Source organism: Marmota monax, unplaced genomic scaffold (genome assembly GCF_021218885.2).
Source record: "Marmota monax isolate L192 unplaced genomic scaffold, Marmota_monax_Labrador192_F-V1.1 WCK01_AAM20220418_F8-fsc00102, whole genome shotgun sequence".
In the NCBI taxonomy this organism is placed as follows: Eukaryota; Metazoa; Chordata; class Mammalia; order Rodentia; family Sciuridae; genus Marmota; species Marmota monax.
Genome location: NW_026692494.1, coordinates 6,002,966 through 6,133,425, shown reverse-complemented (window position 1 = coordinate 6,133,425; position 130,460 = coordinate 6,002,966). Strand labels below are relative to the sequence as shown.

The 130,460-nt window shown below is 57.9% G+C and overlaps 9 protein-coding genes, 1 long non-coding RNA gene and 2 other non-coding genes across 42 annotated transcripts; 6 read left to right on the top strand and 6 right to left on the bottom strand.

Annotated features, from left to right (window-relative positions):
• Positions 1 to 10,952: 10,952 nt before the first annotated feature.
• Positions 10,953 to 12,753, bottom strand: LOC124092228 (uncharacterized). Its single transcript, XR_006851564.1, has 2 exons — positions 12,336 to 12,753; positions 10,953 to 11,667 (listed from the first exon to the last, which is right to left on the bottom strand). It is a non-coding gene; the product is annotated as an uncharacterized LOC124092228 (long non-coding RNA).
• An 89-nt stretch (positions 12,754 to 12,842) lies between these two features.
• On the top strand, positions 12,843 to 31,754 carry Pwwp3a (PWWP domain containing 3A, DNA repair factor). 3 transcript variants are annotated; one of them, XM_046444338.2, is made up of 14 exons: positions 12,843 to 12,943; positions 14,170 to 14,295; positions 14,843 to 14,928; positions 15,960 to 16,030; positions 17,953 to 18,717; positions 19,616 to 19,717; positions 22,439 to 22,509; positions 23,913 to 23,989; positions 24,562 to 24,622; positions 26,280 to 26,355; positions 26,691 to 26,741; positions 27,583 to 28,019; positions 28,980 to 29,068; positions 31,402 to 31,754. In XM_046444338.2, exons 2-14 carry the CDS (start codon positions 14,239 to 14,241, stop codon positions 31,454 to 31,456), a joined length of 1,998 nt encoding a protein of 665 aa, XP_046300294.1. In that variant the 5' UTR covers positions 12,843 to 12,943; positions 14,170 to 14,238; the 3' UTR covers positions 31,457 to 31,754. The 3 variants fall into 3 exon arrangements, with proteins under 3 accessions (XP_046300294.1, XP_046300295.1, XP_046300297.1); XM_046444339.1 differs by lacking the exon at positions 12,843 to 12,943 and adding an exon at positions 12,947 to 13,034; XM_046444341.2 differs by lacking the exon at positions 12,843 to 12,943 and adding an exon at positions 13,139 to 13,239.
• Positions 31,755 to 34,319: 2,565 nt separating this feature from the next.
• Trnaf-gaa (transfer RNA phenylalanine (anticodon GAA)) lies at positions 34,320 to 34,392 on the bottom strand. The gene has a single exon. It is a non-coding gene; the product is annotated as a tRNA-Phe (tRNA).
• Positions 34,393 to 34,535: 143 nt separating this feature from the next.
• On the top strand, positions 34,536 to 34,609 carry Trnan-guu (transfer RNA asparagine (anticodon GUU)). Its single transcript has one exon. It is a non-coding gene; the product is annotated as a tRNA-Asn (tRNA).
• Ndufs7 (NADH:ubiquinone oxidoreductase core subunit S7) lies at positions 34,580 to 44,290 on the top strand. 2 transcript variants are annotated; one of them, XM_046444337.2, is made up of 8 exons: positions 34,580 to 34,959; positions 39,366 to 39,402; positions 40,026 to 40,094; positions 40,477 to 40,610; positions 41,693 to 41,872; positions 41,949 to 41,995; positions 42,933 to 43,021; positions 44,129 to 44,290. In XM_046444337.2, the coding sequence occupies exons 3-8, from the start codon at positions 40,031 to 40,033 to the stop codon at positions 44,224 to 44,226; spliced, it is 612 nt and encodes a 203-aa protein (XP_046300293.1). In that variant the 5' UTR covers positions 34,580 to 34,959; positions 39,366 to 39,402; positions 40,026 to 40,030; the 3' UTR covers positions 44,227 to 44,290. The 2 variants fall into 2 exon arrangements, with proteins under 2 accessions (XP_046300293.1, XP_046300291.1); XM_046444335.2 differs by having other exon boundaries at positions 34,583 to 34,959; positions 40,493 to 40,610.
• Positions 44,291 to 45,686: 1,396 nt separating this feature from the next.
• Gamt (guanidinoacetate N-methyltransferase) lies at positions 45,687 to 48,724 on the bottom strand. 2 transcript variants are annotated; one of them, XM_046444334.2, is made up of 6 exons: positions 48,473 to 48,719; positions 47,316 to 47,461; positions 47,097 to 47,160; positions 46,754 to 46,821; positions 46,504 to 46,614; positions 45,687 to 46,005 (listed from the first exon to the last, which is right to left on the bottom strand). In XM_046444334.2, exons 1-6 carry the CDS (start codon positions 48,651 to 48,653, stop codon positions 45,865 to 45,867), a joined length of 711 nt encoding a protein of 236 aa, XP_046300290.1. In that variant the 5' UTR covers positions 48,654 to 48,719; the 3' UTR covers positions 45,687 to 45,864. The 2 variants fall into 2 exon arrangements, with proteins under 2 accessions (XP_046300290.1, XP_046300289.1); XM_046444333.1 differs by lacking the exon at positions 47,097 to 47,160 and having other exon boundaries at positions 47,216 to 47,461; positions 48,473 to 48,724.
• Positions 48,725 to 54,701: 5,977 nt separating this feature from the next.
• On the top strand, positions 54,702 to 81,476 carry Dazap1 (DAZ associated protein 1). 9 transcript variants are annotated; one of them, XM_046444326.2, is made up of 13 exons: positions 54,702 to 54,889; positions 63,344 to 63,384; positions 64,079 to 64,245; positions 64,526 to 64,591; positions 66,720 to 66,830; positions 68,195 to 68,243; positions 71,744 to 71,826; positions 74,504 to 74,657; positions 75,942 to 75,971; positions 76,235 to 76,375; positions 78,340 to 78,516; positions 79,528 to 79,617; positions 80,534 to 80,572. In XM_046444326.2, the coding sequence occupies exons 1-12, from the start codon at positions 54,861 to 54,863 to the stop codon at positions 79,605 to 79,607; spliced, it is 1,128 nt and encodes a 375-aa protein (XP_046300282.1). In that variant the 5' UTR covers positions 54,702 to 54,860; the 3' UTR covers positions 79,608 to 79,617; positions 80,534 to 80,572. The 9 variants fall into 9 exon arrangements, with proteins under 9 accessions (XP_046300282.1, XP_058435237.1, XP_046300279.1 ...); XM_058579254.1 differs by having other exon boundaries at positions 80,531 to 80,572; XM_046444323.2 differs by lacking the exon at positions 79,528 to 79,617 and having other exon boundaries at positions 54,703 to 54,889; positions 66,723 to 66,830; positions 80,531 to 81,476.
• LOC124092569 (uncharacterized) lies at positions 80,998 to 89,534 on the bottom strand. 6 transcript variants are annotated; one of them, XR_009226781.1, is made up of 6 exons: positions 89,051 to 89,534; positions 88,144 to 88,381; positions 84,652 to 85,445; positions 83,824 to 83,895; positions 83,671 to 83,723; positions 80,998 to 81,439 (listed from the first exon to the last, which is right to left on the bottom strand). XR_009226781.1 is itself a non-coding variant. In XM_046444330.2 (5 exons), exons 1-5 carry the CDS (start codon positions 88,614 to 88,616, stop codon positions 81,214 to 81,216), a joined length of 639 nt encoding a protein of 212 aa, XP_046300286.1. In that variant the 5' UTR covers positions 88,617 to 88,825; the 3' UTR covers positions 80,998 to 81,213. The 6 variants fall into 6 exon arrangements, 2 of the variants coding, with proteins under 2 accessions (XP_046300286.1, XP_046300287.1); XR_009226782.1 differs by adding an exon at positions 83,058 to 83,162 and having other exon boundaries at positions 83,671 to 83,720; positions 84,652 to 88,381; positions 89,051 to 89,530; XR_009226779.1 differs by lacking the exons at positions 84,652 to 85,445; positions 89,051 to 89,534 and adding exons at positions 83,058 to 83,162; positions 88,567 to 88,825.
• On the top strand, positions 88,962 to 113,058 carry Apc2 (APC regulator of WNT signaling pathway 2). 3 transcript variants are annotated; one of them, XM_046444319.2, is made up of 15 exons: positions 88,962 to 89,715; positions 95,279 to 95,437; positions 95,561 to 95,651; positions 95,741 to 95,921; positions 96,759 to 96,867; positions 96,969 to 97,085; positions 97,299 to 97,376; positions 97,573 to 97,671; positions 98,143 to 98,533; positions 98,922 to 99,017; positions 101,861 to 102,000; positions 102,407 to 102,484; positions 102,603 to 102,719; positions 102,940 to 103,154; positions 105,540 to 113,058. In XM_046444319.2, the coding sequence occupies exons 1-15, from the start codon at positions 89,662 to 89,664 to the stop codon at positions 110,587 to 110,589; spliced, it is 6,975 nt and encodes a 2,324-aa protein (XP_046300275.1). In that variant the 5' UTR covers positions 88,962 to 89,661; the 3' UTR covers positions 110,590 to 113,058. The 3 variants fall into 3 exon arrangements, with proteins under 3 accessions (XP_046300275.1, XP_046300276.1, XP_058435235.1); XM_046444320.2 differs by having other exon boundaries at positions 88,964 to 89,715; positions 96,972 to 97,085; XM_058579252.1 differs by lacking the exon at positions 88,962 to 89,715 and adding an exon at positions 91,082 to 93,106.
• A 120-nt stretch (positions 113,059 to 113,178) lies between these two features.
• Positions 113,179 to 116,623, bottom strand: CUNH19orf25 (chromosome unknown C19orf25 homolog). 6 transcript variants are annotated; one of them, XM_046444316.2, is made up of 3 exons: positions 116,543 to 116,623; positions 116,093 to 116,329; positions 113,179 to 114,772 (listed from the first exon to the last, which is right to left on the bottom strand). In XM_046444316.2, exons 2-3 carry the CDS (start codon positions 116,325 to 116,327, stop codon positions 114,546 to 114,548), a joined length of 462 nt encoding a protein of 153 aa, XP_046300272.1. In that variant the 5' UTR covers positions 116,328 to 116,329; positions 116,543 to 116,623; the 3' UTR covers positions 113,179 to 114,545. The 6 variants fall into 6 exon arrangements, 5 of the variants coding, with proteins under 5 accessions (XP_046300272.1, XP_046300271.1, XP_046300270.1 ...); XM_046444315.2 differs by having other exon boundaries at positions 116,475 to 116,562; XM_046444314.2 differs by lacking the exon at positions 116,543 to 116,623 and adding an exon at positions 116,416 to 116,536.
• A 1,222-nt stretch (positions 116,624 to 117,845) lies between these two features.
• Pcsk4 (proprotein convertase subtilisin/kexin type 4) lies at positions 117,846 to 124,249 on the bottom strand. Of its 4 annotated transcripts, none has more exons than XM_046444308.2 (15): positions 124,144 to 124,249; positions 123,381 to 123,485; positions 122,024 to 122,116; positions 121,819 to 121,947; positions 121,645 to 121,721; positions 121,469 to 121,557; positions 121,100 to 121,272; positions 120,814 to 121,026; positions 120,202 to 120,302; positions 120,017 to 120,120; positions 119,830 to 119,947; positions 119,430 to 119,609; positions 119,172 to 119,296; positions 118,762 to 118,884; positions 117,846 to 118,610 (listed from the first exon to the last, which is right to left on the bottom strand). In XM_046444308.2, exons 3-15 carry the CDS (start codon positions 122,024 to 122,026, stop codon positions 118,282 to 118,284), a joined length of 1,764 nt encoding a protein of 587 aa, XP_046300264.1. In that variant the 5' UTR covers positions 122,027 to 122,116; positions 123,381 to 123,485; positions 124,144 to 124,249; the 3' UTR covers positions 117,846 to 118,281. The 4 variants fall into 4 exon arrangements, with proteins under 4 accessions (XP_046300264.1, XP_046300262.1, XP_046300263.1 ...); XM_046444306.2 differs by lacking the exon at positions 124,144 to 124,249 and adding an exon at positions 123,748 to 124,099; XM_046444307.2 differs by lacking the exon at positions 124,144 to 124,249 and adding an exon at positions 123,748 to 124,099 and having other exon boundaries at positions 118,393 to 118,552.
• Reep6 (receptor accessory protein 6) lies at positions 124,190 to 129,777 on the top strand. Of its 4 annotated transcripts, XM_046444310.2 has the most exons (7): positions 124,190 to 124,329; positions 124,461 to 124,969; positions 127,554 to 127,647; positions 127,724 to 127,862; positions 128,094 to 128,262; positions 128,411 to 128,491; positions 128,825 to 129,777. In XM_046444310.2, exons 2-7 carry the CDS (start codon positions 124,626 to 124,628, stop codon positions 129,738 to 129,740), a joined length of 1,743 nt encoding a protein of 580 aa, XP_046300266.1. In that variant the 5' UTR covers positions 124,190 to 124,329; positions 124,461 to 124,625; the 3' UTR covers positions 129,741 to 129,777. The 4 variants fall into 4 exon arrangements, with proteins under 4 accessions (XP_046300266.1, XP_058435236.1, XP_046300267.1 ...); XM_058579253.1 differs by lacking the exon at positions 128,411 to 128,491; XM_046444311.2 differs by lacking the exon at positions 124,190 to 124,329 and having other exon boundaries at positions 124,747 to 124,969; positions 128,825 to 129,075.
• The last annotated feature ends 683 nt before the right edge of the window (positions 129,778 to 130,460 follow it).

Genomic DNA, 130,460 nt, shown 5'->3' with positions numbered 1-130,460 from the left:
GAGACGCCTCCACCAGGGAGCTGTGCCTGCAGCCGCCTGCTCTGTGTGGCGTCCTGGTGGCTCCGTCTGCCTCCGGGAGGAGCCTCGCTGTCCTCTGCCTGCAGAACACTCTCTGTCTCCTCCCCGCAAAGTCCCCTCTGGCCCCTGTTGGGTGGGGAGGGTGGTCACCTCTGTTCCATCTATACCTCAGCCCTCCCAGGGCTCCCAGTGCCACCTTATCCCCGACGCCTGATTTCTACCTCTGGCATAGTTCTGCAGTCAGAGGAGAGAAACTGCAAACCCCAGAGCCCCAGGGCCACCGGGCCTGCAGCAGCCCCTCACCTCCAGCCTCAGTTTCCTCCCTGGTGACAGCAGGATGTTGGTAGAGCTTGCTAACTAGGGAGTCTGTGGGGAGAAGTTGACCCGGGGCCTCGAAGGCCCTGCAGAGCATCGCCGTTCCTGCCCGTGGTCTGCAACGGCGGACTGGCACACCAGCCGGGGCCAGGGTCCCCTGCCTGCTCCTGTGCAGCCCTGGATTGAGGAAGAGCTTTTAGGTTAAGTGACCGGGGGCGTGGCACCAGGGTGGAGCACTAGTGCGTGCCAGGGCATGAAGAAGGAGGAGGGGGAGGAGGAGGAGGAAGGGCGGGAGACCCACTTGTGACAGGGAGATCACATGATATGAAATTCAAGTTCCTGGGTCCTTCAATGAAGATTTTATGGGACTGCAGCCATGCCCACGGGCTCATGTGGTGACAGAGGCCATCTGGAGTGGCTGAAATATGGATTATCTGGCCCTTTGCAGAGACGTCTGGTGACGGTGTCAGCAGCCACTGCTGCCTGGAGGCCACAGATGCCCACTGACTCTGAACTCCAGGCAGGAGGCTCCTGGTTCCCTTCTTCCCTCCCCTTCCCAAGTGGCTGCCTTGACTCGTGTCGGAGCAGCACCCCCCTCACCCCGTAAGCCTCCGACTCACGGCTTGCAGGGCATTCATGGATCTGCGCAGCCACTCATTCCAGAATGTTCTGCCTGCTGTGAGCACGGCACCCGTCTGCACCCACAGATGCTCACCCTGCCTGTGGGGGCCGGTTGGGCCCGGGCTCCCTGTCTGGGGGTGAGGCGGGTCCGAGGGCCACCCGCTTGGTGCGGACACCATTTCTGTGTGTTCCTTTTTTATTCCAAACATCTCCCATCCGTAGGTTGACTGCTCAGCTGGGGACCCGGTGGCCCGGCCGCTGTGGCCGAGTCCTGCAGCATGGGGCTCTGGAGTGGTTTCTCAGGAGAGGCAGTTTCCGCAGGGACAAGCGCCCACGGTGTGTGGTATCAGCTGATGTGAAATTCAGTGTCCTGCTCCTGCGGCGCTCCCCTCGGCCCTGCTGGTGGCCTGTCCGCGCCTGGGGTGCAGGCCTCTCTGTGCTGGTTTGGGGCTCGTCCTGGCAAGTCGCCCTGGGTGAGCGAGTGGGGCCACCCGTGTCTGCGGCACCATGCTGGGCTGCTGGGGATGTCCTCTGTGCACTGACCGGAAGGGGCTGCTGGCACCTGACGTCCCTGCCGTGGGGAGCCGACCGCCCGGTGTCAGGGCCCCTCGAGGAGCTGCAGACTCGTGAGCCTTGGGATTCATACAGTGTGACATTGGCAATGCCTGTGCGCTGGCCCAGAGGGGAAAATGGGGCTCCCCCCCACCAGGAGCTCCGCAGGTTCTCAAATAGCTCCGGAGAAACCTGCTTCCCAAAACAAATGCTGAGCAGAACCCATCATTTGCTTGGAGGTGAAAATGTAAATAGTTTCAAAATAGATGTGGGGTCAGCCTCGGGGACAGACACACACGGCGGCTGCAGGCTGGGGTGCAACGCTGTTGCCATGGTTACAGAGGGTCCTGGACTCAGGCCTGCCGGTCACTGCAGGGGAAGGGAAGGGAAGCCCAGAGCCTCCCCTGCCGGGTCACCTCTCTGGGCTGGCAGGCCGGGACCTTGCCTGGGTAAGGCTTCCCTTGGAGAGGCTCCTCCCTTTGTGTTTGGTACCAGGGGACTGGACCCAGGGCCCTTAACTGCTGAGCCACGTCCCCAGACTTTTTTTATTTCTGTTTCAGAGACAGGGCCTCACTAAGTCGCTGAGGTGGGCTTCCATCTGTGATCCTCCTACCCCGGCCTCCCAAGTGGCTGGGAGGACAGGCGTGGTGGCCGTACCCAGCACCTTTTCTTTTGGTTGTCAAGTGACTGTTTGTTAAAAAGCATTTCAGGTCACAGGAGAGCTGCTGCCATGGTCCGTCCGAGTGCTCGCTGCACCCTGTGCCTGTCACACTAGTGACCCCCACAGATGCACTGTATGGTTGATGACTAGAGCCACTCCTAACTCAGGCTCCTCTGCTTCCCCTGAGCCTTTACGTGCCCTGGACCCATCAGGACCCCGAGTGATGGTGGTCATCACACCCCCCAGGGCTCCCCGGACGGTGTGAGAGGCCTGGATGGGCTCCCAGGACAGAGGCCACTCTCCCTTCCCTAGGCGTGGAGGGTCCGTAAGGCGTCTAATTGTGACAATGGTTCGCTGCCGGGCCTGGTCCTGGGGAACTCCTCGCGCCTCTGTGGGCTGAGGGGCTGGGGTCCCGCGTGCTCCGATGTGATAATCAACTTGGAGACATAAAGCATGTATCTAGAAATCACATAAAACAAAATGTGCATCTCAACCAGTCCCGGGCACTCGAGGCCACCCTGGTATCAGCCCTGCAGAATCCCACCTGAACCTGCTTCTCATTTGCTTCCATGGCCTCCTCCTGGCCTCTGCCGCACGTCCTTTCTGGAAAGACTCAGTCCTCCGGACCCAGTCACCAGGCCCCTCCTGGCAAGGGCTGCAGAGGCCCCACAGAGGACCTGACCCTCTGCCACTCTCCCTCAGAGTGGCTGGGGCTTGACCCAAGGCTTTCAGGGACACTTGCAGCCCAGGGACGGGTCAGTACCTTACTTAGGCCAGCAGCCTTGCTCGCTGCATGAGGCCTCAGGATAGAGGGGACAGCTCAGCCCCTGCTCTGACCCCACCTGTGCTGCTGGGGAGCCTGGGGGCCTTGAGGGGCCGCAGTCCCCGTGACGGCTCCCTCTAGGAGCAGGGGCTGCCTGCGTGCCTTGCTGCAGGTCCCCAGCTGGGTCGCGGGCTGGTTTCCTGCAGCTGCAGTGAAAAATTACCACCAGCTCGTGGCTTGAGCACCACAGATTTAGCATCCTGATTTTTTTTTAAACTCTTTTTTTTTTTTTTGAGAGAGAGAGAGAGAACAGAGAGAGATTTTTTTAATATTTATTTTTCAGTTTTCGGTGGACACAACATCTTTATTTCGTGTGGTGCTGAGGATCTAACCCAACGCCCCGCGTACGCCAGGCGAGCGCAGTACCGCTTGAGCCACCTCCCCAGCCCTGCCATCCTTATGATTTAGTTCTGGAGTCCAGAGTCCTAAAGTCCAGGTGCGGCAGGGTCAGGGGGGTCTGCGGCCCCTTCCTCCAGCTCAGGGCCCGCAGCGCAGCGTCTTCCCGGCTCTCTGACTCTGGCCCTCCCATCTCCTCTCAGGAGGACCTGGTGGTGACCCTGGGCCCCCATGACCAGAGTGACCCACGCAGGGTCCTTTACTGATCCCACCAGCAGAGTCCCTCCTGCCACAGCAGGTACCATGTCCACAGGCCCAGGGTTAGGACAGGGCCATCTCTGGGGACCACCTGTCACAGGGTGCCTGCTAAGTGTGATGGGGAACATGTTCTTCTCCCTTTCTCTTTCGTGGTGCCTGTCTCGCTGGGGTAGGGGACAGGAACACATGGCCCAGGACAGACCATGTAACCAGGCGTTTACAGGCCGCATGGCCAGGGGGCCTGGTGGATGCTGGCTCTGGGCACGAAGCAAACACAGGGCTGCAATTGGTTCCTCACCCTCCTTCGGGGACGCCCCCAGCCTGGACAGGGCCCTGGGCCCCTCAAAGAGGAGATCCTGTTTCCTGTGGGTGCTGTTGGACAGGCCCACAGTGAGGGTAGACGCGCATAGGAAGCCACTCCTGGGCCTCCGTCCACAGCACCCACCTGCGCTAGAAACCCGTTTATAGGAAGCAGCTTCCACTGCGCAGAGGAGAACTGAGGAGAGGCCGGGCCTCCTCAGGAGAAGGAGGCCCTGGGCTGCTGGGCTCCGGGTGGCCATCAGGGCTGAGCGGGGGCTGGGATCCTTATCAGTCTGCACAGAAACAGGTGGGGACACCGGGAGGAAGGGGTCGAACCCCACAGCAGCCTGGAATCCTGTAGTGGAAGACAGCCCTGTGCACCAACCCGCAGGTCAGGCAGCAGCGAGCAGCAGACGCGGCCAGGCCAGGGGCGGGAGGTCCGAGAGGGATGCTGAGGAGTACCCTGAGAAGCCACGTGGCCACGTGGAGCTGGGTGGCCGCGGGAGCTGGGCTGGAGAAGGAGGAGCCCAGGTACTGTGGCAGATGTGACCTCAGAGCCTGTGTTTCTAGCTGGGGGCAGCACTTCCAGATGGCCCCTGAGGGTGGACCTTTCCTCGAGGACCTTTTCTTTTTTTGGTGGTGGTACTGGAGACTGGGCCAGGGGGCTTCATCACTGAGCTGCACTCCTAGTCCTTTTTTATTTTGAGACAGGGTCTCACTGAATTGCCAAGCTGGCCTTGAACTTGTGACTCTCCTGCCTCGGCCTCCCAAGTCACTGGGATGACAGGCGTGCCCCCACCACCCGCGTTGGCTGAGACCACTTTTAGAGATTCTGCATGTGCTGTAGTTTTGCAGGCTGGGCGGAAGCGGAGGCCTTACCCATGCTGGGCATGCTCTACCACACACGTCCCCAAACACGCTTTGAACAGAAGGGCAGAGGTGAAATGTGGCACGGTTGGGCTGGGGACGTGGCTCAAGAGGTAGCGCGCTTGCCTGGCAGGCGTGTGGCCCAGGTTCGATCCTCAGCACCACATACAAACAAAGATGTTGTGTCCACTGAAAAATAAAAAATAAAAAAAAAAAAAAAGAAATGTGGCATGGTCACCCAAACAAGGCCCCCACCCAGCCGCTCATTTTCGTTATTTCTGGTTCCCCCAGTCCCCCCTGTTCTGTGCACGGTGCTACTGAAAGCAAGCATCAGTTTAGGATTTTCATACAACAGAGGAAGAGAACAGCGCGTCCACTGAGACGCTGGAGCCCTGCGTATCAGCAGAAGCCCAGCCACCCAGGAGGGACTTGCGCTGAAGAGCACGCTGCTTGCGGCTGGGGCAGGCGCTGTGGCCAGGGCCAGCTCCAGGATGGGGCAGCTCCCAGATGGGGCCAGCTCAGGGACAGGGCAGCTCAGGACAGGCCAGCTTAGGGACAGGGCAGCTCCCGAGGGGCAGCTGTGCGCCGAGATGCCTGCTGCCCGCGGCTTCCCGTGCCCGAGCCCTGCCTGCTTCTCTGGCGCTTGGGCTTTGACGCGGAAGCACCTTCTCCATCTGTTCAGACTCACAGCATAAAATTCTGGATAGCAAGAGAAGGCGCCTCCTTAGGTCACGTCCATGGCTCCTGCAGGACAGCCCCACGGACTCACTGGGCCTTAGGAAGAGGCTGGGGAGCAGGACCCTGCGGTCCCAGGCATGGCCGTGCCCTCCTGGTGGCTGCAGGAAGAGCTGCAGGTCTCACCCTCAGCAGGTCTGCAGGGGGCTGACCGGGCAGCCCAGAGGACAGGACAGGTGCCGCCGAGCCCTAGGAGCTGTGAGGCCCAGGTTTGAAACTGCCCCAAGGCGGAGGGCGTGGCGAAGCCTGGAGGCTGAGACAGCAGGAGGCAGAGGCCGGAAGGGAGCTACACAGGGGGTGAGTCCTGTATCTGAGTCTGTATTCAGTTGTGTGCGGAAGGTGGCCAAAGGGGACATCTGTGGTGGGGACTTGACCACATTTTTAGAAAGTCTGATATCCAGACCTGATCTCCTTCAGCAGTAAGATGAAATGTGTCGTCAGGCCAAGGAAAGACAGCGGGGGAGGGAGTGCGGGAGTACGAATGCAAGGTGGACCGGCCGTCTCAGAGCCTGTGTGCTGGACGGCCACCAGCAGCCACCATCCTGGAGGAGGCCAGACCCAGGAGCCAGGGAGGATCTGTCGCTGGGGTTTGGGTAGGGCCGCATGGGCAGGCAAAGCACAGGCCATTCCAGGGTGTATGACCCACAGGAGGAGGCCTGAGGCCGGTGTGGCCTGGAGGTGTTGGGGGCTGTGGGGGTGGGGATAAAGGGCACGGGGATCACCGTCCCTTCCTCTCCACTGGGCTTGGCCCACTGAGGCCCGGCTTCCTCACCGAAGTCCTCATTTGCGCTCTTTGTCTTGCGATGGAAATGGAGTGGGCTTAGGGTGACCCTGAGAATTTTGGGTTCTGCAGTGATCCTTGGGCCGTTGGGGGAGATGCAGGAGTGGGCAGCCCTTCTGGCAGGAGTTCCAGACCAACCAGAAAGTTATTCCTGAAACAATGAGAGAGGACCTTGAAGAAAACCAACGGAGGGCGGAGGGCGGATGCCACAGTGTCTGGGGAAGCTCCTCTTGAGCAGGGAAACAGAGAGAGAGGGAGAAGACAAATCCAGGCCCGGAGCTGTTGGAAATGCAGATGCACCGAGAGGCAGCCCTGAAATGCCTGATAGTTAAAAGGAAAGGCTTTTAAAAAATCAAAGGCAAACAGGCTGGAAACTCAACGGGGCCTAATCCTTGACTCTTTGTTGCAGAGAGACCGTGGAGCACCGCTGCCCAGGGGCCTGGGGACAGAGACTGGCTCTCCAGGACTGAGGCCATGGTGGGGACACTCAAAGGGGGACACACCAGCCGGGTCACTTTCTGAGCCAGAGCCTCATCCCAAACCCCGTGCCCTCTGCTCTCACAGTGAGCTGGCAGCGGTGAGGACTCCTGGCTGGCGGCCATGTGGTTTGACTGTGTTCGTACAAAACTGCTCAGTGTTTTCTGTATTTAATAAACAAGGATCAGAGATGCACACAACAGGGACCATGAGAAAGCTGGGTATTTGTCTTCTGATTCCGTCGTCCACATGGATAATTACTTCATTTATTTTTGCGCTGCTGGGGATGGAACTCAGGGCCTGCCAGTACGAGGAGGCCAGTGCTCTGCCACTGGGCTGCACCCATGGCCTCGTGTGATCATTTTTTAGTGGTTTCAGACCACAGGCCTTGGGGATCTGACATGGCCTCCTGGGCTCGTCCAGGCAGAGTCTGCCCATTGCTTTTCACGTTCCCCAGATCCCTGCTGCGGATCCCCGAGTCTGCAGGGTCAGTGCTGATGGGTCTGGACACAGTTTTGTTTCTGTTTTCTCCTTTGAGATGGGATCTTGCTGTTGGTCAGGTTGGTCTCAAGCTCTTGCTGAGGCCATCCTGCTGCCTCAGCCTCCGGATGGCTGGGACGGCAGGCTGTCGGCACCACTGTGCCCATCCCGCAGTACAGCCCTGTGGACAGCTGTGCTGACTGGGTGGACTCCTGTCACGTCATAGCCATGGTGCTCACGCCCTCCCAGGATGCCCTGGGGGTGCGCAGCCCCCTGACCCACCACCCCGCGTCTGTTCCTGCTCTGGAGCCTCCTCCCCTCCGCTGCAGTCACCTGGCCATGCAGCCGCCTGTGGACCAGTTTGCTCTTTCCCTCCTGCCCCTGGTGGCCTCTGACCTCTCACAGGGCAGGAACAGGCAGGATCCAGTGGAGGGTGGAGGGGTTCAGGGCCAAGTGACAGAGGCAGGTCACACTGTCCCTGCTCCTCCAGTCCTCCCCGACACGGGCAGAAATGACCTTGAAGGGGGCCTGCAAGCACCTGCAAGGACACAGCAGGGCTTTCAGGTGGCCCCCTGGACTGGAGGGTGGTCCCAGAAAACAGGGCTGCATCCTTGGGAGGATTTGGGCTGGGCAACTTGGCAGGGGAAGGAGGTCCACTGGCTGCTATTTGCCTGCTAGGGCCACCATCCCAAGGCAGCACACTGGGGGTCCATGCCACAGAGATGTACTGCCTCACAGCCCTGGGGGCCAACACCCCGAGTCCAGGAGTCCCAGGCTGCCTCGCCCGAGGCCTCTCCTTGGCGTGCAGAGTGCATCTTCTCCCTAGGTCCGCACGTGGCCACCCTCTGGTCTGTGTCCTGATCGTCCTCCAGATGGGAGCCCGCCCGTGACCTTGTTGTACCTGAATCGCCACCGGCCACCGTCTCCAAGCACAGCTACACGCTCAGGCATCAGGGCTGGGACTCAGCGTGGGAGCTTCAGGGGACCCTGATTCACCCCATAATAGTGGCCGCAGCCAGGTGCCACAAACGGGGTCCACAAACGGGGTGGCTGAAGCAACAGAAGGTCATTCTTTTACAGTTCTGAAGCCACATCCCCAGCCCTTTCATTTGATTTCGAGACCAGGCCTCACTAAGTCGCCGAGGCTGCCTTTGAACTTGTGACCCGCGGCCTCGGCCTCCGGAGCAGCCCCTGGCTCCTGTCTCACAGCACCAGCCACACGGGCCCAGGCCGTCAGTGAAACTAGAGAAGTCAGGGGAAGGCGGGTGCTGTCCCCGGGCCGGCCGCGTCGCTCTAGGTGCTGTGTCAGGATCTGGTCGTTTCCGTTGTGAGCTGGGTGCTCCTGGAGCCTCTGGTGAACGCCCGGGGCCTTCCCTAGTCACATCAGTGTCTTCTTGGGGACAGGCTTGTGGTGCACACGCACGGTGCTGCCTGGGGTTTGCCTGGTGTCACAGGCTTTGGTGGCTGGGCTGTGGGGTCGGCAAGCTCCCTGCCCCTGTCCATGCTCCTTCGGCTGAGTGGTCCAGCTCAGGTCCTGCTGTCCCTGCAGAGCAGCCCCGAGGCCCACACAGGTGATGTGCAGGTCGCAAGGCCACCGAGCTCTCTGCCTGTCCCCAGGGTGCCTTGGTCTTAACCTCCACAGGTCGCCACTCCTCAGCGCTGGCTGGCTCTTCCCTGGGCAGAAGAGGCTGCTGTCTCTGCCAGCCCTTTTAACCCCAGGTCCTGGGGCACCCCTCGCCACCCCCAGGATTAATCAAGGTGTTCTCCTAAACAGGCCCAGTGCACCTCTAAGGCGAGTCCTGACGCAGCTGGTAAAGTCAACACATCCCCAGGACTGCTCCGCGGGAGTCCTGGGGAGGATGCGCCTGGGCCCCTGGCTCCCTCACAGTGCGGTTCTGTGGGTGACAGCAGTGACGAAGATCAGGGGTCACCTCTTACTCACAACATGTCCCCCTTCATGTCACTTAGCACCTCAGAATGCCACCTTATTTGGCAACAAAGTCTTTGCAGACAGGTAGATGAGGTGGCCTAAGTGAGGGGTGGGCCTAACCCAGTGACCGTGTCCTTCTAAAAGGCCTCCAGAAGGCAGCCCCCAGCAGCTCCACCCCAGACGTCAGGCTCTAAGGCTGTAGGAGAGCGTGTGTGCCTCAAGCCCCCAGGTTGAGACCCAGGAAAGGCCTCTGCCCACCACACCTGCTAGGAGCAAGTGGCCACTTGCTGGCTCTGGAACCCAGGCAATGGGGCCGCCACCCGCAGGAGCGGAATTGGGTCCCTTGCAGGAGGGCTGGGGGGGAGCCGTGGGTGGCCATGGACTTTGCTCACACCTTGCTGGCCAGAGCAAGTGCTCAGCCATGCTAAGCACAGTGGGACAGGGACTGCCCCCACGTGCCCGAGAAGAGACGACACAGAGGGGAATGGCCCAAGGGTCACCAACCATAGGTGTGAGCCAGGTGGGGGTTCAGAGGGATACCACAGCACCCAGAGCTGCACTCTCAGGGAAGGTCCCCTGAGTTGTGACTTGTGCTGGGCCACCAGAGGGGTGAGGTGTCCTAGAGAGAGAATGTGAAGGACAGAAGCTCTTCTTGGCAGGTCCAATCTGATTAGGTCAGGCCCACCCAAGTTAGTCTCCCTAATTAAAGGTCAACTGAAAGGAACCAAAGTCACATCTGGAAAGTTCCTTTGCAACCAGGGCAGGGATGTTCACAGGGTCACCCCATATTCCAGGGCAGAGGGAACACAAGGCTGTGGGCACTGTGGACCTCGGTAGAGTTCTGCCTGCCACAGCCTCCAGAGGCACTGAGGAGGAAGGAGACGGCAGCAGGGGCAGCTGGTGCTTGCTGACAGCGTAGCCTTGCAGGCCTTGGCCGAGCAACTCAGGAATAGGGGCCTTCCTCCCCAGGCCTGTCCCTGCCTCCTGCGTCAGGGCACCAGACTTCCCCATTTCACAGGACCATCGACGCACCCAGGAATGGCAGCCTGGCTCTGGCTCTCCGGCAGGATCCTCAGAGCAGCCAGGCAGGGAGGCACCAGTGCCCGGTGGCCTACTGACTCCTGTGCACAGGGCCCTGGTGGGGAGGGCTACTATCCGCCATGGCCACAGCACCAGCCTGCCCACTGTCCCTGACATCAAGAGTGGCTCTGGGAGCAGATTCAGCGACTGCCACAGCTTGATGTCCTGGGCTGTCATCCCCAACTGATGGGTAACAAGAGATTCAGGCGAGAAGTCCAAGGAGTGGGCAGTCACTGGCTGGGACCACTGGAGGCCCGAGATGTGACATACTTGCAGGGCAAGGTACAGACGGGTCTGGCTGTGACACGGTTGCTACTGTCCTCTGATATTCCTTCTCCTCTTCTCCGGAGAAAGACAGCCCTATTCACATGTGGCCCTACAGATAGACAACCCTCTCAACCACCTGTCTCCAGGAAAAGCTGTGTGGATGTTTGACCCCCAGGTGTGGGGCAGGAGGGACCTTCCCAGATTTCTTTGAAGCCCCAGGCAGTGGGCAGAATGAGTCCAATCCCTGGAGACTGCATACATCCCATTACATGGCAAAAGGGCCTCTGCAGAGGCAATTAAGGTCAGGGACCTTAAGATGGGAAGGTTGTCCCGGTGTACCCAAACCATGGGAGACTACTCAGTAATGAAAAGGAACCAACAGGCTAGGACTGCGAGGGATGTTATCTCAATCTGCTTGTGTTACTGAAACAAAACACCTAAGACTGGGTAATTTACAGAAGAAAAAATTATTTTCTCACAGTTCTGGAGGCTGGGAAGTCCAAACAATGGGATAATTATATGCCAACATTTCAGGGGTTAACACTGCATTAAACAAGTTAATACTCATGTTGAGCCAGCATGAAGCACTTAAATGTCAGTATTTTATGAGATGTCTTCTCCACCAGGCTGTGAGCTCCCCAAGTACTGTCTTCCTCACTACTGCATGTCTAGCCCCTGTCACCAGGCACCATCGTTCGAATGCTGTTTAAAGACTTGCGGCTGCACTGAAGGGTCTTGTAAAGCAGCACCGGTGATGGGCAGCACTGCTGAGAATACACTTTCATGGGCTCCGTCCTGCCTGCCAGTCAGACACAGCCTAAATTAAAACTCTACTCTTCCCTGGAAACAGCCAAGACACACTGCTCCCGTTGCTTCCGTTGTCCTGCAAAGAGCTCTACAGCACATTCAGGTAGCTGATCCTCTGTTGTTGGAAATCTTTTCCGGGATGTAAGCAATGCTGCAGGAAGTGTCCCTGCAGGAACATCTCGGGGTGCAACTGACCGTGTGCTCAAGGTAAACCCCTGGAGTGGGGACTTCAGGGTCCCAGGGTCTGCATTTAGTGAAGGCATTTGACAGATGTCCAGGTGCAGAAACTCCCATGCCCAGCTGCCCGCACTCCACAGCCCGTCTCACTGCACAAGGCCACTCCTCTCATCTTTGTTAACCTGATGAGGGGTGAAAAATGTATTAAGTGTGTACTGAACCATGAACGAAATCAAAGATTAAAACCTACGTGCAAACCCACTCCTAGCAAGATGGTCTGAGCCAGAAGTGCAAGTGTATTTTCAAAAACGATTGAGGTGGAACATCAAAATGACCTCTGAGCTGAGACTCGACCCCTGCTCTGATTCATCCAAGGCCCTAATTAGGCAGGAAAGGGTTGGCTGTCCCGCCACCTTGTTAACACTGATCTACATCGCCAGCTTTCACGGCCTGTGTGTCCCCACTTGAGCCTTACAGATAGATGTCCAATTACAGGTCCTCCTTTGTCGCCAGCCCTGTGGGAAACTCAGAAAACCGGAGGGAGGATGGCCACTTGGTGTCACTTTGCATTTCTGGAACCCAAAGAGACCCAAACCGAAATAGTGCCAGGGACCTGGCCAGCAAGAAGCTGCGGTGAACTAGCTCTCACCACTTCAGTGTGTGCCAAGTACCGGGTGATGGTTACTCACCCTCACCAGCACACGGGGGCTGTGAGTTGCCTGGGGCCCCAGCTGGGTCAGACCGCCTGGAAAGGAGATCCAGGGAGACCTGCAGCAACGCCTTGACCTCTCCATCCCTCGTCTCTCTTTAGACCCTAGTGACCTGGGCACAACTTGGGAGCCAGGCACACCTGGAGCACTGGCCACACTAGCAGACCAAAGGCCGGGGGCAGGACCTGGCCAGGGCTCCCCAGAGGGTCAGCGCCTGGACCCTGGTCCCTGTGGCACAGGCCCAGGTGGAGCGCCTGGGCCTGCAGGACCCTCTGCGTGGCCAGATGGCCCTGTCGCCAGCAGTGGACGTCACTCAACTTCCCCCACGGCTGGCTGGGGGCCCAGTCGTGGGCACAGGCGGGTGTGCTGGCTTTGGGGTGTGGACCGGATTGGCTGGGCAGCACTCCGAACTGGAAGGTTCTGTCGGGATCATCGCGAGCGCGGCGGTGACCCGTCCGTCTTCTCGCAGGGACCTGGGGTCGGCGACCGCGGCCTGACCGAACACAAAGGCACGCGACGCGGGAAGGCGGGCGCCGGGGGCAGCGACCCGAGGGGCGCCCGAAGACGACCTACGCATGCGCGACGGCGTGGGCGTGGCCTGCGCCGGGCCGCTGGGCTGGTGCGGGGGCGGGTTGGGGAGGCGGCGTCGGCGTCCCATTGGACAGCGGCGGACCTGGGGCGGGGCTTGGCTCAGCCTCGAGGCAGGCTCCGCCTCCAGCCCGCGGGGAGCTGCGCGGCGGCGGAGGCGGTGAGCGCGGGGGCGCGGGCGGCGGCGGTTGGCGGGCGGGCCTTCCGCCGTTGGGGCCGCCGTGGCCTCCTCGCCTGGGCTGGGGCGCCCGGTGAGCGCGGCCCGCTGCGCCTCTCGGGTCGGCCGGGCGGGGCTGAGGCGGCGCGGCCCAGGCGGGCCTGGGGTAGGGGCGGCCGGGCCCGGAGGTTCGTCCGCGGCGTGCGCCCGGCGCTTGCGGCCCGAGGCCCCTCCGGTGCCGGGGCCGGGTCTCTGCTGCCTGCACCCCACCTTTCCCTGAGCCTTGGCCTCTCCTGCCGGTACCGCCTCCTCTCTGCCTGCGCCCCACCCTCCCTCTCCTTCCCGAGCCGGTCACTGCTGCCTACGCCCCCGCCGGCCTGCAGGCCGTGCGCGCAGCGAGCCCCCTTCCTGCTGCCCCTAGACCCTGCTGCCCGAACCGCCATCCCTCCCCCTGAGCCCTGCTCCTGCTGCTTCCTGAGTCTCCCCTCTGCCACGAAACCCCTTCCTCTGAGTCTGTGACCCCCTGCTGCCTGAGCCTTCTTCTCTGCTGGGTCCCCTCCTTTCCTCACTGATACGAACCCCCTCTTCTGCTTCCTGAAACCCCTTTCTGTCCTGCTTGAACATCTGCTGTGAACACCCTTCCTGCTTGGACCCCCTCCCCTAGTGACCCCTTTTTTCTGCCAGAGGCCCCCCCTGTAAAATAGCACCCCCCCAAAAAAAAACCAAAACAAAACAACTTTGCATTTCTTGTCAACAGCCAAGGCATCTCATCTCTTCCGTGGGTGGAGGGAACGGTCTGCAGCTGTCCCCGTCCTTTTGGGGATACAGCAGCTGAAAGAACATTCATTCTCTCTGGATTTTGTGTGCTGTGGTCAACTGTTAGCTCCCATACCCAGGCAGGGCCTTACGCATTTATTGCCTAAACCGTCCCTTGTGTGGAGGTCACAGGCTGGCCTTCAGTGTAGAGATGATTTATTGAGAAGTTTTTTCAAAATGTATGGGAAGAACTGCTGGGAGGGAATCTGCTGTATTTTATTTATGAAAAAAACCAAAAATACAGGCACCTGCCTGGTGACTGAAGCCAGTTTGTCGGTTTGCTCGGTGCCTGGTTAGGGAACCGAGTGGTCTAGTGGAAGATAAGCTGAGCTAACCTGTGCCCTTGAGGATGGTGTCTGCATGAAAATTGCCAGCAAATGCCTTTATAAACCACCCTGCAAATTCTGTTGCAGGGCACGTGGGCATCAGACCTTGAAGCACTTTGTGCCAAATCGTTACCACTAACCACATGAGCCTAAATCATGACGGATGCCAAGTACGTCCTCTGCAGATGGGAAAGGCGATTGTGGCCTGCAAAGGTGACAGCAGTTACTCTATAATTGCAGGAATTGGAAATGACTTTCAGGTGACAAGTAAAATCTTCATCAGGCACCAATACCTAGGAGTGCTTCCGTGAAATAATTGAACCTGAACAGTTGGCGCCTGGGTCTGTTGGCACGGATTCTCGTTCCCCATATAATGGGGTTTTGATCTAATGCTTACAAGGGTCTACTTCCAGAAGTGTCATTTATTCACACACACACAAAGGAAAGAAAAAGGAAAACAACAGCTTTAAACATGCATATAGGGCTCTGACTCGGAATTCCTGGCAAGAGGCTCGTGGTGGTAATGTGCGGGGTGGTGTTTGGGGTGCCTTCCTGCCGCAGCATGAAAGGCACTGTGGATGGGAGCCTGAATCTTGGGCTGGGAAGCCCACTGGTCTCTTTGTCTGAATTAGAGGAAATTGGACTGGCATTTGAAATCTTTGGTTGCATATGTGAGAAGTACTTGGTTTCTTTGTAACCCTGTTACCTCTGTGTCTCATTTTGTCTTAATAACCAGGATTGTTATTTTTTTCAAACATAGGTTTTGGCCAGAACTGAGACTTCAACAAAAAATAAGAGAAAAAAGGAATTCTTTCTAGATGTTCAAATACTCTCTCTAGAGGAAAAGTTAAGTGTTGTATGTTTTAAGTCTTTTCTGTGTGGGCTTTCCGATCCCCTACCTGACAGTGAAGTCCGCTCTTGAGAGCTCATGAACTCCTCCCTCAGTCAGTATTAACCTCGTGAAGGAGTGTTCCTAATAACCTTGGAGGACAACTGGTTTTATTATATGCCTGTTTGGAAGCTTAAGTCTAAATGAGACCATGTGTGCCATTTAGAAAGAGATGGCACAAAACTTGCGAGAACGTGAGCAATGTGCAGGGTCAGCTCTCCTGGGGGGGTCCACACGGGTATTTCTTTCCCACAGATCAGTGGGTCTTGTTGCAGACTCCAGAATTTTGAAACGTTTGGGTTTTGAACTTGTCACACCAATAGGAAACTTATTTTTCTGCATTGGAAAAAGCAAATAAACGGTTGTGGGGCAGTGTGTTGCTTGTTCTGCTCTTGGTTACCTGCGGGTAAAGCAGTGTGGACCACCTTCAGGGCGATGGCAGAGTCCGAGAGTCCTCTTCCTCTTCTCTGGGGAGGCCTCCCTGCCCTCTCCTTCCTGTGTCTGCAGAGCTGCCTCCTGAGCCTGCCTGGCCCCTAGCTCGCTCTCCCTTCTGCTGGGCAGTAATTGAATACTCTGACTTACAAGGAAAGCACATCCTTTTAAACTGAAGCGCGCCTGCTGGGCTGTAAACAGCTGTCAGTGACATAACCTACTCTGAAAACCTAACAAAGGAGTTATTTGTGCAGTTGAAAGTAGGATTTGCCTCATAAAAGTCACAATTTGAATTCATTTTTACTCTTAACTCCAGCCAACCTTTCTATCTTAAAAGAGGGGGGGGGAAGCAAAAAAAACAAAACCCATCCACCAGGGTCCTCGCTGCCTCTAACCTCAGGCAGAGGAATTCCTAGTTGGCTGTTACTATTGGTGTAAGTGGGAGGTTGAGGAGGAAAATGAATTTAATTCTTTTTGTCATCTGAAGAGAAGCATGTTTGAAAATGTCTTTGTGGCCTTGGCTGGTAGCGTGTAGCCGTCCCTTCTGTCTCTGCAGAATTCAGGTGAAGAGCACGGAAGTGGAAGCCCTAGAGAAGTCTCAGATTGAGAACATTGCCTCTTTCTTAGGTAAGCGCACATTTCAAGGGATGGTCAGCCTTAGTAAATGAGAGCATTTGGAGGACGCGGAGACCACTTGGAATAAAAGCTCACCCGGGCCCTGTTCTCACAAGGCGGAGTGTGAATGAAGGAGGGGAAACGTGGATCTGCTTTCTTAAACCTTTTCAGAATTTAACCCTAGGATCAGTTCTGTTCTTTCTTGTGTGTGATTTTTTTTTTTTTTTAAACAAGTTGTGGTGCTGGGTTGGAACCAGAGCTTGGCACAAGCCAGGTGAATGCACTGCTTCTGAGCCTCACCTGGCCTGGAGTCTTGTTCTTGACCCAGCTCAAGGCCCTCTCCATACAATGAGGTCTCCAGAGCTCAAGGACATAGTGGGCTTACTCCCACGAGGGGAGGGTCTTTTTCTTTGCCCATCTCATGACTGTGAGATGACTAAGTTACCACCTTGTCTGGTTTCAGCCTGGGTCTTGAAAAGTGGTCATTTGTGTGCTTAGAAATCTAGGACAGAGTCCAGGGGAGGAAGCGTGGGCTGGCCTTCTCTACAGAGCCTCTGCAGCGTGGTGAGGCAGGCCGAGGCAGGAGTGGACGGGGGCTCTGCCCCTGCTCTTTCAGCATGAGCCTTTCGTGGCTGGGAAAGACTGCCTGAGCCTGGTGGAGCCGGGACCTGTCGGCACATAGCTCGGGAGCATTGGCCTCTGTGCTCACCGAGTCACAGATCCACAAAAAATTTTTTCTCTATCTAGAAATGCCAGTATTTAACCCAGTGGCAAAAGGTGGTTTTGTGAAAAGATTGACCAGAATCCTTCCCATGGTGTTTGTGAAATAAGGCCTGGTTTCCTGGACAGCTGCTGTCACTGGAGCAGGGTGTGTGCCTGCCTGCCCCAAAATGCTGACCATGTCCTTGGGTGGCATCCTGATGGCTGGTTCAAGCTGTGTTGCAGGGCAGGTTACTTGGGGGTGCTTTTAATATTAAACAGGGAGGGCTGGGGATGTGGCTCAAGCGGTAGCGCGTTCGCCTGGCGTGCGTGCTCCCCAGGTTTGATCCTCAGCACCACATACAAACAATGATGTTGTGTCTGCCGAGAACTAAAAAATAAATATTCTCTCTCTCTCTCTCTCTCTAAAAAAAAAAATAAAATAAACGGGCAAAATGTGGTTTTGATTGAGGCATTACACCTGCTGAGCTGCGGCATTGCCTCCCTCATCCTGTTCAAATAGCAGCGCTGGGTCTGTATGTTGGAATGAATAAGTAAAACCGTTGCCCGGGAGGATGGGCTAGAGTCGAAGGGCCCTCGGATAGCTTTCCTGGCTTTGAAATGCCCTTGTGAAGAAGTGAGGGAAATTTGGGGCTGGGTTTGGGGCTCAGTGGTAGAGCACTCACTAGCACGGGGAAGGCACTGGGTTAGACCCTCAGCACCACACAAAGGTAAATAAGGTATTGTGTCTATCTACAGCTAAAAAAAAAAAAAAAAAAAAAAAGTGAGGGACATTTACCAGCCCACAATGAGCTTTCAGAGGGCTTTCTCACTGCCCCTCGCCCCACCCAAGAGTAGCTGCCAGCGATTTCTTTCTTTAGTTGGCATTGGTTTTTTATTGACCCTGATTGAATTTGAAATTGTATGGTTGAGAGGATTTGCAAAACATTTGAATACATTTTGCTCACAGTATTGTTGTGTAACTTGGAAGAATTTATCTTGGTAGCGAATCAGGTTGAGGTCAGTGAATTTTTCTTTTCTTTTTTTTCTTTTTCCTTTTTTAAAGATTGCAGCCCTGAATGAATAGCTGTCTTATAGCTTTGTCCCTTTTTCAGGGAATCGCCTGCTCTTGCCTCATTTAGGGCGAGTGCTAGCGACCACGGTGACTGTGGATGTGTGGCCGTGGCAGCCCCTGGGCACCTGAGCGTGACAGGTGCTCTCTCTTGCCCCTGCAGCCTCACAGGAGGAGGTTCCTGCTGCACCCCTGGAGGAGCTGACCTACAGACGGTCCCTGCGGGTGGCTCTGGATGTTCTGAATGAGAGAGACCGCATCTGTCAAGAAGGCCCTTCCCGGAGAGAGCAGCTGCCCACGGACGTGGCTTCCCTGCCCCGTGATATTCTCTCTCCATCTTTTCTGCCTGAGAGGAGGTGGGAATATGCACAACATGACTTGTCAGGTTTGTTCACTTGTGAAACGGCCCCCAACTGCACAATGGGCCACAAGAAGGAGCTCAGGAAAAGTGAAAACCCAAGAGCCCAGTCGGTCAGTCCAGCCAGCGATGGTTGTCAGGATGGTAGTAGGTCAAGGAACCACCGAAGCAGTCGAACGCGGGCAAGTAAAAGAAGAAGGAATTCAGCCCCGAAGTCCACCTGGTGCCAGGGGGTGCCTGCACTTCCAGGGGCAGGGCTGGAAGAGGAAAGCCAGGGAGAGCCTGGCCGCTGGATGGCCCTGTCCTCACCTTCTCGAGCCAGGGAGGATGATCTGTGTGCCAGGGCTGAAGGACGTGATCCAGGCTTGCCATCAGGCAGCCTCACAGTGCCCCCAGCCCAGGAGGGGGCAGGAGGACGCCTGATGAAGAGGCTGTGCCTAGATGGAGGCCGGAGGCTGCAGACTGCACAGCTGGAGCCAGCGGCCTCAGGGGCAGCGCTGCCTCCGTCCAGCACTCCTGCAAAGGAAGTGAGACACCCTGGTCTGCAGGCCCATGGCCAGCTGGAGCAAGGTAACCCCCGCTGCTGGCCCTGGGAGGCAGCACTCGGGCTCTGCCAGGATGGAGCAGTTGGCAGGCACTTGGTGTTTCTAACCAGATCTTACTGAGACTGTTACCAAAATAGATTCAGAGCAGAGTTTCTCGTTCCTTTGTGTTTGTCTTCCCACTGAGTTATAATTGCTTTAGATTCTCCCAGATACCATATCTGTACTATTGTTGGGGATGGGAGTAAGTGGGACCTGTGGCCCTGGTGGAGTGTGGCTGAGCAGCTGCGCCACGTGTCAGACACACAGGCCGGGAAGCGTGGTGCCCAAGGCTCTCGGCACCTCTTTATTCTTAACCTTGCAGAGCCAGTTGCCCTCCCATTCGGTGAGACAGGACTCGTCTGGGGAATCGCTGTGTAGACAGCTACATGTAGTTCAGGCCCGTGCTGAGATCCCCATCCCAGCCTCCAGTACCTCACTTGCTTTTGAAATGTCGATTCAGGAACCCTCACTACCACAGGGTCCAGTGTCAGGAGTGAGCTCCCTGCAGACGGCTGCATGGCTCTGGGTCTCCATTCTTACAGCCCACCTCTCACCCTGCAAAGGCTCAGGAGCCAGTTTGTGCCTCGGCACCATTTCCTGAAGTGACCATGCCTGCACCCTGCCTTGTCTCAAGTCAGTTCTCAGGCTGGCAGGGGATAGTGCAGCAGGACAAAAGAAGCAAGTCCCTCTGAGTCCGCTCGGTGCCTGGCAACTTAGCCTGCTGCTGCCTGGAAAGGCATCTCCCTTCCCCTCGTGTTTACTTTTCTTTGAAATGAACCTGAGCTGGGTGTTGTTGGGCAAGGAGCTGCCTAGCTCGCAGGGGCCCTGTGCTGACCCCTGTGCCGAGAGGAGTCGTCATGACAGTCTAACCTCACTATTGGCAGACCCTCCATCTTCTGAAGAGTCCATGGAGTGTGGTTCCATCAATTCCATCCTGGATGCAGATGAGGAGGACGAGGAACCACCGAGGATCCTTCTGTATCACGGTAAGAAACAAGCACAGAGCTTGCTTTTGGGTGTAACAGGACACTCGGAAGAAACTGGGCCATGTTCCGAGACCGCTTCTCACATCTCCCCGAAAGGTCTCTTGCCATTGGATTTTTCTTCTACTAAACCAAGACCTGAGAGGGACCCTGAGAATCGCCTTTTTCTGTGTTCTTAAGAGTAACCAAATGGAGGGGGGGTCTGACAAAGAGGCCTTCGGCCCTCCCTGTCAGCATGGCTCCTGTCTGCTTGAAGCTCTTGTCCTGTTCCTTGTGGGAACCAGGTGGCTGAGTGAGTGGGTGGGTCATATTGCCCTCCTTTGGGTGTAGCCGCATACCGCCTCCTGGGGCACGCCTCTGGCTGTGGTGTGGGGATGTTGGTCCTGGCGGGCAGTGTGTCCAACCCGAGGGAGCAGTGTGCACCCCCAACCTGTTTGCACTGAGGTGAGGTATGTTTTGGTGCCTCTGGACGTGGGGACAGAGGAGCTTAGCAAGAAAAGGATCTGATTTGAACCGGCAACAGGTGGCTTTGCTTCCGGAACCAGCTGGAACCTGCTGCGTCTTAGGTTCCCTGCTGTCCTGCTCCTTTGCTCAGGCTTGTCCGTCACTGCTGGTCTGCAGACATGCTCAAGATGTTCAGACACGCTGCAGGAGGTCTGTGGGGCCTGCCTCGGGACCCTGCAGGCCAGGGCCGGGAGGTCCTGCAGGCGCCCGCTACTGATTGTGCAAGCATGTGTGCACTCATGGGTTCAGGCACTCTTGGTGTGTCACTCTTTTGATATTTATTTATTTATTTTTTTAGTTATTGGCGGACACGACATCTTTCTTTGTATGTGGTGCTGAGGATCGAACCTGTGCCGCATGCATGCCAGGCGAGCGCGCTATCGCTTGAGCCACATCCCCAACCCCTGTCATTCTTTTTTGGAAGGGGTCCAAGAGTAGAGTCCAGGGTGCTTTAGCACTGGGGCACACCCCAGCCCTTTTATTTTTTGAAACAGGGTCTTACTAAGTGGCTCAGGCTAGCCTTGAACTTGTAGTCCTTCTGCCTTGGCCTTCTGGGTTGCTGGGCTCACTGGTGTGCACCACCATGTCCAGCTGTGCAGCTCTTTTTTTGTCCAAACTGCTTAGAGCTTTTTGTCATTAAGTAAGCATAATTGCAACCTTGAATTTTCTGCTTTCCCCCACATGATGCCAACTCAGACTTTCACGTCTCCACGTGATCTTCTGAGTGTTGGTGGCAACTAGCTATCATTTCCTAGGGGTGATGAGAGGTGGATATGGTGCCAAGGCAGAGTGCTTGCCTGACATGCGTAAGGCCCTGGGTTCCAGACCCATTTCTGCAAAATGAAGGAAGGAAGGCAGCCCATGTGTGGAGTGGTGACTCATGTCACCTGAACTGCCAGAGTGCCTGGTGGCCTCCAGCTCCCACAAGCAGGTTTGCTGGCTGGGAGGAGAGAGCTGTGCCTTCCTGGAGGGCCCGTCCCTGCACCTCCGCCAGCCAGAGCCGGGCTGGCCCTGGCCACACAACTCCTGGGGTGCTCCTTTCTCTCGGGAGCTAGCACAGGTCTGTTTTGTTTTGCCTTTTTAAACCTTGTTACTTATTTGTTTATTGGCGGTGCTGAGGATGGATCCCGTTCCTCAGCTGTGTGAGGCCCAACCACTGGGTCTCACCCAGCCCTTGAGTGGGCTTTTGTCCCCCGTTGGTTTGGGTTTTCATGCGTCAGACTCTTGGCGGGGCGTGGTGTGCGTCCCTGACCCCAAAGTCTCTGGGAAGCTGATGAGTGCCTCGTTTGGGTGGGGAGCTGTCGCCTCCTGACCTCTTACCCCCAGCCTGGTTTCTGCCAAGCGGGCCCTGGTGTGTGCCGTGAGCTGCGGCAGCAGCCTTCTGGCCGTTGCCAGTCTGTGTGCCACGGTGGTGCTCCTGGCCCTGGTACTCTCACGTTTCTAATTGTTCACTCATTTTGGGAATTTCTTGGGATGGGGTAGCCAATGTAGTTGGGTTTTGTTCATAAACAGCGTTTTAGTTATCTCATGATTTAAATCTTCTCCCCATTTTAAGACCTTGGTTTCTCAGGTAGGCGCCTTGAAAATAACGTTCTCCCGTGTACCTCCCTGTGGGCCATTGGCCCCATTCCTGCTTTGTGCCACGGGCTGTATTTTGTGGTCCTGGGGCTGGGATGGAGCTGCACCCAGCCTGAACCACTGCTTTAGGGAAAAGTTCTCTTTTTGTTGTCGTTACCGGGGATTGAACTCGGGGACACTCGACCGCCGAGCCACATCCCCAGCCCGTTTTTGTTTTTTATTTAGAGACAGAGTCTCACTGAGTTGCTTAGGGCCTTGCTAAGTTGCTGAGGCTGCCTTTGACCTCACAATCTCCTGCCTTAGCCTCCTGAAGCACTGGGATTACAGGCATGTGCCACCATGCCTGGAGGGAAAAAGGTCTCAGTGTAGGAGACCTTAGGTTTACAGAAATTGCAAACACAGGACAGAACCCCCACTTGCCCCTGCTGCTGGTGCCTTCCCTGACCACAGTGTCTCTCCACTCTGAAGCATGGGCGTGTGTTGCATGGTTCGTGGTGGTTCCTTGTGCCTGCGTTCACCTTGCCGGGCCCCTGGCACAGTTGGGTGGCATTGAGATGGCGGGTGCACGCTGGCGGCTGGGTCTCTGGAGTTGCTGCTCTGGCCGCTCCATCTGCCTGACTCTCTGTTTTTTCTTTTTTCTAGAACCAAGTTCATTTGAAGTAGGAATGCTTGTCTGGCTTAAATACCAAAAGTACCCCTTCTGGCCAGCGGTGGTAAGCACGACGCTGCCCCTTGTTGGCAGCTAGGCCTGCGTCCTGGGCGTGCAGCCCTTGACCTGGTTCTGCTGCTGGGGAACACCAGTGGGTTTTGAGAAGCTGGAGGTGCCTTTGCCTAATGGAAGGGACTAGTTATTTTGGCACAATTTAGTGCGGTTCATGGGTCAAAGTTGTATCAAGCAGAATTAGAAAAACCTTCTCAAAGAAAGCGCTAGTAGAGCCGGGGTGGTGGCTCAGTGGTAGAGTGCCCGCCTAGCATGTGTGAGATACTGCATTCGATCCTCAGCACCACAAACATAAGATATTGTATTCACCTACGACTAAAAAACAGATGTTAAAAAAAAAAATGGAGCGCTAGTGCTGGCCCTAGTGTGTCACTTTGAGCCTGTCCCCATTAAAGTGCGGGGGTCAGGTTTCAGCTGGGGCCTTCACAGTGTGGGGGGTGTTTGCAGTAATGTGACTCCAAGTGGCCTGGGCGCCGCCCCTGCCTTCTCCCGCCCTGGCTTGGTGCTCATGGGCCCTATATGAGTTCTGACTATGTAGCTGTAGTTGTTCAATTTTGTTTTCTTTTTCTTTTCAAATACTTGTGTGGTCCTGGGGATGAAAGCCAGGGCCTTGGGTGCGTTAGGCAAGCACTCTGCCACCCAGCCACACCCCAGCCCTGGCTGTTTCTTATCAAGAGACAGCAGTGTTTGACTCACAAGGTGTTTGCTCTGCTGTTTTAATGGCTGTGAGCTCACCCTTGCCAGCAAGACCACCCTGCGCACGGCTGACTGTGGTCACAGGAAAACAGTCGCAGTCTGAGCAGTGTTTGCTAGGTGAAATAGGGCCTGAGTGAAGGCAGAGACTCGGGGGTGGGGGGCCTCAACCCCTTGCCCTGCTGTGCAGGGCATGTGGGGGTCCTCCTCCCTCCAGGCCCTGCCCCCACACCTCCTGGCACCTCCTGGGCCCTACTGGGCTGACTGGTCGCTGGCAGGAGAGCTTCTGGGCACAAGGGCAGGCAGCCATGGCCTTGTTTTCGGGTCTCTTGGAGATCCTAGGGTGGTTTGGGTCAGGTCCACATGGCGGTTCCTCTGCTGTCCTGGGCTGGCTCCTAGCCTCTCTGAGCTGCCTTTGCTTGTCCCGAGAGTGAGGACGGGAACCTGTGAGCTAGTGGGAGAGCCACCCAATGCTCCTCTGGGGGGCTGCAGTGGTGGGTGCAGGTGCTCTCAGAATCCCAAGCGGAAGACCACCCAGCCCGCCTCAGAGGGGACACGGTGGAGAGCAGTGGTGTGGCTGCCTTCTTGGCCTCTGTCTGGGCCTGTGCTGGCTCTCCCCACCTGGTGGCACCGCTCACAGGCAGTGTTGGAGCCACCACTTCTTGTCTGTTCCTGACGCTGTCTCCTTGGCTTTGCCCACAGGTCAAAAGCATCAGGCGGAGAGATAAGAAGGCGAGCGTGCTCTTCATCGAAGGGGACATGAACCCGAAAGGCAGAGGGTAAGGCTGCTGTTCTTGGCTGTCTGAGTGGTCAGGAGGCGTGCTGGCGGCCCTCAGGGGGAAGGATGGCCAGGGCCCAGGCAGGATGCAAGAAGGAGCATGGAGGCTGTAATGGAAGAAATGGTTTTCAGAACTTCCCCTGCCAGCTGTGAAAGGCGGCTTGAGTGACAGGGCCCACCTGCCCAGACCGGTCAGAGCTTGCCTTGTGCAGACAGCATCTTGCCTCCACCCAGACCTTGCTGGCTGCCTGAGGCGGGTCCCTTGGCCTTTCCCTCCCTGCCGGATCCTCAGTTGTGAGCCAACAGCACAAGAGCATGGGATCTGCCCTCCACTGGTGCTCAGAAGCCTCACGCTCCTCCGGTGGCACTCTGGGGCTCCTGGGTCCTCCAAGTCCCTTTTGGGGTCTGCTCTGGAGCACAGGGCATCAGTGGTGTCCCGTCCCTTGGGCCTAGCTCTGCGCTATCATGGGCAGCTGGAAGAGCAGTCACTGGTGGGGCTGAGGCCTGAGGAAGCTGGGGGCGGTAGTTCCTGAGGTGCTGGCTGCCGTGCTGACCGTCCCTCTCCCCGTCCAGCATCACCGTGCCCCTTAGGAGACTGAAGCACTTCGACTGTGAGGAGAAGCAGGCACTGCTGGTGAGGGGCGTGTCGCCTGCTTGCTTCCTGAGGGTGGTTCTGTGGCTGATCAGCGTGGCCTTTGTGGCTTTGGGGTCCCTGGCTCCTGTGTGTGTGTCTGCCACCTGGGTTGGGAGCAGGGCTTAGAGCCCTGGGTTCCTGGGACCCCATGCCTTGCCCCTCCCTGAGCTTTGCTGTCACGGCTGGGCCACCTGGAAACCTCACCCTGCATGTCCTGTGCACTGTGCCTTGGCTGTGAGGGGTTGAGGGCCTGGGCTGTGTCCTGGTCACCTGCCTGGGCGCTTCTTCTTTTCCCTTTTTCTATTCATGCTGGGACTGGAACCCAGGGCCTCCTGTGTGCTAGGCATGCGCTAGCCACTGAGTCCCCATTTCCTTTTCCTGATTTCCAATCCTTTAGAAGGTGGGCACTGCACCCCCTGCCCGAGCCTGGCTTTCTTGGGAGTCGGCAGCCCCAGGTGGTGAGCCCGCCTCCCTGCAGTGTGGAAACCACGCCCTGTCCAACACCTGGAATGCTGGTGGGCAGGTGCTCTTGGCAGAGGGTGGGCTGGCACCAGGGGCCACGTTGAGCCCTCTGGCCTCCCAAGAGAGAAACCCAGGCCCAGCAGGTCAGGGCCTGGGCCGCCTGCATTCAGAAGTGTCGGTTCCGCTCTTGGGAGTCAGAGCGGCCTCCCTGGAGGAGTGCAGGGCACTCAGGAGGGCGGTGGGGGATCTTCTTACCTTCATCCCTGGAGCACACAGGAATTGTTTCTCCAACTGGAGTCCTGGTCATGGGTCAGTGGAGGCCTGGGCCCTTGGTGAGCAGCGCCACCTACGTCCTTTGCTCTGAGGAGAGTGGGTTTGGTGCCCCGTGTGGGTGGGTGGCAGGGAATGCTCATGGGCCATTTAAGTGGGTGGGGCTGGTGTGACCCTGAGTAGAGGGGGCTTCGTGCTTCAGGCCGAGAAGTGTCAAGAGGCATGGCTCCTGAAGAGCAGTTTGGGGCAGCGCTTTGTGAGGCAGGTATTGGGGGCTCCCCAGGGGCCAGAGACTGCAGGTCCTCCACCTCCAACCTTAGGACATGCGGGTGGTACTCCTCCGTGGCTCTGGAGTCTTCTGTGGGCTGTCATGTGACCACCTGGCTTTGTGGGGCCTGTGGAGCTGCAGCTGCCTGCTCTCTATGACCCCTGCTGCTTGGCTGTCACCAGGAGTGTCTCCTGCTGCCCTGGAGGTGGCATGCAGGGCAGGCAGATCACGGGCTGGTCCAGGGCACCCATCCTCCTGGGTGTGTTGGGGCCACTCTCACAGAAGGCATTGGTCTTGCATCCCACGAGGACCCTGAGGCCTGGTGAGACCTGGCACTGGTGGCTGACATCCCTCCCTCCTGGGGGGCAGCACGTCCTCCAGCAGTCCTGCTGGTTCTGAGCAGTGTGTGGGCGGGCACACACACAGACGTCCGACGACATTGGTGGGCACTGCAGGTGGCTGTCCACCTCCACTCCTGAGCACTGGCCCAAGACCTGGGCCCCTTAGTGAATGAGGAGACAGGCTCCAAGGGACTATGGGCTGCCCAGGGCTGCCGGGCAGGTGCAAGGCTCTGCGGCATGTCCTCTGGACAGAAGGGATGTGTGAGGTGGTCCTGTTGCCCTGCTAACATAACACCCTGCCGTCCGGGTCTCGCAGGACAAAGCCAAAGAGGACTTCGACCGGGATATTGGCTCCTGCGTCTCCCTCATCACCGACTACCGGGTACGGTTAGGTATGTGGGGCCACAGCCTGGAAGTGCCCACTGTGGGCAGAGCAGAGGGCAGGGCTGGCACTGGAACTTAAAACCCTGAGGGCTGGCTTTAGGTCTGGAGGCAGACACGCACTGCTCCTGGTCTGTCCCCCAGCCTGGCTGGGTGCGCCATGTAAGCAGAAGACAAGGTCTCTAGGGGGAGAAGCGGTCTTGGGGCTCCTGCCTGGGGCAGGTCGAGCTGTGGGCTGTTCTGCAGCACCCTCTTGGGTAGGCTGGGGAGGCCCCAGAGGAGGCATGCAGGATGGGATGCCGAAGGTGCTGGGAGGACCCACTCTCACCTTCCCTCTCCCCTGCAGGCTGCGGCTCTTTTGCGGGCTCCTTCCTGGAGTACTATGCTGCTGATATAAGTGAGTCCTGTGGCAGTGTCGAAATGCCAGCTGGCTGGGAGGGCGTGGCTCAGTTGGTGGAGCGCTTGCCCCGCACGTGAGAGCCCTGGGTGCACCCTGGCACCACATGTCACGCACATAAGCTCACACATGCTCCCATACTCACACACACATGTGCTTACACACAGGTGCAGACACTCACATGTGTACACAGTGAAATGGAAACATGGAAGTGGGATATGCTTTTAGCCCAAGGCAAGCTGTGAGAGACCCCCCACCAGATGCACCCATGCTGCCCCTGTCTGCCATGGGGCCTGCGTGGCTATTGGGTTCAGCTCGTCTGTCCTGGTGCCCGTCATCCCACAGACTGCGTCCATACTCTTCCATGGGGGTGGGTACTATGTGTGGCAGGGACTTGGGGAGTGCAGCCCGGGCACTGGAAGGCTGGACAGTGCTTTGCAGACTGTCCTGCATTTCCTTTAGGACAGGAGTAGGGTTTCCATTCTTAATGGTTGCAAAAGGAGTGGAAAGAAGCTGGTTCTCTTTTAGCAGAGCTGCTGGGGGGTGGGGATCTCTTCTCTGCTTGGGTTAAACATGGCTGAAGGGCCCAGTTAAAAGAGGATAACCAGGATCCCGTCAATATGAGGGTCCTCAGGAACCTTAAAACAAAACCGCCGATCAGCCGCTTCCTGGGATCTGGAGGCGCCTGGTCTGCCTCCCAGTCCTGGCCACGGCTCCAGTTTGGCAAGGTCTGTGCTCCCTGGGCTGGGCACACGGCAGTGTGGTCCACCTGTGGCCCTGAAGGAGGCAGAGATCCTGCCCAGGCCCAGGAGGGGCCCCATGACATGTGCTTCTGTTGCAGGCTATCCCGTCCGGAAATCCATCCAGCAGGATATTTTGGGGACCAGGTTCCCTCAGCTGGACAAGGGAGACCTTGAGGAGCCCGTGGAGGGCAGCACTGTGGGGCGCAGGCAGCCCTGCAGGAAGGTGCTGCCTGACCGCTCTCGGGCTGCGCGGGACCGTGCCAACCAGAGGCTGGTGGAGTACATCGTGAAGAGCAGGGGTGCAGAGAGCCACCTGCAGGCCATCCTGAGGAGCAGGCGGCCTTCGAGGTGGCTGAAGACGTTCCTGAGCTCCAGCCAGTACGTGACCTGCGTGGAAACCTACCTGGAGGACGAGGAGCAGCTGGACCTCGTGGTGAAGTACCTGCAGGGCCTCTACCAGCAGATGGACGGTGAGGTGCTGGCGGGAGTCAATGGTGACAGCATCAGGTTCATCCTGGACGTGCTGCTGCCCGAGGTGAGCCCTGGGGGCAGGCCGCATCTGGGATGGGGTGGGAGCAGCCGCTCCTCAGAGGCCCCTGCTAGGCAGGCGTGTGCACTGACTGCGCAGTCCTGACACGCTCCGGTAGCGTGGTGAGGCTGTGTGCCTGTACCCGCAGGAGGTGGGAAGACTGTGTTCACTTGACCCGTAGATACTCAGTTGTGTCCTCTGGAACTGGGTGAGGTCTGGGATGTTTGTGTTTGTCTTGACAGGGAGCGCTCCTGGGACACCCGTCCCAGGGGACGATTCATCCCCCACACACTGGGGATTGAATCCAAGGACGCTGAGGGCTGAGCTGCGTCTTGAGCTCAGCAGGGTCTCGCTGGCCTTTAAGCCTGCAGTCCTGTGGCCTCACTCTGCCTCCCAAATGGCTGGGGTGACAGGCGTGCATGACCGTGCCCTGCCCGTAGGACTTTTAGATGCTATTGTTCTACTTAGAGGAATTAACACTGTGGTCAAGGTCAGACACCCACTGCAGACCTCAGTGGCTCTCCTAGACGTCAGCTCTTTTTTTTTTTAAGTTGTCAACGGATACAATGTCTTCTTTTATTTATGTTTGTGTGATGCTGAGGATGGAACCTAGGGCCTCGCACGTCCAAGCCCAGCTCTCTCCAGCCCCAGCCCCAGCCCCAGCTCTTGTTTTGATGGTTGACTTAACAAATCTCCCGGGGGCACGTGTGGTCTGGGCCTGCCTTTTACTTTTACCGTGTGTGGTGACCCGGCCTCTTGTCTCTGGGCTAGAAGATGCTGTCGCTGACTGGGCTCAGTGCCTCCTGCAGAGACGGCTCGACTTGGGGCTTGCTGGAAGCATGGGCAGTCTGGAGGGGAGGGGTGGGGCAGGTGCCAGGGCTCTCTGCAGCTTTCCCAGCCTGGTGTGGGTTCCGTGGCTGCCCCAGCACTTGCTGCCCGAGTCCAGCTTACTCTGCCCTCTCACAGGCCATCATCTGTGCCATCTCTGCGGTGGACGCGGTGGATTACAAGACGGCTGAAGAAAAGTACATAAAGGGACCTTCACTCAGCTACCGGTAGGCGCCAGGTCCCGCTCCTTGTGCTACACAGCTCCTGGGCCACCTCTTCCTCACAGGCAGCCTGGCAGGGGCACCCAGCCTGTCACTAGATGGAAGACAATCAGCAGGTGGCCCTGGAGTCCCCACCTGAGCCAGACTGCCCAGGGACCTGGGTGCTGCAGGAGGCTCCGGGCTGAGCGAGCGTTCTGGTTGCGCTCCTCCCTGACCTCCTTGGCAGAGCCTGTGTGCGCACGTGCCCCCCCCCCCCCCACTACACACTGCACTCTGCACTCTCCCCACCTGCTCCCACCCCCTGGCTCTTTGAGAAAAGAGATGAAGATGAAGCAGCAGCATGGCCCTGATCAAGATGTCTCCCTCTGGTTGCGATGTCTGGCCACCCTGGGACTTTTGGCTCCGAGAGCCCCTAATCCTCCTCTGGGCCATCTGCCAGGCCTTGCTGGGAGCCAGGCGGGCTGCAGGGCAGTGACAAGCTGAAGGCTCAGTGGAGTCACAGGCAGGGTCTCTGTGCGGGTCTTGCAGGTCTGCCTCCCAGGCCCACTGTCCTGCACCCTGGAGGCGGCTGGAGCTGCAGCTGCTGGGGAGTCGAGGGAAGGAGCCTGGGCTTGGCTGTCGCGAAGGCCCAGAAGCCTCCTAGAGGGGGTTAGGTTGGGTTCTGTTGGCGGGAATTGTGACCCTGGGCAGACAGAATGTGGTTGTCACTGGCTCCTAGCGCCTGGCCCGTTTCAGTCAAAGCAAGTAGAAGTGACAGTCTGGGAGTGAGGCAGGAGCCACAGTGACTCCGCGCCAGCCCAGCTCCTTCTTTGTCCTGCCTGCTTTCTTAGGGCCTTCGTGGTGGTCCAGGCAGGTGGGGCCTCCCTCACTCCCACGGCTCCCTTCTGAGGAGCTTGTGCCCTGCTGTGCCAGTATCAAAAACGCTACAAGCCGCACAGTGGGCACACCTCTCCTCCCAGCAACCTGAAAGGCAGAGGCAGGAGGATGCAAGTCCAGGCCAGCCTCAGCAAAGCCCTGTCTCAAAATAAAATGGTCTGAGGGTGTGGCTCAGCAGTAGAGCACCCCTAGATCGGCTCCCAGTGCCTCAGGGGGAGAAAAGTGTTAAGAGTCCACAGCTGGACTGACCGGGAGCCCCTCAGCTGAGCTGCGTAGAAAGGGACGCCAGTGCCGTGCGGGGGCATCTCGGGTGTCCGGCGAGCAGGGTCCAGGTTTTCCTTTGGCCTCCAGGGTGTTTTCTGCTGAGCGCCCCATCCCAGCACCATCTGCCCCGTGTCTGCATTTCAGTGCTCCTGTCCCATGGCTCTTGTCCTCTGTAGTCCTGTGGTTGAACCCGGGTGCTCCACTGAGCTGCCACAGCCCCTTCTATTCTGCTCTGAGGCGGGTCTTGCAGAGTTGCCAGGCTGGCCTGGACCTCACAGCCTCTCGCCTCAGCCTCCTGCATCGCTGCACAAGGGTGCCCTCACTTGGCTTCAGGGCCCTCTGGGGCTCGCGGTCACCTTCGCGCAGCGGTGTCTCAAGAAGTGCCTGCCATGGCAGCAGTACCCTCTTCCCACCGGAGGTTCTCTCCCGTGCTCCACCGTGCGCTGCAGAAATGTGAAGACCATGTGGCCTGTTAACCCCGCGTTTGCGTTCTGTCCGAGATGCCCTTACTCTTGGCCTGTGAGGGTTGTTGCCTCAGAGGTGTGACTGAGGACACTTGCCACAATGTGTCACCTCGAAGTGTAGTTTATAGCCTGGAATGGTGCTGCCACAGCTGGGTCCCAGCTCCTCAGGAGGCTAAGGCAGGAGGATGGCAAGTTCCAGGCCTAGGCAGCATAGCAAGACCCTGTGTCAAAAAAAGAACTGCAATTTGGTATTTCACAGTTTTTTTTTTTTTTTTTAAGATTATTTTAAAAAATTATGCTGGGCTGGGACTGTAGCTCAGTGGCAGAGCACCCGCCTTGCACGTGTGAAGCACTGGGTTCCATCCTCAGCACCACATAAAAAGTCAGGCTGTCCACCCACAACTACAAAAAAATGTCTTTTAAAAAATTGTGCAGAAAATGTCCCTGGGCTGGGTGTGTAGCTCCGTGGTGGAGTGCAAAGCCCTGGGTTTAATCCCCAGCACTGCCAGAAACGTCCGGCTGCAGCAGGGTGCAGCGGCGCATGCCTACGATCCCCGTGTGATCCCAGAGCCTGGGAGGCCGAGGCCAGGGGACAGCAAGTCCCAGCCTCTGCAGCCTGGCCCCATGTCCAGCTCTTTGAGTGTGTGTGTGTGTGTGTGTGTGTGTGCGTGCATGCAGGCGCACGCACACACAGTGACTGGTTGCCGAAATGATGGACCCTTTTGTTTTCTGAAGGGAAAAAGAAATATTCGATAACCAGCTCCTAGAAGAACGGAACCGGCGCCGCTGAGGATAGTGCCACTGCCAGGGCACTGTGGTCTGCGCGGCCTGGCACGGGGTGGCACGTCTCCCTGCGGTGCACGCCAGTGTTCTGGAGGGTCAGGACCCCGAGTGGGGCGCAGGGTGGGTCCCCCTCGCTGAGGCAGCTCCTTCCCTGGTGTCTGGGGAGGGTGTGTCTCCCTACGGGTGCTGCGAGCAGGCGCGCCCTGTGCTGGGCTGCTCCCGTGCTGTGCTGTGCTGTGCTGTGCTGGTGTGAGTTTGTCGTTTATGTGACATTGCATCCAGTATTAAATGTGTTTTTAAAAGAGGCTTGTGTGATATGGCTCGAGAAGCACCGCGTGTTGGGTCTGGTTCTATTCTGTTCCTCTCCTCCCCTCCCAGCTCTGGCATTTGCTGGGCGGCCCTGGGTGTTGTGCTGGAGAAGCCAGCACCAGAGAGGAGCTGTTCCCACGTGCCACAGCCTGTGTGGGAGGAGGGGCAAGCCCTGGCAGTGGCCACCCCTGAGGTCCTCTGCTTGTGTGCACCCCACAGCAACCTCCAAGAGCTGGGAATGGCTGTCCCCGGGGTCCAGCATGGCCACCACCCCACCTGGTGGCCACTGCAGGAGCGTGCCCTGAGAGGCTGGCTTCTGCAGAGTCCTTCCCGCGTGTGCCCAACAGCCCTGACACACCACACTTCCCCATGCTCAGGTTGACCCTCTGCTGATTCGGGGGTCAGGTGTTTCTCTGGGCTGCTGAGCAGCATCCCGGGCCTCCAGCTCCTCCAGGCCAGATGTGACAGCTCAGGTGTCCCCAGACAGCCTGGGGTTCCTTGGGACATAGCCTTGGACAAACCTTTGGGCTTTAATGACTTCCCATCCACCAGGTCCGCCTCTTCCTCCTCAACCCTGTTTCCAGCCCCTGCACTGTGACCACAGGCCTGCTCCCTGGGCCGGCCACCTGAGGAGCCTTCCCTCAGGCACAGGTGTCAGAGCCAGCCCCGTCCACCTGAGCCCATTCACAGGTTGGCTGCACGTGCAGACCCCACTTGAGTGTCTTGCACGGTGCAAAACAGGTGGCAGCACACTGTGGTGGGGATAACTTCTTCAGGGACCACCTCCTGGGTGGTTCCGGGGCCACTTTTAGGGCTCTGTCATCTGAAGGGGCTCTGAGGTACCCCTTCCACACTCTGGCCCTCTCAGATGCTCCCTTCCTTCCAGCATGGCTGCCTGCTCCCTGCAAGACGACCTGGTGGGGAGGGCAGCACCCGTCCTGGCCGTGGCGGTCACACACCCTGGGTCCCAGCAGATAGTCTGGGAGACAGTGACATCCTACAGAGGCAGAGCCTGGGTGGTGGACAGTGAGCCTCCCAGAGAGCCCTCAAACCCATGTCTGTGTCCCTTCCCCTGCCCCTGCAGCCTCAGCCTCACAGGGCATCCCATGATGATCATAAAGGTGGCAGTGGGTGCCACGATGCCCGTTCCTGAGCCTCGGTGACCTGCACACTGAAGACCCTTCCTGGTGGGCCTGCCTGGAGGGTGGCCCTGGGGAGTCAGGGAGGCTCTTCTTCCTTTACTTCTGTGGTCCTGGGGAGCAGCCAGCCTTGCTCCTGCACCTGTCCCCCTGGGCTGCACCCAGGCCCCCATTTTTAACTTTTGGTACTGGGGTGGAAACTCGGGGTGCTTTACGACTGAGTTCAACCCCAGTCTTTTTTGAAGACAGGATCTTGTGAGTCGCTGAGGCTGGTCTCAACCCTGTGATCCTGCCTCAACCTCTGGTCTCTGGGATAACAGGTGTCATCCAGAGGAGAGCATCCAGCTCTCCTCCTCTTACAAATCCATCAAATGCCATCCAGGGCTTCTGTGACCAGCCCTGGTCGTGGTCAAAGTTTGCCTCCAAACTTACCGGGGAGTAAGTTTCTCTTTGGTGACATGCCAACCTAGTAGGGGCTTGGGAACAAAGGAGCAAGTCCAGTAGTACACTCTTCAGAAATGAACATGTCCCCGTTGGTTCATCAATTGTGACAAACTTCTGCATTAACACAAACCAGAATCAAAGAGCTGGGTATGGCCTTCAGAGGATCTCTGAATTATCACCATAACTTGTATGACTCTGAAATTATTCTAAAAGTTTCAGATACAACTTTTATAACAGCACTGCCTGTGTACAAGAGAGGAAGAGGCTTTTGTTCCAGCCAGTGTTGCAGATTCTGGTCAAGCCTACCTGTCCTTTTCCCCCACCTCAGCCTGGATGCCAGGCCTGGGTGGCAGCCCCTGCCCTGCCAATGCACCTGCCCTTGCCTCTCATCCCCAGGGACCAGGAGGGTCTGCTTAGCACTGGGGCCCCAGCACCTCAGAACTCAATCAGTTCCTGCCTGGTCCTCAGTAGGCGGCCGGCCTGCTGGAGCCCCAGTCTTCCATTAGGGAAAGGGGCGGAAAAGGTGGAACAGGGATCCAGCAGGATTTGTGTGCAGCAAATGATGTGCAGTGGGAGGCGTTTTGCAAACTCGAGTCTGGTTATCTGTTTTTTAATCTGTACTGACTGTAGCCCTACACGAGTGGAAAGTGTTGGGTGGATTTACAGCACTGCCAATTTTTTAAAAACGTGTTTTTTAGTTGTAGTCGGACACAACACCTTTGTTTTTATGTGGTGCTGAGGGTGAACCCAGGGCTGAGCCACAGTCCCGTCCCAGCACTGCCAATTTTTAAAAAAAAAAAATCTAAAATACTGAAGAAGGTAGGTAAAGGAAAGTTTGGGGAGCAATAGAAGTAGCGGGTAGTGGGAGAACTGGTGGTCGCTGGTGGAGTCAGCGCCAACTTCCTGGATCCCGGGCTGCACAACGGGGTGACGTGCCGGGGAGCAAACCGAGAGTCCGGGGTTGGGTGCCAAAACTTCTGCCGAAACCCGGGATCGAACCAGGGACCTTTAGATCTTCAGTCTAACGCTCTCCCAACTGAGCTATTTCGGCAGAGCGCGAGGCGCCTCTCCTTGCCGGAACTCCGCCCCGCGCCGCTGCCGCTGCCGTCGCTGCTGCTGCCGCTGCTGCCGCTGTCGCCGTGCGCAGAGCGCGCATGCCTCGTAGGATGCCACTGGGCGCCAGGCGGCAGCGCTGTCTCTGTGGCGCAATCGGTTAGCGCGTTCGGCTGTTAACCGAAAGGTTGGTGGTTCGAGCCCACCCAGGGACGCGCAGGGTGATGTTTTGTTTCCAAGGGTACAAAGGCGTCGCATTTCCTTTTGTCACCCTCGCCCCGAAGGCCCCTGACCCGGAGCCATCCTCCTGAAGCCCCCGGTGTTGGCACGAGCAAGCAGGGAAAGCGCAGCGCCCCGAAGGGCCCGAGCCCGGCGCCATCCTCCTGAAGCGCGCGGTGCTGGCACGAGCAAGCCGGAGGAGGCGCAGCGGAACGACCCGGACGGGGTTCCGGTTTCCGCCCGCACGCGGAGGCTTTTTGTTCATGGCCCAGGGGACCCGGAACGCTGAGGAGGACGAACCGCAAAGGTTGTCTGAAGGCCGAGGCCAAGATGGCGGCGCCAGCGGGTGAGCGCGCGGTGGGCGCCGGGCTGGGCCGGGTGGGGGCGCCGGGCCGGGTGGGGCGCGGTCGGCGAGGCCGAGGCCCGGGCAGAGGGCGAGGGTCGCCCTGTTCAGGCCGCAGTGCGGGCCGGCGCGCCGCGCTCTGCTGCCGGGGCGCGGAATAGGACGGCAGGCCAATTCCCAGGGAGACCCTGCGACCGCCGAGCGGCGACTGGCCGAGTGTCCGCGCGTTCGCGGTTCTCTTGAGTGCTCACCCTTGGTTACGAGTCCGGCCCTGCCCGGTGTGGTGGGAGGAGGCCGAGGCGGGAGGATTCCCCGAGCCCGGGGTGGGAGGCCAGTCCGGGAAACGTGGAGAGACTCCGTCGCCAGAAAATAGTAACAGGGGCAGTAACAGGGACAGAGAGAGTAACAGGGCCAGAGAGAGTAACAGGGGCAGAGAGAGTAACAGGGACAGAGAGAGTAACAGGGACAGTAACAGGGGCAGAGAAAGTAACAGGGCCAGAGAGAGTAACAGGGACAGTAACAGGGGCAGAGAGAGTAACAGGGGCAGAGAGAGTAACAGGGGCAGAGAGAGTAACAGGGACAGAGAGAGTAACAGGGACAGTAACAGGGCCAGAGAGAGTAACAGGGCCAGAGAGAGTAACAGGGACAGAGAGAGTAACAGGGACAGTAACAGGGCCAGAGAGAGTAACAGGGATAGAGAGAGTAACAGGGACAGAGAGAGTAACAGGGACAGAGAGAGTAACAGGGACAGTAACAGGGGCAGAGAGAGTAACAGGGCCAGAGAAACAGGGATAGAGAGAGTAACAGGGACAGAGAGAGTAACAGGGACAGAGAGAGTAACAGGGACAGAGAGAGTAACAGGGACAGAGAGAGTAACAGGGACAGTAACAGGGCCAGAGAGAGTAACAGGGATAGAGAGAGTAACAGGGACAGAGAGAGTAACAATGACAGTAACAGGGACAGAGAAAGTAACAGGGGCAGAGAGAGTAACAGGGACAGAGAGAGTAACAGGGACAGTAACAGGGGCAGAGAGAGTAACAGGGCCAGAGAGAGTAACAGGGACAGTAACAGGGCCAGAGAGAGTAACAGGGATAGAGAGAGTAACAGGGACAGAGAGAGTAACAGGGCCAGAGAGAGTAACAGGGACAGTAACAGGGGCAGAGAGAGTAACAGGGATAGAGAGAGTAACAGGGGCAGAGAGAGTAACAGGGACAGAGAGAGTAACAGGGACAGTAACAGGGGCAGAGAAAGTAACAGGGCCAGAGAGAGTAACAGGGACAGTAACAGGGGCAGAGAGAGTAACAGGGGCAGAGAGAGTAACAGGGGCAGAGAGAGTAACAGGGACAGAGAGAGTAACAGGGACAGTAACAGGGCCAGAGAGAGTAACAGGGACAGAGAGAGTAACAGGGACAGAGAGAGTAACAGGGACAGTAACAGGGCCAGAGAGAGTAACAGGGATAGAGAGAGTAACAGGGACAGAGAGAGTAACAGGGACAGAGAGAGTAACAGGGACAGTAACAGGGGCAGAGAGAGTAACAGGGCCAGAGAGAGTAACAGGGATAGAGAGAGTAACAGGGACAGAGAGAGTAACAGGGACAGAGAGAGTAACAGGGACAGAGAGAGTAACAGGGACAGTAACAGGGCCAGAGAGAGTAACAGGGACAGTAACAGGGCCAGAGAGAGTAACAGGGATAGAGAGAGTAACAGGGACAGAGAGAGTAACAATGACAGTAACAGGGACAGAGAAAGTAACAGGGGCAGAGAGAGTAACAGGGACAGAGAGAGTAACAGGGACAGTAACAGGGGCAGAGAGAGTAACAGGGCCAGAGAGAGTAACAGGGACAGTAACAGGGCCAGAGAGAGTAACAGGGATAGAGAGAGTAACAGGGACAGAGAGAGTAACAGGGCCAGAGAGAGTAACAGGGACAGTAACAGGGGCAGAGAGAGTAACAGGGATAGAGAGAGTAACAGGGACAGTAACAGGGACAGAGAGAGTAACAGGGACAGTAACAGGGGCAGAGAGAGTAACAGGGACAGAGAGAGTAACAGGGACAGAGAGAGTAACAGGGATAGAGAGAGTAACAGGGACAGAGAGAGTAACAATGACAGTAACAGGGACAGAGAAAGTAACAGGGGCAGAGAGAGTAACAGGGCCAGAGAGAGTAACAGGGACAGTAACAGGGGCAGAGAGAGTAACAGGGACAGAGAGAGTAACAGGACCAGAGAGAGTAACAGGGACAGTAACAGGGCCAGAGAGAGTAACAGGGACAGTAACAGGGACAGAGAGAGTAACAGGGACAGTAACAGGGCCAGAGAGAGTAACAGGGACAGAGAGAGTAACAGGGACAGAGAGAGTAACAGGGACAGTGAGAGCAGTAAGTGGCAATGGTAATAGTAACAGTGATCACTAGTCACGGAGTGAGCCTGGGCCAGAGGCACCCCAGGGCACGCACTTGGCTGTGAGTTTACCCAAGTCCCTAACTTCTCAGACGGGAAACTGAGGCCTGGGGACCGACCTTCATGCCCGGCCTCAGCCTGCCAAGGTTACAGTGATGTCCTTAAGAGACTTTTGAAGCTGCCGCCGCCTCAGAAGGCAGCCACCTGGACAGGCCGGAGCCAGGAGGGAGAACCTGTGGGGATTGCAGGGGTTGGGGCTGCGGACTCCGGCCCTAGACCTTGGATGCAGGAAGCTGCCCATAGCCTGGACAGCAGCCTCTCCCTTAGGCCGTCCCTCCCCACCATTCCCTGAATTAATTTGCTCTTTCTGCCACAGTCGGTGTGGTTAAACCACAGAAATTCATCCTCCGCGTCCCGGGGCCTGGGAGTCTGAGATCAAGGTGTTGCGGGCTGGTTCCTCTGAGGTCTCTCCTTGGCTTGTGTGTGGTAGCTTCTCCTTGTGTCCTCACGTGGTTGTTTGTCCCTGTTTGCATATCTGTGTCCTGATCATCTCCTCTTTGTGTGTGTGGGTGGGGGCGGGGTTTCAGTTGTAGATGGACACAATATCTATATTTTATTTATGTATTTTTGTGTGGTGCTGAGGATCAAACCCAGTGCCTCGTGCATGTGAGACAAGCACTCTGCCACTGAGTCCCAGCCCCCAAGGCCCCCTGCTTTAAAGCAGTACTGCAGATAGAACCCTTTTTAATTGATTTGAGACAGGGTTTAACTAAGTTGATGAGGCTGGTCTTGAACTTGCGATCTTTCTTCTTCAGCCTCAGTCATCTGCTCCTCTTTTTTTTATTTTGATACTAGGGCTTGAACCCAGGGCTACTTTACCACGGAGCTACATCCTAGTTGTTTTTGTTTTTTGAGACAGGATCTTGCTAAATTGCTTAGGGCCTCCATAAATTGCTGAGGCTGGCTTTGAATTTGCAATCCTCCTGCCTCAGCTTCCTGACCTGCTAGGATCACAGGCATATGCCATGGTGCCGTCTGGCCTCTCTGTTCTTAAGAACACCAGTCCTGTGGATTAGGGCCCACTCCAGTGACCTCACTGTAAATCCTCTCTGTAGAGAACCTCTCTTCAAACACAGTTGCATTTCACCACATGCATTTGTTCATCAGGACCTCTCGTGTGTCCAGCTCCCTTCCCCACCCTGTGCGTCTCCCGTCTGACAACAGCCTGTTGGAGCTTCAGGTCTCTCCCTCTGGGTGGTTTCCAAGGAGGCCTCCGTTTGGAGCAGTCCCCCCTCTGTTCTTTGTGTGGGCTTCTTGGCTGCAAGGGTCGATGTGGGTGGTGCCTTTGCTGCCCGCCGGACTGCAGGTTTCTGAAAGGTAGTGGGTTTCCGTAGGTTGGGTGGTGGTCGGCAGCCTCTGAAGCCCTCAGCACAGCCCAGGGGCTGGGGCCTCAGACACACTTGCTGAGCACCACCTGTATGCCTATGCCCAACATAGCCAAGGCCAGGTTAGGTGCTAGGGAATCCAGGGAGGTCCCTGTGTCTCAAGGGAGGCAGACCCTACGTGAGTACTGGGCAGAGATGGGATGGGTTCCAGGGTCCAGAGGGCCTGCGGCTGTTGTAGACCTGATGCCCTGATGGTATCAGCTCAGACCTGCACCATGAGAAGGGGCCAGCTCTGTGCCAGTGTGGGGCTGGGTGTCCAGGCCCAGGGAGTGGCGAGTGCAGAGGACGAGGCAGGGGTTGGCAGGGAGGAGGCGGGTCACAGGGAGGTGGCCTTGGTGTGGAGTCCAGGCTTCCTGCTGGGGCAGTGGGGTCTTCAGAAGGGATGAAGCTGCCTGTGTATTGAGCGACCGTGCTCACCAACGTTTGTGGAGTGGCATTTAGGACAGCAAAGGCGGTGGGGGAGTGCCTGGGGGAGACGCCTGAGGCTGGACCCTGTTACTGAGCCCCTGGCACCTGAGCTAGTGGCCCTGGGTACTCACTGTCTGTGACCTGTGGCTCTCTCCACAGCCCTCAGCCCGCTCTGTGTCCGGATGCTCGGCCTACGGTGAGTGCCTGACCACCCTGACTACTGGACAGAGTTGTTGCAGGGCCTCAGAGTGGGAAGGGGCCTTCAGCATCAACAAGGGAGCCCCTTGGTGAAGGTCACCCACCAGGTCGGGGCAGGACAGGACCTGCTTCCTGTCCTTGGCATGTGGAGTGTGGGGCCCTGTGTGGACCAGAGCTTCCCTCACCCTCGTCTGCCTGTGTGGCACCCTCAGCACTCCTTGCTGCCTGCCGCAGGTGTTCTGTGGCAACTCAGGCAGGGCTAGGGGCTGTCCATCCCTTGGTCAGGGACACAGGACCTGTCCTCAGAGCGTCCTTCTGCAGATGACACAGTACTGTCCCTGCTTCAACATTTGGGCCTGTTGACCAGCTGGGTGCGTCTTTGAAGAAGCCCTCCAAAAGTCTGGGTCATCGTCAGGCTGCTGGGCGGTGGCCACAGGACCCCAGAGGCTCATTCAGGGCTCTGAGTGAGAGGGTGGGAAGCCACTGGGTACAAGAGCAGGAGGTCCCTGGTAGCGAGGGAAGGGCAGGTCCACAGGGACAGGAAGTTGACTCTTGCCCAGGCCCTGGGTTCACCCAGTAGGGCCTCAGGTGATCACTGACCCTCGCTCCTCTCCTGGGCAGCTCCAATGTGGGTTCAGCCATGCAGGCACGAGGCGTCCATCGGAGCCTGGCCAGAGAGGGCCCCAGCAGGTGAGGCTGGCTTCTGGAGGAGGTCATATACCCCACATTCCTTGTCCTGCCTGCCCCCCGCTGCCTGCACTGCTGCTGACTGGTGGTGTCTGCTGGGCTTCATTCTGTGTCCCTGCCCTGAGAGCTCTGCCAGGACCTGGCCTGTGGGTCCCAGCCCCACCTCCATGTCCCCACTGCCCACCGGGGTAGCCTTCTTGTGTTCCTCTGCTTATTAGATTCTGTGGCCTCAGGCTTCAACCAGTGTGATCCCAGGACTGTGCCTGTGACTGTCTTTGTCCTTCCCTCTGAGAGACTGCTCTGGGCCAGGTCCTCCAGGCAGGGGTGCAGGGTGGCCACACCTGCCTCCCGGGGGCTCTGCCAGGCTGATGCCTTCTCATGCCAGTGTGTCCTGTGCTCAGCACCCAGCCTGCTGTGTCCAAGGCCAGAGCCATGGTTCCTAAACCCACCGAGCTTCCCAGGAGCCGCGGCGAGTTTGTGGTGACCAAGCTGGATGACCTTATCAACTGGGCCCGCCGAGTGAGTCCCCATTGCACTCCAAACCCCCCCCCCCCAGCTGCACACTCACACAGCACTGCACACGGTGGACACGAGTGCACGCCTGTGTCCCAGCTGTCCTTGAACCCACCCTCCTCACTTCCACCCCGCCCTTCCCTGTTCCCTGGGCCTCTGCCTTCCTGGGGTCTCTTGACAGAGCTGTGTGGGTGGTGCTGGGGGTTGAACCGGCCTGGTGCCTGCGGGGCAGCCCTCGACCAGCTGGGCTACATCTCAGCCCCCAGAGGAGTTTTGCAAATGAGAAAAGGCACACATACTGAGAGCAGTAGGTCCTTTTCCCCTGCTGTGTGCAGGTCAGGACCAGGAAGTCTACTCAGTGTCCAGATCAGCCCTGATCCACCCCAAGGCTGACTGTCGCCCACTGGCGTGTGCCTGTGAGCATCCTGCCAGGGCTGCAGCTTTCAAGATGCAGGTGCCCTCTGCAGGGTCTCACATTAGCACAGAAATCTGGGGGCTCAGGATCTGTCCAGCCACAGAGGCCAGCCAGGTGGACATGGCCATCCATGCTCTGTAGTTTGGACCTGGCCACCTTTGTTAACACATCTGCTGGGCATGGGGACACTTTGAGGTCTCCTACCCAGGTGGGGGGCCAGCAAGAGCCACAGCGGAACAAAGCCAACAGTTTGAGGAAATGGCCAGGCCAAGGGCTCAAGGATGGCTCCTGGGGGGTCAGCCAGGCTGTGCAGGAGCTGCTGGGCTGCAGATCCTGGGGACGTGTGGGACAGGCTTAGAACTTGAGCAGGCCTGGAGATTCAGACCTGTGTTCTCACAGGCTGCTAGGACCACTAGGCCCATGGCTGGTGCCTGCAGGATGTCCTGGGCTGGATGGGCTGACCCATGGGCAGTTCCTCTGATGTGTCTGGCAGCAAGTGCGCTCTGAGAGGGCCCCGGCCCGGAGCTCACTTGGTGTGAGGGGCAGCCCTTCCTCCTGGCCACTGCTCTTGGGATGGGAACCAGGGTAGTCTCTCAAGTGGGGCTAGCAACCGAGACATTTCCTCTGTGGACTCCATGATGGGCTGCGTGTGACCCTGCCCCCCGCCCCCCAGAGCTCTCTGTGGCCCATGACCTTTGGCCTAGCCTGCTGCGCCGTGGAGATGATGCACATGGCTGCACCCCGCTACGACATGGACCGCTTTGGTGTTGTCTTCCGCGCCAGCCCCCGCCAGGCTGACGTGATGATCGTGGCTGGCACGCTCACCAACAAGATGGCCCCAGCACTCCGCAAGGTATGCCTTGTCCCCTGCCCGGCCAGCCAGGGGCCTGCCAGGGGCCACACAGACCACAGACGTACGTCTCTTTCAGGTGTATGACCAGATGCCAGAGCCCCGCTACGTGGTGTCCATGGGGAGGTGAGTGCCGATGGCTGCAGCCCCCTCCCTGCCCCTCTGGTCTCATTTCTGGGGGCGGGGGAGCATAGGCAGGCCACACCTCCCCAGCGGCCCAGCCTGCAGCAAGCACCCCCCTAGCACTCTGCTTCTTGAACTTGGGAGCAGTGGGACAGTAGCCTGGCACTCACACTCCTGGGCATCGCCCGCGGTCCTCCCTACCAGGGCTGTCTAGTCGCTTTTAATTTTTTCTAGATAGAATTTGCATACCATGAAGTTGACCATTTAAAGTGGGCAGCTCAGTAGCTTGTAGTTACACAGAGGCATGAGAATCTGTAGTTCCAGAACATCCTGTCACCCCAAAAGGAGACCCCATCACCATGAGTAGCCCCCGTCCCCCCAGCCCTGCACCCACAAGTCCACATCCCGTCTCTGGACTCCCCTGTCCTGGACTCTCCTGTCACTGGTCATATGCTGTGGCCTTGTGTGTCTTGATCTCATTAAGCATCAGGCGCTCAGGTCTGTCCACACTGCAGCTGTGTCAGCTCGCTCCTGCTGGTGGCCAAGGACGCCCCAGCATGTGGACAGCCCAGTAACCTCATTCGGAGCAGTTGAGATACACCCCAGAGCTCACTTAGCCAGTCACCGTCGCCAGGCGTGGCTGTTCCTGTTCCCACAGCCCTGGGGCCAGTGGCCCAGAGTCAGGGGGCGTTCCTGGCTTTTCCTGGGGTGGAGGCAGCAGGTTGTGGGTTTTGGCATGGCCTTGGCGACCTGTGCTCCTCCAGGGACTTCTTGCCAGTCTTCTGACCCCACGCTGGCCGCCCTTGGGAATTGGCCGTCAGCAGCCCTGGGCTGTTGCACACCTGCCCCTGTGCTGCAGAGGGCCCCTGGAGGCTGCCGTCAGCTGGTGGGGGGAGGTGGGTGCTGCCCGCAGCCCTGTGCAGAGTTGCCCCTCCCCCAGCTGTGCCAACGGAGGCGGCTACTACCACTACTCCTACTCCGTGGTGAGAGGCTGTGACCGCATCGTGCCCGTGGACATTTATGTGCCAGGTGAGGACATGCTCCAGAGACAGACTGGTCCAAGGTAGCCCAGCCCCTGGTCAGCGAAGGGACTCCTGCAGGGAAGTAGTCCAGACACTGGACTGGCCCATGCTGGGACCACATGGAGCCATGTATAGTTACAGAAATGGGAAAATGTTCCTGGAGGCCAAGGAACATTCCTGGTCCTCACAGGAAGGCCCGTAAGACCCCCTCAGATCCAGGGGTGGCCAGGTGGCCATACTTAGCAAATAAAGTGTGCAGGGCAGGCTGGTGTGGCCCAGTGGTGCTGCGCTTGTTTGGCACTCGTGAGGCCTGAGTTCTGTCCCAGCACCAAGGAACCAGAAAGTGCAGGGCCCTCAGTTCACTCCGAATGCCAGGAGCGACACCAGTGCTTCCTCGGTGTGTGTGTCCCCTGAGGGCTCAGGGCCTACTGAGCGCTGGCTGGCTGACATCATGCTGACCTGGACGTCCTGTTTCACATGCAGGCCCACGGTGTCCCTTTCCTTGGGCAGTCCCAGTGAGTGGCAGATGGGCACTGTGTGGTGGCTTCCTGGGCATTTGTTCTGATGACAACCAGTAGTCATCAAGGTCTGGAAGCAAAGCTCCCTCTGGACATGGGGGACAACCATGCCCAGCTCTAGGCTGTCTCACACTGTAGCCTGGGCCTCCAGTGAGCAAGGGATGTCCCTGGTCAGGAATGCTGGAGGCTGGTGCCAGGGGACTACCCCCCTGTTCTTCTTGGCTCAAGCTGTCTGCCCTGGGCTCCCTGGCCCCAGGTCCCATGCCTGTTTGTGAATGTGTGCCCCCGTACCCGGAGGGCAGTGGCTTCTCCCCTCTTGGGAGTGCCTGAGGGCCAGACTAGGCAGTGCAGGCACTGCCCGGGTCCTGTCTCAGGCCTGCAGAGTCCAGGAAGGAGTAGCAGGAGGGGAAGATGAGTCAGCCCGGCCCACTCTGCTCAGGGCTTCTCCCTGGCCTGCCCACCTGCCTGGGCCCAGCAGGGTGCGTTTGGTGGACCTTTGTGGGGCTGCACTGCAGAGGGAAGGGCAGGCTGGAGTGGCCTTACTGCTCTGGCCAGAGGTCAGCCACAGGAGGGAGCTGAGCTCGTGTCCCCCACAGGCTGCCCGCCCACAGCAGAGGCCCTGCTGTACGGCATCCTGCAGCTTCAGAGGAAGATCAAACGGGAGACGAGACTCAAGATCTGGTACCGCAGGTAGCACCTCTGCAGCCACTGGAGCCCTGTGCACCCTGCCCCAAGACGGAATAAACCTCAGTCCTCGTGCTGTGTGCAGTGTGGGGTGCGAGGCGCCCTGGGGTGAGGGATAGCAGCCCCCAGACAGATGGACAGTGTGGGACAGAGCTGAGGAGGGGGTCAGCCTGGTATCCTGTGCCTGCTCAGTAGGGCCTCTGCCAGGCAGGGTCTCTTACTACCCTGTGGATGAAGGTGCCAGGGGGTGAACTGCCTGGCCCATCACCCAGATGACCCCTGCTGGGAGGCTCTGGCCTGGGGCCCCTGACCCTCTCCCTCTCAGGCCCCCTTGGTTTAAACAGCTGCTGGCCTTTTGGGTGGCTCAAGTGGCCACTGTCTCCTGAGCCCATGTCTCAGTAGTTTGGACCTGTAAGGACACTGAGAGGCTGAAGAGAAAGAGCCACATCCCCACCAGCTGACCCTTACCCTGGAGACACCAGGCACAGGCATCCCCTTTGGGGACCATCCCTGGAGCACCCCTGGGTGTGCAGTCTCCAGCCAGGTGGCCTCAGGAAGGCCTTCACCAGAGGCTGCCTTCCTCAGAGGTGTGTGTTCTCAACCATATTTAGATGTCCCATGTTCTGCTGACCCCAGCTCTGCAAGTCCGTAGCGAGTGCCACCACGGGCCAGGGATGGTTTTGGGATGGCAGTTCCCACCAATCAGGGATAGGATGGGGGTTCCCAGATCACTAGGGTGGAGGCAGTGGGTGCCTGGCCCAGTCAAAGGACGGCTTTTTTTGGTACTGGGGACTGAACCCAAGTGTGCTTTACCTCTGAGCCACATCCCCACCCCTTTCATTTTGAGACAGGGTCTTGCTAAATTGGTCCCTAAATTACAGACGCTGACTTTGACCCTGCAGTCCTCCTGCTTCACAGCCTGTCACTGGGATTGCAGTGTTGGCCATGTGCCCAGCCCAAGAACAGCTTTTGGGACAAGACCATGCTAAAGTGGCAGCTGTTCCAGTCAAAGGGAGTGTCCTGCACTGAGCCCTCGGCCTGGCCTTTGTGCTCAGCGTGTGGAGGGAGCTGGCAGGAGGGTCCCTGCAGAGGGCACAGCAGTACTGAGGGCCTGCATGTGAATGGACAGGCCCAAGAGCTGCGTGGGTAAGGCCAACAGCTGGGGTGACCAGTTGGGCCCAGAACAAGCTGAGCCGGTCTGTTCCCTAGGTGGTGGGGTCCTGGTCAAGACCCTGGACAGTGGGAGCTCTGCAGTGGTGGAGCAGTTCTCAGGATGACACTGCTCACTGGGGTGGGCAGGGCAGGGGCCATCCCCCCACCCTGTGAGGCCCTAACTAGCCCCTCAAGACCTTCTGCTGCCATCAGAGTAGTGGTCTCGCCTCCTGCCACCTTGGACAGGGGACATCCACCATGGGCAGGCTTCTGACCTGGGGCTGCTGGGAAGCTGGGCTACACACACCACTGCACACATGCCCACTGGCCGCCTTTATTTCTCTCTCAGCCCAGCAGGTTACCTGGCAGTGGTCAGCAAAGCTGTGACCACTGCTGAATCAGGCCCAGCAGAGGCACCAGGTGGGGCACAGAGGCCTAGTAGGTGGGCCGTGGCCCACAAAGGCACTGAGTGTGTGCAGATCTGGAGGCGGGTGGCTCAGTGCTTGGTGACCAGGGGTATGATCATCTGCGGGAAGGTGTAGTAGCGGCAGTCGGCTGGCGGGACCAGAGCCATCACCTCCGTGCGGATGTCCTCCCTGAGGAAGCCCGCCTCCTGCAGCACAGGCACCTGTGTCTCCTGGGGGGGGGGGGGTGGTCACAGCCCTGGCACTGCCCCTCAGGCCCCAGGTGTGTGCCCAGGTGAGTGTAGTCCAGCTGTCCACATGCCCCGGGTGTCCTCCCAGCAGTCCCCCAGCCAGCACCCCAGGGCCAGCAAGGCACAAAGGCCCTCTGTGGCCCCTGCCTGGGGTGGTTCTCCATGTTCTTATGAGTGCACCCCAGAGCAGAAGGACGGACGTCTCATGAGGAGACCTGCCTTTTGGCCCTGTGGTGGGCAGAGGCTCTGATAGGAACGGCTGGACAGGCAACAGAGGGGGGCACAGGGCCCGGGCTGTATCCTCAGGGCACTGGGGAGCCATGGCAGACGGCTGACCCAGTGAGGGGTCTGGATGGGCAGCCAGTACAGTCTAGCCCATCCAGGATCTCAGCCCTGAGGCCTGCAGGAGGGGAGCCCTCCCAGAGGTCCCCAGGGCCACTGCCTGGTAGAGTCGCCACCCATGCCCTCCCGTGGCCCCACCTGGAACATGGTGGTGATGTCTGAGTACTGGGCCTTCATCAGCTCCCCCCAGGAGGTGAGGTTGCAGTAGGTGAGCACTCCTCCAGGCTTCAGCAGGCGGAAGGCGTGGTTCTGGGGAGGAGGTGGGTTTGGACAGGGGCTCCCCACAGGCCTGCTGCACCCCAGCAGTCAGCACCCCAGCAGTCAGGAATGGGAGGAAAGCCAGGCGCCCTGCCCAGCCCGCAGAGTACCCAGCGCCGCCACTTCCTACCCTGATGAAGGTGAACTGGTGCGTGTGCCAAGTCTCCTCTGACAGCGGGTACGTGTCATACAGGATCCCTGCATGGCAACATGGCTCTGTCAGGGCTGGACTGCAGGTGGGCATCATGTCCACTGGACACCACCTCTGCACACCTTCAGGTATCTTGTCACACACCAGGCTCTCCAGTAGGCTCATGTCCTTGCCCACCCAGGCTGTCCCCAGGTGTGTGCCACACATGGTGTACTTAGAAGACCCCTCCATGAGCAGAGGCCTGGCAGGAGCCACCAGAGAGGAGCTGGAGCTCAGCACACCCCCATGACACCCCCATACCTAGCTCCCGGGGCACCCTCACCGTCAAAGTGACTGTCTGGCAGTGTGGGCGCCACGTCTTCCCACAGGCCTTTCAAGGGGACAACCTTGGGAGAGGGGAGGAAAATGAAGATAGGGAAGGAGTCCCAAAAATCTCCCTACCTGCTGAAAGGGTAGACCATCTCCCCATCTGTGGCCGCCCCAGGCCCCCAGCCTCCTCTAGGGAGCGCCTTTGATCACAAGTGGGCTGGCAGGGGGGCACCTTGTGTGGCTGCTGCGGGGCCCAGTCCTGGAGTCGCTGGAAGACGCCATCATTGCACTCGATGATCCAGTGCTCATCGATGGGAGCCTCCTGCACCTTTGAGGCTGCGATGGCCATGCCGAAGCCCACCTCCAGGACCCGGCCTCCTGGACAGACAAAAGACACCAGGCATCGCGTGTGGTTCCTCTGGGGAGCTGCCTGGAGGAGGGGGTGCTGGGCGAGCACTGGCCGAGAATCGCATTTGCCACAAGGACAGGGGAGGGGTGCTGTGGGTGGACAGGACACAGCAGTCCAGAGAGGCAATAGCGTGGGCCCTGGCCAGTGTCCAGAAAGGGTGGCCCGCCAGAGAGGCCTTGGACAGAAGCTTTTGGCCAGAGCCCCTGGGGGGAGGTTAAGCCTTGGACTTTGAGACCAGGCCCATGCTGTTTGTACTGGTGGCCCTTATCTCTCTAACTGGTTACTTTCCTGTCCCCTTCCCTCCCTCTGCACCACGAAGTTTGCAAGGGCAAAGCTGGGTTGAGGCCTAGGACTTGGAATGCTCTGGGAGGAGAGAGAGGGTACAGTCCTTCTGGACCGCGTGTCAAAGCCCCTCTCCACTGCTGTGCACAGAGACACTGGATGTGCTCATTGGCCAGGTGGGAGCATTGAGGCTCAGCATCCAAAGGCCACGTTTGACCCCTGAAGGGCTCCATTTGGGTCTTGGGAGTCTGGGGCACACGGCCTTCCACCAGGCAGTGCAGGGCCACAAGGGGCAGCTGTCTCCTAAACTCAGCTTTCCGGAGCTATTCTTAGCCATTGCCGAGCGCCAGGCTTCCCCGGTCCTGAGAAGGCACCTGCTCCGCGTCCCACAGCTCCTATCACAGACAAGCTCCACCCCGGGTAGCGGTCCGAGGACCCATCCCCTGACCTGCCCCAGGGAGCAGGGACCTCATTTCCTGTGGAGGGGAAATTCCTGCTACTTAGCGGGCGCCTACTGGGTGCTGGCCTCGTTCCCGCAACATCCCCCCTGCCTGACTCGGTCGTCCCACTAGCAAGCAGCCCCACTCCACCACGAGGAAGCCGAGGCGCGCAGGGGCGCTAGTGCGCCACGGGCCACCCGACCGTGGGCTGGCACGCCCCGGCCTTGGTTTCCCCGCCGGCGCCCGGGCGGGGGCTACCTCTGGAGGTGGCGGCGGCCGCCAGCGCCTGCATGTACGGGGTCTCCCAGCGCTCCATCACCGGCTTGCCCAGGATGCGCAGGTGCGTGTCCGCCGGGTCGTAGGCCGCCGGCGCCGCGCGCCACGCAGCGCCGCAGTCTTCTCCGGGCGTAAAAATCGGGCTGTCTGCGGGGCGGCTCATGCTGCAGCCGTGCGGACTCGGCTCAGTGCGAGGCGGGCGGCGGGCCGCAGGCGGCAGGGCCTCCTGGGCCAGGGCGCGCCCGCCGGCCGGGCGGGGCCTGCGGGGCGGGGCCGGGCCGAGAACGCCGCCGCGCGCGCCTCCCCCAGGGCCTCCTCGGGAAGGCGCCCGCCCGGCGGCCCCGCGCCCCGGGAAGCCAGCCCTACTCGGGTCGCCACCTTGCTTCTCACGGGCTTCAGTTTTCCCCTCTACCACCGCGCATAAGGACCAGTTCGCTTCCAAATTTCGGGGTGCTATTGGAAAATGCCTGGAGTATTTAACATTATTCAGTCTTCAGAACGTGCTTCAGGGGTTTCTGCAGGGTATCCCCATGTTATAGACCGGGAAGCCAGGAGGGTGGAGGCGGGTCGCTCAGGATCACAGCCACCACTGCCACTCTGCCGAGCTCCCTCTCCCCTCTGATGAGCTTAGGTCACATGAGACTCCGGAATCTTGATGGGGGGACACCTCACACTGCGCAGTCAGGCAGGCATCCCGGCAGGATGTGGAGCTCCCTCTCCCCTCTGATGAGCTTAGGTCACATGAGACTCCGGAATCTTGATGGGGGGACACCTCACACTGCGCAGTCAGGCAGGCATCCCGGCAGGCTGTGGAGCTCCCTCTCCCCTCTGATGAGCTTAGGTCACATGAGACTCCGGAATCTTGATGGGGGGACACCTCACACTGCGCAGTCAGGCAGGCATCCCGGCAGGCTGTGGAGCTCCCTGCAGGCATCTTTTTTTATATATATATATTTATTTTTAGTTTTCGGCAGACACAACATCTTTGTTGGTATGTGGTGCTGAGGATCGAGCCCGGGCCGCACGCATGCCAGGCGAGCGCGCGACCGCTTGAGCCACATCCCCCTGTAGGCATCTTGCAGCTAGGGAGGCTGAGACCTTGCCCTAGTCCAGGGCAGCCCCTTAGGGTCAGCTCGACCTCTGCCTGCTTCCCTGGACCCCACACCAGGCCGGGTTGGCTTCCTGGCTCTGATACATGATTTCCTGTTTCCCATCCAGACCTAGAGCCACCTCAGGGGTCCCCAGCATTCTGTGGGTGCTCAGTGCTTTGCACAGTCCACAGGCGGGGCTGTTTCATTCCCGAGTAACAGTAACACACAAAGAAACTGAGGCAAGGAGAGTTGGAGGGCTCGGTGCTGCAGAGCTAGCCTCTGCAATGGCTGCATGCCAGGCCTCTGCCCTGCACTTTCCAGGGTGCCTCTCTGCTACAGGCCTGCCTGGGCCCTAGGCCTCCTCCTCAGCAGCCTCAGGAGCACTCTGTCCCTCTGCCTGACCTCTGCACATACTCTTCCCTTTGTACATTTGAAAGGCTATCTGACAGGCCTGGCACACAGAAAGCTTCATGAATACCTAGTATGGGTTAGGTAGAATGAGGTCTGACCATGAGGGCAGGGCAGGACCCCCAGGGGGCAGGGCCCAAGCTGCACTTCCCTGTGCTGTTCTCCAGTCCTTCATCCTGTCTGGGCTCTTACTCCTGGCTGCCAGCCTATGATGGGCACCTTGGCTGGTGTTGCAGTGGCCCTGGGATGCGTACAGGGCATGGTGGAGCCTGCTCCCCTGTGTGTGTCCTGTACAAACAGATGATACTCACTAAGTGTTGCCCAACCCAAGGGAAGCCCTGGAATGCACAGGAAGGAGGAGACCCACCATTCATCAGCTGTTGCTAGACCTCCTGAACAGCAGCAAACAGGCCAGTATCTGTGGTCAGCAATGCAACTGAGTATGTCCTCGGCCTACCATCCCTCCCAAGGCTGCAACTAGTATAGTCAGTGCTGTGGTCCCCACGTGAAGCCCTACCTGGGGCTGGGTCTGCTGCCAAGCTCACCCATGGCCACTGGCACAATGCAGTTTCTTTTGGGCTCTTGTACAGGGTCTTGCCAGCATGGCAACTTGCCTCATCAGAGCCAGCAGAGGGCAGGAGGCTTCCATTAAGATGGCGGGGGTGAGGCTGGGGATGTGGCTCAAGCGGGTAACCGGCTCGCCTGGCATGTGGGGGGGGGTGGGCGCTGGGTTCGATCCTCAGCACCACATAAAAAAATGATAATAAAATAAAGATGTTGTGTTCACTGAAAACTGAAAAATAAATATTAAAAAATTCTCTCTCTCTCTGTCTCTCTCTAAAAAAAAAAAAAAGATGGCGGGTGTGTGAGGGGGAACCTCCCAGTGGTAGCCCAAGAGGCCACCTGGGCTCCACATCCAGCCGCAGCAAGAGCAGGCACATTCTGCTGGCACTTGGCCAAGTTCAAGCTTCAGCCTTTTCCTGTACTGTGACCACTCCCGCCTTTTCTAACTTGGCAAATGGAGACACTGTCTGCTCGCAGAGGCCTGGTTTGTGCCTTTGTCCAAGCTCTACAGCCTATAAACCCAGACTCAGAGATGGCAAGTGGCTTCCAGGAGCTCTCATGCACTGAGCTGCACCCCCTCCCATTTTTATTTTAGGACAGTGTTTTGTTAAGTTGCAAAGTCTGGCCTCCAATTTGTGATCCTCCTGCCTCAGCCTCCTGAGTTGCTGGAATGACAGGTGTGCACACTGTACCTTCCTGGCCAGTTCCTTCCCAAGTGTACACAGTAAATTGGTGTCACAGGAGATGGGGACAGGTGTATGTGTGATTCTGGAACCATACTTTTATCAACTAAGCCACATCCCAGCCATACAGCCATAATTTTAAAAGAACAAAACAAAGGAAAAATACTTATTTTCTGATAGGTAACATATTCAACCAGAATAATGAGACATGGTGAAGAAGGAGTCTACCAGCGACAGCCCAGAGGTCAAACCCTGCTGCTTGTTTCCTGTGGTGCTAAGAACCACGTTGATGTTTTTATATGATAGAAAAAAAAAAATCTCCATTGTTCCAATTTCAGTATTTTGCCACAGTGAGCACTACAAAATCAAAATTAGAATATTTCCTCGTGGGCAGAAGTTACGTGATTTTTTTTAAACTTCCTGTGCTTTTAAGTAAAATTTTATTGGCACACAGCCACAACCATCACCTACACATCTTGTGGGTGCTTTTCAACTCCAAGTTCACAGTGTAGTATTTGCTATCTGAGCTGGGTGTGGCTCAGGGTGGAGCCCTTGCCTAGGATGCACAAGGCCCTGGGTCCCACCCCAGTCACCCCCACTGCTGTTTCTGCAGAGGTCTGCAGTGCTGTCTACCACATCAAGCACCCTGCTGTGCAGGCTCTGAGCTGCACCCAGGGTCCCAGCCAAGAGCCATGAGCAGGGCAGGCCCACACCACCTCCGTGGGAGCTCATCATCTACTGGGCTGGACAATTAACAATGAGCCAACACCACAGCTGTGGTGGCCACTGTACAGTGAAGAACAAAGTCCCCAGGGTCCCTGTCCCACACCCAGATAGCTGTTTTATCAGGCAACATTTATGCTGCTTTGCCTTTCTGTGTATGTAGTAACATTATGTATAGTTATAATTATATATAATACTATGATAGTATTTAACACTATATATAATGCTATCATATGTAATAAAGAGGTCACACAGGCGTTAGCTATAGTTGATGGCTGGAAATGCTTAGGGCAACACTATTCACAATCCCTGGAAATGCCTGGGGTGGAGGGAACAGGCTCTTCTACTGTTTTTTTCTTCTGGTGGAAACAACCCAAACGTCCATCAACCAATGAATGGATATACACAGTGTGTCTGAATATTATTCAGCCATGAAAAGGACACTTGCTACAATGTGGATGGACACTGAGGACCTTGTGCTTAGTGAGAGCCAGACTCAAAAGACTACACACTGCAGGAATCACAGGAAATCTTTAGTCATAAGATCCAGAGACAGCAAGTAGCATGTGGGTGCCAGGGGCCAAGCTGGATGTGGTGGCACATGCCTGTCATCCCAGCCACTTGGAAGGCTGAGGCAGGAGAATCACAAGTTCAAAGCCAGCCTCAGCCACTCAGTGAAATTGTCCCAAAATAAAAAGGGCTGAGTATGCAGCTCAGTGGTGGAATCCCTGGTGTCAGTCCCCAGTAACACAAAAGGCAGGGGGTGGGGAGAAGTGTATATTTTGGCATGCATATTCTCACATTGAAAGTAAATTCAGAGAAGTGTCAAAACACCTATTTTATTGCTGTATCTGCCCTGGAGTGGGAGGGAGGAAATGCCTGGGTTGGAGGGAACAAGCTCTTCTACTGTTTTTTTCTTCTGCACCCAGGAGATTGAACCAGGCCTCATTCAGCAAAGCATAGCTGCCCTTGGGCCACTTCCCAGCCCTCCGCTTCATTTTTAAAAAATATCTTGAAGTAAACGTGGCAAAAACCTAACGTTTTCATTTCAGTGGCAAATACATGGCTATTATTCATCCCTCATAGGTGTCTATATATATTAAAATATACTATTTTAAGCAGTTCGTGCCTGGCTTCCTCCTTTCAACCACATCCTGTGCACTGTATCTGCTGGCCCCTGTCACTGAGGGATGGACATGTGGTCTGTGGGCATCCTGGGCCGTCTCTGTCTACACACACTTAGCTAGCGTCTGAGGGGCAGATTCCTTGATGTAGTGCTGTCCAGCCTCTGCAGTTTGGAAGGCCAAGCCAGCCTGCCATCAGTTCCTGCTCACCCTGGCAGCCATACCCAGCCCAGCCCAATCCCAGGAGCTAGCCTTCCTGACACCTACCTCCGAGCCTGATCACTTTCAAAACTGTTAACAGCCAGGCATGATGGCGCACCACGCCTGTAATCCCAGCGCCTCAGGAGGCTGAGACAGAAGAAGAGTGAGTTCAAAGCCAGCCTCAGCAAAAGCGAGGTGAGACGGTCTCTAAATAAAATACAAAATAGGGCTGGAATGTGGCTCAGTGGTTGAGTGCCCCTGAGTTCAATCCCTGGTACCAAACAAACAAAAAACCTGTTAACTAATTTTTTGACTTCCAAAATGTTACAGTGCAGTATGACCCCTGAGAGGTGGACAGCCACCTGGGACTGCTTGTCCCTTCTGCTGGGTCTGTTTCCCTGTGGCTGAGAACCAATGACAGTCACTTCCTCCAGAGCCTGCTGAGAGCAACATGTTTTGCAAGAAGTAAGGAGGGCTACAGGAGGTGTCCCACACGCCCTATACTGGCGATGGAACCCAGGTTATCAATGGGGATAAAAGCTATGGGGAAAATCACAAGGCAGCAGCATATAGTACCATGTGACAAATCAATACAGATGACTATCCATCTGTCCGTGTAGACTGGTGTTTCTCCACCTCCTGTTGACAAGGTGTGTGGGGGGGTGTCGTTCTCTGTGGTGGCGCGATCCTGTGCATTGTAGGGTGTGGAGCAGCATCTCTGGTCTTCACCCTCTTGAGGTTTGCAACTTGTGACAAACAAACTGAATCTTCATTCACTGCCAAGTGTCCCCAGGGGGACAAAATCGCCCTGTTTCGAAGAATCATTAGTAGACAATCCACAGAACTAAAGAACTACCTCGCGGGGTGGATACTATTTTTTCACAATTGTCGAATTTGGCTTTTGCTTTAATCCCAATCAGACCCATAAGTGATCTTGGGCAAGTGACTCAGCCTCTGTGCCACTCAGTACCCTCTTCTGCGAAACAGGGACATGAAGAGGATCCATGGCCCAAGACGAGAGCGCGGCAGACGCCGTGTACCGCCAGAGGACCGCGAGTCAGGGCTTTATCCACAGCGGTCAACACGCGCGCACGGGAATCGCCAGCGGACTTAGAGGAAGCTGCAACTGCGCCTGCGCGCGCCGCCGCACACGCGCACGCACGCACGTGGCTCGGCCTGCGCGCCCTCTCCTGGAGGCGGGGCCAACGCGAGGACTCTCTTTCCCAGCGTGCCCCGCGGCTACCCAGGAGCAGCAGAAGAGGAAGTGTGACGAGCGTCGACCAAGACTGCGCCGGCGCGGGCCCTCGTGCGGCCCGCACGCACGCGCGGCGCACCCCTGGCCCCGCCCTCGGAGGCCCCGTGCGGGAGCGCGCCCGGGCGTGCGCAGGGCGGCGGCGCGGCGGCGCGGGGACGCGCGGTGACCGTTGGCGCTGAGGGGAGGAGGCAGTAGCCGCCGCCGCCGCCGCCGCCGTTGCGCAGATCCGGGCCGCGGCTGTGGGGAGGGCGACTGAGCGGGTGACCTTCCGGAGGCGGGAGCGAGCCAGGAGGCCCGGGGACGCCGAGCGCCGCCGCCGCCATGAACAACTCGGGAGCCGACGAGATCGGGTGAGGACGCGCGGGCCAGCTTGCGCCGCCGCCCCGGGCCCGCGCCCCCGCCCCGCCGCCGGCCCCGAGACGCCGCCCCCGGGGCGGGCCGGGCGGGGGGCCGGCCCGTCAAGGTCACGCCGGCCGGGGGGCGGATGCGGGCGCGGGCTGCCTGGCGCCGGGGGCCGCAGGCCGGGGCGGAGCCGGCGTGCGGGCGCCTCGAGGGGGCCCGGGGGACAGGCGCACGTCCCGGGCGCGCCCTCCGCGCCTCGCCGGCGTTTCGGCCGGGGGGGACCCGGCGCGGTGCCTTGAGGGGCTCGGGTGTCCCCGGCCCGCGCCGGAACTGGGGTCGGCGCACATGGCGGGGAGGCCGGGGTCGCGCGGGGCCTCGGCGCCCCGCGGCCTCCGGTGAGCCGCCCGGGCAGGGGCGCCGCGGGGCGGGCTCGGCAGAGGCGGCGTGAGGCGCCCGGACCCCGGCCTCGGGCGGAGCGCCTGGGCTCGCCGCGGCCGCCCTGCTGCCGGTGCCCGGAGACGCGCGCCGGGTGAGGCGCCCGCCGGCGTCGGCCTGGTGGCGTGGCGAGTGCGGCCGGGAGCCGGGAGGGGGCCTCCGCGGAGTACGGAAGGACCTCGGGGACTCGGGACTTCGGAGGGCTGTGAGTGTCACCCAGCTCCGCGGGCCGTGGCGCCGCGTCGCAGCCCTGAACTTGGAAGTCGCCGAGAACCCGGGAATTTCTGCTGCTCTGCGGGAGGGCTCGGTCGCCAGTGTCCGCCCGGTGCTTGGCGACCCCGGTGTGCGGCCTAGGGAGGCTCCCGCGGCGCCTGGGAGGGAACCTGCTGCTGACTGGGCGCCGGTGGCAGTGCCACGCTCAGGGTGAAGCAGGGCTTGGTTTTTAAGCAGGTGGCAGGTGAATCCGAAGTGTCCAGTGACATGCACTTCCCTCAGAACTCACCCCTGCTGTCGCCTCCAGGCCCTGAGGTGGGGTGGACAGCAGCCACGTCGTGTCGCTCTGACATGCATGCTTCTGGCTGGGCAGCGCTGGCCTCCGGACCCCTCCCCTCATGCGCTCACACCTGGGATGGCTGTCTGGGAAGGCTGGCAAGGGATCATCCTTCTGTCAGTCCCACTTTCGTGGATTGAGCCCAGAGGTGTTCTGCCAGTGAGCCACATCCCGGGACGGGGTCTCCCCAAGACAGGGCCTGGCCGAGTTGCCTGGCTGCCTTCCAACTTGAGATCCTCCTGCCTTGACCTCCCTGGGATTACAGGTGTGTGCCGCCCACACTCTTGGGTTTGAGTCTTTGAAGGAAGAGATTAGTTTGTCTGTGAGCAGCCTGGTGCCGTAGAAGTAGAGTGAGGCACCCAGAGTTTACTTAGCGTGGTCCGCCTCCTGATTCGCACAGCCTAGAGACTGGCTCCTAGGGCAGGAAGGAGTGAGGAGTTTCATGTGGGCCACTCCCCTTCCCTTACTAGAGGTGCTGAAGTGCCAGGCTTCTGAGGCCTGAGCACCAAGTGGGGGAGTGTGGAGCTAAGAAGCATGGGTGGGAAGCTCTGAGCCTAGGGTGCCCTGCTCTGCCTGGCTCTGGGAAGTCATCCTACCTTGGTTTAGGTCCCTCCCATTAAAATTCTGAAACACAGGATTACAAAGAGCATTGTTTTCTAGAGTCTCACCATGAGTGGCTGATCATTGTTCCCAGGTATTGGGGAGGCCCATGCCTACATTGCAGGTGGACAGAAAGGTTTTGAATTGTCACCTCAGGTGCACAGACCACATAGTCCTGCCAGCCTTCAAAGTGACAGACTGTCATGGAACTGGAGGGAAGGAAGTTGTGGAAGATTTTATGTGACGTGTTTGTCACTGTCTGAACTACTCAGAATCACAAGAAAGGGACACTGGAGACCTTTGAAGAAAGAGTCACAGAGGAAGGAAAGTCACAGATAGTGGAAAAGACCTTGGAATTTGGTGTGGGTACACTTGCCTGCTGGGCTGCAGCTGGACAAGGAGGATGGGCAGCTGCTAAAGCTGGGTGTTAAGGAGGGTCTCTGAGTCTGTTTTGTGCTGCTATGACAGAGTTTCTGAGACTTGGCAGTTGATAAAGAACAAAGTTTGATTTCTTCCAGTTCTAGAGGTTGAAAGTCTTAGATCAAGGGCCCATGATGAGTGAGGGCCTTCATGTGTGACAGAGGCACATGGGAGAGAGGGGAGGGACTGAACTTATCCTTTAGGTCAGACTCAATCCTGTGCTAAGGGTTGGGAATCCAGTCAGGACGGCTCTGTCCTGTGATCCAGAACCATCCTGAAGGGTCCCACCTCTCAGCTCTTGCACTAGGGATCACCTGTCTAATTTTAGTGACTTTGGGGGATGCACTCTAACCATGGCAGAAGCAGTGCAGCTGTGGAGTGGTCCACACACAAAGGGCTTGGGTTCTTCTGAAATAATTTATTGGAATGGCTTTGGAAAGTAGACACCCAAGAGTTGAGCTCCCAACTGGACCCAGTGCTTGCTCCCTGTGAGCAAGAGCAGGACAGGTTGAATCAGAGGAAGCCATGATTTGAAGAGGAGGCTGTTCTTCGAATGTTTAGAATCTAGTGTGTGGGTAGCACAGACAGCCCTTTAGGGGCTTTTCTTACATGTTAGAAGTTACTCTGAGGAAGGTTTCCCCCTGGGTATTGTGGGGTGTCCTGAGGTGGGGTGTCCAGGGCACTGCAGAGTGCTGAGGAGCATCTCTGGCACCCACTCCTTGTTGGAGCAACCACACATGTCCCAATGTAGGGCCCAGTGTCTCCTGGGGACAGAATTGCTCAAAGTGAGAGCCCACAGTTGGGGATTATCTTAATGCTTCCTGCATTTTGAAGTCATTCCTGCATGCAGCGACTCTGCTGACCTTCTCTATTGCTCTAGCTTTTTTGGGGGATGGGATGTGTTGCCAGAGTAAGCACAGTTTTACTCCTTGTGGCCTGGTTCCAATGTGTGCCTTCATTTGTTCTGTGTGGATTTAGGACTTATTTCCTGTGTTGGGCTGGTCTAAGTCCTGCAAAATTGGCCACAGATTTGGAATGTGTTTTTAACTTGCATTTGATTTCAGAGGTTTAGTAGGCCATCTGCAGAGAGCTAGCACTGTCACCCCTGACGAGGGCTAGTAACTCGGTGCTCTCCACACCTCCTGGGAGCACAGTGGTCTTGATGCTAACCCTTCCCTTTGCCAGAGAGATTGAAGCTCATGAGGTGAGGGAATTTGGCTTAGGGTCACCCAGGGAATGGACTGGCCAGACGGGGAGTCCCAGGCCCTTCCACTGTCCTGGTGGCACAGAGAATGCATGTGGGCTGGGCCCCACTGTTCTCCCATGTTGCAATTTTGTTGTCTCTGTGTGTAAGACCTTTTGTCCCAGGCAGGCCCAGTCCTGTGGCACGACTGTTCCTTTGGAAGGTGCTACAAGCAGTTGTGCCACTTTACCATGTCATTCACTATAATTGATGTGAATGGTGCTTTAGGCAGGAGGCCACCTCCTTGACAAGTGCTTTGCTTTAGTCTTTTTTTTTTTGGCAGTGCGAAGGATGAACCCAGGGCCTTGGACATGCTAGGCAATCACTACCTCTGAGCCACATCACAGTCACATCCCAGCCCTTAACAAACATGCTTATTGACTTTGTTTGGATCAGGAGGATCCTGGAATGTCTGGGAAGGTGGGACACAAATGATCTTGAGGGGTAGGGTATGGATGTCACCAATAAACTAGGGATGAGGGCATGTAGAGGCTGTTCATGAAGCAGCATGTCACTGCCTTTGAAGTTGTGGGGCTTGTCCTGTGTCACATTCCCTGCTGTCAAGGGGAGGAGCTGAACTGGGAATGGACCACAGGCTCACAATTCACATGGGGACTGTGATGTGGGTTCCCATCTGGCCCTTGTGGTTTCCCAAGGTTGGGCAGGAGTGTATGCCTTTTCAGGGTCTGCCTCCTTCCCTTTGGGAGAATAAGGACCCAAGTGATTTTGGAGGTCATGGTTTAAGGGAGGACAAAACTCCTGGAGATTAGGCCTAGGAGGCCCTCATCTGAAGAAGCTAGAAATTCCACACATAGGCTCTGTTTGTTTATGTTTTTTTTTGGTGGGGAGGGGTACCCGGGATTGAACTCAGGGGCACTCAGCCACTGAGCCACATCCCCAGTCTTATTTTGTATTTTATTTAGAGACAGGGTCTCATTGAGTTGCTTAGTGCCTCGCTATTGCTGAGGCTGGCTTTGAACTCGCGATCCTCCTGACTCAGCCTCTCCAGCCGCTGGGGCTGGGCTTACAGGTGTGCGCCACCACTCCTGGCTTGTTTATGTTCTTGAGAAGAAAAAGTCCTTGTTACAAAACAGTCGAGATTGGTCCTGGCCTTCTGCTTCTTGCCCTGTGAACTAAGTCCAAGAAGAACCAGTGACTGCGACGGAGACTGGGCCAGTCAAGTCAGTTGATGGCTCCAATGCCCTGCCCGAGGTCATCTGCCTGCTGACTGCTACTGGTGAGGCTGCTTGCTGGATCCTGAAGCCCGCCAGAAGGCCCATAGCGCTCTGTGGTTACCCAGGACCAGGGGAAGCCCTTTGAGATTTATTTTTTGGCATAAATACCTTGTGGTTGCCCTAAAGCACATAGCAGAAGCTGGGAAGTCCTCCTCAGACAGGTTTTTGTTTTAGCAGGCAGGCCACTTCTGCAGAGCCCCTTCCAGATTGAAGCCATCTGCAGTCTTGGGCTAACACTCAACGTTGAGCATGCACAGAGCCAGTGGGATTTGGGACCTTAGGCTTTTTTTTTTTTAAATGGTGCTAGGGATGGAACCCAGGGCCTTGTGCATGCAAGGCAAGCACTCTACCAACTGAGCTATATCCCCAGCCCAGCTGGTGGGCTTTGGACTGGATCTGAACCTGGGTACGATGCTTGCATGTCACAGAATACATTGGTTTGGACAAGTGGAACTGGCAGACCTCCTGGCTCTGGGCCACATAGAGAAGCCATATGAGAGGTGTCATTGTTGGGTAATGACCCCTACCTATGAGCCCTGCAGAGGCAGAGCCTGGGAGCAGAGCTTTGTGCTAATCCCTTACTTCACACCTTCTAGCCACACTGTGCTGGGGGAGGCATAGTGTGAGCAAGCTGGGCACAGAAACACCCGGGCTACCGATTAATACAAAGAAGTGTCTTGGCCCCTAAGTGAGCTGATCCTGGTTAAGAGAACCTTCTGAGTCTTTGCCTTGAACTCCTCTTGGCTTCTTGCTCACTCCTGGTGTGTTGGCTGCCAGGGGCTTTCTTATTTTATTGATTGAAAAAAAGGGAAAAAAAAAAAAAAAACAAGGTTCAGAGGTTAGGACTTTGTGCCAGATTCCTAGAGCTGACCCCTGCAACTGAGGAGATGCAGCCTTCTTCCTGGGACCTTCTAGAACCTTCCCCCTGTTGACTGGGGGAATGTGTCCCCTTACCTGCTGTCCCCTTCCAAGCAGGAGTAAAGGAAAGAAACACACAAGGTTTTCACACACAGGCGAGTTTTCTTTTCCTCAGCAAGTAGTGTAGAGTGCTTACTGTCTGTCAGATTTCATGAGTGATGAGACTGTTTCAGAAAAAACTTAAATTACATCATTTCCTCAGTAATGAAAGTTTTCATAACTTATAATTGTATATCACTTCAGGCTTACAGAGAAATTACCAACATAGTAACAAAAATTCCCATGATGTACTCTGCCCAGCCACTGGCTAGCAATGGCTCCATATCTGCACATGATAGTTTTGCTGTAGTCTCCCCCCAACACTATTGTTTTGTTGTTGTTTTTTGTTTTGTTTTTTAATATTTTGAGAGTAAGCTAGAGACCTGATTCTTTTTTCTGTGGACACCACGAGGTGTCCTGTTTCCCAAAGTAGAGTGCCATCTTGAGGCACATTTATGTGATCTGCAGGTTCTATTCCAGTTGTGTCAGCTGTGATGATAATGGCCTGTCTAGCCTCTCATTCTTAATACCTAAGTTTTGGATTTGGAATTTAAATGAGGCTTAGAGCTTAAACTAGTCTGGCCAGTTCTGTCCTGGCAGTGGCAGCCCTGGCAAAGATTGAGTTGCTTGGAGGAGGACACCTGCTTATCCCCTCATTGTTTTGCTTGGAGACGGTGCTAAATAAAGACTGGCATTTTTTGGTAAGGTGGGATTTGCTTTGATTTGGTTTCTGTGGATGTCACTAGCCTTCTCACCTATGGCCTACCACAGACCTGCCCTCGGTCTGTGGGGAGTGAGGCACAAAGAGGCCTGCTGTCTGCCTGCTTGGCCTGGCCTCACCTCAGCACTCTCTGGCCCCATTCCAAGGTGTGTAGGATACTCATGGTTTTAAGTTAATGAGGCCTAAACCTGAGCCTCCTGTGGCTGCTTGATCAGCACATCTCCCCTGGAACATGTCTTTACAGATCTGTCTCCAGGAAGGTTCTGCATCCTTGCCCTTCTCATCTCCCCATGCAAGAACTGGGCAACGCAGGGCTTGCTTATTGGCACTTTGAAGATGGTGGTGGGTACCTTTCTGGTGGTGGGGAATTGTTTTTCACACTAAATCTAAATTACTTTTCCTTGGAGGAAAAGAGTAGGAACAATCCTTGACAGAAGGGCTGACAAAGGGAAGCTGGCATTTACAGAGGGTCATGGTCATGGATTTGAGCAGTGATGGGTGCATCAGCCGCCTTGCAAGGGTAGCTCCTGGGGCAGCTGTCAGGAGCTGTCAGAGGAAGCTTCCTTTTGGCTCTAAGCTCCCTTGATGGGACATTGCTCACTGGGGAAGAGTCTTGTCTCAAAGTCAGGTATGGCTGGGCACACTTGTCATCCTGGCCACTTGGGAGGCTGAAGCAGTAGGATCTGCAGTTTGAACAGTCTAGGCAACCTAATGAAATCCTACCTCAAAATAAAAAATGTTTAGAAAGGATTGGACACCACGAGGTGTCCTGTTTCCCAAAGTAGAGTGCCATCTTGAGGCCCATTTATGTGATCTGCAGGTTCTATTCCAGTTGTGTCAGCTGTGATGATAATGGCCTTTCTAGTCTCTCACCCTTAATACCTAAGTTTTGGATTTGGAATTTAAATGAGGCTTAGAGCTTAAACTAGTCTGGCCAACGCAGGGCTTGCTTATTGGCACTTTGAAAATGGTGGTTTGTACCTTTCTGGTGGTAGGGTTGGGCTCAGTGGTAGAGTGCTTGCCTAGCATGCGTGAGCCCCCCGCATCACATGAAATGAAAATAAACAAAATAAAGGTATAAAAAAAGAGAAGTATTAGGGGTATGGTTAGTGATTCAACCCCCAGTACTAGAGTGCCAGAGTTGGGGGGGTTGAGAAGAGCCCAGTGTAGTATGGTGGTCTGGCGTTTTTAGTGATGCCAGAAGATTTCTTGTGTCTCAGGTGGTGACCCTAAGCCTGAAGGGTGCTCTGGTCTCTGAAGATGGTCTAGTTGGGAGGGTGATGATGGGGTTGGCACAGCTGAGGCTCAGATGAAGGAACTGATGAGTGTGTGTTCTCTTTCCTGATGTAATGGGCAGGACATGCAAGCTATAGCTGGTTCACCTGGCCTGCCCCCTGAGTTTGGGGGAATCTTGAGGCCCCATAGGCAGGTGAGCTCTGAGGCCCCGTGTGTGTCTCAGCTGTGCCCAGTGGGTGCTCTGGGCAACAGAAGATAAGCACAGCCTTGGCTCCACCCAGGCCTTCAGGGCATTTGCCCCTGGCTGCTTCTGTTCAACCTGGGTCCTGCCTGGCCCCTGAGAACTGGGAAAGCTGAGACCTTGGAGATGGGATACTTCATGAAAGCCCCCTGCATCTATCCAAAAAGGCTGCCTTGAGGTGGGGATGTGGGTATAGGGCTCCAGCACGGAATCCACACCCTTAACTGTAATTCAGAGGCTGGGTGGGACGAATATCTTACGTGTCAGTTTCTTTTCCAGTTAAAATCAAATCTAAGCTGGCCCCATGTTGCACACCTGTAATTCCAGAGGCTTGGGGGTGCTGAGGCAGGAGGATTGCGAGTTCAAAGCCAGCCTCTGCAGTGGCGAGGCACTAGGCAACTCAGTGAGACCCTGACTCTACATAAAATACAAAATAGGGTTGGGGATGCGGCTCAGTGGTCTAGTGCCCCTGAGTTCAATCCCTAGTTACCCACCCCCCCAAAAAAAAATCAAATCTAGATTCCTTAATTCCTTTTCCTGATTATAAAATATTTGCAGATGCTGGAATTTCCAAGCCCCACTTGGAAGTAGCATGATTTCATGTAGTCAGAGGGTTCTATGACACACCTATGGTACAAGTTGGAATCATTGCTCATGTCTGAACAAAAGTGTGGACAAAGCTGTAGCTGTGTATGCTCCAGAGGGGACATACATGAGCCCATTTGCAATATTCCTTGTTTGAATTACATTCTTGGCATGGTGGGATGGGAACAATCCTGAGCTGAGAGTCAAGTTGATCCTGAACATTTTCTGTTGAATTGCAGGAAGCTCTTTGTGGGCGGACTTGACTGGAGCACGACCCAAGGTAGGTGCTGCAGGCTGTGAGGCTCCCTGACCTCATCTCTTGCTACTGCCTGGGATTTGTTGAAGTCCTTGGACATTGTCTGGGTTTCTGGGCAGGAGACATTTGACTGGGAGCTGTCTAGGGGCAGAGATAGTGGTGTTCCCTTTGAATCTGTTAAATTGGTCTTGATCTTTTTGGTCAGAGCCACAGGAAGACTGTGGCCCACAGTTGCAAGCCACAAGAAGGTTATGGAGTCAGAACTATTCACTGTGGGGTAGAGGTCTAGGGTTTTGCTAGAATCAAGTCAGCATTTTGTTCAGAATCAAGTCAGCATTCCTGGGTTGCTGGTTGTCACTCAAATGTTGTCATGTTTGCATCCCCTTAAGCTTTGCTCTCCTGTTCCTATGAAGCAGAACAGAGCTATCTGCTATTGCTAAGGTCACTTGTCCCTTTTCTAATTTATGAGGATGTAATGCATCTGTCGTGCAGAATTTCCCTTGCCCATCTCCATGTACCTCTTCTGGGCCCTCTTCCTCCCCTCAGCAGCTAGTTGCTAAGCCAGTTCATGTGTTGCTCATCCCAGACTTGTTCAGGTAAGGCCGATGAACTGGAAGGAAGCAAGTGAGTGTGCATGTGCACCCTCCAACTGTTAGATGTGTTTGCTTAATGCCCTGGTTTGTGTGTGTTTGTGTTTTTGTTCCCAATCTTTGAGCAGAGACTCTGCGCAGCTACTTTTCCCAATATGGAGAAGTTGTTGACTGTGTTATCATGAAAGATAAAACAACCAACCAGTCTCGTGGTTTTGGATTTGTCAAATTTAAAGACCCAAACTGTGTGGGGACGGTGCTGGCCAGCAGACCACACACCCTGGACGGCCGGAATGTAAGTGTCTTCTCATTCTTTCCTGCCCTGTCTTTTGTTTGCCATTCCTTCAGCTTAACTCTCTGACTGAACTTTGACTGATGTTTATTTTAGAGTCTTTTAATGTGGGCTGGATTTAAAGGGGTTGGGCCTTGGTATTTGGACTAGCTGTTGGAGGATTGGGCCAATTGGGTGGCCTGTGTGGGCCAGTGTGCCATGAAGCTGGCTGCTGTTGGAAACACCTTCTTTTCTAGAGAAAGTAGCCTATGTTCACAATGGGCCGGTTTGAAACTTCCTACAGATCGACCCGAAGCCATGCACTCCTCGGGGAATGCAGCCAGAGCGAACACGGCCAAAGGAAGGATGGGTAAGAGGCTGGGGTTGGGAGGCCTCCTTGTGAATGCTTTTTTTTTTTTTTTTAACTGGGAATTGAACCCAGGCATGCTTTGCCACTGAGCTGCACCCCTAGGCATTTTTATTTTATTTTGAGACAGGGTCTTGCAAAGTTGCTTTAGGGCCTTACTAAGTTGCTGAGACTGACCTTGAACCTGCAACCCTCCTGCCTTAGCCTCCCGAGTCACTGGGATTGCATCGTGTCCCTCAGCGCCTGGCCTCCTTGTGTGTACTTTGGGCAGATTTAAAGGGAAAATATGTTTTCCTCTGGTGGTGTTGCTCATTAAGCAGGAGAGCAGTAGAGGTCTTCTAGATGACCCTGGAGCAATTGATAATTGCCCAGTTTTAGCCTGTACTGCATTTTATCTTGTAACCAAGAAAATTCTTAATGGTCCTAAGTGATCATGGGTAAGGTGGTCAACTGAACTTAAAACCCCATCCTGTGGTGAAGGGTTTCTCATGAACTGTGGTCCCTGTTGCTCAGGTACAGTTATCATCCTTGAGTGGTGTTTAGTTGGTTTTGGGTTTTGCCAGCATACATACTGCCTTTGCCTGGCCCAGCAGTTGCATCACTAGAACTTCATGGGGCAATGCAGATGGAGAGCACTCCTGTCTTTATAGAGAGTTCTGGATAGCGCTGAGTTGACCCCTCCAGGTGCCCCTGGTCAGAGGGCTGGGTGGAGCCTGAGAATCTGCTTTTCCAGCAGTATTCTAGCTGCTATGGAGGATGAGACTTTAGACCTTGCAACATTTTTTTTCCCCGATGTTATATTTCAAATTTTTTAAGTACAGGAAAATTGGAAGACTGGTACAGTGAATATCTAAATATCCCACTAGATTCATCAGCTGTTAAATTTTGCCAAATATTTATGTATATTTATGCCTATGTCTGACTACATGTATCCCTCCTAACTAGTGGTGTGTCCTCCTAAAGTCAGATCCCCCACCCTCACCGTCGCCACACCTAAGGATGTCGTGTGTCTGGTCTGTACTCCTGTTTCCAGAATTGCTTCACAAATATCTCTTGTCTCCTGAAGTCCAGTCAAGGGTTATGTTCTGTCTGGTTATTAGTTAAGTCTTTTTTTTTTTTTTTAACATAATACCTTTATTCTTTCTATTTATTTATTTATTTATTTTTATGTGGTGCTGAGGATCGAACCCAGTGCCTCACACTTGCTAAGCGAGTGCTTTACCACTGAGCCCTAGTTAAGACATTTTAGTCTCTTAGCCATTTTATAAGATGTATTAGGCATAAAAAAAAATAAACTGCGTAACTTGATGACTTGACTGACCTGTGCACCCACGAAACCATCACCCATCATGGCAGTGAACTCTCATTCCCCAAAGTCTGGTCTCTTAATCCAAAGCAGTTGGGGCAACATAAAACATGATGTCCTTGGATAGGGAAAGGAAGTCGGGATTGGAAACAGAGGGGCAGGAAGAAGGAGCAGATATCTTGCAGTTGATTCTCAGCTGTCTATGATCCTCAAAGCTGCCTTCTCCTCACTCCTTCAAAATCTCTAGCTTTGCATTGCAGAGCTGTGGGAGTTTTTGAGACAAGGTCTCACTATGTTACCCAGGCTGGTCTTGAACTCCTCACCTCGAGCCACCCTCCTGCCTCTGTCTAGCGGGGACAATAAGCGTGCACCATCAAGTCTGGCTTGCAGAGCTTTTAATGGTTGTGGCTGTTGTTGTTTAGAATAGCTGAGGTGGGACGTAAGGTGTGCTGTGTTCACCCTTACCTGAAATACAGCCTTGCAGAAATGCCATGATTACAGTCTCCATGTATGACCAGAGAAGTGGGTCATCTCAGCTCAGTTTTTGTGTTCTTTTTTTTTTTAACCTTTATCTTATTTATTTAGTTTTACGTGGTGCTGAGGATTAAACCCGGGGCCTTGCACATGCTAGGCGAGCACTCCACCACTGAGCCCCAGTCCCAGCCCCAGTTTTTTGTGTTCTTTTGACTCTTTGGATTTTTAGAGTGTGTTTGGTCTGGCTTTCAGCTGACTCTTAGGACAGATGCAAAGATGATGTCACACCTAACTAATGGGAAGTGTTTGAAGTCCTACCACAAGCTAATCCCCTTTTCCTCCTCAACACAGCAGAAAGGACCCCGGAGCGATAACAGTAAATCAAACAAGATCTTCGTTGGTGGAATTCCTCACAACTGTGGTGAGACAGAGCTCAGGGAATACTTCAAGAAATTTGGAGTGGTAAGTTCCTTGTGCCTCAGTGTGCTGGCTGGTCCCAGCAGGTGCTTCCCATCCTTGGCCTCCTTAAAGTTGGAGGATCTGCTGCACATTCCCATGTCCCCGACCCCCACCCCACCCCCCCCCAAAAAAAGAAAACAAGACCCAGCCTTTCTCTTTATGATCATTTGAGATCCAGCAGAATGTTCCTATGACTTTTCCAGCAAGTGCTAAATTAGATGGACTTCACGATTGCCCTTCTGATTGTCTTGTGACCATCATGGTTTGAATCATCAGATAATGGTAGTGAAGAGGATGGTGTTTGGCTTGGCTGTGGAGCCAGCTGTGCCCAAGAAGTCATCCTGCCCCTTGGTTGCTGGAGGGGTGGCCCTAGACCAGGTCCACACTGAGGTTAGCATCTTCCCCTCCCCAAGGCCCAAGACCAGGTGCCCGTGAGGAAGCAGCCTTCAGGTACAGTGGGCTGGTCTGGTGAGGTGCTTTCCTGGGTCCTGCATCGGCAAAACAGCCCAGCAGTCTGGAAGCAAGTTCACTTATCCTCCAGGCCTCTCTGGCATCACAGATGTTTTAACCCATTTCCTCCTTGATGTTTTCTCTGATGGCAAAGCTACCCCTAAGTGGTTTTTCTGGGAAAGACTGAAATCCTTGAGAATTCCTTTGGAAATTTAGATTTTGAGGAGTCCTGCAGGGAACTCAGTGCCCTGGTGGAGCAGCCTATGAGATGTTCAGTCAGCCCTGGGACTTGACACTGGGGAGGGCCTGCGGTGGGACACAGCTCTGTTTGGAGCGAGGTATATGGGCTTGGCCGGCGGATCAGCTGTTGACTGCCTGTGAGCTCTGGTTGCAGTCTTTTTATCAGGTATTCCTAAGGGTGCTGCAGGCTGGGCCAGGGAGGAAGGAGTACTGGGCAGGGGCAGAGTACAGAGCCTTGGCCGACTGGGTGCTGCTGCCTGAATCCTAGAGCCCACAGCTGCCTGCAGTGATGAGGTCCAAGCTTACTTCACCTGACTAAGCCTCACTTCCCTCAAATATTAGTGGAAGGGTACCTGTGGACTCTCCTAGGTCACATCCCCTGCTAGGACATGCAGTTGGGATCATGGTCGCCTCACCTTTCTCTGCAAATATTTTGTTAGGCAGTGGGCTGAGCCTGGTGGCTGGTGTCCCTGTGCCTACCCAGGAGCCTTGGGGCCAAAGCAGTTTGTTCTGTCCACCCCATCAACGTTGGGCTCTCATACACTAGACCCTATAAAGCTTACCTTGGCCCTAAAATTTCCCAAGCTCAAGCGTGGTGTTCACAAAAGTTGAAGCTTGGGGCTCTTACTAGAAAGAGAAATAGTACCTGCACCTCACTTTGCTCTCTTCCTCTCCAGGTCACCGAGGTGGTTATGATCTATGATGCAGAAAAGCAGAGGCCTCGAGGTAACGGCTAATCTAGTTTGTCCTGACCTGTGCCCCTTCCCCCTCAGATGGCAAACTATCTCACCCCCTTAGACACAGGCTAGGTGGTGGTCGTAGGGAACATTGCTCAGTAAGGACAAATTGGAGACCTAACCGCTAAAATGTAGGCTCTCCCCTGCGCAGCTCCATTCAGCCTGTCTGTGCTTCCCAAGGTCAGACATCACACATTGTTTTTGGCTCGTTCTTGTGAAGTTTTTATGACCTGACATGAATTTTGATGTGGTTTCTGTTTTAAATGTCTCCTGGAGGAGTGTGGTTCTGCAGACTGAGCTTCTGTCTCACACCTGTGTCATCCCATCCTCACCAGTGTGGCCAGTCCCACTCATGTGCCAGCTGTACCCACCCAGCTCAGCTTGGAATCCGGGCTTCCCTCTGTCCATCCCATGCTTTTCTCCCACCCCCTCGTTTTTATCCCTTCAGCCAGAGGGGCAGGTGGGAGGAGGGGTGAGGCGCTGCCTCATGCCCTCCTGCATCCTTCCCCAAGCTTCCCACACCTGTGTGTCTGCGCTGGTCTGAGTGGGTGAGGGTGCCCACTTTCATCCCCCCCCCCCCCTTTTTTTTTTTTTTTTTTTTTTGTGGCTGCTGCTATTTGTTGCTGCCCATGTTTTTGGTTCATCAGCTGCTTTTGGACTAGCCACGTGAGCAGACCTGCCAGTTCAAGGTCTGCGCAGTGGCTCCATGTCACACGTCCCCTCACGCACCATCTGCCTGAGGTCAGGCGGAGGCAACCCCTTAGAGCCAAGCGGCTCTAGCCCGCAGCATGTGCCCGCCATGCTGGAGAATAGTTTGCCATTTGAACCTCCATCCTCCTCTTATCCATGGTTAAGGAACGTGTTGCTCACTTGGTGATTAAGCTGTTAAGTCTTAATTTAACGTAGACATATGTGCTTAGCGATGTACTTAAGTGTTTCGTAGTAAAGTACAGTAATGTTAAGTAAGCTGTTTTCCTTTTCTCTCTGTGAATTGTTTGTGATTAACGATATCTCTTTAGATTTCTCTTCTCCAGGTGCTAAATTATATCACACAGGTACAGGCCCGTCCCGCAGTCAGAGGAGGGAGCGGCTTTGCTCCAGTGGGGTGTAAACGAAGTTTCAGTGTGTTTCTGTCCCGCTGCCGCCTCTTGACAGACAGATCGTTCCTAGAAAGCCTGCTCTGGGCTCCCTACCCACGGCCCACCGCCTCTTGTACTGTACACGGACCGAGCCAGCCCTGTGGCTTCAGACACTCCTGATGTTTGAGAAAATGTCAACTTTCTAATGTGTCGTTCTTCACCTATGTTGTATTCCAAATATTGCCTCTGATCTTGTGAACCTCCAGTGCTTGGGAATCTGAGGGCTGCTCTTGGGTGCTCCTGGTCCCAATGCAGCTGTGCAGAGCTGTCCGCCTGCTCTGACTGTGCTTGTCCGATCAGGATTGGAAGTAGCTAGGGTCGCTGAGCCCAGCTGGTGGGAGGCAACAGGGGCTGACATTGAGGAAGCTTCTGGCAGGCATGGGACCCATGTTTCCTGCTTCACTCAGCCATCAGGCTTGGGAATTGTCCCTGGGTTGCCAGATTATCAGAGGGCAGGTTAGCAGGTCCTCCCAGACAGCAAGTCCCTGTCTTCTTGGCTTTGCTGAATCTTTTTAAGAACTAGTCTGCCTCCCTTCCAGTCTCCCTTCTCCCTGTTCCTTGTCTCGGTTTACTTAAAATAGTGGACATGTATGTCCCGGTATGCGAGACCGTCCCTGTGTTCCCAACACACCATCTCCTGGTGTGAAAATTCCTGCTGCTGCGCAATGGTCCCCACTTGGCCCTCCCCGTGTTCCTGACTTCTGGCCTCACACTCGCTCCAGCCTGCTGCATCCGCTCACCTCACACTCCCTTTGTTCTTGGGTTTTTTTCCTTTCCAACCTGTGCTCCCTTCTGTGTGCTTTGCCCTCATGGTTTCACTTTCTCTCCTCTCCTCTCCTGTTGTGTCCTGATCCCTGCAGGTGCGTGCGGGTGTGCATAGTCATGCTCAGATGCACGTGTGCACACATAGGGCAAATCAGAAGACTCCCGAACCTGGTTCCTTTGCTGTGGTCTTTTTCACCTCCAATTCCTGAGCTGCCGTTTCTTCCCCATTTCCCTCCTCTTCCTACCCACAGTTTTTGCTTAGAACTTCTCTACCTAGTGCTCCAGCACCACAGTCCATAAGCTTGAGAAGCCCTGTCCACAGTTGCTCCTTACCAGGGCCCCTTGCCTGCTCAAACCCTGTGTCCCTTCTCCACCAGCTCGTGCCTCTCTCCTGGTGCACAGTGCTGCCTGTATCACGCTGTCCCTCTGCCATTCGATGCTCTGTAGCAGCCCTGTGACCCTGGCATAGATGACAGCCCCTATCAACCTGGTTCTTGGCTTTCCCTTGTCCATCTTTGTTCTTCTGAGGTCTTTGGGTAGCAGTTTGCTGCTCACTTCTCAGTGCCCAAGTACTAGGCCATCGGGAGGTAGTAGTGTTCATCAGGCCGCCTTGGAGGCCAATGTGCTCTGCGGTCTCATTCTACTCAGACCAGACAGGAGACTCTGGTCACTCCTACCCATAGAAGAGGAGACACACTCTATTAGCTGGGTGGCTGTGCTCACCCCAGACCAACCAAACTTCGTTTATACTGCCACTTTCTTGTGTTTGGGAAATGCTAAATTGTTTTTTTTGTTTTTTTTTTTTTCCTTTAAAATTTTCTTTTTTGATTACATGGTGCCTCTTGCTCTTGCTGCTGACAGCAGAATTTGACCTGCTGGAACCCGTTGTGGCCTGTATCTTTGTGTATTACCTATTTATTTACCTGTATACATATATGCATATAAACATACATATGTTACCTCTGGTAGGACTCCTTGGGCTTACCCAACAGTGTTGGATAAGCTTAGTGAGGCACTCACTGTGGTAGATTCTGTACTTTGTTTAACGCTTTAGAACGATATATGGCTGCTGTCAGCACTAGCTGCAAAGCAAATTGCAAGCCAAGGGGGAGAATCCTGGGTTTCAGAAAAGCAGAAATGCACCCATGCGCACACCCCTGACTGAGGTGGGTTCCTGGTGAGGTCTCCCCTCTCGCAGGGGCAGCTCACAGTCGTCTTCATGGACGAGAGCCAGGACAGTGGCCCAGGCCTTGGACGACAGGGGTCTGTTTGCCTCACTGGCTGAGGCTCTCTGAGATGTGCCTCTCCTCCCCAGAGTGTGCCTGACACAGAGCCCGCGTCTACTCAGCCCGCCCAGTGTCGGGTGGAGACCTCAGTCAGCTGGTGCAGAGTGCAGATGTCGCTGTCTGTCCACTCTGTTGGGTCGATGGCTCCCTTGGGAGCCATGGCCCTTGGCTGTAGCTTCTCTACACGGGGCTTAGCTGAAACCCTGGGCCGATCCCTTGGTCCCTCCCTAATACTGTTCATCATCCTGTTTTGTGTCACAACACCCTGCTACCTTGATTCACTCTTCGTCGTTGGCTAGGTTTTGGATTTATTACTTTCGAGGACGAACAATCAGTGGACCAGGCTGTCAACATGCATTTTCACGACATCATGGGCAAAAAAGTGTGTAGTTGTAGTTTTATTTTACCTTAAGACCAAACCAAGTCTTAGGCAACTGAGGGATTTCACTGGAAAGGAAAATTCCTTAGTAGAAAAGAGGATCGGACAAGTTCATCTGGGATTGCTGACTGTGAAGTTGGACCTGGTTCTACCATGGAGCCTCATGCTTCCTGAGCAGGGTGGCCATCTGGCTTCGCTCCTGGAGCCCCTTCCCTGGGCGGCCTGGGTGGTACTGGGGATGGGAGCGCCCTGATGTGTTTGGGCTGGCCTCCAGTGAGATCGCAGTGTTGCCTCAGGCTTGGTTTCAGCGACCACTCCTTCAGATGTCTGCCCCAGCCCCCTTTGTGTAATGCTGACCTGTAATGTGATGAGCAAGGGCCTCTGAGATCCGAGGTTCCACTTAAAACTGAAAGAAACACGAAAACATCATGAAGGATTGGTTTTTTAAATTGGGTCACTTACTGTGAAACTCCGGGACCAGCCACATGCTCTCGATAGTACTTATTTAACCACCGTGCAGTCAAGTGACCTCTGGTTGTTTCATCTTCATACTGTGTTGCTGCCACAGCCGAGCAGGGACAGGACACAGGGCCCCCAGCATTCTATTGCACAGCCAGTCCTCATTGGGTGGTGTCAGAGTGGCCTCTCACCGTGGTTAACCAGGACCTTTAGCGCTTTCTGAGAATACCTGGTAGGAGGACTCCTGTGACATGGAGTGGGCTTTTCAGGGTTCACAAAGGCTCAGGGGCCTGCATCTTTACAGGATCGTCTTGGTGCTTGGAACGCCTACTCCTTGTGATGCCAGGCCTCCTGGCCTGTGGTTCTGATGTGGCCTTTCATGCTGCATAACTCCTACTCTCTCAGGTTCTGTCCCCAGGTGAGACCACAGTCACCTCTGGGGGTTTCTGCCCTGCCTGCTCTGAAGTCTCCCTTCCAGAGCCTTGGTTAGCAGCAGAGGAGTGAGTGGTTGTTTTTGTGTTCCCAGTGGCTTAGCTTTGGTTGCAGACTTCATGGATTCCATTTGGACCTAACTAAAGAAGGAGACAAACCTTGTTCTGACATTTCTTGCAGCTTAAAATTGCCATGCAGATTGCAAGGGGCATGACTGCTGTGAAAAGTTTTAAAGGATTCTGCGTGCAATGTTTTAAGGTCCTGTGACATTGAGAATTTGGAGAAAGTATGGCCTTGATATGTAGGGCAGGAAGGGCAGCTCAGTACATGTCCCTGTTCTGTCCTCAGGCACCTCCCCTGGGTTCCCCCCAGCCCTGTATGACTTGGCTGCGGTGACCTTGGTGGTACTCATTTTACAAGCTAGATGGATGCACAGGAGTCCAGGTTGCCGTCTCTGACCTTCACTGGTCACCATTGAACCCTTGGTGGGGCTTTCCATTTGTAAAGGGTTTGGGATGCACAAGGTAATTAAAGCCCAAGTGCCAGGTGACAGCATCCCTTGTTCTGATAGGAAAGGGTAAAGGAGTTTTTTGAATGACAAGGACTGCTTTGCTCTGTAGCAGGAATCAAATTCCCATAAGGAGCGCGTGTGAAGACTCATTAACGTGAGTCTTTTGAAGCGGCCGGGTGGCCCTGTCATCGCCTTGCCTTGAGCTAACAGGATCTGTTCCCATCACACAGAGCGTCCTTGGGGCGGTGGGCAGGTGGGGGGACTTTGTGCCTCTTCCTGTTTGTTATCTCTGAAGGAATTCTGAAGGCATAATGCTTATCCCTCCAGACTGAAACCCTCAAGGTGGACTCATTGTTTCTTCATTATTATTAAAATTTATCATAAAAATAAGAAAGATTTGGGATCCTGAGAGCTGAGGCAGCCCTGGAATCCAGGGGGGGAGGTGTTTTTGCTATTGTCGGTCTGCCCATATTTTAAAAGATGCATGAAGCAGGTCAGCCCCTGTGCTCAGAAAAACTAGGTCACGCACAGTTAGCTCACGCTGTTCTAGCCCCTTGTCCTTGTTTCAGAGGCTGTGGCTCCAGCCAGTTCTGGGGAGAGGTCTGGGTTGCTGCCTAACACAGTATGAAGATTGCTTACTGATTCAAATGTCCATTTTATTGCATGTTTGTTTACTTTTTTTGTTAGATTAATGTAAGATTCTCTTATCACATCCATTCCCTCTGACATTCCTTTGAGTTAATTGAGATTCTTTAAGCATTAGCCTGGGGAAGGTAAGTCTTTATCTTCCATTAGACATTTTAAATAAAAATTTAAGTCAAAACCAATTGTGTTTCTCAGGTATGCGCTAAAGTTGCAATGGGGTGGGCTCTAAGAGGCCCTCGTGGCCAGTTGGGCCCGTGACAGGGCTGGGCATGTGCTGGTCCCTTATTGTCCTGTCGGGAGGCGCTACTGTCTTAGCTGGAGTGAGATACCTCTGCGTACACAGATCTCCTGAGGGTTCCTGGCTCCTTCTGCTGTTCATAGCGGGTGGGGCACAGGCTGTCTTTACAGTTGTATCTGTTGTACCTGAGAAACATTTTTTTAAACAACAAAAAAAAAAATTAAAAAGGAAAAAAAAATTAAGAAAAAAAGTACTGGCCTAAATAAGGTTTATAGTTAAGTACTTAGTCTTAAGTCGTAAGATGCTAAGTGTAGTTGTAAGTTACTGAGGGTGTGTCTGAAGGGAAGGGGCGCTGGGCTGTAGCTTCTCCCTAAACCACAGCTTGGTTTGTTTAGGTGGAAGTTAAACGGGCCGAGCCTCGGGACAGCAAAAGCCAAGCGCCCGGACAGCCAGGTGCCAGCCAGTGGGGGAGCCGTGTCGTGCCCAATGCCGCGAACGGCTGGGCAGGCCAGCCCCCGCCCACGTGGCAACAAGGATACGGCCCACAAGGTAAGGCTCTGAGGGCCCTGGAGGGACCAGACCTGGGCTCAAGGATCAACTGGCTACTGTTATGTTGCTTGGAGGCTATGGGTCCCCTGGGCCTTGGCTTCAGGCAACTACCTGATGGGCAGAGCTATGGGACGAGAGCAGCATTGCTCTCTGGGCACTGGCAGGCCTTGCCAAAGTGGGAGAGCTCCCCCTGCCCCACTGTGTCAGTGCCACGTTCTGAGCAGCTGTTTCAGAAGCCCTGCCGAGGTGCAGGCATAGGTATAGTCACCGTCCAGAGGGCACAAAAGGCTCTGCCATCTTCCTAACCCTCGGTGGTGTGGTTGAGTGTGGCTTAGGTGCTGCTTGCAGTTTGGGCAAGTGGGTCTTCCTTCCTTAGAGTATCTGTTTTGAGATTCCTTGTCTTGTTGCCCATGTGCAAGGGTGTAGGAAGGGCTGTGGTGGATCTGAGTGGGCAGTCAGAGGGTCAGAAGTGGCCTACTTGGTGTGAAGAGTTCTCTACTGCCTGCAATATGGCAGTTGGGCAGCACTTCCAGGGGCACCATGAAAACCTGCCAGACTTGGGTCTGTGCATTTGCTCTCACCTCCGCCAAGCTGTGTACCCTCCACTTCAGGCCCCCACCAGTAGCTGGTGCTGCCGATAGTTTACAGGAGGTGTTGAGCAAGTGAGCTTACACATGCCTGCCTGGGGGACTTTGTTCTCTGAGCCATGGTATCAGGATTCTCTGTGGTCTCCTCCACACCTTGAGCCTGAGGGTTTCTTTGAGAATTCTCCCTGTTGGAAATGAGATGGAATAGGCACACCTTTCTTTTTCTTTCTTTCTTTTCTCTTTTCGTGTGTGTGTGTGTGTGTGTGTGTGAGTGTGAGTGAGGGAGAGAGAGAGGGAGAGAGAGAGACACATGTGTGGTACTGGGGATGGAACCCAGGCCTTGGGTGTGCTCTACCAGTGAGCCCCAGGGAAACCATTTTTTTTTTTATGCCCAGGCATGCAGACTGCCATGGGGACTGTCCCTGTGTTCCTCAAGGCTCAGAGGCCATGGAGGCATGTACCCAGTCAGGAGACTACCACCAGGTGGTAGGGTGCCAGTGGAGAGGCACTTGGGAGGCATACTGATCAGGGGGCTGTGTTGAAGACCCAGGAGGAAGGCTTCACCTGGTGCCACCCATGTCCCTGGGCTCTGAGCCTCAGGTGGGGCCGGGGGTGAGCCCCAGTTGGTGGCGCTTACTTGGCATCAAAATACTGGGAGGACTCGGCACCAACCCTTCTCTTCTGTTTTCTCATCTAGGAATGTGGGTGCCAGCAGGACAGGCAATTGGTGAGTCCTTGTTTTTAGAGAAAGGGAAAGAGCAGAATCCGAAATCCTAGGCCGACTCTCAGAGCTCACGTCTGGTCTTGTCTATGGCCGGTAAAGCCGCTGTCAGTGTCTCTCTGGCCCTTGAGATCATTTCTTTTACTTCCTCTCCTGGTGAGGAAGAAGGGGAGGGGCCCGATACAGGCCCTGGCAGGCCTGGGTCTGGGCTGTGGCCAGGGGTTTGTGTCTGACACTCTTTGCCCTTCACCCTGCGTTGTGTGTTCCAGGTGGCTACGGACCACCTCCTGCGGGAAGAGGAGCCCCCCCACCGCCCCCTCCGTTCACCTCCTACATCGTGTCCACCCCTCCTGGCGGCTTCCCCCCTCCTCAGGGCTTCCCACAAGGCTATGGTGCCCCACCACAGTTCAGTAAGTTTTGGCTGGGCCCCCTCGGGAGGGCTCCTCTCCCATCAGAGCTGGCGCTGGAGCTGACTAGGCCTGTGCTTCATGTGGACATTGGCCATGACACTTGCCCCCTGTCCCTGTTTGGGTGTGAAGCACAGAGACTGCACAGGTGGCTTCTAATTGCCTTGAACCCACTCTTGGCACTGACGGAGCTCAGGTTCGTGCAGAAACTGAGCCTTGCACCTTGCACCCTTGCTCTCATTCTTCATTTCTCAGGAGGTGAGGTGTCTGGACTTCTTCCATTCTTCTTTATTTAGAAGTGAGGGAAGCTGGGCACAGTGACACACTCCTGTAATCCCAGCAACTCAGGAAGCTGAAGCAAGAGGATTGTGAGTTCAAAGCTCGCCTCAGCAATTTATCCAGACTCTGCCTCAAAAAAATTTTTAAAACGGCTGGGCTGTGGCTGAGTGGTAAAGCATCCCTGGGTTCATACACCTGTTTGTTTGTTTGTTTGTTTTTTTAAAAAAACAAAAAAACAGTAGTGAGGTGTATTTGAGGTATAAAACTTTAGTTCGTTCTTTCTTTTCTTTTTTTTTTTTTTTTTTTTTGATTTTTTTTTTTGTTTGTTTGTTTTAGGTGGACACAATATATTTATTTATTTTTATGTGGTGCTGAGGATCGAACCCAGTGCCTCTCGCATGACAGGCCAGCGCGCTACCACTTGAGCCACATCTCCAGCCCCAAACTTTAGTTCTTAATTGATTTTCCATATACTTGGCGTTTTAAATCAAAGATGTAGGTGTAAAATCAGTTACCATGCCTAGAATGTTAGAGCACTTTGCTCATGTTCTCTAGGTATGGGGACTTGGCACCTTCCAAGGAAGGGCACTCAGGCCCCCTCGACAACTGGATTTTCTAGCACCTATTTCTCAGATTACGTCACCTTATCTGACCCTGTCATCCAGCATGAATGTTCTACGATCTGATTTTTGTGTTGTCCTTTATACGGTGTGTTACATACTTGGGATATATTACAGTTTGGACCAGTCACATCTTGTGGGGAATCAGAGGCCACATGTGGCCAGGTCCCAGGTTGGATAGTTCAATGTTACAGTTTAGCCGTTGGTAACTTATTTTTAATGACAGGAATTGGGTAGTCTAAACTGGGCATGGTAGCACATTCCTGTAATCCCAGTGGCTTGGGAAGCTCAGGCAGGAAGATCTCAAGTTCAAGGCCAGTCTCAGCAAATTAGCGAGACCCTGCACAACTTAGTGAGGGTTTGTCTCAACATAAAAAGGGCTGGGGAGGGCTGGGGATATAGCTCAGTTGGTAGAGTTCTTGCCTTGTATGCACAAGGCCCTGGGTTCAATCCTCAGCACCACAAAAAGAAAAAAAAAGAAAAAGAAGGAAAAAAAGGCTAGGGCTGTGGCTCAGTGGTTGAACACCTCTGCGTTCAACTCCTGGTACCAAGAAATTAAAAAAAGGAAGTATTGGGTGGTCTGAAGCCCAGCATCAGGGTGTGGGATGCTAGTCCTCTCTAGTACCCTTCCCCCTTTTTTTCTTGGTGCTCTGAGGGTTGGACCTAGGCCCTTGTCCATGTGAGGCAGGCACTATACCTACCACTGAGCCACATTTCCACCCCTTTGCTCTGTTCTGAAAACTTGCCATTGGCCCCTACCTTTGAGACAGCTCAGATGACTTACCTTCCCAAAGCTGTGTCCAGCTGTTTCTAAAGAAAGATCTGCAGTGGAATTCCTCGCTGCTTGGATTCCTGCCTAGTACTCTGTCCTGTGGTCACACCATTATCACCTCGACAGTCATTGTTTCCTTAGGGTCATGTCCCAGGAGCAAGGATCCATAGTCCCTTCTGTAGGTTTTAGATGGAAGTCCCATCTTGCAGCTCCTGTGGGGCTGGTCTGTGGGTCTCCATCCAGCTGACCCTGTGGCCTTACCCCGTGTCTTGTGCCTTGCTCTCCTCTGTCTGCAGGTTTCGGCTATGGGCCTCCACCTCCACCGCCGGATCAGTTTGCCCCTCCTGGGGTCCCTCCTCCTCCTGCCACTCCTGGGGCAGCTCCACTGGCCTTCCCACCACCTCCATCTCAGGCCGCCCCAGACATGAGCAAACCCCCAGCAGCCCAGCCAGACTTCCCCTACAGTCAGTATGGTGAGTGGTCTGCGCGTCCCCCCAGCCCTGTGCCGGTCTTCTTCCCTCCATGTGTTTCCCACCAGCACACTCTGGAGGAAGCAGCAGCAGGGCAGATAGCCAGTGTGCAGAGGCTGCTGGAAAACTGGTGGCAGCAACAGGGGCCTAGCGGAACTTAGGGGGGAACCTGTCAAGAAAGGTGGTGGTCCCACAGCAGGTGGCCAGGGCCTGTACTTTTGGCAACCAGAGGCTGTGACCGGGTCAGGGGGAGGTGCCTCCTGGGGTCACAGAAAGATGGTGTGGATATTGTGATCATTGTCCGGGCTTGATGCTCTCCTGTGTCCTCGCTAGAGGTCATTAGTCAGGGCTATCCAGGCCCTCTGCCCCATGATTATTTGTTTCTGCTGTGTCTTTAGGTACCCTGCAGGCCAGACCCCATTCCAGGAGCAGGCTTGAGTCAATAGCAAGCCCTGGCTTAGACAGAGGCATTGTGGTGGACTCCACGGCTTGTCACTCCTGTGGGTGGCTTCAGGGGAGGACACTGGGTCAAGACAGGACTTGGTCTGTGCTTTTCTCACTCTCACCCTGCATGAGCTCAGTGCCAAGACCAGCCTTGTTTGGTACCGTGACCCCCGTGGAGGGAGCTCTGCTCATCATTGGCTCCTCAAGGGACATTTGCACAGTTGGATCCCAAGAATGTGGGCCTCCCTGTCCCAAGGTGTCTAAGCTCATGTCCTGAGGAAGGCAGGCCCTGGCTTCCAGGGCACCTGAAAAGGTGCTCTCTCAGCCTGGACTGAGCCAGAGCCGTCTGAGGCACTGGCCCATCTTGAATGACTCTGGAGGGCCCAGGCCCTGGCTGCATTCACCCCCCCACCCCCGCCAGCGCTGGTTCTTGGCCCACCACAAGGCCCTGATGTGTCAAAGCTGCAGGGGGAGCACGAAGCGCCCGTGGGGTGTGCAAGTGTGCGTGTCTGCCGCTCGCTCCTTGCCTGGCCGCAGTGGGTTAGTCACCCTGGTCTCGTCTCTCGCCAGGCCTGGGTACCTATTCTCGAGACCCGTCGGGCTTCGGGCCCATTCTTTGTTTACACTCTTATGGTCAGGCTGAGCAGTGATGTGGCCTAGGTAGGTGCCGCCTCTTTCTACACGGTCCTCCCACCTGCCTGCACCTGGGAAGCAGACATGGCTTCCTTTGCCATCCTGGGCGGGGGTGGATACTTGGAGGTGCCCTCTGGGACGGGCCCCTTGCCAGTTTGAGGATCTCAACTGACCACAGCTGGCCCCAGGAGCACCCAGAGCCAGGGGGCCCACCTGTGTCCATGTGCACCCCTGTTTGGGAACCCAGAGGGCCTGGATGGGTCTTCAAAGTTTGTGGTGGGGTGGGCAGGCGCAGGGCCCATCTCTGTCCACTTGAGGATGGTGTGTATCCCTTTTCCCAGAAGAACCTCCTACACCCCTGAGGCCAGTAGCGTAGGTGTGTCTGGCTTTTGTTGAAGCCTAAACACTGCCAAGTTAGTCTGTAGCTTGGAGCTCCTGGCCGCCCTGAAGGGAGGATCGTGTGGGCGTGGGATGTGGGGACAGCCTCACAGGTGTGGTGAGGGTTACCATGAGGGAGGTGAGGGCTATGCTCTGCACCATAGGCCTATCCTGTGTAAGCAAATTGTAGTAGTCCTGGGTCTCCAGGTGTGTCCCAAACCAGTTAGACACACACCTGCCCCCTGACTTCCAGGTATGTGGGGATGGGGCCAAGGTAGAAATGGGGCGGATCACCAGACCCACAAAGGATCTGAAAGCTGCTTTTCTCTCTTGTGTGGGTCCTGCTCATGTGGTCTTGAAAGATAAAAATTCTCAGGTTTTGGGTCCCTGCCGGGGTGGCCCCACCTGGGTCAAGTCCCCACTGGTGCCCCCACCCTGTGGGACCCGTGGGCTCCAAGGCCCAGACATCATCACCCTTCCTCAGAAAATGGAGCAGAGTTGCTCAGAAGCAGAGCAAGCAGGCTGGGCTGTGCATCTTGAGCTGACACCCTCTCTCCCCCAGCAGGTTATGGGCAGGACTTGAGCGGCTTTGGACAGGGCTTCTCCGACCCCAGCCAGCAGCCCCCTTCCTACGGGGGCCCCTCAGTGCCAGGGTCAGGGGGCCCCCCTGCCGGTGGCAGTGGCTTTGGACGAGGTCAGAACCACAACGTGCAAGGATTCCACCCCTACCGACGCTAACCGCAGCGCCACACAACCCGCCCCGGCCGAGACCAGGATTGGAGACTCGTGGACTGTGACAATCACAACCTGGGGGGGAGGGGGGAGGGCAGAGGCTTCGGAGCTGGCTGTGGGTGACTGGACTGAAGTTTTTAAATATATTTCTTTCTCTGACCCATCAGCACAATAAAAAAAAAAGTCACTGGTTCAACAACAGGGTTTAAAAAAATGTCTTCAGCTTTAATTAAAAACTTCAGGTTTCTTTTTCTTCTTCTTCTTCTTCATTTTTTTTCGAAATTATTTTCCTGAGCCTTTTGTTTTACCGTATATTGTAAACTTTTATGTTAAAGAAAAAATATACATTTACAAATTGTGAGATTTTTAAGAGAAAATTTTCTACGATGTATACTGGCTTATTTTTTAATTTAAAAACAGGGTTCGGTCGGCACTGGTGGGAGGGGGGGTGTTTTTAGGTCCCCTCGATCCTGGCTTGGGGGTTGGGACTTGTTGGTCCAGAAACTCTGGGAGCTAAAGAAATCTACTGAGTGTGTTTTGTTTTTTGTTTACTCCTTGCTTTTGTCGGCCGGCCTGCCTGGTAGCATCTGCAGTGCGCTGTGGAGGTGGGTCACTCTTGGCTGGCCACGTGGCAGCACTGACTTCCACAGCCTGGACCCTGTGCAGCAGGCACAGTCTTGCTAGAAGCCCACCTCCTTGGCACATGGCTTTAGGGCGTTTCCCACTGACCAGTTTGACCCTGGTTTGAATAAAGAGAAGTGCGTTTGGATTAGAAACCCAGGTCGTGTGCTTTCTTTCTCCATCGCCTGCGCCTCCTTCCCCGTCTGGGAAAGATCTGGAGCCCAGATGAGCCCTTGGCCTGGGCCCCACCTTCCGGCCTCCTTGTGGACTTAGGGGGCAGAGAGGCCTGACACAGGGATCTATTATTCTGGTGTGGGCCTTGGGCCCTGTGGGTTCTGGCAGATGTGACTACAGATGTCCCTGGGCTGTGGGTTGTGAGGCACCTGGTACCTGCCTCACACCAGGAGCCTGGGGCTGTAGTTAGGTCAGGAGCCATCTCCCTGCCTTGAGTTTTGTTGTATCCTGTCTCTGGCCATGGCAATTGACGTCCATTAGTTCTGGCTAAGGATGAGATTGCCTTTGGGGGCCTATGTAACAAGGCTAGCTGGGATATGATGGCCCATGCCTGTCATCCCAGTGACTCAGGAGACTGAAGCAGGAGGGTCGGAAGTTCAGAGCCAGCCTTGTCTCAGTAAAACAAAGGGCTGGGGATGTGGCTCAGTTGTACAGTGTCCCTGTGTTCAATCCCCCGTATCAGTGGGGAAAAAAATCCAAATACACTGGGTACCGACAAAAATGACTGAGACTGCCAGAAGCCCTCATCCCCAACTCGGTTTTTGCGGGCAGGGAAAGCTCAGCTTGCCTTGGAGTAATCCTGAGCCCTCTAGGGCAGGTGCCCACTGAGCCAGCCCCTACATGAACCTGGGGACCAGCTCCTGAATGGCCCTCCGTCTACACCCCTTGTAATCACATGTGCGAGCGCCTTCCATTGAATTCCTGCAAAATTCAAGTCCCTTAGCAAGGAAATGATATGCAGAAAGTCAAGAGGTTTCAGGCAGGGTCATGGCTCAGTGGCAAAGCGCACGCAAGCCTAAGGCATTGGGTTCAATCCTCAGCACCACATAGAAATAAAGGCATTCTGTCCATCTACAACTGCAAAAAAAAAAGTCAACAGGTTTCTACCCAGCCAAAAGAGCTCCACGGTGGCACAAAAAAAAAAAAAAAAAAAAAAAAAACCTGACAGTGCAGCTTCTGCTGTCCCCAGACAGGCCCTGTGCTCCCATGTAGTTGCATCCCCTGCCCCCATGGGCAGAGCTGCAGGCTCACCCAGCCAGGGCTCTGGAGGCTTGTGTAGGCGGAGAACCCAGCCACAGGCCTGGAGCGGGCACCTTCCTCCACACACGTGATGCTGTGGCTGAAGTTGGAGACTGCTGGACTCCCGGCTCCTTGCTTTGACTGTTGTAGGCAGTGCCTTCTGTCAAGCCCAACCTGTATCCTGACCTTTGCTGGGCTGCTGGCCACAAAAACCAGTACCAAGTGGACAGAGGGTCCAGCTTGCCCCAAGCTCAGGTGAAGGCAGGGAAACAGGCACCATGGAGTCAGTTGGGGGAGACCAGCCTTTCATTTGAGCTATAGCCAGGTTGTTCCGACTGCCTGCCTCCGGCATTGTCATGGATGGATTCACACCTGCCATTTCCCTTGGCCTTTTGTTTTCCTCAGTTAATGCTTCCTCTCACATGGTTTTGACTGAATGGATGCTCAGGGCTTACCACTGAGGTATATAGGTAGATACATACACATACACATACGTGCTGTCATCCCAGCAACTTGGGAGGCTGATGCAGAAGGATCACAAGTTCAAGACAAGCCTGGGCAACTCAGCAAGACCCTGTCTCAAAAGTCTAAAAAATTTAGGGGATGTGTCTCACAGAGTGTCCGTGGATCAAGCCCCAGTACCCCCCGCACCTGCCCCATCAGTAAAATGCACACATAACACTTACCATCTTTGTGTGTGTGTGTGGTGCTAGAGATCAGACAGAGCCTCATGCTACACTTCCAGCCCATCACCTTAACTATGTTGGGGGCACAGTTCTGTTGCATTGACCACATTCCTGTCATTGTACACCTGTCACCACCACACCCCAGAATTTCTCGTCTTCTCAAACTGAAGCCTTCTTCATGAACACCAACTTCCCAGCACCTCCCCAGCCCTGTACCCACGGATCCACCTCCCATCTCAGAACTCTCCTGTCCTGGAGCCATACCCTGTGTCCTTTAGTCTCTGGTTCTCACAGAGCACAAGGTTCTCGAGGTCCATCCACGCTGCAGCGTGTCACCTCGCTTCTGCTCCTGGCCAAGTGACCCTCTAGGTGAGCATATCCCATGCTGTGTGTCCATCCATCCACTTACCGCTTACAGGAGCTTGGGTCTTTCCCACATCCAGGCTGTGGTGTGGTGTGCTGCTGTGAACAAGGGCGTATAAGTACCTGTTCAAATCTGATACTTCTGGGAACATACCCAGCCTCCAAAGGCACATTAACAAGCCAGGTCTGGTGGCCATACCTGTAATCTCAGCAACCCGGCAGGCTGAGGAAGGAGAATCACATTCAAGGCCAGGCTTATTTTTGCAAGACCCTGTTTCAAAAAGTAAAAAGAACTGGAGATGTAACCCAGTGGTTAAGTACCCCTGGGTTCAACCCCAAGTACCAAAATAACATAACACATACATACAAGGGGCTGGCGATGTGGCTAATGGTCAGAGCACCTTTGGGTTCAATCCCAGTACCAGAAAATTCACAATAGCAATTCCAGTGAAAGCCAGGGATGGTGGTACACACCTGTAATCCCAGGTGTTTGGGGGGGCTGAGGCAGGAGGATTGGGAGTTCGAAGCCAGCCTCAGCAGTTTAAGGAGGCCTTAAGCAACTCCGCGAGAATCTGTCTCTAGATAAAATATTTTAAAAGTGGCTAGGGGTATGGCTCAATGGTTAAGCACACCTGGGTTTAACCCCCGGTTTAAAAAAAAAAAAAAAAAATCCAGCAAGACAGAAACATTGTTCCTGCTTATCTCTATTCTCTCCTCCCCTTATTTTGTGCCTTTCTCCCTCCATCCCCTCTTCCTTTCTTCAGTCTCCAATTCCTGGGCCTCAAGCCTGGACCTCCCCAGTAGTGGGGACAACAGGCATCCAAGAACGTGTTAATTAAAGCCTGAGTGGTTTCTTTCAGAGAGGCCAGAGCCAATCTCTTCTTCTCTCAGGTGACAGGTACAATGTCCATCCATGCCTGTGCCTCCTGCCACCGGGCCCTGAACCTCTAAATCACACCTGTTCACAAACAGTAGGCGCTGCATTCTTTTGAGATGGATTCTATGGCGTTGATTACAGAGCACGCACCTGAGGTTCAAACAAGACCAGCGTTTTGGAAAGGGCAACTCGGCCCAAGGCGGCGGCCCCTTTGATACCCAAAGCCGGTGTTCTGCCCTCCGGACGGCAGGGGGCGGCCTCTGCCGCTGGAAGGCGGAAATGCGCGCACGGCCAAGGGGCGGGGCCCGAGGAGGCCTCGCGATAACTTCGCGGGCGCGGGGCGGGGAGGTCTTTTCCGCAAAGCCGGCAAGATGGTGAGTGCTGCTCGTCCCGGCCCCTGTGGGTCCCTATCCAACTCCATCCGACCTCCGGCCGTCCCGCGGGGGCCGGGGTCTTGCCCCGCGCTGTGACGGCCTGCTCCAAGCCTCCGGGGCTGCGGGTGGGGGCGCGGGACGGTCCCGGTGTGTGAGGACCACTCGGGGCGCGGAAGGCCCCGGGCCCGCATTTCTCGGCTGAGCCCCGGTGACCCGGGACAAACGTGTGCCCGCGGGCTTCCGTACTGGGGCCGGACGCCCTGTGAGCGCGTTCGTGGGGCCGCGGGGTGGGTCTCGAGCCCCTACTCAACCCCGTCCGCGCCCGCGCAGGCGGAAGTGGAGCAGAAGAAGAAGCGGACCTTCCGCAAGTTCACCTACCGCGGCGTGGACCTCGACCAGCTGCTGGACATGTCCTAGTAAGGAGCCGGCGGGAGACGCCTTTGATGTGGAGGGCCCGGGTGGGCGTGGGCCGTGGCTGCGTGCCCAGGGCTCCGATGGCCCCGTGTTCCCGGCGACGCCGCCTTCCGCTGCTCCGGGGCCTGGCCTGGGTATGTCCCTGCTGTCCTTGCGCTGTAGGGGCCAGAGGAGGGGCGTGCAGCCCACCCACCCGCCGCCTTGTCCCCCGCAGCGAGCAGCTGATGCAGCTGTACAGCGCACGCCAGCGGCGGCGGCTGAACCGCGGCCTGCGGCGGAAGCAGCACTCGCTGCTGAAGCGCCTGCGCAAGGCCAAAAAGGAGGCGCCCCCGATGGAGAAGCCAGAGGTGGTGAAGACACACCTGCGGGACATGATAATTCTGCCTGAAATGGTGGGCAGCATGGTTGGCGTCTACAACGGCAAGACCTTCAACCAGGTGGAGATCAAGGTGTGTATGGTGTGCCCTGGGTGTGGGTGCGCGGATGCGCTGTCTGCCCACACACCCTGACCCCTGCTCTTGACCTCCACAGCCCGAGATGATCGGCCACTACCTGGGCGAGTTCTCCATCACCTACAAGCCCGTGAAGCACGGCCGGCCTGGCATTGGGGCCACCCATTCGTCCCGCTTCATCCCCCTCAAGTAGCCTGCCTGGGCAATAAAGGCACACCCAGCTCCTGTGCGAGTGCCGCTCATCCTTGAAGTGCCAGGGGGTTGGGGAGGCTCCCTCTTCCATGGATTCTTCCCAGAAGGGCCCTGAGCTGGTGCAGATTTGTGATGTGCTTCGGGTTGGATATAAAGGACTGGGTGTGTATGGGCAGCGTGGGCCCCTGGTTTCCTTCAGTGGCTCCTGAGGATGGTAGCCCTGCTCACTCCACCTGGGCCATCACCTCAGGGCCCAGGAGGGTAGGAGTGCTGATTGGCAGCTGTCCCAGCCAGACTCGGGCCCTCCACTTGGGGGGTGGCTCTGCAGGTGGAGAACGTGAGCAGCAGGACCTCATACCCTCCTAATCTCCTAAATTTGCCCAGAGTCCTCAGATGGCTCTCGGTGGGTGCTCATCGTGCTATTGTCTGCCCCTCTGATGGCCCAGGTCAGACTAGGATCACGCCATCCCTGTTCAGGCCCCAGCCATGCTCAAAAAAATGCATTGTAGGACTCTTGGGGAGGAGGGGGGACAGGCAGGGCTGTGGCGGGGCCTCTAAGCTGGGCTGATGGGTGGTATGAGAGTGAAGGATGCTCAGACCTTACCCTACACAAGCAGGAGGTAAGAAAGTAGGTAGGAGGATATAGTGGCCTTGATTCCTCGAAAGTGTCCTGCAGAACAGTTCAGGTGGCCAGTTAGCCAGGCCTACGACTTGGGCAGACTCCAAAGGGCAGTGGGTAGGAGGCCAGAACCATCCAGGTGGCGAGGGCCCCTCAGCCAGCTACACCTCCGCATTTCCTGCTGCTATTAGCAGGGCAGTGTGGGTCACTGCTTCACTCTGGCAGCCTGAGGTGGATAAGGCTTCAAGACGCAGCCCTGGGTGGCCTCTGGTTTCCACTGGCTTCTAGTGGGCCAGGTCCCTGGAAAGGTGGTGGCCCCAGAGGGTGGTACTGAGGAAGGATGGCCTGGAGGGAGCTGGAGCCCACAGGTGATCAGCTGAGGGGGTTGTGGTTGGCAGCCTCCTAGACAGACTGAACATTTGAAAATGCTCTTGCACTCCCCCCACTGGGCTTCATGGGGACCCAGAGCACAGTCCCACCTGCCAGCACACTGGCCACAAGCAAGGAAGGCCTTGCTGAAGTGGAAACTGTCCTAAGAAAAGGGATGTGTGGAGGGTTTTTTAAATTATTATTTCAGTATTTAGTTTTTTGGTACTGGGATTGAACCCAGGGGTGCTTTATCACTGCACCAGTCTTTTTTTTTTTTTCAAGAGAATTTTTTTTAATGTTTTTCAGTTTTCGGCGGACACAACATATTTTTATGTGGTGCTGCCCGTGCATGCCACGCGAGTGTGTTACCGCTTGAGCCACATCCCCAGCCCTGCACCAGTCTTTTGAGACAGGGTCTCATCTTGGGCTTGTGATATTCCTGCCTAAGCCTCCTAAATTTCTGGGACTACAGGCTACCACACCTAGCACTGATTTTTTTAAATGAAATGTCTAAAATGTTAGAAATAACCCATTTTTTTTAAACATTTTTTAGTTGGAGTTGGACACATTATCTTTATTTCATTCTTATGTGGTGCTGAGGATTGAAACCAGGGCCCCCCACGTAAGAATGTATCTTGGCTTATGCATAAGCAAACATTTTTACTTTAAGTTCGTGTTTTGCTTTGAGCTGTTTCTGCTTAGTTAGCTTTTAATAATAGAAATGTCCCAGGCTATTGGCCTACACCTTGGCTATTCTTTCTTGACTTACTAAAAGCGGTGCCACAGTTATGGCAAGTGGTTAGCTTGAAAAGAGAGGCTTCTAATTTTAATCAAGAGTAAGAGCATCAAACCATTGTGCACAGGTACAATTTACGTTCCAGCTGAATCCTTGCATTTAGAGCAAACAGATTTATTCTTTAGAAGTACTTGCGTCAATTGGAAAATTCATGTTTTTTCCTTCATATGTAATGGTTATATGACAAGTCGCAACTATACTTATTAGCAGGAATACAAAAAACAAACCAGCCCGTTCCCAGAAACATTGCGCTCCTCCAGAGGATGGACGCCTTGTGCCCTCCACCTCAGTAGGGCCTTGCCTTTTCGGGAGTCAGGGGAGGGGCGCAGCACCACCCCACCCCCGCCCAACCCACACTACTGAAGACTGACAGAGTATATTGGGCCCCTACAGGCCCTCCGTGGCCCAGGTACCCTGCACACTGACCTGGAGGCACTCCAGCTGGTGAGCACGTGGTCCCTGGGCTGGTTTGGGATGGCTTGTGAAGGTCACTTTCCAAGAAGGAATCACATGGTCAGCTGGTCTGGGGCGTGACTCTGCTTGCCTATCATGAGCAATGAGGCCATCCTTACTGCCCAAAGCTCCATGCTGGGAGCAGAGAGTCCTGGGGCCAGCTTGTGCCCCTGTAAGTGGTGTTCCTGCTGCAGGAGTACTTTCAAGGTTCCTGGGGGTGGGAAGGAGCTTTTGTTAGTTTCGAGGAGGCATTTTACTGCCCAGAGCCCTCCACCTGCACACCTCAGCCACAGGTAGTGCGTCTTCATGCAGGTGAGGCCTCGCAGCCCTGCCCTGGGTCCCAGTCAGGCACTGCTCCTGTGGGGCTTGGATGTTGAGTCCCATGAAGCTTCTCACCTGGTTCCATGCATGGCCTTGGAAGGCTGTTCCCAGGGCTCCTTGCTCATGTCCTGCTTGTCTGGCACTTGTTGCTTTCCTAAGAGTGCTGTTCTGAGATGTGCCCTCTGTGCCCATCCTCCCTGCCTTCCTTCCCTTCATGGGAGCCTGGCTTGTGCAGCGCCCTGCTCCTGCTTCCCTCCACTCGGTGGGAGGCCTGGCGAGGCCTGGGTTCCGTTCCCAGCCCTGCCGCCCAGGCGTGCTCCTCCCCCCGTAGACATCCGGGCCCTTCCCTCCCGCCCCACTCCTGCTCTGCTGTGGGCGCTCCCCTTGTCCGTTGCCAGCTTCCCTGGGCAGGTGTCTACCCTTCTGTTCATCGTACTTAGGGGAACTGCGCACAGCAGCTGGGGTGGTTCTGTTTCCTTTTGGTACTGGGGACCAGACCTCCGGGGCACTTTACCTGGTTTGTCCCGGCACACTGCGATTACAGGCGTGGGCCACTCACCTGGCACAGTGGGTGCTTAACAGTTAAGTTTCTCCACTTGTGGTGTCGCCCCCGTCCGGCGGGCTTTCTCCATACCAAGCGCCGGTTTTCCCAGCCTGGCAGAGTTGGCATACAGCAACTGTTTGCTAAATGACTAATGAGCTCGCGCGCTGGTCAGGGCCTGGGCGAATTTCTGGACTGCGCAAGCTTTTGTGCGGCGATTGTGCACGGCTGGACAGAGTAAAGCCACTGGGCGGCTCCTTCTTCTGCCCCTTCCAAGACCTCCAGGCGCCACAGAAGCCCTCCTCCCTGAACCCTCCAGGTCCCTGGCCCCCCTCAACACTGAAGGGCTCCTCGGCCCCATTGGACCCTGCCCCTCAGCCCTCTGCCCACGAGGGTCTCCATCCTCTCATCTTCCATTGGGAGGATCTCAGACAACCTTCACCAGGTATCCCCAGAGCTCACTGGACCCCCTCCTTCGCCGCCTTTCGGAGGAGCCCCGCCCTGTCCCCTCTGAGTGACCCCTCCCAGGCCCTTCCCCGCGCAGGCGCAGGGCTCCCGGCAGCGGCCCCCGCCCCCACCTTGCAGCCTCCGAGGGGCGGGTGCGCGCTGTCCAAGACGGCCACGGCTCCATGGGGCTCCTGGGGCTTCTGAGCCTGCTGCACTCATCCTTCTTCGGGGACCAGGTAGGGTATGGGGTCCGGGCTGGGTTTGAGGGTCCTGTCCTGGGCGCGACCAGGGTGGGGTCCGACCTGCGGAACCGCAGTCCCTCAGCGAGGGGCTAATGGACTAGCGGACAGACTTGACGGGTCGGGGGTCTCACGCAGTTACCCAGGAGACGGTTGTCAGGGAAACCGCAGTGGAGTTCGCGCCGCGGGGAGCCCCTCCCTTGCACTGCAGGGAACCCCCAAACCCGATCTGCGCAAGCGCAGGCTTTGCGGGGCGGTGGGGGGCAGCCCCCCAGCCTCAGGAAGACCCTCTGACCCCTCCCTATTGCGCGCACACGCTCGCGGAGAAGGGCCCATCAGGGTGCAGCGGTGGGAGCGCGCGATATGGAGACAGCCAGGCGCAGGATGGAGGGGCTTGGCCACGCCCTGCACCTCCCTAGTCCTCAGTTTCCCCTCTGGGCGCCCAACTTGGGCCCACTTGGACCTTCACCAACGCTGACGTTCAGAACATTCCATCCCACCAGGCCGAGCTTGCCGGCCTCCGTGGTGACCTGAGTTCTAAAGTTTAACATCCCCATCTGAGGGGAAACTGAGGCTGGGGTACAGCAATAAGTCCAAGGTCATAGGCCTCGAGCAAGGCCGGGGCTTGAGGGCGGGCACTGACCCTGGCAGGGGACACAGTCCGGGGAGCTATCCGCGGTGCTGACGAAGTAGGCGACGCGGGCTCGCCCCTGGGAAACAGACCACCAGTGAGGTCCGGTGTCAGAGGTGTCTTGACCGGCTGGCCCCCTCCAGGGCAGCTCCTCGTCACTGGTCAGGGCCCTGTCCTGTGCTTGCTGATGTCCTCCCTCGGCCCCACTTGCCATCCTGTCCTCAGTTCCTGGCACAGAGGAGATGGGGGGAAGTACGGGGCACCCAGGGGACAGGGACAGTCCGGTCAGACTCGAGAGGCCCCATGACATTCTGAGACAACCCCTGCAATATCCTGGACTGGGGCTACCAGTTGGAGTCCCAGGTGGGTGGGGAGAAAATTTCCCTCAACCCTACAAGCACTATGGAGAAAGCCTGGAGACAGCCCCCCAGTCCCACACACTGTGCAATGGAGGGCGGCCTTCTCTGGTCCCACAGATGTTGGGCCTGAAATCCCTGGGGACCGTGGGGGCCCCAAGACTCCTATGGTTCTAAAGTGACCAACGATGCCCACATCTGGCTGTGGCTCAAGATCTATAGGTCCAGGCATTGTGCGAGGGTGTTCTAAAGATTCAGGTCCAAGAGCATCTTGCCTTGGGGTGTCAGCCCCTGTATTCCCTCAGTCTTCCAGGCCCTGGCCACACCCAAAGAGGGGAGGGAGGGAGGGAGGGAGGGTTGCATGAACTGTAGCAGCAACTGATTCCTCGCCCCAGCCTTAGTTTCCCTGTGTGTACCAGCGGGGGACTGGCCACTGGACGTCACTATCATCCTCTACTTGAGAGAACCTTGGGGAGCTGTGACTTCTGAGACGGGGTAGAGGAGGTGGGACTTGTTTCCCCCACAGGCAAGAGAGTGACATGCATGAGCTGGCACAGTGGTGCACACCTGCAATCCTAACAACTCAGGAGGCTGAGGCAGGAGGGTCACAAGCAGCAGACAACCTAGCAAAACCCTATCTCAAGATTTGAAAAAAAAAAAAAAATTTTTTTTTTTAAGGTCTGGGCATGTAGCTCAGTGGTAGAGTGTCCCTGGATTCAATCCTCAGTCCTGGAAAAAGGAGAGAGAGAGACAGACAGAGAGACACGTTCAAGGACACAGCAGGAGCGGGAAGCAGAGCTAAGCCAGGGGCCTTGGTTCTGGTCTCACCCAGCTCCAGCCCAGCCCATTCTGTTGTGGGCTCCTGGGTCCCCCATGGTCACCCAGGGGGTTCCCCGCTCTCAACCCTCCATGGCTGGCCCTGGTCAGGCCCCATTACCCCTCCACTCTGTGGTTCCAACAGCACTTAACCATCCCCTGAATGGGCACTGCTCTTCCCCAGCTTGGGATGCCCCTCCCCCTGCCTTAAGCTGGCCAACTCTTGCCCAAGGCCCTGCTCAGGGCAATCTACCCAGCCTTCAGAAAGAGCCCCTCTGCCCAGTGCATGCCCCTGCCAAAGTCCAACTTTCTGAGACAGGTGTGTTCAGCTCTGGAGGCCCCCACGCACCTGGGCCTGCTTGGCTCCTGGCATTGCTGGCCCAGGGAAGTACTCAGGGGCTTCAACTCAGCAGTTCACAGCAGAGGTGGTCCAGTGCCCTTGGTTGCTGCAGCCTGCAAAGGTGCAGACCTCTCTCCTTGCCTGTGATCCCTGCAGAGGAGGGACCTCACAGAGGAGAAAACTGAGGGACGAGGTCAGTAGTTCCCCCTGGCACCCCAAGTCCACATTTTCTGGTGCCAGCCGCCTCGTCTTTTCCTGTAAGCGGTGTCGGCACTAGGAAGGACTGTGCTCAAGTGGCAGGTCTGGCTCTGGTGTTAAGCCCTCAAGTAGCCTTCAGGGACACGTTGAGGGTCAGCCACAGCTGGGGATGGGCTACTGGGACCTCTGGTTCCTGCCTCCTTCCAGTCTATGGGGTGAATTCAGTTGGGGGAGGGACAGAGACATAGAAAGAGACAGTGACGGAAAGATGTGCAGAGGGGGCCATCCCAGAAGACGACATACGGAGACCCTGCACTCTGCTGAGGAGACAGGAATGGGGAGGAGTCCCCAGGCATTCCTCAGCATACCTGCCCTTCCCAGCCAGGACCCTGGGGGAGCTCCAGCCCGGAGGTCCCCATCCTGCCCACACACGTCTGCCGAGGCTGGGCTGGCTGCTGCCTCTGTCCCAGGACACTGCCCCCCCCACACACACACACCAAGATTCTGATATAATAGCCAAGCTTTGGTGTTTGACTCAAACTCTGCGAATCCAGCAGCTGTGGGGTTTGAGAGGCTGTTTCTCCCTGAAATTCGGGGGACATTGGAGTCCTGGTACTCGGGACGCCCCCTTCCCTGGGGAAGGGATCACCCACCCCACCCTTCCTACACGCAGTCCCCCAGCCAGAGTGGAGGCCCGACGCCCCGCGGCCATCACGGGTCCCCGCCCCAGGCCGCCATTGGCTGTTGCCATGGCATCAGCCCTTCTTCCCGCGCTGCCATTGGCCGCTACGCCTGCATCCCGCATCCCGCATCCTCCCCCGCTTGCGGTGGTCTAGCCCAGCGCTGGGAGCCGCGGCACCGCCTGGCCAGGCCTGGATCAGGCTTTGTCCGCCCGGGAGCCCCTTGACCGTGCTGCGGAGACCCCGCCGTCCCGGAGCCCACGCCCAGTGGCCACCCCAGCCCCAGATTTCTGGCGGGGCCCGCGGAGCTGTGCGAAGGGAGAGGCCCGGGGCCCAGGAGCCCCACCAACCCAGCTACAAGTAAGCGGTGCGTGTTCCAGAGGAGGGCAGGTTCCGCGATCCCGCCTGGCGTGGAGTCCCCAGCCTTCCCTCTGCCCGGCCTTCAGGGCACACTCAAACCTCCTACTCCAGAGCGGGAGCTGGAGGGAAAGCGGAGTCCCAGGGAGGCGCGCGCAGTGGCACACCCACTCAGGGGATTCACAGCAGACCTCCCGACGTGACAAGAGGCGAGGGTGGGCAAGAGTCTGAGCAGGCTGCTGTGTGTCCTGGGGGTGTTGCTGCACCTTTCTCTTTGGGGTTTGGAGTAAAGAAATGAGATGGGCCCCTTTGGGCCTAGCTTCTGCACTTGTGTGGCCCTGGCCTGAAGGTGGCTCAGTTGCATCCACCCTAGTTATTGGTGTTTCCCTGTGGTGGTCTCAGGCCCCAAGGAGGCCAACTGACACAACCTGGCGGTGAGGGGCAGGCAGGAGGGCTTCCTGGAGGAAGTTGTGCCTGGGGATGGCAGCAGTCAGGAAGCATGTGTGCGAGTGAAGGAAGAAGGTAGAGTGTCTCCTGGTGACGGGTGTTTGTGAAGGTCTTGTGGGGGCCCAGGAGGGATGGCTTAGCGTCTGTGATTTCCAGAGCTCCCTCTGGACGTGCAGGAGTGGACGGGTGAGTGAGAGGAGTGCTGGGGCTGGGGCAAGAGCCCAGCTGGGCAGGGCCAGGCTGGAGTGAGGAGGAGCTCTGCGGCCGTCTGTGTGGCCGGGGTGTGCGAGGGTCTGTGCCAGGCTTTGTGCTCCTGGCTTCCTCTCGGCTGGTCACAGCGTGGTGGCTGGAGCCAGCCCGGGCTGGTCCACAGCTGACCCCCATGGGTCTGGGACACGCTGGGCTGCAGGGTGAAGCTGTCATCCCTGGCTGTCTCCATTCCAACTGGCCCTTCTGCCCTCTGACCCTCCCACCTGACCCTGCCATCAGCCCGGGCTCCCCTCACATGGAACAGGGTCTTGTCCTGCCACGGGCACTGCTGGGACTTCTAAACGGACAGGGTCTGGGCTCCAGTCACCTGCCCACTGCCTCATTGCTTCTGTCTCCCCTGGGAAAGCCTAACCATGGTCCCCAAGGTGTGGGACCATGACAAGGAAGAAGTCAGAGAATATGGCCGGGCACACAGTAGGCCCCCCACAGGCTGGGCGCCTGAGCACAGCCCTCATCTGGGGCTGAGGCACCCGCCCCTCGTCCAGGCGGCTGTACCCAGGGTGACTGGGGTGGAGGAGGAGGAGAATGAAGAGGCAGGGCCAGGCAGGGGCACAGGCACAGATGCCCCCAGCGGGCAGAGCTGACGGGGGCTCGGCTGGCAGGGGAGGGGTTCCAAGGAGGAGCTGGTGGAAGGGATGGATCGCCATTGGTGCTCCTCAGACAAAGGCGGAAGGAGGGGCAGGCAGCGCTGATGGGAAGGGAACAAAGAGGGAGAGGGAGTGCAGGAGGGGGCCCTGGGCAGAGAGGGGTGGCCAGACCAGCCTGGGGAAGACAGCCAGAGGCAGAAAGGAGCAGATGGCAGTGGCAGAGCCAGCAGGAGGGGCTCTGGGGCCACTGAGGCTGGCCAAGGGCAGAGGGGAGGGTGCCCAGCCAGTGAGGTAGCTACCACTGAGGCGGGTGGGTGGCCTGCAGGGGTCTGGGTCCAGACCCTTGGAAAGGTCCTGGAGGGCTGGAACCAATTTGCCCTGTGGTCCGGCTGCAAAAGCCTCCCCACCAGCACCTGCCCATGGCTTTCTTATGCATTGCTCATTGACCTTCATGGTATTCTCACTGTCCATCAGCTGGGCCAGCTAACCTGTCCACCTATCGCTCTGGCGATCAGCCTCTGGGCAGGCTGCGTTTCTGCAGAGGAGAGTCCTGTCTGGAAGTCTCTCTGGCTGTGTCTGTGAGCTTGTGGCCTCGGGCTGGCTAGTCCACCTACTGGTTTGGACTGTCAGCACCTTCAGTGTCCATCTGTCTATCTGCTTAGCTGTCAGCACAGGTGTCCAGAAGACTGCAGTGGAGGGGCAGGTGTTCATGGAATGGCCCTGCCCTCCCTCTCCTCTTCTCACCCTGTGTGTCTGCCCCCAGATGCCCCAGGCCAGCCCCTCCCACCAGGGATCCACACCCCCATGGGTAGGAGGGGCTCAGCTCTTGGGCTGTCCACAGGGCACATAGGCTGAGCCCTCTGATGCTGTGGCCCCAGGTGCTGCAGGAGCTGAAGATGACCAGCTCGATGGCGTCCTATGAGCAGCTGGTGCGGCAGGTGGAGGCCCTGAAGGCCGAGAACAGTCACTTGAGGCAGGAACTTCGGGACAACTCGAGCCACCTGTCCAAGCTGGAGACGGAGACCTCAGGCATGAAGGTGGGGGCTGGACGGAGGGCATGGCTGGGTCACAGGAAGAGCAGGAGCACCAGAGCCCGGGAGGCAGGCGGGCCTGGGTGGTCTGGGTGGGCGCTGTGCCCAAGGCTGTCATCCCTGCCGCAGGAGGTCCTGAAGCGCCTGCAGGGGAAGCTGGAGCAGGAGGCCCGGGTGCTGGTGTCCTCAGGGCAGACCGAGGTGCTGGAGCAGCTGAAAGGTGAGGGTGGTGCTGGGCCCGCCCACAGGGAGCTGGGCCTTGGGGCCGGAGGGGCTCTGACCTGCGTCCTGGTGCTCCTGCCCACCCAGCTCTCCAAATGGACATCGCCAGCTTGTACAACCTCAAGTTCCAGCCACCTGCCTTGGGCCCGGAGCCCGCTGCCCGGACCCCAGAGGGAAGCCCGGTCCACGGCTCTGGGCCATCCAAGGACAGCTTCGGGGAGCTGAGCAGGGCCACCATCAGGTTGCTGGAGGAACTGGACCGGGAGCGGTGAGAGGCTGCGGGAACCTGACCTGGGCACCGCCAACACTCTGTCCACCGCCCCGCCTGCAGAGCCCCACGGCTTCTGTACCTGGCCTCCTCAGTGTGGCTCCTCCAGCCCAGCAGACCTCAGTGGGAGGGCAGAGGCTGTGGCATTCCTGGCAGATGCCCCCAGGGTCCCCGACAGTCAGGCGTCTCTAGGGACCAATGTGTCCCATGCCAGGGCTCAGAATCAGGCCTGCAGCCAGGGTGCGTCAAGGCAGTCCTTGTACAAAGAGGGATGCAGCCCAAGAAAGCTGGGCCCGGGCCCAGCTGGCCTCGCTGGGTTGGGGGAGTCAGGTGGGGCACTGTCCGAGCAGCCTTCAGATGAGCTCAGAGCCCCCAGCCGGCCCAGCGGCAGACTTCCCTGTAAAATGGGAATCCGCCGGTGAGCTGGAGGGAGATTAGCAAGCATCTGAGAGGGGCAGAGCCCCGTCAGCCCCAGGCAGCCCCAGCCGTGTCCCCAAGGCCGGGAGTCTAGGAGGACTTGCCTTCTCTCCTCTTAGCCAGTTTTCTGCACCCCAACCCAGTCCTGGGAGCCCCTCGGGGAGATATTGCCATACTGCCTTCATCTCAGTGCCCAAGAAGTGATGATAAAATCAAAAGAAACAGGGCTGGGGCTGGGGCTGGGCCCAGTGCAGAGCGCTTGCCTGGCACATGCGAGGCCCTGGGTTCGATCCTCAGCACCATGTAAGAATAAAATAACTAAATTTGTGTCCATGTATAACTAAAAAAATTTTAAAAAAGATTTGTTAAAAAGTTAAAAGAAACACCTCACGTACAGCCCCCTCTGCCAACCGCCCCCAGGTGCTTCCTGCTGAGTGAGATCGAGAAGGAGGAGAAGGAGAAGCTCTGGTATTACTCACAGCTGCAGGGCCTGTCCAAGCGCTTGGACGAGCTGCCGCACGTGGAGACGGTGAGCGGGGCTGGGGCTGGGGTGAGGGCCACCCGCGGCGGGCCGGCAGGGGGAGGCCCTGGCCTGGGCACCCCTCACGGCAGCCCGCCCACCCTTCCCAGCAGTTCTCGATGCAGATGGACCTGATCCGGCAGCAGCTGGAGTTCGAGGCCCAGCACATCCGCTCGCTGATGGAGGAGCGCTTTGGCACCTCGGACGAGATGGTGCAGCGCGCTCAGGTGCGGCCGGGCCACCTGCCGGCGGGCGGATCCGGGGCAGAGATGAGTGGGCGGGGCTGCCAGAGGAGGAACCCCAGATCGGACTTCTGAGGGCGGGGTCTGACTCAGGAGGCGGGGTCAGGGTCAGGGTCCCGCCAGGGAGAAGGCGGCGTCAGGGCTGGAGGCGGGGTCGCCCCGTGTGCCGGTGGCAGCGTGTTCTCTCCTCCCCTGCAGATCCGCGCTTCACGCCTGGAGCAGATTGACAGGGAGTTGCTGGAGGCACAGGACCGGGTGCAGCAGACGGAGCCCCAGGTACCGGAGGAGGGAAGCCAGGGTCCCCGCGGGTGGCGGGGCTCCAGGCTGCCTGGGGACCCCCAGCACCCTTCTGGAGCACAGGAATCAGTCTGCACCCCACCCACATTATCATGGGGGAGAAGACAGCATCAGCAGACTGGGTGCTTTGTGGGGTGCACCCAGGCTGAACCCCGGCCTGGTGTGCTCCCTGCAGGCGCTGCTGGCCGTGAAGTCAGTGCCCGTGGAGGAGGACCCAGACACGGAGGTCCCCGCGCACCCTGAGGATGGCAACCCTCAGCCAGGCAACAGCAAGGTGAGTCGGAAGAGGAAACCAGAGGGGTGGGCAGCCAGTTGGGCTGAGGTGGACCCAGCAGGTGGAGCCCTCCCCGTGTCCATCCGTCCCTCTGGTACAGTCAGGAGAGTGGCTCCGTAGTGGCACTTGAGGTGAAGGTGGAGGGGGCCAGCATGTGGGCTGCAGGCCTGTTGAGGTGGGGGCAAGACTGCCCAGGGAGGCCCGTGGGGTGGGCATTTGGCTCTCCTGGACCCAGGGCATCTCTGCAGTGTGTGTGTGCCCCGCATGTCCTCCATCTACACCCAAGGTCGTGCTTGGGTGCCTGCAGGCGGGAGGAATGTGGCTTTGCCAGCAGTGCCCCTGGCCGGGGTCCCAGGACTTCAGCTTCTTTAGGGGAGTCATACAGCAGAGAGTGGACAAGTGGACTGTCTGGGCTGCGGGAGGCAACTGGATCTCCACCATGACGCTACCCTTGCCCGGTCCTCACCCTAGGTGGAGGTGGTCTTCTGGCTGCTGTCCATGCTGGCGACCCGCGACCAGGAGGACACAGCTCGAACGCTGCTGGCCATGTCCAGCTCGCCCGAGAGCTGCGTGGCCATGCGCCGCTCAGGCTGCCTGCCGCTGCTCCTGCAGATCCTCCATGGCGCCGAGGCAGCGTCCGGGGGTCACAGCGGGACCCCTGGTGCGCTGGGTGCCAAGGACGCACGCATGCGAGCCAATGCCGCGCTGCACAACATCGTCTTCTCACAGCCGGACCAGGGCCTGGCGCGCAAGGAGATGCGCGTCCTGCACGTGCTGGAGCAGATCCGGGCCTACTGCGAGACCTGCTGGGACTGGCTGCAGGCGCGGGACGCGGCGCCCCAGGGAGATGGCCCCGGCAGCAGTGAGTGTGCGCGTCGGGTTTCCACACCACGGAACAACTGGCGGGGGGCCCTTCTTTACGCATGCTCTGCCTTAAGGGGCGGAGGGTGGATAATCCCCCAGGTCAGGGGCACATTTTGATTGCTACTTTCTGCAGCCGATGGCAAAGCTAGCATAGGACAAAGGCGCAGCTAAAACAGTGTGCCCAGCGCCAGGCATATCCATCTTCCTATGCAAGGCCTGGTGAGACGGGCGACCTCCTGGGCATTTGAGAGTGGATGCCAAAGGGACTGCCGCTCTGGCAGCGCCCAGCATGTCCAGTTTGCCAAGCTCCCAGGATTCTTGCAGGCACGCGGGGACCTTCAGGGGTCACCTGGGGGCGTTTCTCTGACCCCATCCCTCCTCTACAGCTCCTGTCCCCATCGAGCCTCAGATCTGCCAGGCCACCTGTGCGGTGATGAAGCTGTCTTTTGATGAGGAATACCGCCGTGCCATGAATGAGCTGGGTGAGTGTCCCCTAAGCCTTGTCTGGGAGCCTTCGTCCAGCCCCGGCATAGCTGTGGGACCAAGGCTGGGTCATCTATGTTTGTCTACTTTGAGCTGGACAGTGAGGTCCAGAGAGGGACAGAACTCCCTGGACTCACAAAGCACCTGCTGTGATTGAGCAGTCATCCTGGGTCCTTGTCCCCATGAGGTTGCACACTGTCACGCTGTTCTTCCCGTTTAGCCGGTGGCCTCTCAGCCTCCTGCCCAGAGCAGGGTCTCAGTGGGAACTGTCCTGGGGTTCACATCCGGGGTCTGGAGGAAGTCCAAAGGTGAAAGACCCCAGTTAGTGCACATAGTGGGAGCTGTCGGGGCAGGTGTGCTCTGGGACCCAGTGGGGTCTTGACCGTGTGCAGTTTTAGCTTGCTTTCTTCTCTGTCCTGACTTGTCATGCTGGGGACCAAACCCGGGGCCTCACATGTGCCAGGCAAGTGCTCTACCACTGACCACATCCCCAGCCCGCGTGTCAGCTCTGGGGCATGACAGCTTTCTCTGTCAACAGCAAAGGAATTGGGGGGCTGGGGCTCAGCTGGACAGCATGTGCCCAGCCTGCAGGTGCCCTGGGTCCATCCCCAGCATTGGGGGGACAGGGACGGAGAAAGAAAGTAAGAAAAAAGGAGGAAAGAAAAAAGAAAAAGTCATGTAGGTGGGTGTGACAGCTCAGGCCTGTCATCGCAGCCACTCGGGAGACTGGCAGGAGTGCGGAAAGTTCAAGACCACCCATACAACTCAGTAAGACCCTGTCTCCAAATAACATGAGAGCTCAGTGGTAGAGCATCCCTGGATTCAGTCCCCAGAGCTGCAAAAAAAAAAAAAAAAAAAGAGAAAAGAAAGAAAAAAATTAAGATTGATGGAAACAGAACAGAAAATATCAAAGGTCAGAAATCCCAAGGGCCTTCTCAGTTATACTCTATGTTTTACAAAGTGAGATACAACTTTACACCTGCAGATGGTTCAGACATTCAAGTGTTTCATAAAATCTCATGGTTAAAGGAAATTGGGGTGAGCTTTTTGGAGGGGTATTTGGCAACATTAGACACATGATAAAGTCTGTTCACCCTTTGAATCACCATCCCTTTCCCAGCCAGGATGTACAAGTTGCCGAAAAGCAAAGGCAACACCCAAGTTAAATAAAATCAGAAAACCAGAAATAACTGAGTGTCTAATGGTAGGAGATTGGCTAAATACATGGCACATAATTCAGCTGTTAAAATTCTCGCCAGGTACAGTGGCACACACCTGTACTCCCAGCAGCTTGGAAGGCTGGAACAGGAGATTCAAAGCCAGCCTCAGGAACTCAGTGAGGTCCTTAGCAACTCAGCCAGACCCTGTCTCAAAATAAAAATAAAAAGGGCTGAGGATGTGGCTCAGTGGTTAAGCACCCTTGGGTTCAATCCCTGATACAAAAAAGGGGGGGCATTTCTCAAAGTGGGGTTCTTTGAGGTTCCTGAGACCATTCTGGGAGGTCCATAGGCCTCATTATTTGGGAAGTAACATGGAGATAGGACTTTTCCTTTACACTCTTCTCTTTCGCTGCGACGGTGTTCAGCAAGGCTCTCTGGGAGCTCCTGTCCTGATAACCACTGGGCTGTGAGTTCTGGGGTTTATTAAAATCCACTTTAATATTTAGTACCGTAAATATTGAGGGTTATAAACCACATAACAAATTTGTTTGGATCCTCAAAAAATATCATGAGTCATAGGGGTACTGAGACCAAGATACTGGCCTGCCGCTGGGGTAAGGCAATGAGAACCTAGCCTCTTGTTCTGTTTAGGACTCCATGTATGAGGCTAATCCCCAACAGCTGGATGTTTAGGTTAGCACCAGCAATAACACTGCCACCCACAGCCCAGATCAGAGGCTTTTTCCATATTTGTATTTTCTTTCCTTCATATGAGTTCCTTGGAGTGAGATTTCTAGATTAAATATCATAAAGGCTTAAGAAGAAGCTTCCCCCTTCCCAATTTCGAATACATATATCTTCTTTTGTAAGTTGTGATACATAACATAAAATGTACCATTTTCCCCATTTCTAAGCAAACAACTCAGCTTGTCTGTCACGCACATCCAGAGGGCTGCAGAGCCACCCCCCCCACTGCTCCCTCCCCAATGGAATGCAGTCCCTTTCAACTCCAAGGCCCCTCCCAGCCGGCCCCCAGCAAGCTATTCCGTCTGTGGGTCTGAGGGTGCGCAGTTCCCCTGTGGATGGCGGCCTGGCGCTGCCGCCTGTCATTGCGTTTGGACAATGCTGCCGTGTACACGGGGCACACCTTTCACTTCAAGAGTTTTTATTTAACTTATTCCCTCAAAGGCTGTCCCTGAAGGCTGGAGAATGCCCAGAGCTGCCTGTCACACCTGCCGGGCACTGGGGAAGGCTCTGGGTTTCATTGCAAGGCTTTCTCCCTACTTCCCAGGGACTGCCCCCCATGTCCAGTTAGTCTCCTGTGAAGCGGAACCTGCTTTCCTGGTGAGGGGCAGTGGGGCTGGACAGTCACCCCACCGGGGTTCTGGGACGCAGCTCCCCACCTGTGGTCTGGGTCTTCTCTGGGAGAGGGAGGCTCCCTTCCTTCCCAGGAGGAGCTGGGGACCTTGGCAAGCAGGCAGGAAGGAGTGGTCCCCGCAGAGGGTGGCTCTGTCTCAGGGGCCAGCCACTGGGGCATCTATGCCCCGAGCTGGGGGCAGACAGGCAGGTGTGGCACTGAGGCCCCAGGGACCCACCAGCCTGTCAGCAGGGATGGGAGGGGGTGGGGGTGCTGGACTTCCAGCCAGGTGGCCTCACTGGCCAGCCTCGCTGGGTCCCTGCAGGTGGGCTGCAGGCAGTAGCAGAGCTGCTGCAGGTGGACTATGAGATGCACAAGATGACCCGGGACCCGCTCAACCTCGCCCTGCGCCGCTATGCCGGCATGACCCTCACCAACCTCACCTTCGGGGATGTGGCCAACAAGGTACCCAGGGATGGTGGGCGGTGGGGTCCTTGCTGTCCCAGCCAGGGTTCCAGAGACTATCTTGGCCTCTTCCCACCTCTGGCCAGCCTTAAGAAGGGTAAGGATGGTCACTCCCAACTTACAGACGGGAGACAGAGGCCAGAGAGGGCCAGGGCTGAGGGGCATGCTGGGCTAGGCAGTGTCCTCTCCAGTCCAGCTTCCACGCCTGCCGGAGGCCTGAGCTCATGGCACAGCAGGGGCCTCTGGCTCTGCGAGGCCTGTGCCTGCCCCTGTCTGGGCCCCAATTTCCTGGCCCCAACAGCTGGTTAAATCGTCCCTACAGTGGGGTGCAGCTAGGAAGGGGGGGTCTACCTCATGCCTCTGCCCAGTCGCTGTGATGGTGACTGTCCTATGTCACCCCCAACAGGCCACTCTGTGTGCCCATCGGGGCTGCATGGAGGCCATCGTGGCCCAGCTGGACTCAGACAGTGAGGAGCTGCACCAGGTGGGTGGAGCCTGGAGGAGCCGGGGCTGGGGCTCTCTGCCAGCCCCCCGGGGCAGGCTCTGACCTGGCTTGGGGTGTGGGGCTGCTTGGGTTCCACCCCTGCCTTCATCTGCCCCAGGTGGTGTCCAGCATCCTGCGCAACCTGTCCTGGAGGGCGGACATCAACAGCAAGAAGGTGCTGCGGGAGGTTGGCAGCATGACCGCACTGACGCAGTGTGTCCTGCGGGCCTCCAAGGTGGGCGCTGGGGAGGGCCCCTGCGGGGCAGGGAGACCCTGGCCTGGGCGGGGTGGGTCAAGCCAGACCTGCTCAGCAGGTGGTCCAGCCGCAGCTGGACCTGGAGTGGCCAGCCCTGTGGTTCGCAGGCCCATGGAGCTGAGTTTAGGAATCTGACTGTGGCTGGAAACCGGCCCCTTCTCGGGGCCCTGGCCGTGCTGACCCCGCTCCCTGTGCCCAGGAGTCCACCCTGAAGAGCGTGCTCAGCGCCCTGTGGAACCTGTCGGCCCACAGCACCGAGAACAAGGCGGCCATCTGCCAGGTGGACGGCGCCCTGGGCTTCCTGGTGAGCACGCTCACCTACCGGTGCCAGGGCAACTCCCTGGCGGTCATCGAGAGCGGCGGCGGCATCCTGCGCAACGTGTCCAGCCTCATCGCCACCCGCGAGGACTACAGGTCAGCCCCGCCCCGCGGTCCGGGGGCGCCGGCCGGGGCGGGTGGACAGAACCAGGGCAGGTGATCGGCGCCCCCACGACGCCCCAGGGACTCAGGGCGCAGGGCAGGTGAGCCCCGGCGTGACCTGGGTGTCCTCCCGCTGCGACGCACTGAGCTGGGGGAGCCCGGGCGCTGGCGCGACCCTCGGCACCGCGCCAACATGAACCGACGACAAAATGAACGTTTGCAATCTCCTGTTAGAGTTAAGGGTGGCATTCCCCGTTAAGGAGGGACGACATTCCTTTGGTACCGGGGATTTCGACCAGCTCCTTTCATAGTTTAGGGTTTTTCCTTGTATGGGGCTGGGCAGTGGCGCAGCGGTAGAGCTCGCCCTGGTTCCATCCTCGGCACCTCAGGAGAGTCAATAAAGATAATGCATCCGACTGAAAAACAATAAATACTAAATTCTCACTGAATTGCTGAGGCTGGCCTCAAACTTGCGTCCTCCTGTCTCAGCCTTCGGGTCACTGGAGTTACAGGCCTGCACCACTATGCCAGCCCGAAATATTTAATTACTTCAAAATATTTATTTCTGGTGCTGGGAATCAATCCCAGGGCTTCTCACATGCTAGGAAAGCCCTCTATCAGTAAGCTTTACCCCACCCCAAATATTCTTTGTTTAATAAATAATATCTATTATTTATGAAAATAGAATACACATTTAGTTAGTATATCACAAATACTGCATGGGATATACTTGTACTAAAATGCTAAAATATTCATTAAACTAAAAAGTATTACTTGTTAAGTCATATTAATAAGTGACATCTCCATAACATCAGTATTTGATAAATAATATTAATAAAATACCTATTATTTATGAAAATCACATTTAATTTTAGCAACATTAGTACATCCTAAATACTGGATGGTACATACTTACACTATTATTAAAACCAAAATGTATTATTTGGAAGCTTGGGGGGCGCTGAGGTGGGCAGATTGCGAGTTCAAAGCCAGCCTCAGCAACAGCAAGGCACTCACTGATACCTGTCTCTAAATAAAATACAAAATAGGGCTGGGGTGTGGCTCAGTGGTCCAGTGTCCCGAGTTCAATCCCCATACCAAAATAATAATAATAAATAACAAAATATTTACATTTTAATTACTCAGTACCGATAATATTTACTTCAGAGATGAGGTTGTACTCAAGGTGAGCTCTCGCCTGGTACATGTGAGACCCGGGGTCGATCCTCAGCACCACATAAAAATAAATAAACAAAATAAAGATATTTTAAAAATTGAACTATTTAAAAAATAATAGTATTTACTTCAGAAGATTCATAAAATCTATGTTTTGAAATTTTTTTTTAGTTGTAGATGAACACAATGTCTTCATTCTATTTACTTTTACATGGTGCCAAGGATTGAACTCAGTGCCTAATGCATGAGAGGCCAGCGCTCAACCACTGGGCTACAACCCAGCCCCCAGATTTATTTTTAATATAGGAATTTTCCAAATATTACATGGGATATTTGTGCTAAAGTTATATTAAGATAAATACTTGTTAAATGTGACCCCCCTAATAGATAATACACACACACAGATGTATGTTTTGGTGGTTCTGGGGATTGAACCCAGGGCCTTATCCATGGGGAGCAAGCGCTCTACCAGCTGGACTGCACCCCAGACCCACACATGTATGTTTAAAAAATTCTTTTTGGTACCGAGGATTGAGCCCAGGGGTGCTGTACCACTGAGCCACATTCCTCAGCCCTTTATTTTTATTTTTGACACAGGGAGGGTCTTACTAAATTGCTGAGGCTGCCCACGAACTACTGATCCTCCTGCATCAGTCTCCCGAGTCGTAGGATCACAGAGGTCACACCCAGCTCTAGGTTTTATTTTATATATATGATATATTGATAATTAATATGTTAATATAATGTATATATTATTTGCAGGGTGTGGTGGTACCTACTTGTTAAAAATGACTCATTTTGCCAGGCGTGGTGGTGCATCCCAGTGGCTGGGGAGGCTGAGGCAGGAGGATGGCAAGTTCAAAGCCAGCCTCAGCAGTGAGGCTCTAAGCAATATAGTCAGAACCTGTTTCAAAATAAAATATAAAAAGGGCTGGGGGTTGTGGCTCAGTGGTTGAGCGCTTGCCCAGCACATGTGGGTCACTGGGTTCGATTCTCAGCAGCACATTAAAAAAAAAAAGGTATCTTGTCTATCTACAACTAAAATTATTAAAGGAAAAAACGGGCTGGGATGTGGCTCAGTGGTTGAGTGCCCCGGGGTTCAATCTCCAGCACTCCCTCCCCCAAAAAGTCGCTCCTTCAGTGCCCTCTGGTCCCGAGGACCGGGCGGGGCCTGCGGGGCTGACCTCCCTCCCTCCCGCTCAGGCAGGTGCTGCGGGACCACAACTGCCTGCAGACGCTGCTGCAGCACCTCACCTCGCACAGCCTGACCATCGTGAGCAACGCCTGCGGCACGCTCTGGAACCTCTCGGCTCGCAGCCCCCGTGACCAGGAGCTCCTGTGGGACCTGGGGGCCGTGGGCATGCTGCGGAACCTGGTGCACTCCAAGCACAAGATGATCGCCATGGGCAGCGCGGCTGCCCTGCGCAACCTGCTGGCCCACCGGCCTGCCAAGTACCAGGCAGCGGCCACGGCCGTCTCCCCCGGCACCTGTGTGCCCAGCCTGTACGTGCGGAAGCAGCGGGCGCTGGAGGCTGAGCTGGACACCAGGCACCTGGCACAGGCCCTTGGTCACCTGGAGAAGCAGGGCCTGCCTGAGCCAGAGACGGAGCCCACCTCCACGAAGCCGCTGCCGTCCCTGCGTCACTTGGACGGCCTGGCCCAGGACTATGCCTCGGACTCGGGCTGCTTTGACGACGACGATGCGCCCTCCCTGGCGGCCACGGCCGCTGCCGCCGAGCCTGCCAGCCCAGCCGTACTGTCTCTGTTCCTGGGCAGCCCCCTCCTTCAGGGACAGGCCCTGGCCCGCACCCCGCCCGTCCGCCACAGCAGCCGGGAGCCTGAGAAGGAGGCTGGTGGGGAGGCCACGGTGGCAGCCAAAGCCAAGGCCAAGTTGGCGCTGGCGGTGGCCCGGATCGACCGGCTGGTGGAGGACATCTCCGCCCTGCACACCTCTTCCGATGACAGCTTCAGCCTCAGCTCTGGGGACCCAGGGCAGGAGGCGCCGAGGGAGGGCCGGGCCCCATCCTGCTCGCCTGGCAGGGTCCCCGAGGGTGGGAGGAGGGAGGCCAGCAGCCGGGCCCACCCGCTGCTGCGGCTCAAGGCAGCGCACGCCAGCCTCTCCCACGACAGCCTCAACAGCGGCAGCACCAGCGACGGGTACTGCCCACGGGAGCACCTGCAGCCCTGTCCACTGGCTGCACTGGCTGAGCACCGTGAGGACCCCCTGAACGGGCAGGCGCGGCCCAGCCGGCTGGACCTCAACCTGCCAGGGAGCCAGGCTGAGCCACCTGCCAGGGACATCGCAGCTGCTGATGCCCGCATCAGAACCATCAAGCTGTCGCCCACCTATCAGCATGTGCCACTGCTTGAAGGGGCAGCCGGGACGGGGTCACGGCCCCTGGCTCAGCCTGGGGCCTCCCCGGGGGCTCGAAAGCAAGCCTGGGTGCCGGCAGACGGCCTGAGCACAGTGCCCGAGAAGCTGGCGGCTGCCCCGGTGCCCATGGCCAGCAAGGTGCTGCAGAGGCTGGTGGCCCAGGAGGGGCCACTGTCCCTCTCGCGCTGCAGCTCACTGTCCTCACTGTCCTCAGCCGGCCACCCTGGCCCCAGTGAGGGTGGCCACCTGGATGACAGTGACTCTTCCCTGGAGGGGCTGGAGGAAGCTGGCCCTGGGGAGGCTGAGCTGGATGGGTCATGGAGGGGGCCTGGGTCTACCTCGCTGCCAGTGGCCATTCCCGCACCCCGCCACAGCCGCGGCCGGGGCCTGGGGGTGGAAGATGCCACACCCTCCAGCTCTTCAGAGAACTGCGTGCAAGAGACACCCCTGGTGCTGAGCCGCTGCAGCTCAGTGAGCTCTCTGGGCAGCTTTGAGAGCCCTTCCATCGCCAGCTCCATCCCTAGTGACCCCTGCAGTGGTCTGGGCAGCGGCACGGTCAGCCCCAGTGAGCTGCCCGACAGCCCCGGGCAGACCATGCCACCCAGCCGTAGCAAGACACCGCCGGTGCCATCGGGCCAGCCCGAGGCCAGCCAGTTCAGCCTGCAGTGGGAGAGCTACGTCAAGCGCTTTCTGGACATTGCCGACTGCCGCGAGCGCTGCCGGCCGCCCTCTGAGCTGGACGCGGGCAGTGTGCGCTTCACCGTGGAGAAGCCAGACGAGAACTTCTCCTGTGCGTCCAGCCTCAGCGCCCTGGCTCTGCATGAGCTCTACGTGCAGCAGGACGTGGAGCTGCGGCTGAGGCCGCCCGCCTGCCCTGACCGGAGTGGGGGCGGGGGCCATCGCCGCCGAGATGAGGCCAGTGGCCGCCCAGAAGGACCAGCACCAGGAGGCTCTCGAGCCCGTGCAGCTGCTGATCAGGAGTTGGAGCTGCTTCGAGAGTGCCTGGGGGCCGCTGTGCCAGCTCGGCTCCGCAAGGTAGCCTCGGCTCTGGTGCCTGGCCGCCGGGCGCTGCCAGTGCCCGTCTACATGCTGCTGCCTGCCCCAGCCCGGGACGATGACTCTGGCACCGACTCAGCTGAGGGCACACCTGTCAACTTCTCCAGTGCTGCCTCCCTCAGCGATGAGACCCTGCAGGGTCCCCCCAGGGCCCAGTCCCGGGAGGCGGCAGACAGGCAGAAACCCACAGGTCCTGCAGCCCCTACCAGGCAGGCAGCCGGGCACCAGACCAAGGCCGGGGGCATTGGCAAGAGCATGGAGCAGTCCTGGGGCACAGGCAGGAATCGGGCAGGGCTGGAGCTACCCCTCAGCAGGCCCCTGAGTGCGCACTCCGACAGAGAGGCCTCGCGCCAGGGCCGGTCCAGCGGGGACGGAGGGCTGCAGTCGCTGTGCCTCACGACGCCCACCCAGGAGGCTGTGTACTGCTTCTGCGACTCTGATGAGGACCTGGAGCCGGCAGCCACAGCTCCAGCCCCCCAGAGGGCATCTGCTATACCCCGCGCTCTAAAACGGGAGGGCCTGATGGGTAGGAAGGAGGCCCGGGCCCCATCCAAGCTCCCCTCAACTGTCCCGCCACCTGCAAGGGCCCAACCCAGGCTGATCGCGGATGAGACTCCCCCCTGCTACTCCTTGAGCTCCTCGGCCAGCTCCCTCAGTGAGCCCGAGCTCTCCGAGCGGCCAGCCAGTGGTCCACGAGGTCAGGAGCCAGCAGTCACCAAGGACCCAGGCCCGAGCAGTGGACAAGAGAGCTCCCCAAGCCCACGGGCTGAGGAGGAGCTACTGCGGAGGTGCATCGGCTCAGCCATGCCTAGGCGGCGGCCCCAAGCCTCAGGCCCTCGGCGTCGCAAGCCCCGAGTCACACGGCTGGACATCCGGCCAGCAGAGGTACCTCAGGGGTGCAGTGAGGAGGTGGCAGGCTCAGACCCAGCCTCGGACCTGGACAGCGTGGAGTGGCAAGCCATCCAGGACGGGGCCAACTCCATTGTTACGTGGCTGCACCAGGCGGCGGCAGCGGCCACCATGGAGGCCTCCTCAGAATCTGACTCCCTCCTGTCCTTGGTGTCTGGGCTGTCAGGGGGCCCCACCCTGCCGCCCTCCAAGCACAGGAAGGGGAGACAGCCCGGAGCAGGGGCCAAGGTGGGCAGTGCCCAGCGGCCAGAGAAACGGGGCCTGGCCATAAGCAAGAGCAGTGGGAGCCCCCGCTCACCTGCAGGCCCTGAGAAGGGGCACCTCGCTCAGAAGACTGTGCCTGAGGGGCCTGCTGTCCTTCGGGGTCGCACCGTGATCTATGTGCCCAGTCCTGCCCATCGAGCCCAGCCCAAAGGCATCCCTGGCCCCCGTGCCACACCCAGGAAAATGGGGAACCCTGGCCCCACACAGCCAGAGGCCAAGGCCAGAGCCTCCAACCCTGGGCAGCAGCGGTCCCGGAGCCTGCACCGGCCTGGCAAGAATTCAGAGCTGGCAGAACTGAGCCGCCCACCTAGGAGCGCCACACCACCTGCCCGCCTGGCCAAGACCCCATCCTCCAGCTCCTCCCAGACCTCTCCCGCTTCCCAGCCCCTGCCCAGGAAGTCCCCTCTGGCCACCTCGGCTGCAGGTCCCCTGCCTGGCCCCGAGGCGACCCCGCTACCCAAGACGCCTGCTCGGGCCCTTCTGGCCAAGCAACACAAGACACAAAAGTCGCCCGTGCGGATCCCGTTCATGCAGAGGCCGGCTAGACGGGGGCCGCCGCCGCTAGCCAGGGCAACCCCAGAGCCGGGTCCCAGGAGCCGGGCGGCAGCCGAGGGAGTCCCGGGGACGCGCGGGGGCCGCCTGGGCCTGGTGCGCGTGGCCTCGGCCCGCTCCAGCGGCAGCGAGTCCTCCGACCGCTCGGGATTCCGGCGGCAGCTGACCTTCATCAAGGAGTCGCCGGGCTTGCTGCGTCGACGCCGCTCCGAACTGTCCTCAACAGAGTCCGCAGCCTCCGTCCCCCAAGGCGCTTCACCCCGCCGCGGCCGGCCCGCGCTCCCGGCGGTGTTCCTCTGCTCCTCGCGCTGCGACGAGCTGCGGGCGGCCCCGCGGCAGCCCCCAGCCCCTCAGCGCTCCCCCGCCGCGCGCCCCGGGCCCAGCCCCGGACCCGGCCCGCGCGCGCCCCGACGCACCAGCTCCGAGAGCCCGTCGCGCCTGCCCGTGCGCGCGCCCGTCCCGCGGCCCGAGGCGGTCAAGCGCTACGCCTCCTTGCCGCACATCAGCGTGGCCCGAAGGTCCGACGGCGGCGTCGCCGGGTGCCCGGCCCCCGCCGACGCCACTCGCCGCAGCAGCGACGGGGAGGCCAGGCCGCTGCCCAGGGTGGCGGCGCCGGGCACCACGTGGCGGCGCATCCGGGACGAGGACGTCCCGCACATCTTGCGTAGCACCCTGCCCGCCACCGCCTTGCCGCTCCGGGGCGCCTCGCCCGAGGAGGGCCCGGTCGGGACCCCGCAGCGCAAGACCAGCGACGCTGTGGTGCAGACGGAAGAGGTGGCCGCCCCCAAGACCAACTCCAGCACCTCTCCGAGTCTGGAGAGCAGAGACCCACCGCAGGTCCCCGCGGGAGGCGCCGCCGGCCTGGGCAGCGAGGTGGACGGGCCCGGCTCCGCCAAGGCATCTGCCTCCGTCCCCTTCGTCCACGAGGGCCCGGGGGTCGCTGTCGGGGGCTTCCCCGCCAGCCGGCACGGCTCCCCCAGCCGCGCCGCCCGGGTCCCACCCTTCAACTACGTGCCCAGCCCCATGGCCTCGGCAGCTTCCAACGACTCGGCTGTAGAGAAAGCGGCGGCCACCGCCCCTGCCAGCCTCCTGGAATAACGGCCTGGGCCGGCGTCCAGAAATCTCTCCTGGCCCTGCGGCCGGTCTGGCTGCCCCGCGGCCCGCTCCGTAGATGCTCTGAGCAGGCTGTGCAGGGCCACCGCCTCGCCATCAGCCTCGCTTAGGCCAGGACCTTGCTTGTGCACCGCGGGGCTCCATGGGAAAGGCTCGGCCCTTCAGCCCAGGTCGGGCGGGACGGGAAGCGGGTCACTAGCACAGACCTCAAGCTGCCTCTGCGGAGCCACCGTGCGGAGGCTCACCTGGGGGCTAGGTGGGACAGCCTCTGGGTCGCCTTGTTCTGTGCACCTGGGCAGTCCTCAGGAGAGTAGGCAGTGTCCCCCAAGGTGTGGGGACCAGCTGGGGGAGGGTGGCTTGACTGCCTACCAGTTGGGGCCCAGGCATCTGCCGTGCAGGGTGAGGCCTGTAATTACTGCTTCTGGTAATTTGTTAATGACGGCTTGGCTGGTTTGTTTGCCTTCGGAGCCCAGCTGTGAGGGAGCCCGGGTGAGGGTGCGGCTGAGCCCCACAGACTGCAGCTCTGGAAGCTGGGAGCAGCCATCCTAGGGGCTGCCACGAGAGGACAGCCAGGTCAGCCTGGCCCTTGCACCGAGTGGGGGATGACAATGGGGGCCAGGCAGGCCTCTGTAGACAGAAAAGGTGCCGGGGAGGGCTGACCTCTTGTCTCCACCACTGCCAACTGTCAGGGGTCCTTTCCACTCCTCCGAGCGGCCCTGGTGGTCAGTGGAGTCAGAACCAGCCCTAATGGATGAGGAGGGGAGAGTCCCTGGAGGAGGCTGTGGCTTACAACCTGTGCTTTAAAGGGGTGGTCACTGGGAGCTCTTCCTCCAGGATGGCCGCCGCCCCTGCTGGTTCTGCCTTCCATTTCCCCTCCTTCATTACGCATGCAGGGGTAGCCCTAGGCTGGGCCCGACGTCCAGGTGGGCTTTGCGGTGGGGTATGGAGCCTGGGTACCAAGGTGCCAGATGCGTCGGGGGGTACAGGGAGCCTGGGGGGCCACAGTTGCTCCAATTCAGCCCCAGCTGCCTGGTGGTCAGAGAAGCTAACAGGGTGCCCCAGGAGCCAGACCTCGGGAGACCTGGGCCAGTGTGTGCAGAGGCACCAGGGAGGCCTGTGGGGGCTGGTGTTCCACCAGCTTGGGCATCTTCCTGCAGAGAGAGCCAGCGACCTCTTTCCTGCAGGACCTGACTCTGCCAGAGGACCTGCTGCTGAGCCATCTGTGGTGGCAGGTCCCAAGGGGCAGGTGCTGTTCCGCAGGCTGGTTTTAAGTCCCTCGGGTGGGAGGAGGGAAGCAGGTTGGGCAGCTGGGTGGGAGGCACTCTGAAGGAACCCCCTGCCCACCATGGGCACCATGGTCCCTCCTTGGCAGGTCCTCAGCACAGCTGGCTGAGGTCAGGGAGGAGGCAGACATCAGTCTCCCCGGATGCCCCTCTGTGGGAGTTGACAGACCCCACCCTGGAGATGAGGCACCCCGTCCTCCCCACACACCAGCGCCTTCTCCAAAACACGGCACCCTGCACGGCCCACCTACCCAGGACGCTGGGCAGGATGGCCGTGCTCCCACACCCCCAAACTGCAGTCCCAGCGGCAGGTGCTGGGGACATGCAATTCCCACCCCTAGAACACTGCCTGCCAGGCCAGGCTTCTGAGTCTCTGGAGCAAAGGCCCCGGGGTGGCTGGGAGAGGGGACTTCGGCCTGCTGCGTCGGAAACCTTGTCCCCAGCTGTAGCCTACCTGTCCTCTCATACTTGCCACAAGCAGCTGGGCCCTGGCGTGGCCTGTTGGTGAGGGGACAGCAGCAGATGGACTGCAGCCTTCCCAGCTCAAAGGCCAGGTGCCCACAGGGCCGCCTGGGCCTCAGTCTCTCCATGTGGGCCCTGGGGGGGCTCCCGGAGCTACCTCTCAGGCAAGCAGTGGCCATTGTGATGGGAGGCTCCCGGGGGCTGTCCTCAGCCCTGGACACAGCTCACACCACAGCTGGTACACAAGGGGCCATGTGCTGCCAGCTGCTACCTCCTGCTGGGCCCCCTACCAAGCGGCCACTGTTGCTTTCTGTGTCCCCTTCAGAGGCAGGAACAGCCACAGGGCATCCTTCTGCCCAGGCAGGAGGTGAAGGCAAGAGCCAGAAGGGCAGCTGGTGGCGTGGACAATCAACCCCAGGCCTCTGGAGCATTCTGGGGCCAGCCCAAGAGAACTGAAGACGGGGCCCACAGTTGGAGGGGATGACCACCACCTGGGTGCTTACCCCACCCCCACCCCCCTCCCCAACCTGCAGCTGGTCGCCGGCTCTTGCTGCTGCCAGCCGGGTTCTAGCAGCAGGCCTATTACACACTTGTAAATAGCTCCGGCCCGGCCCTGCCCACCCCACAGGTGAAGCCATCTGTCTGGCAGGACAATGCCCACCAGGCGTCCACTTCTCTGCGTCTTGAATAAACTGCGCTGTGAACTGCCCTCAACTGCCCTGGTTCCTGTGCCGAGGATGGGGGGGAGGGGGCTGTCTGTGCCGACCACAGGCCCCACGATGGGTCCCTGTGCTGAGCCAGGAGCCATGAGCTGAGTGGACATCTCAGGTCAGGTCCCGGAAGCCGGACCAAAGCGTGGTGATGTTTATTCAGAGACAGGGAAGGGCTGGCTGAGTGCCTTGGTCCCCTGGGGACAGTTCCCCAGGCAGGTGGCCCACCTGGGGCTTTGTTTCTGGTTCTCAGTCCTTGCTGCCAGCTGCAGTGTGCCGCAGGGCAGAGGTCTGGGCAGGCCCAGGTGAGCTGGGGTCCATGAAGGTGAACAGAACTGTCCTCAGCTGTCCAGGTAGCAAGCTTTGGGGTGGGTGATCCACAAGAAAGCCCAAAGGTTCAGTGTGGGCCCAAGACGGCTTCCGGTCAGGGAGTCTCTGGCTTCAGCAGTGACCCTTCACAGGGAGAGGTTCAGGAGACAGCCTGCCGCTGGGGAACGGCGGGGAGGAGGGGCACGAGGCCAGGCTCCAGCCACCCAGCAGTGTCCCCTGCGGGACTGTGGCGGTGCCACACTCAGAGCTCCACACAGGCCCCTCTGAGGATGGCCCCTGAACAAGGGCAGCCCAGTCTCTGCAGAGGGGATTTCATCCCTGGGGCCTGGCCGTGGACCACCTCTCACAGCCCGTGGCTCCTCTGGTCTCTGCCGGTTTGTTGAGGACGAAGACTCCTTTCAAGACCCTCCCACCCAGCCTCCAAGTGCCCCCAGAGGACAGGGCCAGAAGGGACGGGGCACAGGGACGAAGGACCCAGCCAGGCTCTGGGCAGGAGTGGCCAGCACATCCCCTGATCGCAGGGACATAGTCCAAGTGTGGCTAGAGTCTCAGGCTTCTCTCTGGGAGCCAGTGACCTCAGCAGCCCAGAGTAGTTGTGAGACCACCGAGATCTGTGGCAGGAGCTTGAACATGGGAAGGAGGTGGGCCAGAAACTCAGGCTGGCCCCTGGGCCACATGAGGCAGGGTGGGGGCCCACCTGGCCGAAACCAACACAGTCAACGGGTCAGCCCTGCACCCCGACCCCTGGCCAGCACCTGGACCCAGGTGAACAGACAGACCAGCCCTTCCTGGGGAGCACGCATTCCTGCAACCAGGTTCACAGTGCCCTGAGCAGTGACCTGAAGGAGGAAGGAGGTGGCCCTGCCCCAGAGGCTCATGTCCAACCAGAGGCCGTTGTGAGTGGAGGAGGGGACAGAACCCCAGAGAGCATCCAACCTCTCCACCCTATATCCAGGCAGAGCCGAGACCACGGTGTGGGTCCTGCCAGCCCAGTGTCATGGGAAGACACCACGACCTGTAGCTGCCGATGGAGGAGAGAAGCACGGGTGGCCCCCGGTGCCGGAACCCAGATGGAATGCCAGCCTGGGGCACTCAGGTCCCCAGGGAGGAGCCAGGGTGGTGGCATTAGGTGCCGCCTGAGACCTGCAGGCCCAGGTCAGCCTGAGGAGGTAGCTGCGGTCCCTGGCAGCGCTGCCTGGGTCACCTGGCTGACGTCGCGCTCCAGCTCCTGTCCCGCTACCTGGAGGTCCTCGCGCTTCTGCCGCAGCTCCTCCCTAGCCTGCCGCAGCCGCTTGTTTGTGCTCACATAGGCCCGGCTCTGCTGGTAGAGCTGCTCCTGCTGATCCTCAGAGTCCTCGGTCCTCCTGGAGGGGCCTGGCAGGTCTGTGGGTGGACACAGAAGCCTCACTCACCAAGGAGCCCCAAATCACAGAATGTGATACCTATGGGCCTCCACGCACAGGGCAGCCACAGGTGGGCGCCGGCATCTCACCAAGCTAACTGCACGGCAGATGCAGACGCTGTGGGCAGGAGGGAGCTGAGCTGGCTCCCTCCCTGGCTAGGAGAGACCTCTTGGTTTTCACCTTGGCAACAGACTGGTTGCAGAAAGGCCCACAGGAAAGCTCAACCCAGGCCACTGGGTGGGCCTCCCTGGGTGGGCTCCGATTTCTGTCTTCAGACTGGGCTCTTGGGCCTGCTCTCTCTGGAAGCCTGAGCTGCAACATGCCAGCTCCTGCAGATGCCTTGTGTGGTTCTGCAGCCACAGGACCCAGTGCTTCCAGAACTGCGGGTGTGGAGACACATTTCCCAGGGCACCTCGCACAAGCAGCACATAAAACTCCCCTGCTCCCAGAAGGTACAAGACCATGGCTGCAGGACTGCAAAGGTCAGGTTTTGGGTACCATTGGACTCCCTCCAATCCTTCCTGTCCCTCACCTGCCCATAACCGTCTGGATTCCAGCTCCAACACCCACCGCAGGCCAGGAACACTAGCGTTTGGTTACAGATCACTTTTTCACCATTGTTTCAGATAAAAAGGGGGAAGGTCACATGCAAACAGGATGGGACAAGGAGAAGATGCCCTTTCCCTCCAGTGAGCCCCAGAGCGCCCCTTCTCTCTCCCTTGAACATGGTGCACCTCAGCTCCTGTGTGTGCTAGGTGGAACCTAGGGCCTCACACGTGCTCCTACTGGATTGCACGCCGGCCCTTTTTATTTTGAGGCAGAGTCTTGCTAAATTGCCAAGGTTGGCTGGAACCTGTGACCTTCTGCCTCAGCCTCCTGAGCTACTGGGATAGGCTAACAGGTGTGCAGGCACAGGGGAGTGCCCCACAGTTCTGTAGGTCTGTTCCCACCCCTGTCTACAGTGAGAGCAGCTACTGGCCCAGGAGTGGAAAAACTGGCTGCGTACCCAAAAACTTTTTATTTACGGACACTGAAGATGACTTCACGTTACTTCCACATATCTCAAAATATGCTCACCCCCACTGAAACCCGTGGTCTGCGATGTGGCTCAGTGGTAGAGCGACTGCCTAGGTGCAAAAAGGCCCTGGGGTCCATCCCCAGCATGAAAAATAAATAAACAAATAAATAAAGTGGAGATCCTTTCCTCGCTCCCGGCCTTAGCGGGCAGGCGGCGCGGGCGGTGTGGTGCAGGCCTGGTTTGCACACAGACTTAGACGACCGCAAAATGCACCCACTCTACCTCGAACGAGGAAAGGGAGGCTCGGCGAGGAGGAGCTCGTGCAGACCCGGCCTCTCCCGCTGGGGCCCGGGACCGTCCCTCCCTCTCGGGCCGGACTCTTTCTACCTTCCGGGGCCAGCGCGGTGAAGACGGGGTCCTGGGCCCGCGCTCCTCGCACGTCCTCCAGGATCTGCGCCACCGTGGGGGGCGCCGGGCGGGTGGGCAGCACCACGCGCTTCTTGGCCTTGGAGCCCATCCCTGGAGGCGGAGAAGGGAGCACTGGCCGGGCGTCCACCTCTCGCTTGGCGCGGACCGTTCCTCCCGCCCTGACAGCTCGCACGCACCCGCCGCCCGCCCTGCCGCGCCCTCCGGGGCCGCCCAGCTCTGGCCCTTCGCGCGATACCGCGGCTCGGCACCGCGGGGTTCCGCTCCACCTCGACCTCCGTCTCCCCGCGGAACCTGGCCGCCCACCTCCACCGCCCGGGAACGCTCCTGCCGGCGCCGGAGCCGCCGCTACCACAGCACTTCCGCTTCCGGTCGGAGCTCCGGCCGACCCCGCTCGTGATGCGCGCTTCCGGCCTCCTCGGACTCGGGCTCTCGGCAAGAGCCCACCCCTTCTTAAAGGGGCGGCACCCTTGAGGGTGCCGGTGTGATCTGAGACGGGATGGGAGTGAGTGGAGTTTCCTCTGCCGGGTGACAAATCATCTGGACTCGGGTTTATGTTCGTATCACTGCGGGTAGAGCCCAGGGCCAAAGTATCCCGGAGCCACAGCCCAGCCCTTTAGGAGACAGGGTCTCCTCCTGCCCAGCCTCCCGAGTCACTGGGACGACAGGCCTGTGCCTACAGGCTGCTGGCCTCAAATTTCTACAGCCTCCTCCCTACCTGGGCCGGTGAGGGCTGGGGTGGAGAACGAGAGCAGCAGAGGGAGGATGTTGTGTTAAGTAGCTTTATGAAGACGTAATTTACACACCACAAAGTTCACTCACCTAGTGTCTGCAGTGGTTCTGATTCAGGGTTCGGGTGCTGGGTTTTTTGTTGTATATTCAGAGTCATGCAGTCACCCCCACAGTCTGGTTCCAGAACATTCTCATCATCCCAGAAGAAAGCCTGTCCCCATGAGCAGTCACCCACTCCCCAGCCTGGCTCCTGCACCCATGATTCACATCCGGTCTCTGGACTCGCCTGTCACTGTCACACACTGTGGCCTTGTGTGTCTGGCTCTCAATGAGCATGAGGTCCTCAGGTCCATCCATACTGCAGCGTGTGTCCCCTGGCTCCTGCCCTGGCTGAGGGACACTCCAGGTGGATGGACATTGTGTCTGTCTGTGCATCGTGGAGCTGGCCGCAGTCTGGCTGTGGGAACCAGCTGCTGTGAGCCCGAGGGGTTTCTGTGGGGTGTTTGGTGTTTACACCTCGGAGTGAAACTGCTGGGTCAGAGGCCAACTCGTATTCGTCTGTGGACTTGCCAGACTGATTTCCAAGGTGATGCCCAGCTGGCTGGCATAGGGGCTCACCGCGTGGGGCAAGAGAAGGCTCAGGAGGAGTGTGGGCTGGAGAGGCCTTGGCCCAGGATGGGCCGCTCAGCATCCACAGCCTGTGAGCATCACTTGCCACCTTGAACCCCGCCCCAGGTCCCCAGAGCCAGGGGCTGATTCCTCCTTTGTCGTCCGCTGATCCTCAGGGCTGACGTCAGGAAGGCAGTTTCCCTATGCAGTGCAGGGCTGGGGGGACCCCAACCAGGCCCGCCCTGCCCCAAAGGACACCCAGGCTTGGCACCTTTGACTCAACCTTTATTTGCGAACTCTGAGGTCGAACGTGGTGCTCGGGGCTGCTTGGACCCAACAGGGAAGGACCCGTGGCTGTGGTCTGACTTCTGCTCATCCCACCTCATCCCACCCCACCCCTGCACCAAGACTTCTCTCTCTCTTTCTCACTCAGAGCTGCTGGGTCCAGGCCACAGGGTTCCATGCAGCCCACACCCTGGCCAGTGACTGTGGGTGGCCAGCCAAGGCTTTCTGAGGCAGGGCAGTAGTGCCCACTTGGGCCCAGGCGGAGGTGGCTTTCCGTGCTCCAAGACGGACATCCCCAGGTTCCAGCAGCAGCTGGGGCTGGGGTGGTGGTGGGCAAGGCCCCCAGCACTGGGAGCCCAGCCCACAGTGGGCAGCTCTTGGACGCTGCAGAGGAGGAGACTTTTGCTCAAAGGCCACAGTCAACAGTACCATGGCTTGGGCCTGGCAGCGGCAGCAACAGCTGGAGCAGGCGGTGTCCAAGGGCTGCTGGTGGCCACTGGGGATGGCGGCCCTGAGCAGGAGCCCTGGTGCTCGTCCAGAGTGTGGGGCGGGGGGCAGGCGGTGCAGTCATGCGCAGAGCCACCCCGGCAGGTGTAGCACGAGGCGTGGCAGCCGGAGCACACGCGGAGGGCAGGCGCGGCCGCGCGCCCAGGCCCTGCGGTCACTGCCGGCTGGGTGCTGCTGAAGTACCTGGGCGGGCAGTAGGAGAGGCAGAGGTGGCCCAGGATGTAGGCAGGGCCGTCACATTCTGCATGAGGGACACAGACGCGGAGGGTGTGAGGTGCTGCCTGCCTCGTGGGCCCACCTGCCGCCAGCCTGCCCTGGGCCGCACACGCACACTGACCACCCCTGCGGCCGACGCCTCCCAGCAAGTGGACCATGCGGCGCTGACCACTCACCTTGGCACAGCCCCTCTGTGTCCCGCTGCACACACGCGCTGCTGGTCACCTGGGGGTCTGAGGGCCGCTCCATCATGTCCTCAGCTGTCCCGTAGAGCAGCAGCGTGTAGCGGTACAGCGTCCCTGGGCAGGGGTCACGGTGGCATGGGGAGGGGAGAGGGTGTTGGGGCCTAGTACTCCAGGCCCTGGCCCCCTCTGCTCAGCCACTGCCACCCAGAGCCCAGACCAGATGGCTTGATCAGCACCCCTGTGTGCAGGGCCTGGACTTGGCCTCCCCAGGAAGGGGACCCCTGCTGGCCCTGACAGGCCTGTGCACATGGTCTCTCCAGGGAGACCCGGGGCCGCTGTGGCAATGGGGTACCGAGGTGGGGCTGGACGGTGGAGCCCCCAACCTCAGCCCCGGCTCTTACCAGTGTTGAAATAGTAGCCCTTGTTCTCCAGGCCCAGGGTCCACACGCCCTGCGGGTCCTCGTCCCAGAAGTGGGTGGACATGAAGATCCAGTTGTTGTAGCCTTGGCCGCTGACATCCAGGGGCCTGGGCAGGTGGCGGCAGGGGGAGAAGGGCCCCTCTCAGGCGGGCTTGGGGCCACGCGGCCAGAGCCCCCTGGGAGGGCCTCCAGAGGGCGGCAGTGACTACCGGGGCCCGGTGGGTGGGGGTGGGCGCACACCTGATGGCCACCAGCGTGGAGCGGGTGCCCATGGGGCTGGTGAGAGAGATCTCCAGGTCCCCGCGACGGCTGTAGGACAAGGACAGCTGCACCTGCACGTGCTCCAGGGAGCGGATGTAGTTGTGGCGGCCGGCACAGGCGGACACCTCCTTCTTCACGTGCATCTGGGGCAGAATGGGGCTGCAGGGGCAAGGACGCTCCAGTTGGCCCCCTGTGGGGTGGGCGCCAGCAGGAGGGTCTGGTATCCAAGATGAGGGGGCCACCCTCTCCTTTACAAATGGGTGAAGCCTTAGGGCTTGCCTCCCTGGGGCTCCCGCTCTCTGGGTGGTGGTGGCTGGTGTGGGGGCGGGGAAGGGGGAGGTGTGCACAGTGTGCAGGGCCTTGGAGGGGCCTCCCTCACGTGGGGACATGCACAACCAGGATGGCACATTTCTTCTGGGGCTGTGTGGGCAGCCAGGTGCGAGCCATGTCCACCAGTAGCCCAGCGTCCAGCAGCCCGTAGCCGTAGTGGTGGCTCACTGTGTGGAGAGGCGGCTGTCACTTTCCTGGTGGGCACAGCATTCCCGCCCCATCAGGCCCCATCGCACCTTGGCGCCCCACGCCATTGACCCTCCAGTCTTCAGCCTGCAGCTGCGCCGGCCTGGACGCGCGGACCACCAGGTGCTGCATGTCCCTCCAGCTCAGAAACGGGCTGCAGGGGGAGGGCAGGGGCAGTGAGCAGGGGGCTGGGCCTGCAGGCCAGGTGGTGGGCAGGGCCCCCACTGTCACCTACTTGGCCTCCAGAGCCAGGGCGATCATGCCTGCGGCCAGCGGGGCCGAGGCGGAGGTGCCGGTGTGCTTGTCTGTGCACTGGTGGTGCAGATCCGTGGTGACCTGGGGGCAGGGGGTGGACTGGGCCAGAGCACAGGGAGGACGCAGCCCTTGTTCACAGGCACCAAGAACTGCACTCAAAAAGCGCTAAAAAGCACACCAGGTGGCCACATCTGTCATCCCAGCCTGGGCAACTTGACGAGACCCTGACTCGAGATTCACGTCTCAGACGTGGCTCGGGGCAGAGTGCTCCCTGGCTGCGGGGCCTGCCTTCCATCCCAGGCCACCGAAGATAAAGGGGCAGATGGCCAAGGTCTGGAGGCACAGGTCAGAGGGCACGCCAGGCTCAGGTACGGGCGGGCACCTGGGTAGCTGTCCTGCCTGGGTCACAGGGAGGGTGGCCAAGCGGCCAGAGCAGGAGGGCTGGGTGCCCGCCTCAGGAGCCTGGGAAGGTGGAGAGGGAAGTCCTGCAGAGGCGCTGGGAGGCAGCCTGGTGGCCCGAGGCAGGGTTGGAGCGGCTGCCTCAGAGCCGGGGCCTCTGCGGTTGGGTCAGGGGAGGGTCACGGGCACTCACGATCTGCGGGTCGGTGACCACCCCGCTGCTGTAGGTGGTGGTGAGCGTGGAGGCGCAGGCCTCGCTGTACCAGGGCACGCGGCCCTGCTTGGTGGTGCTGCCCACGGACAGCGTGTGGATGCTGTTGGTGTAGCCGTCGCAGTTGCAGTTGTCATAGTGCAGGCCACCGTTGCCTGAGGCCCAGACGAAGAGTGTGCCCAACCCGCCGCGGCCCTGTGGGGAGGGACGGGGCAGGGCATTGGCCTGGCGCCCAGGCCTGGCCCTCACAGGGTGGGCCCCTGCTCACCTTGGTCACACCCAGCCGGAAGGCCTCCCGAGTGAGGATGCCTGGGCCGTCTACCGTGCGGCCGTCGTCCTCGGGGCCCCAGCTGGCGCTGTAGATGTGGATGTGCTGAGGCTGCAGGCTCAGCGACTGGGCCTCCACGACGTCGGTGATGGTGCCGTCCAGCATGCGCACGCCTGCGCGGGGGGCATGGGACTCTCCACCAGCTGCCCGCCAGGCCTGCCGCCCACCGTCCCTTTCCCTGGGGGCTCCACCCATGCATGCACTGCACTCTGGGGTCGGCACTGCGCAGCTGTCAAGGCCTGTGTGCCCACATGTCCCAGCCTGACCCTCCCCTCTGTCCCGGGCTGTGCTCTAGCGGACCCTGCGTACCTCCAATCCGGGCGTTGAAGGCGACACCCGCCCCGCAGAAGTGGTTGTTTGCTATGGCGGCCACCTCCCCAGCACAGCGTGTCCCATGCCTGGTGCCAGGGCCAAGAAGTGCACCCATGAGAGCCCACCTGGCCCTGTGGACAGTGGGTCCCCTCACCCACAGGACCAGGACTCACCGGTTCTCATCACTGGGCGTGTAGCGAGGCTGGGGATCCGGGTCGTAGTCGTTGAAGTCGTAGCTGGCCAGGGGGTCCTGGAGGCAGGTGGGGACAGGAGAGGGTCTGAGGCATCCCTGGGGCGGGGCCAGCCTTGAATCTGGGGCAGCCCCCATTAGCCACCCAGGGTCTCACGTAATTGGCCCAGAGATCCGGGTGGTCCTTCTCGATGCCATCGTCCAGGATGGAGACCACGACCCCCTGCCCCGTCAGGCCCTGGCTCCAGACCTGCAGGATGTTCAGGTCCGGCTGCACCTGGGTATTCTGCATAAGGCAGGGGTCTGGTCAGCGGGGCTCTGGCTGGCCCTGCCTGTCCGCCTGCCCCAGCCCAGCTGCTCACCATGTACCACTGCTTGGAGAACCAGGGGTCCGAGGGCTCTGCAAAGGAGCGCTTGAAACGCCGCCGCAGCGTCTGCTGCTCAAACCACTGCACCTGGGGACACAGCCGGACCGTCCAGGGCTTATCTCTGAGGCCTTACAGGTGTGGGAGGTGGACTAGAGGACTGAGGACCTCTGGGGAGGTTCTGTGTCTGTTGGGGCTGCTGCTCCTCAGGCCCATCTCCTCTGTCCTCTGTCTGCCCAAAGCTCTCAGAACACCTACTCTTAGGTCCCACAGACCCAGGGCCAAAGCTGAGGATGAGTGGGGCCCCTCTGATCCCAGCTGCCTCTTACTCCCTTCCAGATTTAGATCCTTGTGTCAAGGTCCCCCTGGGTCCCTCAGCATCACTTCAAAAACCAGCCACTTTTACCTCCCCATCCAAAATGTCCACACCCATTTCTTTTCTAGTTCTCCATTTCCCTGTCCACTGCCCACAAGCCCTACCTGTCTAGCCAACTACCAGCCTCCTTACTGCTCACTAACAATGGTTGCCTTCTTGTTCCAAGAGCCTGTGAATCCATTTCCACCCCAGGACCTTTGCACATACTATTATGCTCTTCTTCTGGCTTTTGCCATCCCTGCTTCTTACCATCTTGGTATCCCCCAACTCAGCTCATATTCCCAGCCCCCATCTCAGTGGTCTGGGCCATCTTTTTCTGGTTGCTTAGCTCCAGATTTGGGAACTGGCCCTGATTTCTCTCTCTCCTCCTGATTTCTTCCAATCCATCTGCCAGCCCTGGCTGCTCTCCTGCAAACTATGTATAGGTCACATCTTTCAGTTCCCAATGCTATGGGCAAGCAGCCCTCCAGTGCAGCCCACCCCACTTCACAGCACCCAGGGCTCCCCAGAATCCATCCTAATTCTGCATCTGGGCATCTGAGACCTTTTCTTGATAGGATAGGGACTGACTGGGAGCAGACACCCCTCTGAGCCCCCAGATCACTGGGCAGCTTTGGCTTCCTACTCTGCAACTGTTTTCATGCTGGTCAAATGGGCCATTTCCCATCTCTCCATTCTGAGGTGGGGAGAAAGGAAGGACCATTCATCCCTTCTTACCAGAGTGTTTGGGGCCCCTCATTTTTTAGGAAGGAAGAGGGAGTGGCAATAAGTGCCTACTCTGTACCAGGTCCTGGGGGTGGCATGCTCACACAGACCTCCTCATCTGGTCCCCACTGTGGGGACCAAGTGGAAAGCGAATTGCTGAGTTGGTGACTTGCTGGAGGCCACACGGCCACCATAGCAATCACAAGAATAACAGAAGGCAGCTGGTTGGCCCCAGGTGGCTGAGACCCAAGTAGCCTCCCAGACCAGACTCACCTTGGGGTCTTTCTTCAGGCGGAGGCGGTGGCCCCAGTGGGGAGTCAGGGACTGCTGGGCCACGCCCCGGTGCCGGAGGTGGAAGTACTGCCCGTCAGGGAAGATCTGGAAGCATGCCGAGCTGCTCTGCTGGGACCGGCTCCCTGATGGAGGCACTCCCACCCCAACCAGGCCGGCCCCCTTGCTTGCATGCTCCCAACCAGGGGCCCAGGTGGAAGCTTCTGGGAGTCCCAGAATCTAAGGTGGCCGTGGCAGGGGTATGCTGGGGGTTCTTGATATTTGGGGGGCCTTGGGGACCCGGGTCCTTTTTGTTGGGGTCTGGGGGTCGCCCAGCTCCACACTTCCCATCCAGCCGGGTCCCACCCACCTGCCCCAGGTTGACGAAGCCAAATTTGCGTGCCAGGCGCTCGACCTCCTGGTAACCCTGTGTCACCCGCACGGCCCAGCTGCCGACGTAGATGGGGGCCGGGGCCGTGGCCCAGGCCACAGCCAGGGGGCGGACGAAGCCCAGGCTCAGGGCAAGGGCCAAGGACAGGCGCAGACAGAGCGCAGTCGGGGCTGGCCGCATGGCGGGGGCGGGACCGGGGGCGGGGCCTCCGGAAAGCCCCTCCCTCTGGCCAAACCGCCTAGTCGGCCCGGCGCCCGCCGGACTGCCGGCGCCATAGCAACCCGAGGGCTTCAACTCCCAGGGGGCCTTGCGGTTCCCCCAAGTGGGGCGGGAAGGCCCGACAGAAGCCGTAGGAGGGTACGCGTGTCCACAGACCTAAGCCCTCTGGAGCCTCCGTTTCCTCATTTGTACGCGGACCCAACTCCGGCCCACAGGAGCAGGTTCATTGTTGCATAGGGGAAGGGGAAGCTGCCTTTATTTGGCCCCACCCACTTTCTTCACACCCCTTTCTCGAAAATCAGCTCCGTCTCCTGTCCTCTCCAACCAGAAGTGTTTCTCTGGGTAAGTCCCGCCTCCTCTCTTAACCCCGCCCTATCCCGAGCTTACCCCGCCTCCCCTCTACTCAGCCCCGCCCCTGTCTCTGGCCCTAACACCCGCGCTGCCCTAATCAGCACGCTCCTCTCCTCTCTTAGCTCCACCCTTCTCAGCGATGCAGCCAATAATCCCCGGCCGTGACGCCACACCTTCCAACCAGTTACGTCCCACTCCTGCTCGGCCAATCAGCGCCCGCGGTCTCCGCGCCCCGCCCCCCTCGCGGCCGCCTCCTTTCCACTCCGCCCGCCTCCGGCCAGAGGGCAATGCGGCGGGGGAGAGGGGGCAGGCCCCTCCTCCTTTGTCCGCCCTGCCCTCCCATTGGCCGGAGCGGGGGAACAGGGGCGGAGCCCGGAACAGGGGAGGAAACCAGCAACCTGGGGGCGGAGCCGGGCAGCCCTAGTAGGGGCAAGGCTGCTCGCGCTCGGCGGGGCCGGTGCGTGGGGCAGCAGGCAAGCTCCAGCTCGAGCTGCCAGCCCCGGGCCCGCCGGTGCCATGGACGGCCTGCGCCAGCGCTTCGAGCGCTTTCTGGAACAGAAGAACTTTGTCACCGAAGCGCTCGGAGCGCTCGAAGCCAAGACCGGTGTCGAGAAGCGGTATCTGGCCGCGGGTGAGCCGTCGGGACGCTTGCCCCATTGCACTGACGGGCACACTGAAGCGCTGGGCACCGAGACCTGACGCTTCTCCGACTGGCCCCGGCTGCGGGGTCCGGTCCGGGAGAGGCGCACGTCTTGCTGCTCAGCATAGAGACCCAGATCCTGGGGAGGGAGAGGACCTAGGATACGGATCTGGAGGGTCTGCCTGCAGCCCCTGCCCTGTGCCCGCCCGGCGACCTGAGTGAGGGCAACTCTCGGCTCCTGCCGGGCTCCCCTGTAGCCGTGGTCCCAACAGTTCTTTGCCCCTTCCGTCGGGGCCTTGGGCACTTGCCAGGCTGAGTCCAGTTCTTCCAGTTGCCTAACTAGGTGTGGGGGCAGTCTTGATGCCAACGACCTGTGTGTCTGCCCCAACCCCTTCCTGAGTGGACCCGAACCTGGCAGTGGGTACAGACATTTTCCCGTTTGTCCGAGGGGAAGCCCAGGTCCTCCTCCTGGAGCCCTCTTCCTGTACCCCCGTTCCTGACTTACTCTAGTGTCCTTATTATGTGTTGAGTTGGGTTGTGGAGAGCTGTGTTGGTTCCCTGGGCAGGAAGAAGCCGCCCACACGACTGTAGCTCCATTCCATTTCCATTGCCCCTTTTCAAACCTGTGCAGTAGGTCTATGGTCAGTGCTCAAGTGCCCTTCTCCCCCTTTTGTAGTACTCAGAGGTCCACTGCCTTTTCCAGGAGACCCTCCCCCTGGACCACAAGGACACTTGTCTGGGTCTTGAGGCCTCCGCAGGGAGGGCTGTGCCACATTCTTTGATCACCTTTTGTGGGCAGATTCTGGGAGACCACCTTCCTCCCATTTTCCCACCAGCTGGGGGATTCCCATGCAGGCAGCTCAAGGAGGGTCTGAAATCCTTGTCCAGACCCTGGATGCCCGCCAGTGCCCAGCCCCACACCCCAGCAATTCAGCCAGGTGGCACGTGTGTGCTGTGCCTGCCCAGTGCAGGTCCCGGCCTCTGCCCTGGCTTTCCACAGGCCTTGTCCCAGTGGGTGGGGAATGTAGGTCATAGAGCACTTGAGGGGAGGGGGCTGGGTATCTTCAGGGAGAAAACTGAGGCACAGGGAGGCAGGGACTGGGGGAGGCTGCCTCTGTCTGGAGCATGGCCCCCCTCCCTGCCCCAACCCCATCTGTTGATCTCTGGGTCCCTTCCCCCCACAACCCTGATGTCCAAGGTCATCCTTTCATTGCTGAGACTGCAGGTTTAAAGGGATTTAGGAGCAAGAGCCCCTCCTTCCCCACTAGCAAACCCAAGGAAGGAGTGCTATCCCCCTTGAACCTCACCTAGATATAGGGAACAATGAGCCTCACCGACCCCAGATTGCCAAATTCCATGCCCCCAGGTGACAGATAAGACAACTCAGAGGAGGCAGTGACCTAGAGGTCACATGGCCTTTTGGGGCCACCTGGGTCCCTGTCTGACTGCTCTGACTTCTGGACCTGGAGGACAGAGGCTAATGCAGGTGGAGGAAAGGGTGGGGTGATCTGGCGCTCTGCCCTTTGGTCCAGAAGTGGCCTCTATCTCTTTCTGCCGATAACAACCTCAGGGAAGGAGGGGGGAAGCTGTCCAGGGGCTCCAAGGTTCCTGTGTGCCCTTGGGAAGCTGCTCCCCTGGCCTCAGAGCCGAATGAGATAAGGCAGAGGAGGCCCTGAGGCTGGCACAGTGGGTGCTTGGCAGATGCCACAGTCATCACTCTTTTGTGGCTGAGCTCCTGTCCCCCTCCCTCATTTGTCTTGGAACCTCCATTGCTGGGAGTATGTTCTAGTGGCCAGAAGGTGTAGGAAGTAAGGGTCCCCTGACCCACAGCCACCTAGGTGGGAGCCACCACCCCCATTTGCAGGTGGGAGTGAGACTCCACAGGAAAGGCTTGCCGCAGGTGGCAGGGAAAGGAACAGGCTCCTCCAGCTCTGGGAATACCTGGGTTCTCAGAGGGGCCAACACTGCCCCATGCATACATATTTAGCCTTGTCTGGGGACATTTGTGGTTGTCCCACAGGAAGCCCCTGGCCTGGAGTGAGTGGAGGCCAGAGGTGCTGCTCAGCACTGTGCAGGGCCCAGGACAACCACTCCAGTGAATGGATCGTGCCCGCATCAGCAGGGTGGAGCCTTTACAAAGGTCATAGCCACTCAGCTCTCCCAGCCCCCCAGGGATCAAGTCCTGGTGACAGAGGGTCTTACTTTCACATTTTTTTGCATCACTCAGATTCAAGCACTGCCTTCCTATTCCCAGCACCTCCCACAGGACCTGGAATGAAGTTCTTATAATTGCAGATGGTCACTTATTCACTCAACAAATGCTCTCTGGGCAACTGCTTTGTGCTCACTGCACAACTGAGCCCTGGTTCAGAGCCCAGGTCCCTGCCTGCCCTTGGGGTGCTCACAGCCCATGAGGAAGCAGGACATGCCCACCATCTGCACACAGACACCTCAGGGCTAGTGGCCCTGGGACTGAGCGCCCCAGTGGCGGCTCGGGCATCCTGGAGGCATTGCTGGGGCTCTGGCAGGAGGTGCTGGCCTCCGGGTGCTACTGGATGGTCCCTGTCTCCTGTAGGAGTCGTCATTCTGCTAAGCTTGTATCTTCTGTTCGGCTACGGGGCATCTCTACTGTGCAACCTGATCGGATTTGTATACCCCGCATATGCTTCGTGAGTGCCCTGGCTGCCCCATGGGAGGGGAGCCTGGGGGTGCACGTGGCCCCTGAGCCTCCTGCGCCTCCCGCAGAGTCAAAGCCATCGAGAGCCCAAGCAGAGACGACGATACCGTGTGGCTCACCTACTGGGTGGTGTACGCTGTGTTCGGGCTGATGGAGTTTTTCAGCGACCTACTCCTGTTTTGGTTCCCTTTCTACTACGTGGGCAAGGTGGGGGGCCGGCCCCTCCTGGGGACCCCAGGACAAGCAGGTCACCCACCCTGGGGAAGAGGGGGCAGCCAAGAGTCCAGGGTGTGTGGGGTCTGGGGCCTGCCTCCAGGCTGGACAGGGACATGGACCGTCCCAGGGGCTGTCGGAGGGTGGAGGCCCAGTTCCTGCCCAGGTGGGTGTCTGGCAGGGACACTGAGAGACAGGCCCCAGTGTGACGGCTGTGCCCTGCAGTGCGCCTTCCTGTTGTTCTGCATGACGCCGGGGCCCTGGAACGGGGCTCTAGTCCTGTATCATCGCGTGGTGCGTCCAGTGTTCCTAAAACACCACGCGGCCGTGGACAGCGCCGTGAGCCAACTCAGCGGCCGAGTCCTGGACGCGGCAGGCGGAATAGCCAGGGACGGTAGGTGCTGGGGCCGGGGTCTCCGCCGGCCTGCCGGCCTGCTGCCTCCCAGCCTGCCTCCCCTGGGCCTCGGCCACTCTCTGGGGTCCCCACCACGCCTCTGGGGCTCCCCTCACACACCTCTCTCTTGCATGCTCTCGGGAACCAGTGCTTCAGGCCCTGGCCCGCGGCCGGGCGCACGTCACCCCAGTGCCGGCAGCGGAGCCTCCGGTGGCCCTGGAAGCCCCCCGTAGGTACCCGGGGCGGGCAAGGCCGGTGCATGCCGGTGGCACTCATGTACATTGGACGCACGTGTGCCTGCGTGTGAGTGTGCGCACCCTGTGTGCCAGTGTGCTGTGAGCAGGCGCTGTGCGTAGGACATGGGTCCTCACCTGTCCCTGTGCCCACACGGGAGTCAGCGGGCACAGGGTGGATGTGTGTGCCCGACTGCCCGGGTGACCACCTGGCCCCTGAAGGAGCTGACTCCATCACTAACGGCCTAAGTCCTGCTCCCAGCAGCTGGGCAGAGCCCTGGGGGTGGTGGATGGAATCACCCAACTGCCCCTCCCTGCCCTCTCCGCAGCCAAGGCAAGCCAGAGCCCGCAGCTGAAGGACAAGTGAAGCCGCCCTCCAGCTCTGGCACGGACCAGTCCAGCAGGAAGGGGCGCACACCAGGCACCCAGCTCCCCACACCAGGCACCCAGCTCCCCACACCAGGCACCCAGCACCCCACAGCAGGCACCCAGCACCCCACAGCAGGCACCCAGCACCCCACAGCAGGCACCCAGCACCCCACATCAGGCAGCCAGCACCCCACAGCAGGAACCTACTACTCCACAGCAGGCACCTACCACCCCATAGCAGGCACCCAGCACCCAACATCAGGCACCTACCACACCACATCAGGCGCCCAGCACCCCACGGAGCCCTCCACAGATTCCCAGGCAGAGCCTCGCGCGGGGCACTCAAGTCCCACCCGGCCCACCGGGAGCCCCCTCTCTGCTGCCTCCACAGAGTCTCACTCGCTGAACACCCCCAGCTCCATGTCCCAGGGCCAGGCCGTCTCTGGCTCTACCAGTGGCTCCCAGGTGGCCAGAAAGACACAGATTCAGCCCCAGCCGCACACTGGCTTCTCCAACTCGGCCCCGGTGCCCTCCCCACAGGCCCCAGGGTCCTCAGGGACCGGGCGGGGCCCCAGCACCACCTCCAACCAGGACCCGTCCCTTGGCCAGTCTCCTAGTAGCACCACCACCCCCTCGCAGCCCCCCAGCAAGCTGCCCAGTGGGCCCCGGAACCCAGCCTCCAAGGGCAGCTTCCGGCAGCAGAAGGAGGCCGCCACCAGCACCTCGGGACCCAGGTCGCCCGTCCCCTCCCACTCCGAGTCCTCGCTGGAGTGCTCCTCGGAGTCCACCACCGAGATCACCTACAGCTGGCCTCACTGCCGACACCAGCTGCCCTGCCGCCGGCCCTGCTGGCTCCTGAAACACCTGGCCTACTAGGCACCAGCTGGACGTGCCCAATAAAGTTCCGGCCCCAGCTCGCGAGTGTCTGCTGCGCCGGGTGCCGGGCGCGAGTGCCCACTGTGCAGAGCAGCCCTTCACCGGGCGCAGGTGGCAGGACAGCCAGGGCCCCACCAGGCAGGTGCAAGCCCGGACCCCTCCTGCGTCCCCGTGTCGCGGGCCTGTGGTCAGCTGCATCCGCGTGCCCACTCTTCATTTAAAAACAAAACAAGATTCCTCCAGAGCAAAGAAGCGGCGGGCATGCCCCTGGCCTGGCCGCGGTCCCCCAAGAGATGTGGGAAGGGGACGCCAGGAGACGCCCACACAGTGAGGACCGGAGGGCAGGGGAGGGGAGCAGCTGCTGAGTGCACACCTGGGACTCTCCTGCCCAGGTGGCCTGAGTGCTGGGCATGACCACCTGGGCTGTGGGCTGGGGGGGGCGTGAACTCCAGCCACCGCCCACTGCAGTTGTGCAGGGCCAGGGAGAGGGCGAAGCCCCCAGCAGGGAGCCCAGGGCCTGGCACTCAAGGGCAGTGTGAGGACATCAGTGGGCCCTGGCCAGGGCTGTCTTGTTGGTGTCTGAGTTCTGGGGATGGAACCCAGGGCACTTGACCACTCTGAACTCGCACCCCAGCCTCCGGGCCCCTGGGTCGCTGGGGGGACAGGCCAGATCACAGGCCCAGGCCCAGGCAGCAGCAGGCAGGGGACAGACGTGTTGCA

Bases quoted from the DNA above. Each gene is read 5' to 3' on its own strand.
- Pwwp3a (XM_046444338.2), top strand. From the start codon at position 14,239: ATGACGGATGCCAAGTACGTCCTCTGCAGATGGGAAAGGCGATTGTGG. The intron at 16,031-17,952 runs GTAAGCGCACAT...TTGCCCCTGCAG, and splicing joins GAACATTGCCTCTTTCTTAG to CCTCACAGGAGGAGGTTCCT. The intron at 19,718-22,438 runs GTAAGAAACAAG...TCTTTTTTCTAG, and splicing joins GAGGATCCTTCTGTATCACG to AACCAAGTTCATTTGAAGTA.
- Ndufs7 (XM_046444335.2), top strand. The intron at 39,403-40,025 runs GTGAGTGCCTGA...TCTCCTGGGCAG, and splicing joins GTCCGGATGCTCGGCCTACG to CTCCAATGTGGGTTCAGCCA. The intron at 40,095-40,492 runs GTGAGGCTGGCT...TCCTGTGCTCAG, and splicing joins GCCAGAGAGGGCCCCAGCAG to CACCCAGCCTGCTGTGTCCA.
- Gamt (XM_046444333.1), bottom strand. From the start codon at position 48,653: ATGAGCCGCCCCGCAGACAGCCCGATTTTTACGCCCGGAGAAGACTGC. The intron at 46,822-47,215 runs GTAGGGAGATTT...GTTGCCATGCAG, and splicing joins ATGGTCTACCCTTTCAGCAG to GGATCCTGTATGACACGTAC. The intron at 46,006-46,503 runs GTGGGGCCACGG...CCCCCCCCCCAG, and splicing joins ACATCACCACCATGTTCCAG to GAGACACAGGTGCCTGTGCT.
- Dazap1 (XM_046444321.2), top strand. From the start codon at position 54,861: ATGAACAACTCGGGAGCCGACGAGATCGG. The intron at 64,592-66,719 runs GTAAGAGGCTGG...TCCTCAACACAG, and splicing joins CACGGCCAAAGGAAGGATGG to CAGAAAGGACCCCGGAGCGA. The intron at 71,827-74,503 runs GTGTGTAGTTGT...TGGTTTGTTTAG, and splicing joins ACGACATCATGGGCAAAAAA to GTGGAAGTTAAACGGGCCGA.
- LOC124092569 (XM_046444330.2), bottom strand. From the start codon at position 88,616: ATGAGCAAGGAGCCCTGGGAACAGCCTTCCAAGGCCATGCATGGAACC. The intron at 88,382-88,566 runs GTGAGAAGCTTC...TCCCACCCCCAG, and splicing joins AAGGCCATGCATGGAACCAG to GAACCTTGAAAGTACTCCTG. The intron at 81,440-83,670 runs GTAAGTGGATGG...TATTCAAACCAG, and splicing joins GACCCAAGCTCCTGTAAGCG to GGTCAAACTGGTCAGTGGGA.
- Apc2 (XM_046444319.2), top strand. From the start codon at position 89,662: ATGGGGCTCCTGGGGCTTCTGAGCCTGCTGCACTCATCCTTCTTCGGG. The intron at 95,438-95,560 runs GTGGGGGCTGGA...TCCCTGCCGCAG, and splicing joins CGGAGACCTCAGGCATGAAG to GAGGTCCTGAAGCGCCTGCA. The intron at 103,155-105,539 runs GTCAGCCCCGCC...CCTCCCGCTCAG, and splicing joins GCCACCCGCGAGGACTACAG to GCAGGTGCTGCGGGACCACA.
- CUNH19orf25 (XM_046444316.2), bottom strand. From the start codon at position 116,327: ATGGGCTCCAAGGCCAAGAAGCGCGTGGTGCTGCCCACCCGCCCGGCG. The intron at 114,773-116,092 runs GTAGAGTGGGTG...GTCCACCCACAG, and splicing joins CCTCCCTTTCCTCGTTCGAG to ACCTGCCAGGCCCCTCCAGG.
- Pcsk4 (XM_046444306.2), bottom strand. From the start codon at position 123,948: ATGCGGCCAGCCCCGACTGCGCTCTGTCTGCGCCTGTCCTTGGCCCTT. The intron at 121,948-122,023 runs GTGAGCAGCTGG...TGCCTTATGCAG, and splicing joins TCTCCAAGCAGTGGTACATG to AATACCCAGGTGCAGCCGGA. The intron at 120,121-120,201 runs GTAGGTGACAGT...CTCCCCCTGCAG, and splicing joins GCCCTGGCTCTGGAGGCCAA to CCCGTTTCTGAGCTGGAGGG.
- Reep6 (XM_046444310.2), top strand. From the start codon at position 124,626: ATGCGGCGGGGGAGAGGGGGCAGGCCCCTCCTCCTTTGTCCGCCCTGC. The intron at 124,970-127,553 runs GTGAGCCGTCGG...TGTCTCCTGTAG, and splicing joins GAAGCGGTATCTGGCCGCGG to GAGTCGTCATTCTGCTAAGC. The intron at 127,863-128,093 runs GTGGGGGGCCGG...TGTGCCCTGCAG, and splicing joins CTTTCTACTACGTGGGCAAG to TGCGCCTTCCTGTTGTTCTG.